At 39.1% G+C, this 144,179-nt stretch overlaps 5 protein-coding genes, 1 long non-coding RNA gene, 1 other non-coding gene and 1 pseudogene across 10 annotated transcripts in view; 2 read left to right on the top strand and 6 right to left on the bottom strand.

The window, feature by feature from the left end:
• Positions 1 to 40,379: 40,379 nt before the first annotated feature.
• Positions 40,380 to 40,823, bottom strand: LOC148700669 (uncharacterized). The gene has a single exon (XM_088707903.1). The coding sequence runs from the start codon at positions 40,821 to 40,823 to the stop codon at positions 40,380 to 40,382; it is 444 nt and encodes a 147-aa protein (XP_088564029.1).
• Positions 40,824 to 43,015: 2,192 nt separating this feature from the next.
• LOC148700668 (uncharacterized) lies at positions 43,016 to 43,533 on the bottom strand. Its single transcript, XR_015971172.2, has 3 exons — positions 43,390 to 43,533; positions 43,200 to 43,283; positions 43,016 to 43,108 (listed from the first exon to the last, which is right to left on the bottom strand). It is a non-coding gene; the product is annotated as an uncharacterized LOC148700668 (long non-coding RNA).
• A 148-nt stretch (positions 43,534 to 43,681) lies between these two features.
• On the bottom strand, positions 43,682 to 45,313 carry LOC113461146 (zinc finger BED domain-containing protein RICESLEEPER 2-like). The gene is made up of 2 exons (XM_026800708.3): positions 45,130 to 45,313; positions 43,682 to 44,718 (listed from the first exon to the last, which is right to left on the bottom strand). Exons 1-2 carry the CDS (start codon positions 45,311 to 45,313, stop codon positions 43,682 to 43,684), a joined length of 1,221 nt encoding a protein of 406 aa, XP_026656509.3.
• Positions 45,314 to 46,705: 1,392 nt separating this feature from the next.
• On the top strand, positions 46,706 to 63,692 carry LOC103695896 (uncharacterized). The gene is made up of 3 exons (XM_008777342.5): positions 46,706 to 46,959; positions 55,896 to 56,070; positions 63,443 to 63,692. Exons 1-3 carry the CDS (start codon positions 46,824 to 46,826, stop codon positions 63,531 to 63,533), a joined length of 402 nt encoding a protein of 133 aa, XP_008775564.1. The 5' UTR covers positions 46,706 to 46,823; the 3' UTR covers positions 63,534 to 63,692.
• Positions 63,693 to 66,947: 3,255 nt separating this feature from the next.
• Positions 66,948 to 80,783, bottom strand: LOC103695894 (KH domain-containing protein At1g09660/At1g09670). Of its 2 annotated transcripts, none has more exons than XM_008777339.5 (7): positions 80,368 to 80,783; positions 79,274 to 79,359; positions 78,724 to 78,869; positions 73,246 to 73,380; positions 73,045 to 73,161; positions 67,694 to 67,837; positions 66,948 to 67,588 (listed from the first exon to the last, which is right to left on the bottom strand). In XM_008777339.5, the coding sequence occupies exons 1-7, from the start codon at positions 80,472 to 80,474 to the stop codon at positions 67,442 to 67,444; spliced, it is 882 nt and encodes a 293-aa protein (XP_008775561.1). In that variant the 5' UTR covers positions 80,475 to 80,783; the 3' UTR covers positions 66,948 to 67,441. The 2 variants fall into 2 exon arrangements, with proteins under 2 accessions (XP_008775561.1, XP_008775562.1); XM_008777340.5 differs by having other exon boundaries at positions 73,294 to 73,380.
• Positions 80,784 to 89,163: 8,380 nt separating this feature from the next.
• Positions 89,164 to 89,256, bottom strand: TRNAY-GUA (transfer RNA tyrosine (anticodon GUA)). Its single transcript has 2 exons — positions 89,220 to 89,256; positions 89,164 to 89,199 (listed from the first exon to the last, which is right to left on the bottom strand). It is a non-coding gene; the product is annotated as a tRNA-Tyr (tRNA).
• A 1,174-nt stretch (positions 89,257 to 90,430) lies between these two features.
• LOC103695893 (uncharacterized) lies at positions 90,431 to 97,735 on the bottom strand. Of its 2 annotated transcripts, XR_602316.5 has the most exons (4): positions 97,510 to 97,735; positions 93,449 to 93,728; positions 92,215 to 92,289; positions 90,431 to 90,659 (listed from the first exon to the last, which is right to left on the bottom strand). XR_602316.5 is itself a non-coding variant. In XM_008777338.4 (3 exons), exons 1-2 carry the CDS (start codon positions 97,583 to 97,585, stop codon positions 93,487 to 93,489), a joined length of 318 nt encoding a protein of 105 aa, XP_008775560.2. In that variant the 5' UTR covers positions 97,586 to 97,735; the 3' UTR covers positions 91,989 to 92,289; positions 93,449 to 93,486. The 2 variants fall into 2 exon arrangements, 1 of the variants encoding a protein (XP_008775560.2); XM_008777338.4 differs by lacking the exon at positions 90,431 to 90,659 and having other exon boundaries at positions 91,989 to 92,289.
• A 41,650-nt stretch (positions 97,736 to 139,385) lies between these two features.
• The window catches only part of LOC103702879 (MADS-box transcription factor 26-like), a 5,645-nt pseudogene continuing 851 nt past the window's right edge, over positions 139,386 to 144,179 (top strand). The window contains exons 1-4 of the transcript XR_015971171.2: positions 139,386 to 139,952; positions 140,121 to 140,202; positions 142,065 to 142,126; positions 143,974 to 144,076. The product of XR_015971171.2 is annotated as an MADS-box transcription factor 26-like (transcript). The remainder of the gene's footprint in view (positions 139,953 to 140,120; positions 140,203 to 142,064; positions 142,127 to 143,973; positions 144,077 to 144,179) is intronic.

Genomic DNA, 144,179 nt, shown 5'->3' with positions numbered 1-144,179 from the left:
CAGGAGGTTGCTCTATATATACTTCTTCCTCTATAAAACCGTTTAAGAATGCACTTTTTACATCCATTTGATACAATTTGAAATCCATGAAACATGCAAAAGCTAGAAGTAATCTAATAGCCTCTAATCTAGCTACGGGAGCAAATGTTTCATCAAAATCTATCCCTTCTTCTTGATTGTATCCCTTAGCTACAAGTCTAGCTTTATTTCTTATAACTACTCCATTTTCATCTAATTTATTTCTAAAGATCTATTTTGTTCCAATTACAGAGTTATGCTTTGGTCTCTCAGTTAATGTCCATACATTACTTCTTTTAAATTGATTTAATTCTTCTTGCATAGCATTTATCCAATTGGTATCTTTTTCAGCTTCTTCATAAGTCTTAGGTTCTAACTGTGAAACAAAAGTAAGATAATCATTTAAATTTCTAAGAGAGGATCGAGTTCTTACCCCTTGAGATGGATCACCAATGATTAAGTCTTTAGGGTATCCATATGCATACCTCCATTCCTTTGGCAAGTCTTGAGATTGTGGTGGCACGCGATCATTTTTCTTATCTTGATTTGGCACGTCATCAAAATTTAATTTTTCAAAGTTAATAATTCCTGCATCATCATCAAGGATATTTTCTTTTCTAGCAGACTCACTATTAGACTCATCAAATATGATATTAACTGACTCTTCGACTACAAGAGTTCTTTTATTAAACACTCTGTATGCCCTGCTAGATGTGGAGTATCCTAAGAAGATACCTTCATCTGACTTGGCATCAAATTTATTTAGATCCTCCTTGCCATTGTTTAAAATGAAACATCTACATCCAAATACTCTAAGATATTTAGCGGTTGGTTTCTTATTCTTCCAAAGTTCATAAGGAGTTTTCTTGGTTATAGGTCGATTAAAACCCGATTTAGAATATGGCAAGCAGTGCTTATAGCTTCAGCCCAAAAGTACTTTGGAAGATTTGACTCGCACAACATCATGCGTGCCATTTCTGCCAAAGTCCTATTTTTCCTTTCAACAACCCCATTTTGTTGAGGCGTTCTAGGTGCTGAAAATTGATGTGAGATACCATTTTTATTACAAAATTCTTCAAAGTGTTGATTTTCAAATTCAGTTCCATGATCACTTCGAATTGCTATTAAGGTGAGCTTCTTTTCATTTATGATATAATTATAATGTTTCAAGAATGCTGAAAATGCTTCATTCTTATGTGCCAAAAATGAAACCCATGTATATCTTGAAAAATCATCTACTATAACTAGTCCATACTTCTTCCCTCCTAGACTCGCAGTTCTAGTGGTTCCAAATAGATCCATATGTATGAGTTCAAAAGGCCTAGTTGTTGATACTATATTCTTTGATTTGAAGGATGATTTTGTTTGTTTTCCTAATAAGCATGGTCCACAAATTTTGTCCTTTTCAAAGATCAATTTTGGCACATCTTTTATTAATTCCTTTTTGACTAGTTTTGATATTAATTCCATACTAGCATGTCCTAGTCTGCGATGCCAAAGCCAACTTGTTTCATTTTTCTTTTCTTCATTAGTAATTAAACATAATCCATTTTTCTTGCCTAATTCATGAAGATCTACCATGTAAATATTTCTTTGCCTTTGTCCTATAAGTACAATGCTGTTATCTTTAGGATTTATGATTATGCATACTGATGTTTCAAATGTGACTTTAAACCCTTTATCACAAAATTGACTTATGCTAAGTAGGTTATGTTTCAAACCATTAACTAATAAAACATTTTCTATAAAGGTAGATTGAGTAATGAAAATTTTACCCTTTCCAATGATATACCCTTTTCCATTGTCTCCATAGGTTACTACTCCACCCTTCTTAGACTCCAAGGTGACAAATTGGTCTACATCACCGGTCATGTATCTTGAACAGCCGCTATCTAGATACCATCGTTTATCCACCATATTAGCTGCAAGACACCCCTGCAATCAAGATCAAGAATGAGCTTTAGGTACCCAAACTATGTTGGGTCCTTTAGGGTTAGTACTTGATGTTCCTTTTGGAACCCAAACTTTTTTGGATTTAAGCTTATAATTATTACTCAATTTGTTGTAGCTAGACTTTCTATAGTTACATTCATATGCTTTATGTCCTAATTTATTGCAACAATGACAAGTAATATTTTCATTTTTAGCTTTTACAAATATGTTCTTTAAGTATTTTTGTTTCCTATTTGTTTTATATCCTAATCCAGCCTTATCATATACAGCTTTTTGACTATCAAGAATCATATTTAATTTGGTTGAGCTAAGTGTAAACTTATCTACTAAGTATTTATATTTTTCAGCATCTTCTTTTAACTTGACATTTTCAGCAATTAGATTCTTGGTTTCATTTGTGAGTCTCCTACTTAATGTTTCATAGTTATGAGATAGTTTCAGCTTATCTTTGATAAGAGATTGATTTTCTTCTTTTAGAACTTTATTTTTATTGATGAGTTTTTTGTGTTCTTCCATGAGTTCTAAAAATGCATCATGTAATTCATCAACAGTAAAATCATATTCAAGTTCCGAATCTACCTCATCGTCATTGGCCATATGGCATATTTGGGCCATCTCTTGATGATCTTCCTCTTCCGAACTTGACTCCTCACTTTCACTCCATTCAGCCATGAAGTTCTTCTTCTTAAGTTTTCTTGCCATCCACTTTAATTCCGGGCAATCTATCTTATAATGCCCGGGCTTGTTACACTCATAACAAATTGGTGTTTCCTTTTCCTTTTCTTTGTCCTTACCCTTTTCTTTGCTTGAGCTACCTTTGAAGAAGGGTTTCTTTTTATAAAATCTCTTCTTACCTCTCATAAATTTTCTGAATTTTCTTCTAAGCATAGCCATTCCTTCTTCATCAAATTCATCATCATCATCAGATTCTTCCGATTCAGTTTTTTATTTTGGAGTGGTAGACTTTAGGGCAATGGTCTTTCTTCTCTTGACCTCATCTTCTGAATTTTGCCTCATGGTCAACTCATGGGTCATGAGTGATCCTAGAAGTTCCTCCAATTGCAGTGTATTGAGGTCCTTTGCTTCCTGAATTGCTGTTACCTTGGCCTCCTAAATTCTTGGTAGAGACCTGAGAATTTTTTGCACCAATTCAGAGTTAGTATAAGACTTTCCTAAACTCTTTAGCCCATTTATGATTTCAGTGAAACGAGTAAACATTTCAGTTATGGACTCAGTGGATTCCATTTTAAACAATTCATACTTATGTACTAATATGTTTATTTTTGACTCCTTAACTTGATTAGTTCCTTCATGTGTGACCTCAAGTTTATTCCAAATTTCTTTTGTAGAGATGCATGTAGATATTCTATTGAATTCACTTACATCTAGTGAACAGTAAAGTACATTAATCGCTTTAGCATTTAGTTGTGCTAGTTTTCTATCACTTTCATTCCAATCCATTTCTGGTTTGGGTATGATAGTGCCCTCTATACTAATTGTGGGTGTGTGAGGTCCTCTAGTTATAATATACCACAATTCATAGTCTAGAGCTTGAATGAATATCCTCATCCTAGCTTTCCAGTATGTGTAATTTGTGCCATTAAATAGAGGAGGTCTATTTGTGAATTGCCCCTCACTCATAGAACATCCCACTTGGGTTGTCATGATATTTGACTCTTGATTATGAGATCAACAAATACTATAGGAGCACCTCGCTCTGATACCACTTGTTGCCCAAGGTGACAAGCCAAGAGGGGGGGGGGGTGAATTGGTTTATCTTAATTTTTACTATCTTACTTATGTCAATTGATGAGTTAGTGAAATAGAACAATGCACAATACAAACACACAAGAAGTATAGTGGTTCGGTGCTCTCCTAAGCACCTACGTCCACTCCCCAAGCGACCCCTTGGGAATTCACTATAATTCCGCGGATTACAGTTGGATTGTTTTCCGGGCTCACAATCCAAAAACCTTTACACTTTGGTTTTTCGGGATCACCAAAAACCTATGTTGGTTTTACGGGCTCACCAACGAACATATGTTGGTTTTACGGGCTCACCAATGAACCTTCACAATTGGTTTTATGGGTTCACCAATAAACCTACACAATTGGTTTTACGGGTTCACCAATAAACCTACACCGTTGGTTTACGGGCTCACCAACAAACCTTTACAAGGTGATTAATAAAAGAAGGAAGAAAGTTGAAGCTCCTAGATGAGCAAATATAACATTTATAATCTACAAAGAAGAGTTTAGAGAATAGTTATCACTTGATGAGACTTCTCTCTTCTTTGTCAAGAATGCTTCACTCTTCAAGGGTGGATGGAGCTCTTAATATCTCTTGGAATCTGCTCAACCACTTTCTTTTGACTCTTGAATGAAGCACTTGGATGAAGAAGATTAGGGAACTTGTCTTTCTTGTGTAAGCTTTGATATTTTGCAAAAAGATGTTTCCTCTGATGAATAGTATCACTTTAAATAGTTTCCTTCATCCATTGGACAACCCCCAATGGTTAGAATTCAAAAACTAGCCGTTACTCACTGTTGGGAGGTCAAAAAGTACTACTGCAGAACTAGCCGTTATGCTTCTGCCCGTGCTTGGGTCGACTCAACTTTTACTGGGGTCGACCCAACTTTCACTTGGGCCGACTCAACATTTACTAGGGTCGACCCTCTCAGAACCACAGAACCTTGCATTTCAGCCTTCCTTTACTTGGGTCGACTCAACATCTTTTTGGGTCGACTCAAGGTTCAGTTGGGTCGACTCAACTTCCACATGGGTCGACCCTTTCAGGGTTTCAAGAGAACCTATTTTTAAATGTCATTGCCTTTGGGTCGACTCATGTTAACTTGGGGTCGACTCAAGTTTGGGTCGACTCAAGTTTCATTTGGGTCGACCCTCTCAGAGTTTTCAGATAACTGTTTTCTTGAGGCTTGAGAATTGGGTCGACTCATCCTTTACTTAGGTCGACTCAACTACTGTTCATCCATGCCATTTTTGTAGAAGTGTGCCAGATTGTTTCTTGATGTGCCGAGGTCGACTCAATCAATCTTGGGGTCGACTCAATCCACACTTTGCTGCAACTTAAGGTTAGATTCATCCATATAAACAATGAAATGCATCTTTATCTTATTATACTAATGTACTGAGAGTGACAGACTTATAAATGATGTATCGAATTAACTTGTAACATACTCTTGATTATTGTATTAATCATCAAAATACCACTATCATCCTCAGCTCAGCTAACCCATATACACCTATTGGTAGGTTCTTAACCAATTGCTTCACCAAGCAACTTTTAGTGATGATTTTGCCCTAGGTTCTTCAGCTGGCGTGTGGCGCCTCCACCGAATACTCTAGTTAGATCCAACCATTAAATGATAGGGTTTAGTCTAATCAACTAATAGACGACCACGCCCTAGTGTGGCTCGGCTCACCTGACCGCCTATTGAAGATACACTCAACTCATCATATATTGAATGATAATTCCAATGCTTGATAAGTACCAGGCGTGTCGCGCCTCCAATAATTATCAAAACATTGGACCCATTATCATCCAACTTAATGGGAGGCTATGACTTAGTTATCCCCATAACCATTTTATTTTAGGGACATAATAATTTTAGAGAATTTCATAATTAGGATAGATGAGAAGATCCGATTAGTCTAATTTCTTTCACTGACTTCACCAAATCAGATTAGACTCAAACCGGTTAAGGAGGCACCTAAATCAGTCAAACTGATTTTTCTTAAGGCATGGATCAACTCGAATCTTTAAGTGTTCCAATCAAAATGTGATTGACCATATCAGCCAGGTAAGTGAGATCGGTGGAAGGAATATGCCATTAACTCGACAAAGACGAATCAGTGCGAGTAGCTCCCTATTAAAAACCACCGGTCAAGACTACCAAACTTACCTTAGACACCGACTGGTTAATTAATTTTGATTTGATCATTCAAATGACTCGGGCTCTACCTCTGAGCCTAAATCAAGTTCCATCTTGGTCTAATCAAAGATATGGACTTGATCCATCTACAACTATTGTAAATTGACCAAGAATTTTTTTGACCTAATCTAGTTACTACTTAATTAGATTTGATCAATTAATTCTATTAGTCCATGAATGATTCTAACCTTAGGTCTAACCCAGTCCTAAGAACTTTATTCAAGCTAACCTATATGCCCAAAGAATTATGCAATGTCAATTAATTGAGTTAAAATTCTATTTCATAACATTTAATTCTCAATTGGTTAGACTAATGAAAGTTTTGATCATTGCATATTTCTTTTTAATTACATATTAATTACAATCTTTCAGTTCTTAAAATACATTTTCAGATCTGAGTTTTTATAATTAATCACATGTAATCAGATTTAATTCATATTTAAGTCATTATGTTTTATGTTCATGCATCACATATACATAACAACATGAATTAATACAAACAACATATATCTTGTGTATTTGTTTTTTCACTTTTATTTTTAGATCTGATTTGTTCATTAAAATCAGAGATCATATGAATCATAAATTTTATTTAGATCTAATCTAAATAATATTATAATTTCATATTAATTCATGTTACTTATCCTAACACAACTATGCATCATATGCATCCAAAATTTCAGATCTACTTAATCATGCATAATCAGCTATTAAATCAATCATAAAAAGCACTTTAGATCTAATCTAAATATGTTAATGATTTCAGATTTAATTTCAAGAATTAAAACATAAAAGTTTAAACATGAACTTGGCTCTGATATCACTGAAAGTGAATCCTATGTTCTTTGGTGTTAAGCATTCTGATTATTTTTTTTTTGAAAACCATGGATGAACCTGATCAGGTTGCCTACGTAACCCTCATAAGGGGGATCAAGCCATACATAGTTCTTTTTAAGTTTCAAAAATGCAGCAAAAAAATCGAATCAAACAATTTAATTCATGCATGCTTACAAGATCAAATCTAGAAATCAGCACCTTAAGAACATATAGGATTATGCCGGAATCGTTTAAACAATTATGCTAAAACTTTCATGCATGATTAACTATCAGATCTGAAAGAAAAACACTCTATTCTGATTAATTTCCGAATATCCATCGAATGGATTTTGAAGATAACTCCATGAGGAGCCCCAAAGAAGGGTAAAACCTCGGAGAATCGGATCTAGATCCTAACTCCAAAATAAAATATTGATGTGAGATTAATACCTTTTATGATGGAAGAAACTTGTCTATCTGATCCTTGACTTTGCAGCCACACACACGAATGGCCTCTATGAGAAGTACATGCGAAGCCCTAGATAGATCGTCTTCTGCGGAAGTGCTAGCTCGCGCAGGAACATTGCAATGGCTGAAGCTTTCTTCTTCTAAACACTCAACCTTTGATTGTTCTTGAAGGATATGGAGGATGGACATGAGGAAGAATAAGAAGAAGGGATGGAGGCCCTCAGAAAATTTTTTCAGAATTTTTTGAAACCTCTAAATATTGAATATATTGAACCCAAGGCCGACCCCCCCCCACGTATCACACCTAATTTAGCCAATTAATTTGGCTGATAAAATTCCCCAAAAATTCTGGTGGTTTGGCAGGTAAGAGGAGATAAACATATCCAAATTTTGTACATTTTGGATTCCTAAAAGATAGGAATTCATGCGTCCAAAGTTCAGCCGCAGATCATCCTATTTCATGCGCCATGCAATCCCTACAAATTAGAAAATTCATCTAAATCTTTCTAGGAATATTTAAGGCGCCATTTTTGTAGAAAATATATCCCCACACCTCCTCTCTTCTCACACCAATTTTTGGCTAATAATAAAGAGGATAAACATGAAAAATATTGGGGATAAATTAAGGTGTCATTCTTCTTCAAGAAGATAAGGATGGGTTCCTAAATTTAGGAATTCTTCTCCTTATCCAATTTTGATTATTTGGACTCATAATCCTCCTCAAATAAGGTCTTCTAATTTATTTGGATCAAACCCAATCCAATTGGGTCAAGTTTCATCAATTGGGTCAAGCTCAATCCACTTAGGTTGAACCCAATCCAATTAGATCAAACTCTGATGCAGCCCAAATTGAATCCTATTCAATTTGGCTCAACTTAAGCCCAATTACTCAATCAAATTAAGTTCATTAGCAATCTAATTGCTAATTAATCCTTCAATAATTCAATAATTATTTTAATGCAACTTTTGCTTTGGATAATTTGTCAATCGAATTGACCAAATTATCCCTGAATGATTCTTAATCATCAATCAGCCATTTGATCAACCTAGAAACTTCTATTCATGTGACCTCATAGGTTCGAACCTAAGCTGGTAGTATAGAAACGTCTTTCTACACTATTCGACGTGACCATCTAGCAATGGTAACCGACGTCCGGATAGGCCGAATATATGCGAAGCAAATATTCTGGAACCCTGGACTATGGTTATTGTATAATTCAATCCCTTTGACTCCTAATGCCAGGATAACTTAGAGCTCACTGTCAATCCTATGGCCACGGGAGAGAAGTCCTAAGGGGCATACCATCTCATTGGTTTCTGAGCTTTCTCATAAGAACAACTGAGAAATCCTTCACTGCCACAACTCTTGATGAGCCTGCTCTCGTCACCTAGCTAGTCTAAGCACTCTCTTCTGGTCTGAGCACCGTTGGAATTAGTACATCCATTATGTGATTAACTTTAGATATCTCGTGACTCCTCACTGGGATTATCCTGGCCAAGATTTTGCTAAATTAATCACAAGACATTATCTCTTGTTTTCAGGAGGGGTCAATTTCATCTCGACTCACAACTGACTACGCAAGTACTTGACTGCACCCAGTGATCTTCCATCACTGAATTAGAAATTCAGGTAGTCCGGTACCAAAGTACATTGAGTTGCTTGCGAGTCACAGATTGCGATCTCAGGTCAGAGGGCCAAACTTATACCCATATCCACTCGGAACATCTCTTGACAGTAGAGCATTCTGAAATTGGTCACGTTCAGTGAAATGTACTCCTATACTTCACATGTGTAGCATATCAGTGTCTCCACACTCCTTGGTTAAGAGGACAACCAATGTATATGTCACACAACGACCTAATCTCGATAATGCTATCGTCCCAGTAACAACATATCATTTGGTCGCGAACCAGTTTAAGAACTCAAAGATAAAACCTCCTTTATCATAACATAAGTCCTAAGGACTTCATCATATAAGAGTTCATTTGAAGATGAAATGATGAATAATGCCAAATAACACTTTATTAATTTGTCAATTCATTTACAAAATTCAATCATTAATATGCTGACAATTGACATTTAGGATACAAATCCCAACATGCTTGATATTGGAACAATCCCTGCATTGATGGCAAAGACCCGTGATGAGCACTCCTAGATACCTCATCGTGCCCTTCTGCTCGCCCACTCCTAAAATTTTCTAGATGGAGGCCTTCATCTGTAGCATGATTCTCGGACTAAAGCAAATGGTAGACTTGGCCCGATTGACCCATTGACCAGAAGCAGCGTAGCAAATCTCAAGAATCCTCTGTATCACCCTCGCTGCTCGCCTGATCATGCGAGCCAGCAATATGCAGTCGTCGACGAATAGGAGGTGCGAGATCTAAACAAATGTCGGCATTGGCCTATAGACCTCCAAGGCCCAAATCTTAGTAGCATGTCGAAGGGCTCTAGGCAACTCATCTGAACACAGGATGAAAAGCAATGGAGACAGCGAGCATCCCTATCGAAGACCAACTGAAGACTCGAAGAACATGTGGGCATACCATTCACTAGAATGGCAAAGGAAGGAGTCCTACACATCCTAGCACCTAGCCAATCCAATCCTCATGAAACTCAAAACTCAACAACGAGCACTGCAAGAAACCGCATTTCATTCTGTCATAGGCCTTCTCCATTTCCAGCTTGATTTCCATCAAGCTCCTTTGGCTCGGGGCTTTTTAGAGGTTGAACATGAACTCCTGGGCAATGAGTAAGTACATTGTCAGTGATGCTTCGGCCTCCTACAAAGGCTCTCTACTCTGAGTTGATAAGTCTCGGTAAGATGCTCCTCAATTTGGCGACTAGGATCTTCATCATAACCTTGTACAAAGTGGTGCACAAGTTGGTTGATCGGTAGTGGCCCGACTCCATGGCATCTTATCTTTTCGAGATCATGGTGATAAAGGTCCTCTTTCAATCCTCAGGCATAATTGCTGAGCTAAAGAACTACTAGATAGCCTCTACCACATCCTGTCTGATCAAAATCTAGTATCTCCTAAAGAAAGCAGGGGAAAAGTCGTTTGGTTCCAGAGCCTTATCCTCACCTAAAGCCCAAAATGCCACCCAAATTTCCTCGGTAGAGATTGGGCTAACCAACGCTGCATTCTCCTCCTCAATGACCATAGGCAATGGGTTTGGCATGGATGGTGGGCTCTCGCTGCCAGATTGATTTGTCCACCTGGATCTAAAGAAATGCTCAAACACCTCTCTGATGGTGTTTGAAACCTCTATCATCTAACCATCGGGTTCCAAACGAATTTGATTATGTTCCTCTACCTCTGGATGATCGTTAACTGGTAGAAGAAACTAATCTTTCAGTCTCCCTCCCTGATCCTCTAAATTCGGGACTTCTGCCTCCATAGGGTTTCCTATTGCCGAAAAAAAGAGTCATGAAAGAAAAGCTAAGACTTGAGCTCCCCTGGTTTTCCTCTCTACACCTCTAAGGACTACAATTTAGTAATGGCAGCTTCAACCTCCTCTACCTTCCTGAATAATTTGCTCACGTCAATCCAATTCCACCGTTGTAGTCGCCGCTTGGTTATCTCTAGCTTGCAGGACACTGTATACATAGTGTTCCCCTACACTGGCACCCACCATGCCTCCCGAACAATCTCCCAGGATTGGGGGTACGAGAGCCAAAATTTTTCAAACCTAAAGGGACAACAATAAGAAGATGAGAATGAGGTACTCACCCAGATCGAGCAATGGTCTGAAACAATACGGGGGAGATGGCTCACACAGTAGTCCAGATAGCTCTACACCCACCCACCCATGGCGAAGACTTTGTCCAGCCTTTCCCAAACTCTAGCTTGCCACTGCCGATTATTGTTCCATGTGAATCTCGAGCCGACGAGGCCCAAATGCATCAAGCAGTTGCCCGTGATGAAGTTCTAGAACTCTCTGACCTCCCTCTTATTGAGAAAAGAGTTTTTCCTAGCTTCTCTTGTGGGCCATCAATACAATTAAAATCTCCAGCCACTATCAATGGGTGTCCCTATTGTTACAGCTTAGATACCTCTTCCGATAGGACCCTTCTCTCCCTGAAATCTGTGTTGGCATATATAGCAGCTAAAATCCATAGAACTCCATTGCCTTCAAAAATCATCATAACTACCTGCTTTCACATTCATTGAATATATCTAAATTGCAAGCTCCCAACCTCCAAGTGGCAATTACACCACCCGACAAGCCTCGAGATTCCATTATGTCGAAGCCCCAAGAACTTGAAAAGGCCCACCTAGCATGCTGTAAATTCCTTTCCGAAAGTTGGTTTCAAATAGAACACATACCTCCGAATTATGTAGCTGAACCAATCTCTCAAAGGTTGGAGCGAAGGTGGGCTTCCCATGTTGGGATCCCTCGCACGCCACAGAAAAATACTGAACACAGCGGAAGGCATGCGCGAGATCCCGTTCATCGCATGAACAATATTTAAAATCGTTGTTTGTAGATAGATTAGGATTAATAAATTTTTATATCTGTAAGAAGATTAGATCTTCACCTTGTGCGGGTAGATGATCACTGCAAACAGATGGTCGTGGTATTTGATGAAGGTTCGCTTGAAGCCGCACATGCGTCCGGTCTCTACGGGTATCCATACGAAGCAGAGGACCGATTAAAGCTCTCTTGTCTCTCCGGGGTGCTATCTTCCTTGAAGAGACAACTTTTGATGGCTGATATCCTCCCTTTGAATCAACTCTTGATTGGCTTAGGAAGGAGGAAGAAGAAGGTTGGATCAAGGAAGAAGAATACACGCACTTGCAGCCTTTTCCCTTTGCTTGGCATTGGATTCAAAAGAGAGAAGGAAGGATGCCACCAAAGCTTCTTCTTTTCTTCTCCTTGCTTGCAGCTGAAACAAGAGAAGGGGAGAGGGGATCACGGTTGGAAAGAGAGGGCTTGAATGCCCTAGGATGCCGCCCCATGCCTCCTCTTATAGGCGTGTGGAGCTCCTACTATTTAGGAGCTCCTAACCTATCTCCAAGATGGGCGCCGGCCCCTCTTTGTTTGCCGCACTAAGGAACCAAAAGAGGAGAGGCATACGCCCCTCCTTCTTGGTTAACCAAAGTATGAACCAATTTGGGTTTAATCCATGTAAGTCCTAATCTAATTAGAACCCAAATGAATTATGACTCAATTGAACTCTTCAACCCTAATCCAATTAGGAGTCATCTTAATTCATTAGATTAATAATTAATTAGAATTTAAGAAATCCTAATCCAATTAGGACATATTCAATTTTTGAAAGTGATTCCTAGGTTTTTCGGTGTTTAGCATGCCGAATTTTTTTATTTTTGAAAACCATGGCTGAACCTGATTGGGTTGCCTACGTACCCCTTCATAAGAGGGATCAAGCCATACATAGTTTTTTTTAAGTTTTAAAAAATGCAGCGAAAAATCGAATCAAATAATTTAATTCATGCATGCTTACAAGATCAAATCTAGAAATCAGCATCTTAAGAACACATAAGATTATGCCGAAATCGTTTAAACAATTATGCTAAAACTTTCATGCATGATTAACTATTAGATCTGAAACTTAAAAAAAACTTTGTTCCAATTAATCTCCGAATATCCATCGAATGGATTCTGGAGATATCTCCATGAGGAGCCCCAAAAGAGGGTAAAACCTCGAGGAATCAGACCTAGATCTTGACACCATAATAAATGATTAATGCTAGATTAATACCTTTTATGATGGATGAAAGTTGTGGATCTGATCCTTGACTTTGCAGCCACGCACACGAATGGCCTCTACGAGAAGTACATGCGAAGTTCCTGAAGAGATCCAATCCTGCGGAAGTGCTAGCTTGCGTAGAATTTCTTGAGGCTGAAATTTGATCTTCCTAACGCTATCAACTTTTGATCTGCCTTCTTGGAAGAACTTGGAGAAAAGATTTATAGGGATTGAAGAGGACTTAGATCTGATCTAAAGACTCTTATTAGGGATCCCTAACACTAATGGTGCGATGGACTTAGAGGAGGAAGAAGTCAGCTAGATTGAATGCAGAATTTTTCCATGCATGAACTAGGGTTCCTCTCTTTTCTTTTCCCCTTTTTTTCTTCTTTTTCTCTTTTTTTTCCTTGAATTCGACCATCAGCTGATGGAGGTTCTTTTAATGTTGCTATCCCCTCTAACTTCATGCCAACCATCCCATATTTGTGGAGGATTTTGTGGGGTTTTGAATTTTGAATTCAAAATTCAAGTTCATGTGCCATTACATGATGAAGCTTGATCTAATCTAAACCATTCATCATGTTGCCACTTTTCTCTTTCAATTTCGAAATTTCCATGCCCCCAATCAGATTAGAGGGTCACGTGGTGATTTTGTGGTGATTAAATTCGAAATTCAACCTTAATTAGAAGTGAGATAAAGATAAGGATGACATATGCCATGAAGAGAGAGTATTTGATCTTATCCAATTCTTTTCATAAATTTATCTCTCCATTTTGATCCATCTAATGATGAAAGAGGTCTCTGATGTTGCCAAATATCCCATGGCACCATTAAATAAATTAAATTAATTTTTAATCATATTAAAAATCAATTTATGGCGCCATGCATGGATATGTGACAAGTGGATTTCAAGATCCGAACAGTTTCAGATCAAACCCATTTAATTTAATTAAATCCTAACAATTAGAATGATCCAATTACCATAAGTTGAACCTAATCCAATTAGGTCAATCCCTAATTAAGCACAAATTTAATCTAATTTAATTTGGTCAACCTAAGTCCTCTTGATTTAGACCTAATCCAATCAGGTCAAAAATCCTGATTGAGCCTAGAATTGAATCTAATTCAATTTGCTCATCCTTAGTCTAATTACTCAATCCAATTGAGTTCATTAGCAATCTAATTACTAATTAATCCTCCAATAATTATTTTAATTTTTTGATAAGATAATTTGCCAATCGAATTGACCAAATTACCTCTGAATGATTCTTAATCATTCATCAGCCTTCTTGATCAATCAGAAATCTTCTATGTGTGTGACCTCATAGGTTCGAACCTAAGCCGGTAGTATAGGAACGACTTCCTATACTAATCGATGTAACCATCTAGCAATGGTATCCGACGTCCGGATAGGCCGAATATATGCGAAGCAAATATTCTGGAACCCTGAACTATGGTTACTGTATAATTCAATCCCTTTGACTCCTAATACCAGGATGACTTAGAGCTCACTGTCAACCCTATAATTAGTACATCCATTATGTGATTAACTTTAGATATCCTGTGACTCCTCATTGGGATTATCCTAGCCAAGGTTTTGCTAAATTAATCACAAGATATTATCTCCTATTTTCAGGAGGGATCAATTCCATCTCGACTCACAACTGACTATGCAAGTACTTGACTGCACCCAGTGACCTTCCGTCACTGAATTAGAAATTCAGATAGTTCGGTACTAAAGTACAATGAGTTGCTTGCTAGTCACATATTACGGTCTCAGGTCAGAGGGCCAAACTTATACCCATATCCACTCGGAACATCTCTTGACAGTAGAGCGTTCCGGAATTGGTCACGTTCAGTGAAATATACTCCTACACTTCACCTGTCTGGCATACCAGTGTCTCCACACTCCTTGGTTAAGAAGACAACCAACGTATATGTTACACAATGATCTAATCTCGATAATGCTGTTGTCCTTGTAACAACATATCATTTGGTCGCGAACTAGTTTAAGGACTCAAAGATAAATCCTTCTTTATCATTAATAAGTCATGAGGACTTCATCATATAAGAGTTCATTTGAAGATGTAAAATGATGAATAATGCCAAAAAAAAGACTTTATTGATTTATCAATTTATTTGCCAAATTCAATCATCAACATGCTGACGATTGATATTTAGGATACAATTTCCAACAACTCCCACTTAGCCTAAAGCCAATCGGCACAGTATCTAATACCCATCTTCGACCTGTGTTCGTTGAACTCTTTGATGCCGAGGACTTTGGTAAATGGGTCAGCCAGATTTTCTTTTGTATCAATCTTCTGAAGATCAATATCACCTCGTTCTATAATCTCTCGAACCAGGTGATAGCGTCGCAGAATATGCTTGATCTGCTGATGTGCTTTAGGTTCCTTTGCCTGAGCTATGGCTCCAGTGTTGTCACAAAATATAGGAATTGGACCATCAATGGAAGGTGCCACTTGCAGCTTGGTGATGAACTTGCGCAACCATACGGCTTTCTTGGCTGCATCAGATGCTACGATGTATTCTGTTTCATATGTAGAATTTGCCACTGTATGCTGCTTGGAACTCTTCCAGTAGATGACCCCACCCTTAAGAGTAAAAATATATCCCGACACGCTCTTGCTATCATTTTGATCTGATTGAAAACTTGAATCGGTATATCCTTCAAGTTTTAAGTCAGAATCACCATAGACAAGCCACTGGTCTTTAGTATTTCTCAAATACTTAAGAATGGTTTTTACAACCTTCCAGTGGTTGCTATCTGGATCAGACTGGTATCTGCTCACTACTCCTAGTGAGTATGCCACGTCTGGTCTAGTACATGTCATGGCATACATTATAGATCCACTGCCCGAGCATATGGAATTCTATCCATACTCTCTCTTTCTTGAGGGGTTGTCGGACAATCCCCTTTAGAAAGGTTAATTCCATGGCCCATCGGAAGATAGCCTTTACTGAACCTCTTCAGTATAGTATCAATGTATGTCGATTGAGATAATCCAAGCAATCTTCTAGATCTATCTCTAAAGATCTTCATCCCTAGGATGTAAGATTTTTCTCCCAAATCCTTCATGGCAAATTGAGATGATAGCCAAACTTTTATTCCTTGTAATGCAGGAATGTCATTTCCAATTAAAAGAATGTCATCCACATACAAAATAAGGAATATAATAACGGAACCATTTGCCCATTTATAAATGCAAGGTTTCTCTTCATTCTTAATGAAGTCATACAATTTGATCACCTTATCAAGTCGTATGTTCTAACTCCGTGAAGCTTGCACACCTTAGACTCATCTGTAGATATAAAACCTTCAGGTTGCATCATATACACCTTCTCTTCTAAATATCCATTTAGAAAAGCGGTCTTTACATCCATTTGCCAGATTTTATAATCTAAGTGTGCTGCTATCGCATGCATAATTCGAATGGATTTGAGCATTGCCACAGGAGAAAACGTCTCATCATAGTCAATACCATAACACTGACGATATCCTTTGGCAACTAGACGAGCTTTATAGGTCTCTACCTTTCCGTTTGCGCCCCGTTTCTTTTTGAAAATCCACTTACACCCTATGGGTTTAATCCCTTCGGGTGGGTCAACTAATGTCCATACATCATTGACCTTCATGGATTTCATTTCGGATTGCATGGCTCCAAGCCATGCATCAGAGTCATACCTCTGCATAGCATCCATATAGGTGATCGGATCCTCATCGTTTTCATCAAGTTCGACAGGATCCCTATCCCAGACCAAAAAATCGTAGTATCTGTCCGGCTGACGTGGTACTTTATCTGATCACCTTAATGGTGCATCTAAGATGGGTTCTGAATCTGATCTAATCAAATCCGACTCAATTGGTTCAGTGGATGGTGTCAGATCTTCTACATGTTGAACTTTCCTAAGCTCAACATTAGAGCTTTTAGTTCCTTCACTAAGGAATTCTTTCTCTAAGAAAACAGCTCTATTGCTTACGAACAACTTTTGTTCTTCAGCAAAGTAGAAGTAATATCCTTTAGTTTCTTTAGGATAACCAACAAAGAAACATCTGTCAGACTTGGGTTCAAGTTTGTCCGTTTTTAAACGTTTAACATATGCCGGATGTTCGTCCTTTTCCTGTCTACCTAAAAATATGCTAGACAGATCGTTGTTAGAATCGACGAACAAAAGTTAATTTAAATTCTACTCTTACCTTTCCTACTCGAAGAATAGTGGTTGTAAGAGGTCGATCCACAGGGAGGCGATTGGAGTTGCATAAAAATTAGAACGTTCACTCGGATTTGAAATCGATTTTTGAATTATAAAAGAAAAAACATGATTTTGAGGATGTTGATATGATTTTCTAATTGAAACTAACTAAAGGGAAGAAAGAAAACTTGTAATTGAATTCTAATGTAGAGTAGGGGTCGATTCCTGAAGACGTAATATAAATGAAAACTGCAGATCGAATATCGAAGAAAAATTTTAAAATTATCTTAAAACTAAGAATTCCAAAATGCATAAAATGAATTGCAGAAATTAAATTGAAGCTTAAAACATAGATTGCATAAAAGATAAATGTATGGATTGCATAAAAGGAAAATTACAAAAATAAAATGAAGATTGGAAGCTTAATGCTTCCTCCTTCTACAAATAAAAGAAAAACAAGAAAATTGCATTTTCTTTCCCTCTCTCTCCCATGGTGGGCCTTCAACATAAAATATATTTTTTTTTATTTCTTTCTTCTTCCCAAGAACAGAGCAATGCTCTGTTTATTGGCCTCCACCCCGAGCACTCCCCTGTTTCACAGCTGAGAGCCCCTTCTTATAGGTCGCCCGAGCCTTGATTTCGTATGGAGATGAGGAGGAACAGGCGCCTGGGATCGTGCACGGGATCTCTTCTTCGGAACGGACGCGGGATCATAGGAAGGCTGAGAGGTTGATTCGGGAAGGGAGGAGGCTGATCCAGTTGATTGGGCTGCCAGATTGGAGGCGGAAGGTTGGAAGGAGGACGTGGATCTGCTCCGGGATGCTTGGATGCTGGGAATCCGGAAGAGGCTTGCCGTCGGAAGGAGCTGGATTACCGGCTGCTGGGCGTGTGATCGACGAGAGATTTCATGCGCTGGTGAGGAGGCGATGATCCGTGGGATTGGAAGTGGAAGGCAGCTGGGTCTGCGGTGATCAATGGGAGGGATCACCGAGGAGGCAATGATGGCGGTGAAGACGTGGACGCTATGGGAGGAGACGCAATGGATCTGGGGTCGTGATCGACGGGAGGCACCGCACGGGCCGGCTGCAAGGTGGGGATGACGCGGAGGAGCCGATCACGGCTTGATGGGCGTTGGGAGATCGCTGGAAATCACGCCTTGCTGGGACATGGATCATGGCTTGATGCTGGGACCACGGCCTTGGGGAGACGCCGGTGATGAGGTGGAAGATGAATACGGACGCGTGATGCTGGGAATCCGGAAGAGCTGGCACGGGTGCTTGGCTTGGCTGAAAATGGGTCATGTGCCAGTTTCTGCAATGGAATTGGGTTTGGAGGAAGGTCTGGGAGATACCATTTCCATCCAATTAGTCATATGAATAAAATAATGTGATATGAAATTTGGCTTGTAGACAGACGGACTAAGTTCGTCACGGGTCATCTGTTCTGACTAGAGGTCAGTTGCAAGTCTTTCAAGTCATGGGTCACCCAGCACCTTATAGTTATGACATGGCCAATTTAGATTTGTCCAAAATTATTTTCCAAAAGCACAAAAGAAATGGAGCCGATTCGGACCCAAACCCGACTCGGACCCGATTTGAAGTCAAATTTGTACTCAATGTGCATTTTATCTCTAATTTATACTAATCTATGTTAAACCCGAATATAATATTAATCTAGTGAATTTATCATTATTAGTTAGCAATAACACTAATTTTAGTAACATGTAGGTCGCACTTTTGTGCTCTCATCACACCCCCCAACTAGCTTATTGCTAGTCTCTTGCAATTCAGTGCGAAAATGATAAAATGAGAGAGCAAATGTGTTATTTATTATATAAATATCCTAAGATAAATACTCACTTTCGTAGAGCATTACGATTGCACTTAGCATGTGCAACAAGCCGTTAAACCCCTAGGTTACCCTAGCGGACGAGTGTTGTCTCGTGAGGGTTTGTAGTGAAGTTACCCACAAACTTCATCAGTCAGGAATTTCCAAATTTTAACTCGAAATTTGAACAAGTATTACTGTATGAAACTAGAATTGCAAGGACAATAGAGACTTGTTGTTATCATATTTAAACAGACTCTAACTCAAGTTTCATTACACCCCATCTATCTGCTAACAAGTCAAGAATGTAGTGAGGTGCAAGATAGTATCATATAAATGAGTGGCTTTCACTTACTTCCAACATGATCATTCCAATTTTCAAGACTTTCTAGAGTTAAATGGTAATGAACACCCCGGATTTATTTATTCTTTTTTTTTTTCAGACTGAATGCTAATAAGAATGACTTGTGCAATATCTAGCCTTATTAAGCTTTCTAGCTAACCCATGTAGCGAGTGTTAGGCCAATGACCCCCGATCCAGATGGCTCAGGGCACTAGGTGTAGAGACACCCTAACAGGCTTAATAACTCAAGTTAACTAGGCTTCAAGGCCAAATTAGTCACTCAGAGTTTAATCTCAATGTCCTCACCTTTTTACGCGAACACTCGCTGCTTGCCAGGCAGGAGGCCCGGTTACTCAGTGAGGAGACTTAAATTAAACTCATTATTTTATTTTATCTCTTCTTTTTTTTTCTTTTTTTTTTTGGTTAGGTTAGGGTGTTCATCACACATATAACTCTAAATTATCCCAAAAATTAAAAGTATTCATATTAGTCGTAAGTTTACATACCCCACTATTTATGTGCTTACGTGTAGGTGCTAACTCATCTTGTATCATGTTAGCAGAAGATAGGTGGGACGACAACTCAAGCTAAAACTGCTATCATATTCCTTAACTCAAAGCTATTGTCAAAGCAATTCCTACTTTATACAGCCAAAAAGATTAGATTTTGAGTTAAAAATTTGAAATCCCCTTTTTTTTATTATATTTTTTTAAAATTTTAATATTTTTTTAATTGCATCAAAAATATTCTCTCCCCCATACCTAAATCTAACATTGTCCTCAATGTGAAAGAAAATTTAAAACAGTAATAGGATAGAGGAGAAGTTACCTGATATGGTAGGTAAAGTGACAATAGGGGCAAAAATCACAAACCTGCAAATTTTTTTTTTTTTGAAAATATTTACATGTTGGGTTGCCTCCCAAGAGCGCTAAGTTTTATGTCTTCAGCCAGACAAAATATAAATCCCCATTTTTTTCAACCATTATCTAAGAATGGTTTTGGAAGAGTCCGATGAAGAACAGTCGGCTGGTGACGATCTATGCTTATAAGGGGAACAGAACTAGGAGGTGCATGCTCGACCACTTCCTCGGAATGGGCAAGGTAAGCCTCTAAAGGGTCCTTATTATAGGTTTGTAAGAAAGTCTCCTGAACCAGACTTTCAATCATGTCAACTTCATTGATTTCTTTGTCGTCTGGTGGTTGTTTACTTATGTTGAAGACATTAAGCTCGACTTTCATGTTGCCAAAAGATAACTTCAGCATCCCATTTCGACAATTGATCACAGCATTTGCTGTGGCTAAGAAGGGTCTACCTAAAATTATAGGTGTGTGATTGTCTGGATGTATTACAGGTTCGGTCTCAAGGATAACGAAGTCCACAGGATAGTAAAACTCATTTACTTTCACTATTACATCCTCTACAATCCCCTTGGGGTACTTCACTGTCCTATCTGCTAAGGAAAGGGTAATATTTGTAGGCTTTAATTCCCCCAAACCTAACTTTTGGTACACATAGTAGGGAAGTAGATTCACACTGGCTCCTAAATCTAATAGGGCTCTCTGGATGATCGTCTCTCCTATTTTCATTTCAATGGTGGGGCAACCAGGATCTTTGAATTTCGGGGCAATCTGTTGTTGAATGAGAGATGAGGCTTGTGCAGCCATAACAGCTTGCCTAGGAATGCTGGTTTTTCTTTTGACCGTGGTGAGGTCTTTCAAGAATTTTGTATAGGAGGAAATTTGTCTTATGGCATCGAGAAAAGGTATATTTATCCGAACAGTTTTAAAGACTTCCATGATTTCATCAAAGTTAGATTGTTTCTTGGAGTCCTGAAGTCTACTGGGAAAGGGAACCTTAGGTTTGTATGTTTCTATGGGTTCTTTCTTTTTGTCTGATTTATCCTGTTCTTGACCCTTCTTCTGAATAGGGTTCTTATCGGATTCAGTTTTATTTTCTTTTTCATGTTCAGGAAGTTGGACTTTATTGTCCACTTGCTTGCCAGACCTTAAAGTGGTAATCGCCTGGACTTCATAGGTCGGATTTCCATTAGAATTGATTTGATACTGACCTATCTGACCTTGATTTTGTTGTCTACTAGGGTTAGGCACTGGTTGACTAGGTAGTTCACCTTTCTTCCTATCCCCTAGAGAGTTAGCTATTTGGCTCAGGCTAACCTCAAGTTTTGCAATTGCTTGCGCATAGAATTGGTTAGTCTGAGCTTGGGCTGTATTGGTCTGTTGTTGTTGTTTGATAAAATCTTGTTGTTGTTTCATCATATTAGCCATCATGGTTTCTAATTGTGAAGGTTGCTGTGGGATAGGGGCATTATAAGGCGGTACAGATGGAACCAAAGGTTGGTTCATTTGTGGTGGACCTATCCTGGGGAAGTTGTTTTGAAAACCTGGTGGACCACTTTGATGCTGAATAGGTTCATTTTGCTTGTATGAGAAATTTGGGTGGAACCTATTATCAGGGTGGTAAACTGGGCTGAACGAGTTGGGAGTGGGCTTCTTAAAGGCACTATATGAATTTAGAGCATTTGCTTGCTCGGCCTTTATGATGGGCAGATTAGGGCAGCACTCCACTAGATGCTCCGGACTGTTACACAAGACACACAAACTATATGACTCGTGTTCCACTTTCATGATGGGATTTGACTCTTTGTATGAACTCGAACTAGTGGAAACAGTAAAAGCATCAAACTTTTTACTTAAATTGTTCATCCCATTCACTAGGTTGGACATAACATTTTTGAGTTCTGGGTCTGTTTTCATTTCATAATTACCTGGTTTTCTAGACCCGAACTCATCTCTATTTACTTCCTCACCATAGCTACTCCAATTTTGGGCGTTCTCGGCTAAGTCAACAAGAAATTCATAGGCTTGATCCGGGGTTTGGTTCATGAACCTACCCTTGTGCATGGACTCAATCATGTTTCTATGTGCCGGAGTTAGTCCTTTATAAAAGAAATGTACTAGATCAGCCTTGTCAAGCCCATGGTGCGGGCATTTGACTAACAGATCATGGAATCTTTCCCAAAGTTGGGAAAATTCCTCCTCAGATTTTTCTCTAAAAGTTCTGATGGCATCCTTAATTTTTTCAGTTTTTACCATGGGATAGAACTTAGCCATGAACTTCCTAGACAACTGTTCCCATGATGTGATGGAATTTGAAGCAAGGGAATACAGCCATGCAGCAGCACGATCTTCTAAAGTCATGGAAAACAATCTTAATTTAATACCCTCTTCATCTAAGTTTTGATTTCTAAATGTTTGACAGATTGTCAAAAACTTGTTTAGATGAATATAGGGTTGTTCACTCTCGAACCCATGAAACTTGGGTAACATGTTTATTGTTGCAGCCCGAATTTCAAATTGGGCTGCATTATTTATTGGCAATACTATACATGTAGGTGGACTAGCGGATGCAGGAGCGAATAATTCATTCAGGGTTCTAATATGTTCACCCATTGTAGAGATCGACGGTTGGTTTACAGTTCGCAGGTTATGATGAAAAGTTCTGTCAATCTCAGGATCAAATGGGGTTAACTTATCCCTTAATGACCTTCTACCATGCATACATTTTCCACAACTTAATTAGACTCAAAAATTTTTTTTTTTTAACGAAATCCTAAAAGATTAGAAGAAGGGCTAGACCAAGATGACCACAATCAACACCACACAATAATTTGACCCTATTAATTTTAGAGCTAAGTGAGGTTTGGTAGCTTCTTATATCTAGTTGCATAGAGACTTATCAGGTTAAAAAAGTTCCTGAAATTCTCTCTAGATTAGACAGCTCCTAATCTCCCTTTCAGATTAAGCTTGAGCTTACCAGTTAAGTGATCCAGTAACCAGTGACCAGGAAAGTCCCGGGGTGTGCGGTGGTGCCAGAAGGGATACATCGATACCACAATACCCGTAACAGTTCTCACTGTTGTAAAACTTTCCTAGACATCACCAATTACTAAATCCTCACTGGAGTGGCTTTCAGCCGCTTCTTTCCAAGAGCCTAATTGAGCTCGAAAATCCTAAGGCCAACGTCTAATTTGATTTTAATTTAATTTGGCTTAGGATAAGTATGCAAGGTGGTGATTTTTGGGCTAAGGACAGGTAATGACTTTCCGACCTTATCTTTTTAATGGGTTTTGCCCTTAATTACTTTATGCAAATGCTTAATACTAAATGCAGCAAATAATCAATATTTTTTTTTTTTAAAGTTTATGCAATGTCCTTAGGTTGTATTGATTAAATGAGCAAGCAATTTTTTATTTTTCTTATTTTTATTTTTTGTTAATTTTTTTTTAATATATAACAATAACTTGAATGTAAACTAAACACAATCCTTATGCGTCAGTCAATCTCCGAATGCCCGTTGAATAAGCTCTGGAGATTACTCCGTGAGGAGTCCCAATAGAGGTATGATAACCTCGGAGGATTGCACCCTATCAATTACTAGCAAAAATAATAATTTTTTTTATATTTTTTGATTTAATTAAAAAAAAATTTTCTTTTTAAACTTCAAATTTCGAATCTCAGAATTCAAATTTTGAATTTAAAAAATTTTTGAATTTTTGAATTTTTTTTTAATTTTAATTTTTTTTTGAATTTTAAATTTCGAATTTCAAATTTCAGAATTTAATAACTACGAAATTATTAACTAGAAATTATCAAAATAAGAAAAATTAATAAAAATAAAAATAAAAACTTACTACCGGAGTACGTTCACTCCGGGCATCCAAAATTTGATTTGATCTTCGTGATCGTTCTTGCTTCTCGATTTGCCTCCTCGGCAACGGCGCCAAAATTCTGTTCGTCCTTTTTCTGTCTACCTAAAAATATGCTAGACAGATCGTTGTTAGAACCGACGAACAAAAGTTAATTTAAATTTTACTCTTACCTTTCCTACTCGAAGAATAGTGGTTGTAAGAGGTCGATCCACAGGGAGGCGATTGGAGTTGCATAAAAATTAGAACGTTCACTCGGATTTGAAATCGATTTTTGAATTATAAAAGAAAAAACATGATTTTGAGGATGTTGATATGATTTTCTAATTGAAACTAACTAAAGGGAAGAAAGAAAACTTGTAATTGAATTCTAATGTAGAGTAGGGGTCGATTCCTGAAGACGTAATATAAATGAAAACTGCAGATCGAATATCGAAGAAAAATTTTAAAATTATCTTAAAACTAAAAATTCCAAAATGCATAAAATGAATTGCAGAAATTAAATTGAAGCTTAAAACATAGATTGCATAAAAGATAAATGTATGGATTGCATAAAAGGAAAATTACAAAAATAAAATGAAGATTGGAAGCTTAATGCTTCCTCCTTCTACAAATAAAAGAAAAACAAGAAAATTGCATTTTCTTTCCCTCTCTCTCCCACGGTGGGCCTTCAACATAAAATATATTTTTTTTTATTTCTTTCTTCTTCCCAAGAACAGAGTAATGCTCTGTTTATTGGCCTCCACCCCGAGCACTCCCCTGTTTCACAGCCGAGAGCCGCTTCTTATAGGTCGCCCGAGCCTTGATTTCGTATGGAGATGAGGAGGAACAGGCGCCTGGGATCGTGCACGGGATCTCTTCTTCGGAACGGACGCGGGATCATAGGAAGGCTGAGAGGTTGATTCGGGAAGGGAGGAGGCTGATCCAGTTGATTGGGCTGCCAGATTGGAAGCGGAAGGTTGGAAGGAGGACGTGGATCTGCTCCGGGATGCTTGGATGCTGGGAATCCGGAAGAGGCTTGCCGTCGGAAGGAGCTGGATTACCGGCTGCTGGGCGTGTGATCGACGGGAGATTTCATGCGCTGGTGAGGAGGCGATGATCCGTGGGATTGGAAGTGGAAGGCAGCTGGGTCTGCGGTGATCAATGGGAGGGATCACCGAGGAGGCGATGATGGCGGTGAAGACGTGGACGCTATGGGAGGAGACGCAATGGATCTGGGGTCGTGATCGACGGGAGGCACCGCACGGGCCGGCTGCAAGGTGGGGATGACGCGGAGGAGCCGATCACGGCTTGATGGGCGTTGGGAGATCGCTGGAAATCACGCCTTGCTGGGACATGGATCATGGCTTGATGCTGGGACCACGGCCTTGGGGAGACGCCGGTGATGAGGTGGAAGATGAATACGGACGCGTGATGCTGGGAATCCGGAAGAGCTGGCACGGGTGCTTGGCTTGGCTGAAAATGGGTCATGTGCCAGTTTCTGCAATGGAATTGGGTTTGGAGGAAGGTCTGGGAGATACCATTTCCATCCAATTAGTCATATGAATAAAATAATGTGATATGAAATTTGGCTTGTAGACAGACGGACTAAGTTCGTCACGGGTCATCTGTTCTGACTAGAGGTCAGTTGCAAGTCTTTCAAGTCATGGGTCACCCAGCACCTTATAGTTATGACATGGCCAATTTAGATTTGCCCAAAATTATTTTCCAAAAGCACAAAAGAAATGGAGCCGATTCGGACCCGAACCCGACTCGGACCCGAACCCGACTCGGACCCGATTTGAAGTCAAATTTGTACTCAATGTGCATTTTATCTCTAATTTATACTAATCTATGTTAAACCCGAATATAATATTAATCTAGTGAATTTATCATTATTAGTTAGCAATAACACTAATTTTAGTAACATGTAGGTCGCACCGGACACCCCCAAACCCTAAGGTGAGAGAGCATTGGCTTACGTCCAGTCCACATCTCATGTGGTGTTTTATTTACAAACTTACTTGGAACCTTATTTAGAATGTAGCAGGCTGACTCAAGTGCATATCCTCAAAAGGATATAGGCAGACTCACAAATCCCATCATGGATCGAACCATGTCTAATAGAGTTCGATTTCTCCTTTCTGATACACCATTATACTGTGGTGTACCAGGAGGAGTCCATTGGGAGAGAATCTCATTCTCTCCTAGATATGTCAAAAACTCACTGGAGAGATATTCACCTCCTCGATCTGATCTAAGAGTTTTAATACTGTTTCCAGTTTGTTTTTCTACTTCATTACAATATAATTTGAACATTTCAAATGATTCAAATTTATGTCTCATTAAATAGACATAACCATACCTAGAAAGATCGTCTGTAAACGTAATGAAATATGAATACCCACCTCTAGCATCTATGCTCATTGGCCCACATACATCAAAATGTACAAGGATCAATAAATCACTGGCTCGTTCATCTTTTTCGGTAAAAGGTGATTTGGTCATTTTACCAAGAAGACATGATTCACAGGTTGTCAATAATTTACAATCATTAACATTGAGGATTCTCTCTTTACTTAACCTGTTCATCCTGTTCTTGTTAATATGACCTAGCCTATGATGCCAAAGGTAGACATCCGTGACATTATCTATTTTAGGACGCTTACTTGACGTGTACATTATATTAACAGGCTGTGATAACAAGTAGATGCCATTGCTTAATCGTCCATTCATTACAGTAACACCATTTATAATGATATCACAAGAACATTTCTTTATTAAAATTCATAACCGTTCATGGCCAAAAGGCCTACGGAAATTACATTCAATAAGAACGTAAGACAATAGTGACAATCACTCAAGACAACTACATGAGAATTGAAAACAAGTTTGAGATTTTTTAAAGCTAGAACTGGAACAGATCTTCCATCTCCAACATTCAGGAATCTCTCGCTGTTTTCAAATCTCTCATTGACCTGAAGTCCTTGCAACGAATTGCATATATTAAACGGACTTCCAGTATCTAATACCAAGTCGAATTATCACATATAGAGAAATTACATGGTGTTATCATATAAATACCTTGATCAGCAACTGATTGCCCTTTTCTCTTGCTTGGCCTGTTCGGGTCAAGTGAGGTAAGGTACTGAGGACAATTCCTCTTCCAATGCCACTGCTTCTTACAATAGAAGCATTCTGCCTGACTTTGGTCATCCTTAATCTTTTGGTCTAACTATGTTGAGTTTTCAGCTTTCTATACCAATTATTGAAGTTGGGACCAGTCAACTTGTCATTATCCAATAATGAGCGAAGTGACAAACTTGTGTCCATTTCTATATAAAAGAAAATTTGGCTATTAGTATATGAATTGACTAAATACAGTAGACTTGGACTTTAGTCTAAAGATACTTCCACTATTTTATACAAATTGGTAGCCTCTATCTTCAATTCGAAAAATTACTCTTAATTCTTTAGTGGGCACTAGAATCCAATAGATCGCATATAGGCCCGAGTATGGCTCGGCCAACCCATATGCACCTATTGGTAGGTTCTTAACCAATTGCTTCACTATGCAACTTCTAGTGATGATTTTGCCCTAGGTTCTTCAGCAGGCGTGTGGCGCCTCCACCGAATACCCTAGTTAGGTCCAACCATTAAAACATAAAAGTTTAAACATGAATCTAGCTCTGATACCACTGAAAGTGATTCCTAGATTTTTCGGTGTTTAGCATGCTGAATTTTTTTTAAAAAAAACCATGGCTGAACCTGATCGGGTTGCTTACATATCCCTTCATAAGGGGGATCAAGCCATACGTAGTTCTTTTTAAGTTTTAAAAAATACAGCGAAAAATTGAATCAAATAATTTAATTCATGCATGCTTACAAGATCAAATCTAGAAATCAGCACCTTAAGAACGCATAGGATTATGCCGAAATCGTTTAAACAATTATGCTAAAATTTTCATGCATGATTAACTATCAGATCTGAAACTTAAAAAAAAACTTTATTCCAATATATCTCTGAATATCCATCGAATGGATTCTGGAGATATCTCTGTGAGGAGTCCTAAAAGAGGGTAAAACCTCAAGGAATCAGACTTAGATCTTGACACCAAAATAAATGATTAATGCTAGATTAATACCTTTTATGATGGATGAAAGTTATGGATCTGATCCTTAACTTCGTAACCACGCACACGAATGGCCTCTACGAGAAGTACACGTGAAGTTCCTGGAGAGATCCAATCCTGCGGAAGTGCTAGCTGCGCATAATTTCTTGAGGCTGAAATTTGATCTTCCCAACGCTATCAACTTTTGATCCGCCTTCTTGGAAGAACTTAGAGGAAAGATTTATAGGGATTGAAGAGGACTTAGATCTGATCTAAAGACTGTTATCAGGGACCGTAACACTAATGGCGCGATGGACTTAGAGGAGGAAGAAGTCAGCTAGATTGAATGCAGAATTTTTCCATGCATGAACTAGGATTCCTCTCTTTTCTTTTCCCCTTTTTTTCTTCTTTTTCTCTTTTTTTCCTTGAATTCGACCACCAGCTGATGGAGGTCCTTTTAATGATGCTATCCCCTCTAACTTCATGCCAACCATCCCATATTTGTGGAGGATTTCGTGGGGTTTTGAATTTTGAATTCAAAATTCAAGTTCATGTGCCATTACATGATGAAGCTTGATCTAATCTAAACCATTCATCATGTTGCCACTTTCCTCTTTCAATTTCGAAATTTCCATGCCCCCAATCAGATTAGAGGCTCACGTGGTGATTTTGTGGTGATTAAATTCGAAATTCAACCTTAATTATAAGTGAGATAAAGATAAGGATGACATATGCTATGAAGAGAGAGAATTTGATCTTATCCAATTCTTTTCATGAATTTATCTCTCCATTTTGACCCATCTAATGATGAAAGAGGTCTCTGATGTTGCCAAGTGTCCCATGGCACCATTAAATAAATTAAATTAATTTTTAATCATATTAAAAATCAATTTATGGCGCCATGCATGGATATGTGACAAGTGGATTTCAAGATCCGAACAGTTTCAGATCAAACCCATTTAATTTAATTAAATCCTAACAATTAGAATGATCCAATTATCATGGGTTGAACCTAATCCATTTAGGTCAATCCCTAATTAAGCACAAATTTAATCTAACTTAATTTGGTCAACCTAAGTCCTCTTGATTCAGACCTAATCCAATTAGGTCAAAAATCCTGATTGAGCCGAGAATTGAATCTAATTCAATTTAGCTCATCCTTAGTCTAAGTACTCAATCCAATTGAGTTCATTAGCAATCTAATTACTAATTAATCCTCCGATAATTATTTTAATTATTTTATAAGATAATTTGCCAATCGAATTGACCAAATTATCCCTGAATGATTCTTAATCATTCATCAGCTTTCTTGATCAATCAAGAATCTTCTATGTGTGTGACCCCATAGGTTCGAACCTAAGCCGGTAGTATAGGAACGACTTCCTACACTAATCGATGTGACCATCTAGCAACGGTACCCGATGTCCAGATAGACCGAATATATGCGAAGCAAATATTCTGGAGTCCTGAACTATGGTTACTGTATAATTCAATCTCTTTGACTCCTAATGCCAGAATGACTTAGAGTTCACTATCAACCCTATAATTAGTACATCCATTATGTGATTAACTTTAGATATCCTGTGACTCCTCACTAGGATTACCCTGGCCAAGGTTTTGCTAAATTAATCATAAGACATTATCTTCTGTTTTCAGGAGGGTTCAATTCCATCTTGACTCACAACTGACTACGCAAGTACTTGATTGCACCCAGTGACCTTCTGTCACTGAATTCGAAATTCAGGTAATCCGGTTCCAAAGTACAATGAGTTGCTTGCTAGTCATATGTTGCGGTCTTAGGTCAGAGGCCCAAACTTATACCCATATCCACTCGGAACATCTCTTGACAGTAGAGCATTCCGGAATTAGTCACGTTCCGTGAAATGTACTCCTACACTTCACCTGTGTGGCATACCAGTGTCTCCACACTCCTTAGTTAAGAGGACAACCAACGTATATGTCTCACAACGACCTAATCTCGATAATGCTGTCGTCCTTGTAACAACATATCATTTGGTCGCGAACTAGTTTAAGGACTCGAAGATAAATCCTCCTTTATCATTAATAAGTCCTAAGGACTTCATCATATAAGAGTTCATTTGAAGATGTAAAATGATGAATAATGCCAAAAAAAAGACTTTATTGATTTATCAATTCATTTACAAAATTCAATCATCAACATGCTGTCGATTGACATTTAGGATACAATTTCCAACAATTTAAATTCTAATCCAATTAGGACTTTAGAAATCCTACTCTAAGTAAGACTCTAATTTTAATTCGAAGCCCAAATTCAATTAGGACTCTAGGAATCCTACTCTAAGTAGGATTTGTGTTTAAATCTAATTAATTAAATCTCTTTATTCCTTCTTCAACTCACTAACTGTTAGTGGGTTAAACTAATTATCAATCAAATTGAAAAGTATAATTTATTTGTGATCCCTAATCACAATTCAATCATCGGATTAGTTAATACCTCTAATGTGTGTGACCCCATAGATTCTATTCTGTCTCGTAGTGAGATATATTGCGATCTCTATCTCAATATTATTGAAAACTTCTTTCAATGGTTTGGAACAATTCCAACTCAACTCACCAGGGTCATCGACCATCGAGATAGTCCCTGTGAGTCTCACCATCCACCAGTGACACCTAGCAGCATGTAGTGTTTATTCCAGCAGAATGGAATGATGAACCTATAGGTGCAGTTATCGTATGATTTTGTCCTTCTATCTTGGATCCCTATAGAACGGAGGTCATGGATAACTCGTAAAACCCTGTCGTCTGTCATATGTCTAGATTTATTCGACTTAAGTTCGAAAGTGAAAAACTCTTTCTCCACTGTACATACTGCCCCGGCGGAGGTCTTACAAACTCGGTCTTATAAATCACATAGGATCACTCCTTATCTACCACGGTCGATAGCTTCCTTGTAGGCGCATACCCTACTCCTACAGTGAACCTACTGCAGCCAATCTACACTACAAGGATCCATATGTCTAGAGACCATGAATGCGTGCAATCAAACTACAGTAATTTTACTGTGAGTAGCTGAAGCACCGCAGGTTAAAGGATCAATCATACTACTGCAACATCAAACAAGTCACTGAAGAGTGGATAGACATCCAAGTGACTTCTTGTTTTGGTCACGCTCAGTACCCTTGTTCTCTAACAAGCACCTGCATTATCACTTCAGTGTCCCTACACTGTGGACTCGAGACTCGTCCATCCATAAGGAAAGTGATTTGTGCACTGATCTCATCGGATCGATCACCATCCTCGTGATGATCCATTGATCAGAAGCATTTAGAAATTAATCATCAATGACACATGGCTCAAATTCTCAACTCTTGAGAATATGTATAATCATCTTATTAATTTCTTGGACGATTCATAGACACATAAACAATATGAATGAAAAAGATGCCTATTTATTAATCAATAATAATAAAGTTAAGTACAAAATTATATCCCAAAATTAATAATGTGTTAGCTAGATTGGCTTCAGGGCATATATCTAACAATCTCTCACTTGCACTAAAGTCAATCAATCATATATCTAAGTCCCATCTTCTCAAGCTGGGCATCAGTTTTCTGCTGACTTAGCTGCTTAGTGAATGGATCCGCCACATTGTTCGCGAAATCTACTCTCTGCACCTTGACATATTTCTTTTCGAGGTAGTTGCGTATGAGGTGAAAATGCCGTTCTATATGCTTGGACTTCTGATGAGACCTTGGCTCCTTAGCAAGAGCTATGACACCATTATTATCGCAGTAGAGTGTTATGGCATCCGATGGCATTACATCTAGCTCTGCAATGAATTTCTTGAACCAGAAGGCTTCCTTAGCAGCTTCAGAGGCGGCAATATATTCAGCTTCCATAGTAGAATCAGCAATGATCGGTTGTTTAGAACTTTTCTAATTTACCGTACCACTATTTCACAAGAACACATATCCAGATGTAGACTTTCTATCATTAATATCAGTCATGAAGTCTGAAACTGTGTATCTTTATACCTTTAACTTTGATACTCCTCCAAAGACCAAGAACAAATCTTTAGTTATTCTCAAGTACTTAAGAATGTTCTTCACAGCTGTCCAGTGCTCTTTGTCTTGATTCGACTGATATCTGCTAGTGATACTCACAGGAAGGGCTATATCAGGTCGTGTACACAGCATGGCATACATGAGGCTCCCTATTGCCGAAGCATAAAGGATCTTGCTCATGCGTTGAATCTTTTCAGATTTGTTGGGGCACATCTTTTTGGAGAGATGAATCTCATGCCTAAGGGGTAAAAGACCCCTTTTTGAGTTTTCCATGCTGAACCTCTTCAGTACCTCCTCTATGTACATCTTCTGTGATAGGCCAAGCATCCTTTTAGATCTATCTCTATAGACTTTTATCCCCAAAATATAGGATGCTTTCCCAAGGTCTTTCATGGAGAACTCTTTTGACAACCAGACCTTGACCGAGGTTAGCATGAAAATATCATTCCCAATTAAGAGGATGTCGTCCACGTACAATACGAGAAACACAACAGCACTCCTACTAACCTTCTTGTAAACACACGTTTCCTCTTCGTTTTTGATGAAATCAAATGTTTTGATTGTATCATTGAAACGAGTGTTCCAACTTTGAGATACTTGCTTTAGTCCATAAATGGACCTTTGCAGCTTGCAGACCTTGTGATCTTCATCACTGGAAGTAAAACCCAAAGACTACTCCATATAGATATCTTCATCAAGATATCCATTAAGAAAAGCAGTTTCTACATCGATCTGCCATATTTCATAATCATCAAATGCTGCAATGGCAAGCAATATTCGAAAGAATTTCAGCATGGCTACAGGTGAAAAGGTCTCCTGATAGTCAATGCCTTCACGCTGACTATACCCTTTCGCCACTAGCTTTGCCTTATAGGCCTCTACCTTTCCATCCGAACCATCTTTTTTTCGTAGATCCATTTACATCAAATAGGTACAATACCTTCTGGTGGATCCACTAAAGTTCAGACTTGGTTGGAATGCATGGAGCCTATCTCCAACTTCATAGCTTCCAGCCATTTCTCGGAATCGATATCTGATATCGCCTCGTTGTAAGTATTGGGATCCTGTACATGTTTCCTATCTCCCATGAGAAACATTTCCTCAGTATCCTCTATAAGCCTACCTAAGTATCTATCAGGAGAATGGGAGACCCTACTAGATCTACGAGGTGGAGGAGGTACTACGTGTACTGGCTCTATATGAATAGGTTCTATAGGATCCATAACTTGTTGCTTTTCAGAGACTTTCTCTTCGAGCTCAATTTTCCTCCCACTGCCTCTATCACGCATAAACTATTTTTCCAAGATGATGGCATGTCGGCTCACAAACACATTATGATCCTCTGAGACGTAAAAATTATATCCTAATGACTCTTTAGAATATTTTATAAAACGAGCACATATGGTCCTAGCCTCTAACTTGTCCGCCTGCAGTCGCTTGACGTGGGCCAGACATCCCCAAATCTTGAGATGACCAAGACTCGGCTTCTTACCATGCCATATCTCATACGGTGTGGTAGGAATGGATTTAGAGGAAACTCTATTCAACAAGTAAATCGCGGAAAGTAAAGCATCTTCCCAAAGAAATATAGGTAAATCAGTGAAGCTCATCATGAATCAGACCATATCCAATAGAGTTCGATTCCTCCTCTCTGACACCCCGTTGAGTTGAGGTATACCCAAAGGAGTCCAGTGTGAGACTATGCCATTCTCCTTGAGATAGTTCCGAAATTCTCCACTAAGGTATTTTCCTCCTCGATCTGATCGAAGAGCCTTTAGAAAATTTTTAGTTTATTTTTCTACTTCATTTCTGAACTCTTTGAACTTTTCAAAAAATTCAGATTTGTGTCTCATAAGATACACATACCTATATCGTAAAAAATCATCGGTAAAGGTAATTAAGTACGAATAACAACCCCTAGCAAGCACATCGAATGGGCCACACACATCAGTGTGTACCAGGGTAAGTATTTCAGTGGTCCTCTCCCCATGTCCTACAAAGGGTAGTCTAGCCATTTTTTCTTGAAGACATAATTCACAAACTGGATATGACTCGGAAGTCAATGAGCCAAGAAGCCCATCTTTCTCCATTTTGTTCATTTTGTCCTCTCCAATATGGCAAGTCTGGGGTGCCACAAATACTTCTGCTTTATTTCATCTCTGGATCTTTTGGATCCTACGGCACTAACTTCTTGCTCAGACACATTCACATGTATATCCATATGCAAGTGATAGAGACGATCATAAAACCATATGCAACTAATTTATTTCTGAAATAAATAGAACAACAGTTTTTGTTAAATGTAAAAACATGACCATCCTGTGCTAGACACAAAACAGAAATCAAATTTCTGCTAGCAGCAGGTATATAATAACAGTCTCTATGCAATAAATTAAAATCAGACGGTAGTCGTAGAGGATAGGTGCCCACAACCACTATAGCAACTCTTGCCCTATTGCCAATTAAATCAATTAATCTAATTAAGTAACCACCTTTCATACTTTCCTAGACATCAATTAGATCAATTAATCTAATATGACTTGCTCATTGTTGGTTCACTCTCGACTGATTGAGGAGGTTTTAATTTAGGTCTCTTTCGATTGATTATCCACATCTCATGCAAATAAATATCTACCCGCTATGCATAGACATAAACATAAACATCCAAGCATAATCATAAAGTAAATGTAACTGGTGATGATCATGGATCTAGGATGGAGTCATAGTACAAGCACATGCATGTCAATTGGTTAGATCGTCTTTAACTTTTGACTTGATCTTGATCTCCTATGTTCAATTGTGATCAACTCCTTGATCAATCTTGAATCAACCCTTGATCTCGACCCGCGCAATTCTTGCTTGTAGAGGTATGCATCGATCAACCATCGACGTGCAACACACATCACAGATTATATTCCAGATTAATTTAAAAATAAAAGAATAATTACAATCCTTTTTCATGAGACACGCAGGTCTCTAATCATGAATTTAAGATGCACACAGGCATCTGAAAATCTGAATTACATGCCATCACATAACATTATAGAACATCGCAGAATATTTCAGCACATTCAAAAGGGTTCATCCATGATCATCACCATACGCATCTCATGCATAAATATAATTTGCAGATCTATAATTTAACAGATTATGTTATCTCATGAGTTGCTGATCATGCAAGATATGATTCTAAATATTTGTAATCATATTATCAAAGTAATAGAATTATTAATTCAAGCATACAAAAAATCAGCATGCAGAAAAATCAGCAACCTGAAATTCTATATGCAAAAAATTTCAGCAAGCATAATCTTTTAAATTTCAGATCTAATATGCCTTTAATGATTAATTCTAATCTTAATCTACGTAACCATGGTTCTGATACCACTGTTGGGATCTCTCGCATGCCGCAGAAAAATTCTGAATGCAGCGGAAGGCATGCGTAAGATCCCGTTCATCGCATGAACAATATTTAAAACCGTCATTCGTAGATAGATTAGGATTAATAACTTTTTACATCTTTAAGAAGATTAGATCTTCACTTTGTGCAGATAGATGATCACCGCAAATAGATGATCGTGGTATTTAATGAAGGTTCGCTTGAAGCCGCATACGCGTCCGGCCTCTACGGATATCCACACGAAGCAGAGGACCGATCAAAGCTCTCTTGTCTTCCCAGGGTGCTAGCTTCCTTCCAGAGATAACTTTTGATGGCTGATATCCTTCCTTTGAATCAACTCCTGATTGGCTTAGGGAGGAGGAAGAAGAAGGTTGGATCAAGGAAGAAGAATACACGCACTTGCAGCCTTTTCCCTTTGCTTGACGTTGGATCCAAAAGAGAGAAGGAAGGATGCCGCCAAAGCTTCTTCTTTTTTTCTCTTTGCTTGCAGCTGAAACAGGAGAAGGGGAGAGGGGATCACGACTGGAAAGAGAGGGCTTGAATGCCCTAGGGTTTTGCCCCATGCCTCCTCTTATAGGCTTGTGGAGCTCCTACTTTTTAGGAGCTCCTAACCTATCTCCAAGAGGGGCACCAACCCCTCTTTGTTTGCCGCACCAAGGAACCAAAAGAGAAGGGGCATACGCCCCTCCTTCTTGGTTGCCCCTCTTTGTTTGCCGCACCAAGGAACCAAAAGAGGAGGGGCGTACGCCCCTCCTTCTTGGTTAACCTAAGGAGGATTAGGTGGCCCTCTTTTGGTTAAGTCCTAATCCAATTAGGCTTTAATCAAAGTATGAACCAATTTGGGTTTATTCCATATAAGTCTTAACTAATTAGAACTCAAATAAATTATGACTCAATTGAACTCTTCAATCCTAATCCAATTAGGAGTCATCTTAATTCATTAGACTAATAATTAATTAGGATTTAAGAAATCCTAATCCAATTAGGACATATTCAATTTTAGTTCTAATCCAATTAGAACTTTAGAAATCCTACCCAAGTAGGACTCTAATTTTAATTCGAAGCCCTAATCCAATTAGGACTCTAGGAATCCTACTCTAAGTAGGATTTGTATTTAAGTCCAATTAATTAAATTCCTTTATTCCTTCTTCAACTCACTAACTTTTAGTGGGTTAAACCAATTATCAATCAAATTGATAATTATAATTTATTTGTGATCCCTACTCACATTCAACCATCGGATCAGTTAATACCTCTAATGTGTGTAACCCCATAGGTTCTATTCTATCTGGTAGTGAGATATATTGCGATCTCTATCTCAATATCATTGAAAACTCCTTTCAATGGTTTGGAACAATTCCAACTCAACTCATCAGGGATCATCGACCATCGAGATAGTCCCTGTGAGTCTCACCATCCACCAGTGACACCTAACAGCATGTAGTATTTATTCCAGCAGAATAGAATGATGAACCCCTAAATGCAGTTATCGTATGATACAGTCGTTCTATTTTGGATCCCTACAGAACGGAGGTCATGGATAACTCGTCAAACCCCGACAACCACATTGACCATGGATACCCCAACTAATGTAGAGACCCCGTTACTAGTCGACGGGGCCAACACCATCTCTGGTGCTCACGTTGGTGGGCCACTGATAAGTGCTAAATAATGCATAAATTCATATCTTATTCATAGCACTTATCATTATTTTAATTCACATATTTTGTAAATTTAACTAAAAAAATGTGTTACCCTCATCATTGCATTTTAATAAATTAATTCGAGTTTGATTTACTTATTTACTGATTGAGTCTAATGTATGCAGGTTGAGTCAAGTTCATTAGGGATTATTCCTGGACCTAAACCACATGCATCCCGCAAATCAAGACCCTATTCAGTCACTTAACTCTTTTTCCACATGATCCAATTCTCCTATTTTAATAAAATCCCTTCAATTATTTGTTTCTCAGATTTCAAAGCATACCATCTTAGTTGCACGGATCCCAAAGCTTCTTCCCACGTCATCCATCCATCTCTCCTCAGCGTGGAGCCAGCTCATCCCACATTTCTGGATTTCCTTCTCAGCTGAATGCATCCATCCCGCTCCACGTCCTCCTCCACGTTAATTCTCCCACGCCTAACTTCCAGCATCTATGGATAAAGATCAGCTCCCCTGTTCCAGCTTGCATTGTTTTCCCACGAACCGAGCCATATCCAAGCTCATTCATTCCGTTTCTTCCCAGCGTTCTCTCCGTATTTATCCTTATCCTTCCCAGCCGAATCAAGCCAACCGTGACCGACCTCCCGTTCACGAACAGATCTCAGTCCTTCCTCTCAACTCCCGGATCAACTCCATTCAGCCGCGTCCAACTTCTCATCCACGTTGAAATATGATCTTATCTTGATCCCATCCGAAACCTCGTCATCTCCCAGCCATCCCGCTCCACGGACGAAGCTCACGCATACATCCTTCACCGTCCACATCATCCTGCATCCAGCTCTGACCCACGGATCCAAGATCTTCTTCCCAGATCTCTTTCAAGCAACCAGCCGTGAACATCAGCCGCGGATTGGATTAAGCAGCAATTTCGTGTGCATCCCAAGTTTCACGGCATTCCTCCCGTCCGGATAGACTTCATCGCCCATGAAATCCAACCCGTCCCAGCTCCCCTGTTCTGACTTCATCCTTATTCCGTATCCCCTATTTCGGATCAACCTCATCCAGCTTCCTCCTAGCTTCATCTCAGCCAACGGCAGCATCCACCGAATCTCCCAATGTCCCTCGGAATCACATCCACGTTGATCATCTTCCAATTCTTCCGCTAGATCCCACGCTTATCCCGTTCGGATTGGTTCCATCTTCACGGGATAAACTCAAATCCCATCTTCCTGCGTGATCTCATGGAACATCCCGAGTCTGCCACGTCCTGCATCTTCCCCTGTTTCGAAATAACATCCTCTCAGCCGAGATCCCAACTTCTTTCCCCTGTTTCACGTTCAAACCCGTTCGCAAATCAAGCCAAACTCCCGAGCTTCACGGCATCCAAACAAAGCCTTCCTCCCAGCGTCCGAAATCTTCTCAGCCTCCATCCTTATCCCGCAGCCATTGATCCTTATCTACACTCAGAACAGGGAGATGGGAAGTCTATTTAAAGGAGTCGGACGTGATGACCAAGGCATTCCTTCTTCCCCCACCGGGGAGGGAGGCTTCTCCCATCAAGCTCGGGTTCAAAGGCCAAGTTTCCCACCGGGAGAAGAAGAAGCTTGGCTCTTCTCAGGCTGAGTTCCCACCGATCCAAAGAGGGAGAGATAGTAGTTTGGGTATTTTGGGAATGATTTCCCAAAGAAAAAAAATAATAAAGTTCAAGAAGGAGAGGAAGCCGACGGGAGAAAAGAAGGAGAACCCAGTCGTGATGAAGACTTTCTACATCGCTGCTGCTGCCGCCCACGACTCCATGGAAGGCTGATCTTCTCTCTATGGCCGGATGCAGCCCTAACAAAGGGACACGGGTTTTATATTTTATTTTATATTCTTGGGGTTGTATGAACTTATTGTTTTTAATGGATATCTTCTTTTGAATCATATTTAATTTCTGTGATTTTAAGTATGATGTTCGTACAACTGTTCTTCATGATCACTAAGTAAATATAAGATAGTCCATGCTTAGGAAAGATGCGATGTGCTGCCACCTTAGATTAGGGTGGACATTTCATGCCTACTGAAGATGGATTATGCCCAAATTACTTTTGTGAATTTTTATTTAAATGCTTATTAGGCTTGTAGCCGATTTGCATGTTAATCCAAGAACGAAATAAAATATAAATAACCCTTGTTCCGATGTTAGTGGTGAATTCCTTGCCCTAGATTCCCCAAACTGATATTTTTTTTAATTGCATTTTGCTTTATTAAAATTCCTTAGTTTAATTTTCTTCACCAACTCTTCCTTTTTAAATATTTTATTTTTTTTAAAGAAAAACAACTATACCCCAATCCCTGTGGATCGATACCCGTAATCACTATCCTACTAGATACGTGCTATTGCGTGGTCTTTAAAGTTGACTATCAGCCACCACCCTCCAATTGCAGGGCATCACCCTCTTCCTTGCTAGTAGCTTGGGGCGGCCATGCAGATCCGGCCTGAACGATAGAGAGGAACTCCGAACCCTCAGGCGCATGAAGTCCCTCCGTCGTCCCGGCCTTTTTGCAAACAAAGCAGGCAGACCAAGCTCCAGAGGGCCCGACCCATTCTTCCCCGACCCCGCTACCCCGTGCATGACGGACGGGCTATGGGCCCTCATCCATGTGCCTGGGCTCGGCCCAACCTTTGATGTCATGAAACTGGCCTAGAGCACATCCACTCACTCCGCCCGGCCACTCAGGAGGGCTCGGACCACGCAACCCATCCCATAGACCAGCTCCGAGCTCTTCCCATGTTGACCTTGCCACCCCAGTCTCACTTCACCCGAAGAGGATGAGCCAGGCCGTTGAGTACCCAGAGCAAATCTCCCAGACCTAGATGCCCCACTGGCCTTAGGCAGGTTGCAAGCCCTCTTTAGTGCGCCCGGGCTCGGTCCAGCCTTTGACATGATAGTGTCAGCCCGACCCATCTCCATCTAGTTCATTGTCTCCGCAACGAGCTTGGCCCACCTCACCACCTCTCTCGGAGCCTGACTCAAAGCTTCGCCCGAGTGCACCCGTTTCCCTCCCTAGTGCATTCAAGTCACTTGCTGAACCTCCCGGTCTTCGAAGCAACCCGAGCCCCCACTCCCACCGCCTCAACCAGAGCCAGGGAAGAGAACTAGAACACACCCTCCCCATGCCCGATGCAGCCACAACTGTAACAGAATGCCGGCAAGCTCTCATCGATGAACATCTGCCAAAATTTCTCCATCAGTCCTTGGATGAGGATGCCTGGCTTCAGGGAAGATCTAGCATCCAACTCGATCTTGACCCTCGCATACCCCAATTTACGCAGTTGGTCGGTGAATCCGTCCACCACGATTGGACTACCCACCGCAGCAGCAATCTCCAAGATGGAACCCCTCTCCCAATACTTGAGCGGAAGCTGTGGGAGGCATAGCCACACCACCACCTGATTCACCACCTTCACCCCTGGGACAAAGTCTAGTTGCCACCTCTCCATTGCTAGGAGCTGTCCAGCAACCAGCCACGACCCGTTCTCCATCGCTGCCTTCCGATCTTCCTCGTTCTTGAAGCGAAGGGAGTGGTGCTCCTCCGCCATCGGGAAAGCTTCGACCTCATAGTCAAGCTTCCCTTTCAAGCACAATTCCCGGGCGAACCAATCCGCTAGGACTCTTCTCCCCAAGCTCTACACTATCACCATCGTGGAGCTCCAAGCCATCCTAGCCTTCTCCACTCTTTCCGACGGAAGCTTCAGAACATCGATGAAATGCCGCTGAAGCATCTCTAACTCCATACCCAAGATCCTGTAGCCAATCCAGGCCACCTGTAGAGGATGGCCCCTAGCCACCTCTGCCCACGATAGGTTTGTTGTAGCCACCCCCGGGACAGAGCGCTCCTCGCCATCCCTTGGTGCCGCAGCTGCTACCTTCTCCTTGGCTTGCGATCACCCATCCCTCAGCCCACCAGTCGTTTGAGGATATTTGTTGGAGGGGGCTTTCGGCCCTAAGCCCCACGCCAAGCCTTCCCTTCGTTGCTCTTTGTGCACGCTGAAATGAGCTGTTGCCTTGGGCCGAAGAGGAGGTAACACCGGGTGGTAAATGCGCTTTAACGGCTATGGAATTCAAGGCCAAGGACAGGACTACTGGCTATAGCTTGTCTCAAGCTTTGGCCTTGATGGAATCAACTCATTTGCAAGTGGAAAATGAAAGAAAAATGGCTGAATGATTCTATTCCAAAAAGATTACAAAAAAAAGAAAAAATCTAGCGAGGCTTGTGATGGATCCTTGCTAGCCCAAGCCCTAGAACTTGCTTTAGGGCCGATTATAAAAGCCAAGCTTTCCAAGCTCTTGGCGGCTGAACACTATGCTGAATACTCTCTAAAATCTCCTAATTTTCCTCTCAACATTCTTTATATACCTCTGTTACAACCCTAAGAAGGGCCAATTACATAGTTGCCCTTGGAGGGTCTTGGGCGGATAGATCAAATGGCTGAGTGTTGGCATGGTTGCTCTCCAAGTCATGAGCCTTGGCCAAGTGAGGTTCGGCCAAGGCTGGTGAAGGTTCCACGCGGGACGCACGTCCCGGATGCACGGGACGCATGTCCCGGTTGAGCGGGTCATGCGACCTAGGAGTTCCAGTCTGGGTCAAACCGACCTCGAACCCCGCTGAAGGCCGAGCCGACTTCGGCCAGAGTCCAGGCCAACCTCAGACCCCACCGAAGGCCGAGCCGACTTCGGCCAGAGACCAAGCCGAGTGCCCGTTGAGTTAACGAGGTGAGGTCTGTCGCGCGGGTGGATCCCATGCGATGTCAATGTCGTGGATGAACCTTGTGGTTGGGCAAAGGGTGGCCGGCCACAAGGCACATCATTTGGCCACTTGGGCCTTCAGTTGGCGCACGGTTCTCTCTTGGCTTGGCGCGATCTTGGCGTCGCTTGCGTGGGTCCTCAACACATTGGGCGTGGCCTATGTGTGGCGCTGTCCGTTGCTCCTCCTCTCGGCCGGTCTCCATCCACATTAGTTGTGCTCCAATCTCGTCCATAACCATCAACTGCTCCCTATCCTGCCGCCCCGATGGTGTGGCTTACGGGGGTCCTCAACAATATTCCACACCCATCGCACGATTATTGGAACATGCGCACAAAGATTTCTTTCAATACAAAGGGCCTAATAGAGAGGACCCTCAAACTTGACACCCTTGCTGGTTTTTTTTAATTATTTTTTATGATATAAATGAAAGCAACCTTGCTAGTAGAGCTGATCAAAATTCGGGCCGGGCCGGGCTCTACAGCAGAAATTAGGCCCGATGGCTATACCCAGACCCGGCCCGGCCTGACTGTCGAGCTTAAATTTTTGTCCAGGCCTGACCCAACCTTATAAATCTGGTCCCAAGCCCGACCCGACAGGCCCGATTTTTTTTTTTGTTTGGAATCTAGAAATGGGCCAAAATGGCCTAACAGCTTAATGGGCTCTCTAAAACTGGATGTATTTTTTTAGCTTTATTTTGTTTCTCCAATGGTTAATTAGTTAATGTTAAGCATATAAGTAGCCTATTTCAAATAGATAGTGTTGGTGGTGGTTTCAAACTTTGGAATTTGGATATATCTATAAACATTAAAAAAGAAAAAATTTGCATCTTCAAGCCAATAGAAAGAAAATAAAATGTATGAAACACTATTATCCAGCTGAAAATTACAACCCAACAATAAAAACTACAAACTTAGACAATTACATATTTAGACAAAATACAAATTATATTGTCCTATTAACATTATAACAAACATGCATCTTTGTGCATTCAAAAGTAAATGTAATCATAATTCTTGAAGCCACTTCCATAATAGAAAACTGTAGAAGAATATCCTTGCATCTTCTAACTCTCAAAACCTACAAACATAAAATTGGAACATTAACAATTGTTAATAATTGAACATGAATAATTATTAGAGTTATTAATAGAATATCTAAATGACCGAACCATGTAATCCCTCTTCCATCTCTTCCTCGTCATCTTCATCCTCACTAGATTCTTCCATGTTAGCTCCCAAGACACCCGATTGTCCTAAAAAAATGTAAAAACAAATAAATATGAAACAAAAAAAATAGTTTTTATTCAAATATATATTAGAGAAAAAAATAGAAGAACAAGCAAAGATTTAAAGAATTACCTAATGAGAAGCCCTTTGCTCGCAACCAATCCTCATAACATGTAATAGCTTGAATTGTCTTTGGTGAAAGTGAGTTTCGCCAAGGATTTATCAACTTTTTACCCATACTGAAGGCAGACTCTGAAGGGACTGTTGATATGAAAATAGCCAAAATATCACGAGCCATCGATGCAAGCTCGGGAAAACGACCTGAGACATCTCTCCAATATACTAAAATATCCAAATCGATGTGCAGCCCAAGATTTTGCTCCTCCAAGTAAATATCTAATTGTGACTTCCCATGATCAAGCTTTTATTTTTTACTCAAAAATAATTCATAATCTTCAAAACTATCTGCATCATGGTTACCAACATCACTGCCACTAGAAGTTCCAATCTTGGGAGAAGAGACTGAAGTTGAACGCAGCATATACTCCTCAAATAAATCATACAAAGTATTCTTAATATTCTGAACCATCTTCCTTGCACTAATTTTCCCATAAAGTTTAGAATAACAATATTCAACTAACTCTAACTTGCAACGGGGATCCAAAACTGTAGCACAAGATAAGATCAAACTATACTCAGACCAATACTTGTTAAATTTAACTTGCCTCTCTCTAACCATATCAACCATAAAATCATATGGGCCATTAGCAGTCTCTATCAATTTTCTATGAATCTCCCACACCCTCCTAAAATAAATATTTGCTATTGGATGCTTACTAGCAGAAAACTGATTAGTCACATCATAAAACACTTTCAAAAACTTATGAAGATTAGCTACTTTTTCCCACTCTTCTTCAGAAAGTGCAAAGATTCCAAATTCTCTATCACGCTGTCCCCAGTGATCTAAAACTGCCTTGAAATAAACAGCACGGTCCAACATTAAAAAAGTAGAATTCCATCTAACACAGCAATCAGAACGCAATCTTTTTCTGGTATTCAAATGAAAACTTTTTTCAGCAATTTCATAAAACTTCTTCTTCTTTGGAATTGAATTTTTCAAATGCTTGGCCACATTTCTAATTTTACAAACAACACCATCAATGAGATTCAGACCAGCTTGCACAATAAGATTTATAATATGGCAGCAACAACGAATTTGAAAAAAATCACCACCATGCAAGAGAGATTTATTTGCAAAAAGACGAATCTTGAGAGAAGTAGCCATGGTATTATTATAAGATGCATTATCCAATGTCAAGGTAAAAACCTTACTATCAATTTTCCATTGAGCCAAGCATAAAGCGACCTCATCAGCAATAGAAAGCCCATCAAAGGAAGGGGTTAAGGCTGCAAATCTAATTATTCTTTTTTGCAACTTCCAACTATTGTCAATCCAATGTGCTGTGATGCAAATATATTCATCTTATGTGTAATCATTTTTCCAATTATCAGAAGTCAAACAGATTCTCCCCGGTGCTTGTGCCGACTCCTCCTTCACAACCTTCATTTCATCCATGTAATATTTCAATGCATCTCTTCTAATAGTATGCCTACTCATGGTTTTGTATTGAGGACACATAACAGATACCATATATTTAAAACCAGGTTCCTCACAAGTTCTAAAAGGATGTGCACCAGCAATAATAAACATACAAATAGCTCTACGAACTTCTTCCTGATCAAACTTGGGATTTTTCAAATGCAAAGATGTGCTTCCAGAAGTTGTGGTTTCAGTTGAAATAGTGTAATTCCTTATGTCATGATGAAAACGTTTAGAACATCTTTTTAAGTGGCACCATATATGAGACGTACCATTCTTAGAAGCAACTGAAAAAATCTCCTTGCAATACTTGCATTGTGCTTTCAATATGTCCTTATCTTCGGTTCGAAGCTTGACCATGTGCATCCATACCTTTGATTTTGCTTTACCATCCTTGACATAACAATCCTCATGCTCATTATCTGCCACAGGAATAGGTGAACTTTCGCTTGCCATTGACATAAGCCTATCAAAAAATTATACAACTAATTATACAAAAAATTTAGTTCATAAGAATTATCCTATCAACAATGAACAAACCATCCCTTCATTACTTGGGAGTTGGGATAGTAGTATTTATCATAATAAAAATAAAGCCCCATCCAACCGGCAAAAAAAAAAAAAAAATCAGGAGCCCATCTCAGGTCAAGGGAGAACTATAGCTGGAACAGTGGAACTGGAGCAATGTGAGGGGAGGACTCTGAAGACCAAAACCGAAAAAGAGAAGGGATGAAAGATCCCTCGTCCATCTCCAATCCCCTGATCTTTCTTCCTTAGAGTTTCGATGGGATGAAAGATCAAGGCATCAAGGCATCAAGCCAACCAAATCCCTCCTCCCTCTTTCTCTCCAGTCTCCACCGGTCCACCCAAAACAAAATTACTGTCCAAGCTCCCTTCCATCAAAGGGGAAGACTCGTAGCCACCTCCCTCTCCCCCCCCCCCCCCCCCCACCCTCAAAACTCGGCCCGATGGGGAAGCTCCAGAGTCCCAAAGATTTCAAAACCTAATGGAAGTTCCGAGTTCCGAGCTCTCTCGCTCCCCCCCACCTCTCTCTCTCTCTCTCTCTCTTCCATCCGGGCTTGAAGCTATATGGGGCTTTACTTCCGAGCTTGGGCAAAATTCATCCGGAATCGAGCTCGAAGAGGAGGAGGAGGAGGAGAAAAATCTTACCGGTGACTGTGAGTCGGTGACCGGAGCCGCAGAGGTTGCCGTCCGGGGGAGAAGGATGCGAAGAGCCGTCGGTCGGTCGTTGAAGAGGCGACGACACCGAAAGGAGGCGGCGGCTACAGGGAAACCGGCGGAAACCGGCTACAGGGGGCGGTGGTTCTCCGCGAGGGAAGGGGGGCTCTCAGGCGAGGGAAGGGGGGGCGGCGGCTCTCAGCGAGGGAAAGAGGGGGGGGGGGGGTTTGGGGGGGGGGGGTCGCGGCGGCTCTCAGCGAGGAAAGGGGGAGGGGGGGTTTAGGAATTAGGGCTTTAGTTTTACTAGGGTTTCTTAATTATTTTTAATATATTATATTTTACTGTTTTATAGTCGGGCCGGGCCGAACCGGACCATTTTTAAAAGTTTCCAGACCCGGCCCAATTTTTTTGATCGGGCCATTTTTCCTGCCCAAGCCCGACCAATGGGCTCTTTTTCAATGCCCAAGCCCGAAAAATTTCGGGCCTGGCTGGGCGGGCCGGGCGGGCCAGAAGGCCCGTGATTACCTCTACTTGCTAGATAATAGGGAATTTTTAACTAAAAACTATATTTAGAAAATCTCTTTAATTAAAAACTACACGATGAGAAGAGATGCAGAGGCGGGCTCAAATGAGCTCGTTCCCGGTCACCCCAGCATACCCCATGTGGTCCAGCATTCGGAACGGGTAGGACTCAACCTCAAAATGATACATCCGTCTGCTATGGCCTGGAATATTCCAGCAACAGCGGAGAGAGAGTGAAGAGGGAGAGATCGATAGGTGAGTCGGAATGGACGGGAACGGCGGGGGTAGGGGCTTGCTGTGGAACCTCCCGGTGTTGAAATCCAAAGATTTCGGGAAGCTTGGACCCGGTATCGGATATGGCGCCGGCTGCGGTGTCGGCGTCGGTATCGGCCTCCTCGGAGGTCAGCTTTTTCTATTTTTTTTTTTTTCTTTTCCTCTTTCCGCTGACACCATATCTCCCTGTTCTTTGGATTATTAATATATATATCTCGGCACCCGATCAATTTCTTCTGTTTTTATTTCCTTTTTTTTTTTTGAGTTTGTGGTGAGACCGCTATTCTGAACAAATTTATCGTGCTTTCCAAGAATTGCTCTACCACCAGGCACCAGATTAGCTTGGAGTGAATCATGATAGATTAGTTATTTATTTAATATAATTCCCTCCATTGAACTAATTTAACAAAGAAATTCCCTGAAATTTTATCTTAATTAGAAGTATATGGGAAGAAGGGGGAAGATGGATTGTTTCGAGGGTATCCAGACCTCCTAGAAACCACTTCCAGGATGGTTAGCCCCCATTAAAACATGATTTCTCCTCCTTGATAGTTCATGCCCTAGGACTCATATATTTACTGGCTAAGATGCCTTGGCTAACAAGAAAAGACCTAATTCTAGTAAAACTAGAAAACTAAATAAATTGAAAAAATAAAATTAGCTTAGTTGCAGGTTTCTCTTTTTAGATTAGGGATCATGTTGTTCCCCCACCCTTCAAATCAACCTTCTCCACAAGGTGGAGATGTAACGGAGATTTTCTTCGATCGAATGGCATGATGAGGTACAGTCAATGCACCACCACAAAAGTTGGTCTTTGCTTCTTGTGTACCGATATGGTGATCGAGCTACTAAATTGTTAAGCCAGTTTATCACGACCTTTGCCTTTGTCAGTCAAAATTAAATCAATGATGGCATATGCTAATGTACCTGTATAAGGAACAAGAAACAGATCCTTGAATTGCTGAGTTTTGATCGCCATCCTTGTACAAACAAAATTTGATGCTTCAATGTTTAGATTTGTGATTAGCTCCTTTTCGTTTTTAACCATCGAATCTTCCACAATCATTTCCATGATTTCATCAATGATTAGATTGATAGTGGTCCCAGTCAAAGAAGGATTATAACAGATAAAAAAGATATTCTCTTTAAGGCGAGAACGGTACCACAATAGTTGAGGAAATTTTCTTCACTTCTTTATTGCTAAACCCCGGTTCCTTAAATAGGCTAAAGCCCAGCAAAACCAACGAGTACATGACCGAAACTTAAGCTACTAAACTTAACTCAGTAAATCGGGAAGTAACTGAAATGGAAAAACAGACTCCTAAACTAGCTCCAACGGCTAGTTGACTAGGCAACGCTGTATGTAAACGTTTGAAGCTATGTTATTCCTTGTGTAATCCATGCAACAACTTTGACAGCTTCTTCTTGACCTCCGCAAGCCATGTAGCTCCTATCTCACGTGCAATCTTAACCCTTGATACTTGGGTTTTGGTTTTAGGCCCCTCTCTAACCAACATGGCCTATCAATCCTTCCCCCATGAGGTGGATCTTGTCCTCAAGGTCCATGGTTGGAAATCTCTCCCGCAGCATCTTAGACCGCTCCCAGGTTGCCTCCTCAATCGGTAGATGCTTCCATTGCACTAAGCTTTCTTCAACAAGTTGGGCTCCGTGTTTAATCCAGCGAGTGTCCAGGATGGCCAAAGGTTCCAAAATGATCACCCCCTCATCGGTGAATGGTGGTACTTCCGCATGCAGTGCTTCCGTATTTTTGCCCTGATATTCATACCGCTTAAGTAGCGATATGTGAAAAACTGGGTGAATACGCGCCTCTTCAGGTAGTTGTAACTTGTAGGCAACGGGGCCGAGCTTTTCTAAAATTTGGTAGGGCCCATAAAAATGGCTGGCTAATTTCTGGTGAACTCGTTTGAAGGCCGTCTGCTAGCGGTAAGGGTGGAGCTTAAGAAAGACCATTTCGCCGACGTTGAACGAGATATCCCTCTGCTTTTGATATGACATCTGTTTCATCCGATTAACAGACCGCTCCAAATTGGCCTTTAGTTGCTGAAGTAGTTCATCTCAATTCAAAAGATGCTGATCAACTTCATGTACAAGTGAGAGACCATCTTTGTATGAGGGAATGGAAGGTGGGAGTCTGCCATATAGTGCCTAAAAGGGAGTCATCCCGGTAGAAATATGGTACGTTGTGTTGTACCAGTATTTCGCCCAAGGTAAGAAGTAACTCCATTTGTGCGGCCATTGGTGAACGAAACACCGAAGATACTGTTCAATGCAGCGGTTGACAACTTCCGTTTGTCTGTCGGTCTGCGGGTGGTATGCAGAGCTGAGCTACAGCTTGGTGCCTGACATCTTGAAGAACTCTTGCCAGAATTTGCTAATAAAGATTGGGTCTCGGTCACCCACAATGGTCTTGGGCATCCTGTGGAGCTTGATGACCCCTTCCACAAACTTTTCTGCAACAGTCTTTGCGGTAAATGGATGGGTTAAAGTAAGAAAGTGAGCTGACTTACTTAACCTGTCTATGACCACCAAGATGGTATCCTTGCCTTGCGAAGTTGGTAGTCCCTCAATGAAATCCAAAGTAATTTTGTCCCAGACTTGGCATGGAATTGGTAGCGGCTGTAGGAGCCCTGCGGGAGCCAAAGTTTCTGCCTTAGTCTTTTGGCATACCTCGCATCCTTTGACATATTCTTGGACTGCCTTGTGCATCGCAGGCCAGTAGAATTGTTGCCCAATTTCTTAAGCGTGCGTAGCACACTCGAGTGGCCGCCCACTTTAGTGTCGTGCATCTCATGGAGTAGCTTGGCCCATAGTGATGGGTTGGCCGGTACGATCACGTGTCCCTTGTAAAGGAGTAGGCCATTGTGCCATTTGAATGGGCCTTCAGGTTGGACTTCGGCCACATGCCCCATGGATTTGATGTATGGGTCATCTTTTGCCGCTTGTTTAATCTCTTCCCATAAATTAATCTGCGGAATAAAAATATGATGAAGAATGGGACTACCTTGTTTACGTCATAGGGCATTGGCTGCAGAATTTTAACGGCTCGGGCGGTGTATGATCTCGTAGTCGTAGCCTAAAAGCTTGGCCACCCATTTCTGTTGCTCCGATGTTGCCACTCTTTGCTCCAAAAAATACTTAAGGCTTCTTTGATCGATTTGTATGTAAAATTTTCTGCCTAGTAAATAAGGCCACCATACACATATTGCCTCTACGATGGCCAGCATCTCCTTGGCATAAGTGGACCATGATTTCTTGGTCACCCTTAGGGCCCAACTCATGAGCGCCACTGGCTTGCCTTGTTGAGTCAATACCGCACCAATTCCGTCACTGGATGCGTCTGTCTCAATAGTGAAGGAGTCGTTGAAATTTGGCATTGCCAAGGTGGGCGTGGTTGTCATGGCCTTCTTGAGGGCAAGAAAGGCCGCTTCAACTTCATCATGCCATCCGAATTGTCCCTTTTTGAGAAGGTTGGTGAGAGGTCGCGCGATCATGCCATATTTTTGGACAAACTTTCTGTAATATTCTGTCAACCCTAAAAATCCACGCAACTCAGAAATGTTAATAGGCCGTGGCCATGCTACCATGGCTGCAATCTTGCTTTCATCCACCCTTACTCCTTGATTGGTGATAATATGCCCCAAGTACTCCAATTCTTGTTGTCCAAAGTCACATTTGCTAGACTTGACAAAGAATTTGTGCTGCCTCAATATCTCCAAAGTTTGTCTTACATGTGTCAAATGCTTGTCCCAAGTAGGACTATAAACCATTATATCATCAAAGAAAACTAATATAAATTTTCTAAGATGGGGACGAAATATAGAGTTCATTATTGCTTGAAATGTAGAAGGCGCATTACAAAGACCAAATGGCATGACTAAGTATTCATAATGTCCGTTATGAGTACAGAATGCAGTTTTAGGGATATCAGGAGGATTAACTCTTAGTTGGTGGTACCTGGCCCTCAAGTCCAATTTAGTAAAGTAAGAAGCACCGTAGAGCTCGTCCAACATGTCGTCCACCATAGGGATTGGAAAGTGATCTTTGATGGTGACGGCGTTGAGCGCGCAGTAGTCCGTGCAAAAGCACCAACTTCCATCCTTCTTCATTACTAATAATACTGGCGAGGAGAATGGGCTGGTGCTAGGGCGGATAAGCCCCGAATCTAGCATCTCTTGGACTTGCTTCTCAATTTTTGCCTTCTGAAAAAATGGGCATATCGGTACGGCTGGACGTTAATGGCCTTAGTCCCTTCCTTAAGCTGAATGCAATGGTCTACATCATGGGTTGGTGGCAAACTGGTGGGCTTCTTAAAGACTTTCTCATATTCTTGCAACACCTTCTGCATGTCCTGCTACCTCTCGACTTGCGACTCGTCCCTAGCTGCTGTCCCCATGGTTGGTTGGAAACAAACCGCAAATAATGCATGGCCTTGGTGAAAATCCTTCGTAATCTCCTTCAATGAAGCCCCCTGAATAGCTTGCACCTCTACTCCTTGTAGCTTTCGGGCTTGGTTATCCCAAATAAATTCCATGGTTAACTGTTTCCAGTTACAAACTACAGAACCCAGCATTTGGAGCCACTGGACTCACAATACAAGGTCTAAGCCTAACAATGGTAGAGTAGAGGGTGAGTGAAAACTCAGTGCCTTGAAAGTTAACCCGTACCTTCTCGAACCTCCCCTGGCATTGTAATCTTTCACCATTTGCTACTTTGTCGGTGAATGCTTCGGTTGGAACAACTGGTAGACGAAGCAAGTTCGCCAAGCGGTCATTAACAAAGTTGTGCGTTGATCCACTGTCGATCAACACAACAGCTTCGTCGGGACCAATCTTGGCTGTGATGCGCATCGTTCTGGGTACAGACCATCCAGTCAAAGCATGTAAGGTGATTTCTGGTTCTAGTTCCTGCTTGGGTTGCACTCCTGGGTCCTCTTCCAGTGGTTGTTGCTTCGTAACGTCCTCACAAATAATACCGCCTGCATTGGTGTGCCCCTCTAGAAGTAGCAGTTGAGATCGTTGGCACCTATGCCCGGCCTGAAACGTTTGTTGCAGTGGAAGCATAGACCTTGAGCTCTTCTACGTTGCATTTCATCCCAAGTCAGCCGTCTAACCGGTAGTGCAGGAGCAGCAAATGCTGCATGATTTGCTTGTGGGAGAGCTAGCGAAGCCCGCGCCGGTGGTGGAGGTGGTTGCAGGAATCGTCTCTATCTTGTGAGTTGGTCATCTCGCATTTTTGCCAAGCTGATGGCATCTTTCAAAGTTTGTGGTTTGAACATGCGAATGCCGTCGGCTATCTTCGCCTTCAAACCTCCCATAAACGTCCCTACAAGCACCTTTTGAATCCAGCCCCGAACATGGTTGCCGAGCCTCTTGAATTCACATTGATAATCTCTAAATGAGCCGACTTGCCTGACCCGTGAAAGAGCCTCATCGAAATCTTCACACTCGGATGGTCCAAAACAAGCCCAAAGCTTGTCTTCAAAAACTTCCCATGAAATCACCCTTCCTTCTTGCTGGAAAGTCCTCTTGAGCCACTGCCACCATTGATTTGCCTCGCCTTCAAGGTGGAACGAAGCTAGCGGCACCTTTTGTGCATCGGAAATGTCCTGAAAATCAAAAAACTGTTTCACTCTATTGAACCATTCGGTGGGGTCTTTCCCAGAATACCAAGAAAATTTCAACTTTGCCATTTTTGATGAACAGACCAGTCGTCCTCCTCCTGCTTCCAGTTGTTCTCGGTGCGGTTTTGAGAATTTTCTCCTCGTTCGGTGTTGTGACTGGTGTTGTTTGAGTCCTCCTTGAATGATCGCAACATGTCGGACAGGTTGGCTGAAACTCTCCTCTAAGTGATGTAACTTGTCGGCGATTCCCAGCTCCATACAACTCATGCCTTCTTGAAGGCCACTAAGCCCAGCTTCCAATCTTTCAATCTGCTCCTTGTTAGTGGCCATTAAAACCGCGCTCTAATACCACTGATAGTGGTCCCAGTCAAAGAAGGATTATAACAGATAAAAAAAATATTCTCTTTAAGGCGAGAACGGTACCACAATAGTTGAGGAAATTTTCTTCACTTCTTTATTGCTAAACTCTAGTTCCTTAAATAGGCTAAAGCCCGGCGAAACCAACGAGTACATGACTGAAACTTAAGCTACTAAACTTAACTCAGTAAACAACAACGGGAAGTAACTGAAATGGAAAAACAGACTCCTAAACTAGCTCCAATGGCTAGTTGACTGGGCAACGCTGCATGTAAACGTTTGAAGCTGTTTTATTCCCTGCGTAATCCATGCAACAACTTTGACAGCTTCTTCTTGACCTCCGCAAGCCATGCAACTCCTATCTCACGTGCAATCTTAACCCTTGGGACTTGGGGTTCGGTTTTAGGCCCCTTTCTGACCGACGTGGCCTATAATAGATCTTTCTCAATAACATCATCATCAGCTCCATTGATTGTTGAATCAAAAACTGATGAATCTTTGACGATAAAACTCTCGAATCTTGATCTTTAACAATAGAACCATTGCACAGATCTGAGTTGGAACTAATTTTAGATACCTCCGCCAAGGATGTTGTTGCTCAAGAACTTTATTTGATATTCATCACAGTACTCAACTCCTTGAGATCAATGGGGGTGGTAATGTTATTGTTGATGGTGGCATTGCTTTGCTTCAGTTCAGCCTTGATCTTCAACATCTGCAACTTGTTGGCCTCCTTGAATGGCTTCATCGCCTATTATACCATCTTGTTGGACACTTATTGGCAAGTCTTGGTCTTTGCTGCATCAGAAGCTTGTGGTATATATTGTATAAGTCGCTCTTTGTCATTGCGTATGTTAGTCAAATCTTGTTCAAGCGGTCATACCAAGCATCACTCGCTTGCACCAGATTCTTGAGATCGTGAACATGTAGCTATGGCGAGTACGAATCCTCTGACAGTAATTGATATTGATACTGTTATATCTTAAATAACAATATGTAGGAAAGGTGGAAGAAGATGGATCACTTCAAGAGGATCCAAATCTCCTAGAGACCACTTTGAGAGGAATTGTTTCTTTTAACAAGGAGAATGGAAAACAGGTCAGACTTTAGTTGGCTCCATGCTAGATCTGTGTCTGAACCTGACATCCTCTATCAGATTTGGACATAAATCTGAACCCATTAAGATGCATCAGATCTGAACTCGATTAATGTTCAATTATGTGTTCCAGTTTATTGTCATTTTTAACTTGACCAATTTAATAGTTTAGTTATGCTTTTTCATGAAATTTTTTCCCTCTGTTTTCCTTTAGCCAACACTTAACACCTTAAAAATTCTTTTTTAAATGTATTTGACAGCTTACTGAAACTACAACAGTTAGGTTATTTTGCGGATGCAATAGAAGGCTAATAAGCATCTCAATCCAATATAAGCAGCCAAAGGCTACGTGAATTTCACAAGAAGTAAATGGTCTTCACATAAAATAGTTAAAGTTAATTGGTTGCTCTGATGCTTGATCAAATACTTATGTATCCAAAGGGCACGTTTATAACAACAAAATATAATGAGACACGTATGGCTGTGGTGGGCAATATTTACTGTCGTTGTTTGGCATCACACATGAATCAATTCCACTGTTTATCTTTCTATCCTAAGGAATAGTTGAGAGTTTGTCTTTTTGTCCACTAACCAGTGAAATATTAAAAAAATAGTTAGTTAGAGATGTAATGATAAATATATGAACTTACAAAGATAGTTTGCCTTCTACTTTTATTCTTGTCTAGTCTTATGTACATAACATGCCTTCTATATCTTGGATGCATGAAATCAAGTACCTTCAAGTACCCTCCCACTAGTGCTTATGTTTTACCTTGATAATTGGCATGAGTGCCAAGTGTCTTGGTGTCCCCATATGCACGGCACTTCTAGCTAATGTTAGCATGATGGTCCATTTCTGTCTCATTGTGCCCGAGTATTAAAATGTTGTGGCACTCTGTGATTCTGGAAAACTGAAATGTTCAGGAAATTCTGAGGCAGTTAGAGGAAGCTTCTGAAGCAAAAGTTGAGATCGGAATTATTGATATATTTTAGAGATCTATGAACTATTGTCCTACTTTCAACTGCAAGTTTTTTATTTGCCACATTAGCTTATGTGGTTGTGGAGATAATAAATGTTTTTAAAAATCATGTAGACTTTTGTTGCTTATCTTGATCAAGATATTTGTTAGCCATTTGCTGTGATAGAATATCTAAGTTGCATTGGCAAGTAGTGCTTTAAAGCAAAAAAATTCAAAACTATTTTAGTAAGTGGTGGAAGAAGGAAAATAGAAGGAAAAAAAGTTAAAAGTATCAGCATGGAAAAAACCTAAGTAAGTCATTACATGAGCACAAGCAAACCTGATAATTAACTGGAATCCAAACTCAAATCTGATATTGGTTAGATGTGGATGTTACTTGTCCCATTGGGATCAGATTCAGGTCCATACATTATTGGGTTCAGCTGCAGATCTAGCATGGATCCGACCCCAACCCAGCCTGTTTATGGGATAGTAGCCTTTGGTACTTGATTAGCCCACAAGGATTATCACTAACCATCACCCAGTCATAATTAATCCAAAAGGACTTTGTTTCAGACTTTCAGCCATTGTGCCATATTTCCAATCATCAGCATAAGGTTTACATTATTGGTTCTCATTTGCTGCACATTATTGGCAGTCAAGGATTCTATGCAATTCAATCGATGAGTTCTAAAATCCTAGTTATTCTATTATAACAGTATTTTATTATTGATGGAAGGAAGAGGAATGGACATCAAATTTCAAGTCTTTACCATTAAAGCATATCCATAGCTAACACCAAGCAGAATTGCAGATAAAAGAATACCTTTGCGTTTTAGTTGGTTTTGCTGAGAGTTAATCATTGCTTAAACTTTCAGGAAGAAAAATTCTTTTCCTACTCTAACTTAAAACGATAAATTGATTTGTAGTACTATTTATATTCTCTTTATAAAGTTTTGCTAAAATGCTGATACATGCGGGTGCCTTTTCACTCTTAAATTATTAAAACAGGTGCGGGCATAGGTGCTGGATTTCCTGGTTTACAATTTGGATTTGGACTTGGTGCTGGATGTGGAATAGGTATTGGGTTTGGTTATGGTGCGGGAAAAGGAATTGCATATGATGAGAACCGAAGATATACAAATGTGGGGAAGCTATTCCACGGGAGAGGAAACATTCCACCTGAGTAAGTAACTTAATGACTCTGTTTCATTAGTCTGGCATGACCTTGATTGTCATTTTCATGATAAATAATGTATTTGCATTTAAACCTAGTATATTTTTGGCACTTAAGGTCGCTTTTGTAGAGGCCTATTTGTTAAATCATTATGATGACCACCACTCTTACCTCAACTAATTGGAATTGGAATTATAAGCTTCTCATTAAGATTATCTACTTTGTTTTCACATGCCTTTTTTGGAAGACCCTTTCTCAGTCACATGGCTATGTAAGGTCCTCTCCACCTTCAGACAAGTCTAAGTTCTTCCATGGAGCCCCAACTTTTCAGTGGGCATATCGAAATCATCAGACTGGGTGCCCATTACTTTAAGTTCATAACTCGTAGGCTTCTACTTTTGCACTCAATTAACCACCTAATACATAAAAATCAATGATTCAATTTAGGTTGTTTACATAATAACTTTATAAGTGACAACTAGGAAAGTGATCTTTGTTGGTTTAGATTCTTTTAATTTTTTAAGAGAATTCTTAATTGGTTACTTGTTAGCAGTTTGTTTAAAACAAAGATAAATGAACTTATTAAAGTCTATGCGAGTTTTATAGGAGTAATGTTAGAAAAGTGATATGTTGTTGTTGTTAGGTGGGTTGAGAGAACCTGGAAGTCATAAAATTATGCTTCCAGAGTGCTATAGGCGTCTTGTATAAATTGATTTTGGATTATTTCTTTGTATAAATTGATTTTGGATTATTTCTTTGTATAAATTGATTTTGGATGATTTCTTTGTATAATTTGATTTTGGATTATTTCTTTTTATAATTTGATTATGGTTTCTTCATTATTCAACGGAAGCTCTTTTTGTGGGCATTCTCTTCACTAACATCATAATGCCGGAGCCCACAAAGCTAGGCAATCCATCATTTTAGTACTCTTTCAAATTAGTTATGATCTGATGGTTATTCCAAATAAAATATATTATTTCATGCATTGGAATAGATTTTTATCTATATTACTTCATGAAAGCATGAAAGCATAAAGTACTGACGTAGCAGATGTTAGGTAACATGCTATTGACAAAAGAATACAATCTATACAATTAGAATAAAATCTGAGGTCAACTATTAAGTGTACCTAATGTAAAATAATTTTGAAGAATGGGTGAAATAAATTTAAGCAAAGAGAACTACATATACATAGACATGGAAGGAAAAGGAATCTGATTGTGTCTAATCCCAAATAGCATTTGATAGATTGGCAACCACACAGTATGTCATATTTGGGCAGTAAGATTCTGAAGGTATTCATTGAAGCAATGGACTGTACCTTCACCTGAGAGGGTAAACAACATTGGACTGTAAGTACTGTTTTATGACAAGAGGCTTTCCAACTGTAAAGGCCATGCCAGTGGTTAGCTATGAGTCAAACAGTCGGACATTAGTTACCTTGGAAAGCCTATAGACTATTTGAAGATGTTACAAAATTGTTAGATGCAAGGTCCCCTGAATCGGTACTGGGACTTACACCGGTTGGCGGACGGGTCGATACGGTATTAGTTCGATGCCATACCAACACATAGTATGCTTAGACATGCCGGTTCGGAACCGGCGTGCCTAATTTTTTTGAGTTTTTCAAGTTGATTTAATTGGTAATTAATCTTTTTGAACTTTTTCAATAATTTTAAGTCTAATTTAATGTTTTTCTGATTTTTTTTGATGTTTCTATGATTCCGATTTAACCTAAATGATACATCTTATTATTTTAAAATGATACAAAAGGTAAAATGATTAGTAAGATGTTGCATATTAAAAGAAGCAACATGAAATATTATTAAATCTAGTGCAAAAATATAAAATAACAATCAATTGCATATATTTAAAGTACAACATACATACTAATATCTAAAATCTCGTTAGTGGCGATGTATAGATATCTGGATCATTAGCATAGTGAGGAAGCACATCAGTCCATCTCTCTAACCAAGCGACATTGTAGTCTTGTAGGTTCATCCCATAAGGAATGCGCTCCAGATTATAAGCACTCTCGGATCTCTCGCCGAAGCTCTGACTCTAAGAAGCATTCTCTGACTGATAAACTAACTGATAAAACGACTGTGAAGGGGTCCATCCGAATAAGCCGGCAACAAAATCCGACTCATAAGATGCTCCGAGCTGGGTAGAATAGTAGCCATTGGAAGATACCTCAGATGTACCATATCCATATTCATTTTTTGTATGGGTTATGACTGCATGTGGCTATGGGTAATAGGATTCAGTATACGACTCGGAACTTGATACGTCTATAAATCCTACTCTATGTGCGAGACCATCTGCAGCTGTATCGTGCCCTTCTGAATAACCTCGAAGAACCTATCTTCTATATGCAATCGGATCCTCGTGGGCTCCACTAGATTATGCATCGTAGTCCCTATTCTGTGTAGCATGTGTAAACTGAGACTCTCCGGTGAGTCGAAGACCATCCTATGGCTGTCTCATAAACGGTGCTCTCATGTTCTCTACTCTTTCTCTGGCCAGCAGATCTATGACCACCAGAACTGCTGCTTCTGGTCTTTGAATCTGAAAGAACTGGCTCCTCCACTCTCCATTGGGGCTGCATGTGCCTTTTATTTTTTAAGTGTGTTGGGCAACTGTCTTCTTACCCTTCGTGTCACTCGCTGTTTGCTTATTCTTCGTGCCACTCTCTGCTTACTTTTCGTGTCCCTCTCTGTCTGGCTATGTTAGGAGGATGTATGTTGCCCTCTTGACTGAGTCGACCGGATAGCGGAGTGGCCTTGTCTAAGCATCTCTCAATCATCTCTGAGAGGTTGTTTCAGACAAGAAGTTATGTGGTGACTGGCTCTCCTATGGCTGTGGTTGATCAACTGAAAGAATGCGTAAAATATTGCTCTCTGCTCATTGCCCTGCATCGATCCTAACCTCACTAGCTACGAAACTAGCCGGTCGAGGAGACGATCCTTGTTCATCAAGCTTCGGCTCCTGCTTCTTGCCCACAAGCCATCCGATCATAGGATCATTCTCATCATCAACAAAAACACTTTAGATCGGATCTGTGTACAGTTTCACTTCCTTCCGAATGCACTTCAACCTCAACCTCATATTGTTATGAACATATACAAGATCGTTTAGGCACTTATGTGTCAAACGGTTCTTCTGCTTGCTATGGATGAGAACGAAAGTGGACTAGTTGTGCTCATAGCTACTCGAGGTGATCATTTGGGAGAGGATCTGGATAGCTAGCAGCTTAAGATTTTTCGCGGACAAACTAAAATGGATTCCACCATTTAGCTGCAAAAATATTAAAAAAATTATATATAAGATAGTATCATATTAGTAACCATCTAATGCCACAGTCCTTCTGATGTGTAATATACCTGGATTCATACTTTTCTTACTTACGACAGCTGTGGAGACTCCAAAACTATTAGTGCTCTTTCTAAATATTTTGGTATGTGAAAAAGAATCGTATTGTATATATGTTAATAATTGAAAATATCAGTTAACTTACATATGTCACTTAAGTTAACTTACCTCTTATAGACATAAGACCACGATTTCTAGATCAGGCTCCATCTTGTAAATCGTATTACGCAGAGCGGCTAGAAATTTGTCATCCATATCGATTCCAGCTACGGTGTACTGAAACTGAGGGTTCATGTAGTATGCTATAGATAGAATTCATTATTGTTTTAGTAAAATTGTACAAGTATAGGAACAATCTAATTTTTAATGTTACTGCTTACCTGCTAGATGCAAGTCTTTACTCATCTGGTAGTCCTACGGTTGCTCAATGATGTTTATGTACTCCTAGGCGTATGTTGGATCTGTCTTCTTGATCTGAATCTTTGCCCTCTCCATCATGTGATACAAGAAGCCCATCTGGGGGTACCTTTTGTTGTCCACGACCTGAAGCACTTGATATAATGGTATGATAGCCTTCACTATCACAGTGGCCTGCTGCCAGAATGTCTGCTTTGTCACCAAGTCCTCGACAATGCTTTCTTCAATGTCAGCCCTCGCATATCTACTTTTCTTCTATTTGGGACTGACAAACATCTAATATAAGGCTGCTTTATTCTCAAGAATACTATCAAGTGTAATGTAGTTGGTAGCAAACCGTATGACTCTTGGTCTCAAGATCTCTTCTCCTGTATACCTCCTCATTAGTGAAAAAACCCATGTATGGTTATAAATATATCTGGTGATGGTTTGGGCTGCCTCCACTATCTACTACACACTATGAATCTTCGCAATGTCCATCAATATGAGGCCGATACGATGTGTAGCATATGGGGTCCAAAAAATATATGGCCATCACTCCATCAAGATCTCTTCGGCGGCTTTATATCGTGGCTCATTATTAATGATGACCTGCATGACATTCTCATCTCCTACCTGATCAATTACCTTCTTTATTAATTTGAGGATGTACGTTGCGTTGTGCACCTGATCATAAGCATCAATTGGTTTGTGAAAGAAAGTTTTTGTATCACAATATGTCAATAAGCTGATAATGCTCTGTCTAGTAGGACCGGTTCAACCATCACACATCACTATCAGTCCATATATGGGCCATTTGCTCGTATATAAAGCAATCTATTTCTTTAGTTCTTTATTATTATCAAGAAGCTCACCGTAGATGTCCTTCGGATCTAGAGGATCTACAGCGGGACGGTAGCCTATATGGAGAAAATAGCAGACCTATAGTACGTATTGTCTGCCATATGTGCTGGGCTGTGGCTGAAGTGGAATCAGGATTTAATAACTCGGCACATATCATTCTTATGCTTCTTCAGCATTGTGTCAACTCTCTGTTGCTTCGAATCTCTGCTGGAGTAGGTATATGAATCTAAATCATGAATTGCTGCTTATAGTGGAATCTCTCTGTATGAATTTTTTTTGTTACCAAAAACTTCCAACATAAATGCAATACGGCCACCGCCTCTACTGACGGCCTCCTCGACTGAGGAGATCCTACTGAACTCTGGATTTGCCTTGCTACTCACAGAACCGAAATCCGACTCGTAATATGACGGCTCAAATCGAACCTTATGCCTGGCCATCTCATTTTGTTGCCACTGATCATCCAAGTCTGCCTGCATGAGAGTCTGAATCTGTCTCCTCGTCATTTGGAACAAATGCCTCTAAGTCTCTGGAGTGATAGAAAGGTGGCTCTGCCGCTCTGCAGTCCACCTCCACCTTCTTCTTGAAAACACTTTCCTTTGCTACTCTGAAATTAGAAGTGTTTCTTCATCAGTTCCCAAACCTTTCATCGGCATTTCCAGCACATTGATACGTTGAAGTAACCACCAGCTAAGTACTGCTTCAATTTGATTACCCCTCCTTTCTTGAACTCTATGTTGTATTAGTTGCACTTCCAATGTTGTCGACCCAAGAGCATTTGCTCATAACGCCAACCAATGTCACATTCTGGTTTCTTTTTTCTTGATGGTTCTATTTCTACAGGTTTATCAAGTACATTAGTTTCTCAATTATTTAAAAATAGCAAAATATCATTATGATGAAGATAATTTTTTTACCTCAGAAAATATATCTGATTTATCTAATACATAATGCAAATATTTTATATTTTTTTATCTATCTATATATTTTTAATAATTTTAAATTAAAAATATGTTTAAATATCATAAATTCAGCAAAATATGTTTTCCACTTCAGAAATAACTTCTAAATTATGTAATACGTACTACTAATTTTTCATATATTTTAGTATTAATTATATCTTTTAATTATTTTTTGAATTTTAAAATAATTTTTAAATATAAATATTTAAAAAAAATAATTTTAGCTCAGATCCATGTAGAACCCAATAATGGATGTCATATTTTAAAAGCTATTTATTTCTCAATTTTTTTCAAATTTAGGCTTAGGCTACTATGCGCGTAATCGCATCAAAATTTGAATAAATGGACACCAAATTTTTCTGGAGAGTAGCTTGCATGCCCCTACATACACTTCTGATTTTATATATTTTTTTTTTATTTTTTTAATCTAAAAATATATTTTTAATATTTAAAAATTATATATAATCTAAAAATTAAAAATTTTTATGTCATCGTGTAGATCATCTATAGATCTATAGCATACAATAAAATCAAGGCCAAATTGAAAATTTTGGCCCAATTTTTTTTTATTTTGCAAATTTTGAGCTATTTTTTCAAACAAAAAAAATATAAGAAATGGGATAAGGGAGAGAGAACACATCTTATTTGGATCTTACTCCAATTGCGCTGAATCGGTGTAATTTTGAAACTTGGGGGGAAGGGGAGTCGTTTAGCCGTAAGACCTTTTCAACACTTGTTTTTAACAAAAGAAGTAGAAGGGAAGGGGTTCTGGTTCCGAACCGGATCGACTCGGTACGATCCGTTCGAACGGAAGCGTCCGATTTCGAATGGTTCCAGGTGGTTCGGGCCTTTTCCGGCCGGTTTCGATTGGTTCAGAACCTGTTCCGGCCGGTTCGAGGCCGAAACCGATTCCAATAAGTGAACTGACCCGGTTTCTCACAGAGTCGGTTCAGTTCGGGCCGAATCGGATAGTTCGGTCTGATTCGGCCTACCCTGGTTAGATGATTATAATGGACCATGTTTGAACATACCAACTGAGACCAAACTATGAGAAGAAAATGATCATTTAGAATGTTATATAATGAAGATGGCAGCTAAGCATTTCATGAATATCAACTTTAGAGGAAAAAGTTAGGCATGAAGCGCCTAACCAGTTCTCATTTCGGTAATGAAAAGAAAAGAAAACAACAAGAGGATGGACCTCCAAACACCAGAAATCTCCCTGCTACAGAGAATAACCTTCTATCTCACCAAAGAGCTCAACATGACCATCCCTAACAGTATTAACTAGGATGAAGATTGCAATTATGAAAATGTTGAAGTGATATGTGGTGAATATCAGATAACTTTAATCATGATATACTCAAGGAATCATTATATACTGTTGTCAAATATTAATTGATCTCATGTAATTCTTCTCCATATGCTATTCCCACTTCTGCCTGCTAATAATAAAGCATTTGGCCATCACTGGTAGAACTAGAACACTTTAACAAGCTGTTAAGTTTACGAAATTTAGCTAAATCAATTATCCTGGCTCATTCTTAGTCTGATTCATTTTCTTGATTGTATAAGAATGTAATCATGTGCCTATGGCATATTTGTTATCATTCTTTACTAAATTTTGTGCATATTGGTATCGTGCAGTTTCTTTTTGTACTTTGACATTGCCCACTGCTTTCAAGATTTTGATGTTCCCAATCTTTTTCTTATGTTGTCTTGTGGTTGGAATTTATTCATGCTGTGCTTACATTCGTCTATTGTTCTTTCCAATTTTTCAGGCAACAGATTGAAGCCCTGGTTGATGAGCTTATTGAGAGTACCAAAAAGCTAATCAAAGCGACTTCAAGAGAGATCGACAAATGGAGGTGAAATGAGCTCTAGGAAAATTGGAAGTACATATTATTGTATTGAAGACTACATTTCCTTGACCCACCTAGTGCATGTAACGAAGTACTGATGCAGAAGTCTCAGGTTGAAAACATTTTCAGATACCATTTTTTATTGGCAGCTCAAAATTCTTCGACGTTCGCATACTGGGCTTAAATATGCTTAGGTTATCCATGCATCTGATTCCATTTCTGCCATATATAGTGACCAGGCCACACGGGGCCCTAATCCAGAGTATGGAGCCTCCGGCCATGTTTTCTCATACTTTTAGGCACCTTTGCTTATTTCTCACATACCGCATTAAGTCCACGTGAATGCTGCTGGCATTGGATTGTAAGATAGGTCTCTGTCTCTTTTCATTTGTTTCTCTTTTCTTTACCTCTTAAGATCCTATCACACCAGTTCAGTCTTTATATCCAGTGGGCATTTTGACTGTGTCCAGAACAAAGGGTGCATACTCTTAAATAACATCCCTAGCTGGCATTCTAAAAGACTTAGACAAGCCATTCCTAAAATATTTCACGGTCTTCTCACTAGCATCTTACGTACTGAACACTAGCATCTTACGTACTCATGATAACAGAAAAATTGCATATACTGAGCATATTAGCTAGAAATCATTAGATGATACAGGTGAGCAGCAACAATTAAATTGTGGTCATAAAAAATATATATGACATCAAGAAATTTTTATTTATTTATTTTGTAAAAGAGGTCCGTGGGCACTTGGTTATGTAAATAGGGGTAGCCAGCCTTTTTTCAAATATCCCTAACAGCTCAAGACGATTTTTTTTTTTTTTTTCCTTTTCTTTTAATAGAGAGGGATGCACGAGAGACCCGCCCATAATATAATTATCCAAAGCAGAATATTTGAAGAAACATGGTCCAATATGGTTTTTTAAGCAGAAGAGAAAGATTTGTACCACCAAAAAAAAAAAAAGGCAGAAGAGGATGATTGTCGAGACAAGCTCCTGTTCACCTGTTTAACTTTGCGCATTATCCTGTATATGAGAAAATTTAGCACATCCATGTAGGGCTTGTATATGATTTTAGATGCATATTGTTCATTGGCGTATTCAATCCCTACGAAATCAAGAACAGGGTCAGGTGCATGGAGGTTTACCTTTCACGTAGTTCAAAGAAATAGCCATTTCCATGTTGGTTGTTGCTAGTGGGGATTGCGAAACCCCCACCTATTGTGCTCAATACTTCGCGTGGCTTGCCCTTGAAAGCTTTTCTCTCTCTCTCTCTCTCTCTCTCTCTCTCTCTCTCTCTCTCTCTCTCTCTATATATATATATATATATATATATATATATATATATATATATATATATATATAGGTTTTTCACATGGATACCGTTCTAAATATCGAATTTTGCGTGAATATCCTTTCAAAATTTATATTTGCATGTATACCTTCGTAAAACTCTGTTATTGTACAAATACCCTAATATAACGGTTGTTTTAACGGTGTTAAAAAAAATCATATTTATATTAATTAAAAATAAAATAAAAAATTGAAATGACGTTATTATCCTTACTATTTCCTCTCGCCGCCGCCGCCGCCGCCTTACTCTTCCCTCCCCACACCGCACCCCCCCCCCCCCTCGGTGCCCGGCTTCCTCCCCGTCCCCTACATATCGGGAGCCCAAGAAGAAGAAGAAGATAGGAGCTCCACACAGCTGTGCCCTGCTTCAGAATCTCTTGGGCCCAGAAGAGAGAGAGAGGACTGCTAGTTCATAGAGGGGATCTTTCTCTCTCTCTCTCTCTCTCTCTCTCTCTCTCTCTGGCCCAAGTGGAGCTCCTGTCTTCTTCTTCTTCTTCTTAGGATCCCGATACGGGGGGAGGAAATAGTAAGAATAGTAACATCATTTTAAATTTTTTTTAATTAATATAAATATGATTTTTTTAACACCATTAAAACAACCGTTATATTAGGGGTATTTGTACAATAACAGAGTTTTACGAGGGTATACATGTAAATATCAATTTTGAAAGGGTAATCACGCAAAATTCGATATTTAGAAGGGTATTCACGCAAAAAATCCTATATATATATATATATTAATTATATATAATGAACTCCTTCCATGGGAGACCTTGCTAGCTGCATGAAGCTTTACCTGATCCTTACAATGTATTTACCACCAAATAAAGATTATTCATGTAGAAGTGCATGCGTTATTAATAAGTTGGATTGCAGAATCTGCATGACACTAGATAGAGCGGTGTGTGCAGGTCTTCAAGCCACTTTTTTCTCTGCATCTGGGACTGAAACTTAAACCGTATCGAGTCAGGAACATGGGGGTCTGAAACTTCGTCTCTTGGAACTTGTGTGGAGTTAGCCTTCCTTGTAACCCATACGTTTATTCATATGATCATGTGACATCCAACTTGCTTCAAAATTATTGAGCAGAGTATGTTGCTGCTGTCAGGGTAATCAAGCATTGTTGATGAATATTGCTCAAGGAATTAAGCATAGAAATTAAAGTTGTTTGAACTGAATTTGTTTAAAGCGTGGTGGAGTTGTTAATGCCAGAACCATCTGCTAGTATTTAAAGGCACCGGTAATTGTGTCGATCCTAATTCTTTGAATTTATCATCCTGGGATCCTAAAGTCGGAATTAGTTGAAACCAGCTAAATTCCTCAACCAATAATCCCAGGGAACTTGACCGTCGCAACCTCGTCAATTGTGATCTGGACAAATTAAATTTGGATCTCTCTCTCTCTCTCTCTCAATTTGGATCTTGACAAATTGCGAATTTGACCGCGCGCATGCCAATTGCCATGACAGCAAACTATCCTGGCCTGCACAAGAATGACCCATATCAGAGCCACCTACAAAATCAGACTCCAAAAGGATCTAGAGCTCATTATAAACCAGACATTACAGCCGCTCATCGTGTTTCCATCAGCAGTGATTGAGATAATAAAGAACTGCAACATCAGCTTCCTTCACAAGTCTTTGGTAGAAAGTTCTGGTTCTATTAATTTAGAGTGCTCTCAGGGAATAATAGAATTTCATCACGCTGACCATCCTCTATGCAATTTAACACGATCTGTACAAACCTCGCACTATGTTTGCTAGAGTATATAGGATTAAAGAGAGGTGCAAAAGACATCAGCAACCTCCTGTCAAAATAGTGTCTCCCTAAAGCCCCAGAAGTAGTCTCCGGGATTTGGTGACACGCAGATTAAAAGCAGTCAGATTCATACTTGCAGAAATGCATGCCTTCTGCCAAATTTCTACAATCAATATTATAAAGTTCCCTGAAAAGGTATACAGTGAAATACTACAAACAAAAAAGGGATGTTCATAGGTACAACGTGATTGGATTTACGTGTATAGAAAATGGTTCTACAATAACGAATGGTAAATTATACAGATTATGCATGATTAAATAACAGTGTTTGATCTGTCATATATTAAAATTGCCGTGGATACAAAACTCGGATACTAACAACAACAGTTTATTGTTTAAAATTCTATCATGGGAGCACACAATGAAGTTATCCCACACTTATAATGCTGCCATTAAAGTTTAAATTAAAAAAGACAGAATATTACAGACATTTCATAGCAATGTCCACGTATAAACCAATAAGGAACTGTCACACAGACATGTTTGTGTCAAAGGATATAACCAACTTGATCTATCAACCAGGAGAAAACATCTTAAAGGGTTCAGGGCCCTTCTGATGATTCCACTGTCAAGAATGAGCAGGCCATGAGTATCTGAAAATAGCACTCTCCAAAGGTATCGAAACCCAACAGGCAGTTGTCAAGTTTGAAATATATCCATTACCAAAATCTTGAATCACCCATAAGGCAATGGAACCCAACTATATTTGCCATGTTTGAATTATATCCACCACCAAAATCCTGAATCAACGTCCTGTTTTTGCTCGTTTCATCCCTGTGCTGTTGAAAGGGGATGCACTGGGGCTCATATGAGGACTCTCTTCTCTTAAAGTACCATTCAGTATGGCCAATTCCCTTAACTGTTGCTTCTTGTAGTAGTCTATAGTTTCATCCTGAAACAAGACCAGTTTAAGTAGCCTAGTGAGAGCAAGCACGGGAGAGAGAGAGAGAGAGGGAGAGAGAGAGAGAGAGAGAGAGAGAGGTGCACTGTTAAGTACCACTGGTTTCAAAAGATCTTCCAATACCCTCACAGCTTGATTCAATCGAGCATCAATTATGTCTGCTGGAAGCTCAGCCTCCACAAGAACATGTAATGGCTCATTTAAGTGCTCATATCCAGGTTTATCTCTTAGTTTTTCTTCCTATAGAAAAATGAAATTTCAGATCTAGACAGTAATACGCAGTTGAGGTTCTACTTCAAAATTGATAGTTTTGCAGATAAAATAATAGATTTTAGCTTTAGTCAACGTAAAGGATAAAAAGAATTACAAAGACATAATAGCTCAATCTAGATTAAACAAGTCAACGTTATTCTGATAGTCTGTATGAATCCTGCTTAAGCTGTTCAAGGTTGATGTAGAGTGCACTATCATAAACACAAGTGTACCAGGATCAGTAAAATAAATGCATATTAGATTGAATGCAAGGAAAGAATGGTATAGGAAAGTAGCCCAGCCAAGACAGCTCACAGAAGACAAGCTTTTATATCAAAGCAGTTCTTTTTAACTGCTTGGCCCAGCACATAATAGAAAATAAAGGAATTAGGTTTCCTCATTAATTAAGTCATAATTTATGAATCTTAATATGAAAAGAATGGGTTCTATCTAATATTATAGATCTCAAAGACTTCTATAGGAGATTTATAAATTCAAGAATGCACATTCTAGATTCCATGCATATTTCGTGATGACTACAGGACCTAAATTTGGCTATGACAAGACCACAAAACTACATATGAATATGAAACTTGATATAGTAACCAGCATCATACTAGGTAACGAGTACCAGCATAAAACTTATAATCTACTAAGCCTATGAGAAGACAAAACTATAATTTGATATATTTCATCTAAAAGTCTCAAGGATTCAAGCTAAGAACTAGCAAATCCAAACTTCAATCTTATGCATAGATCCTTTTCCTCATATTTCCTGAAAAATTCTCTTAAAGACAGAAAAGATTTTCTTAAATCTAAGAAAAGCTGCCTATTTCTTAAATTTGTTTAGAGCCAACACCCAAATCTTTTAATTTTTTAAAAACCTTCCAATAATATATGGTTAATGTTAAGGAAGTACCTATTTCTCATAAGTATCATCCATAAGTATTTTAAGTCTTAGCTCAAAAATGAACTAAAATTGGCACTACGTAATCAAATTTACTTAAAGAAATTCAGAAAGGACCTCAAAATGATGCTAAACAAATGAAAAAAAAAGATCCCAAAATGATATTAAATATCAATATTATGACAAAAATTAGGATATATAATCAGTTAGCATGGTAAAAAAAACCACCAAAACTACCGGTCATTTTCAGACAAAACTGTCCGTAGCCCAAAGTTTCTGTTAATTTTGGATCATTTCATGCTGAAACCAATTCATTTTGGTGACAGTTTCCATCCTTGATTGTCGCTGACCTTAGGAAAGAACAATAAAAGATGTCTATAGTTGTAATTCCTTTCCACCAGGTGTGCAAAAGGAAGGATTGCCTTAATATATACTAAACAATATTTAGAACATGAGAAAGGAAAAGCAACGAGTAAAATACAACTGCAAAACACAGAGAACGCGACCGAAACTTTACTATAAAATCCTGGTGAGACACAAGCCTACTTGCAGGACTCTTTGGAGATTAAGATATGAAAATTAACCATGACTAATTATGTAGCATACTTACAACCCTAAACAGTCATTTCTTTCTGTGCCCAAAGTTTTACAAAATAGAACAATAAAAAAGTCATAATGAAGCATGAATACATAGTCATCACATGGCAAAAAAATCCAAAAAAATTTGAAGCCAAGCGATTGCTATGTACCATGGATCATATCAAATGGAAACCTGGAAGATAGCACTTACATAACATAGGGGAAGCATGAAAGTTCAAATGGGTGGCAGAAAATTTGGCAAAAAAGAGTAAGAAACGAATGTAGCTGACAAGGCGTGCAGGTAGACATAATCCTGAAATAATGTAAAGCTGATTTCAATGGTCCCTACTTTGCAAACATGATGATAGTTTATGGCTTTAAGCAAAGGATGAGAGAGATGCTAGAGATACTTCCTATAACAATGTGAATGACCATTAATAGGTCATCATGGCAGAATGGGGCTCATGAAGCAGAACTTTAAATGATGCTTAAAGTCAACTTAGATCTTAGGAACCTCATCTTCTAACTAATCAGGTCCTGCAGCCCCATAATGTCAAGTTTCCCAAACAGCAGATGGTGGAAACTATTGACATATTAATCTATTCATAAACTAATGCATGACTGTCTATGCTGACATATCCACCTTGAAGGCTTACAATGTTGTGGTGTAACATTTAATTTTCCCCCAAAAGTAACTCAATGTACTAAAAATAAATAAGCATTTGTTCTCACCAGAAAACCAAATGATTATACAAATTGTTTTTCACAGTTATAATTTTTGAAGCTCAAATTCACATTAGCAATTTCCTAAAGTTTGCTATTAAAAAAAAAATTCCTTCAACAGAACAAATTGGAAAGATGAGGAAAAAAATTGGAGGAACTAGAAGAATCATTAGATGAGCAGTGTTCGAAACCCGTTGACCTAGACCACTGGATTGTTGGTTTGGTCTTAGGTCCACAATTGAATGCAGTCCATGGGTTGACTGCAAGTCTAATCAGGCTGGCGAGAAATACCTCAAGTCCTTTTCGTATGGATTTTATAACCCTAGTTCATTTTTCCTGTATCTATTCACATCTTCCCCTTCTCATGTCTCCCCAGACTCCAGCCCTCTGATGTGTCGATCTCCAATCTTTCTCTCACTATTGCCTTCAACCTGTCACAACCCACCCTCCTTTTGCCTTGCCATCAATCCTTCCTAAGCCTGCCCTCCTCTCACCATCTTTGTTGAGGCCCCATAGCTAGCACTCCTCTCCTCCGACACTGTGTCACCGACATCTTCGATCTCCCCTATGGGGCACCCTCCTCCTATGTTGACTGCAGAAGCACCCCTGCCATCCCCCCCGCCTCCACCACCTCCCATGTCAAAGCGAAACCCCAATTGTCTACCTTCTCTTGCTTCGACATTGAGGCTTCTCTCAACATTAACCACAACGACAACAACAACCAAGGAAAAGGTTGGGCGTAGTTAGGGTTAAGAAAAGAACGGGAATTTGAATTTTTCCGTCTTTCTTCCTTGCTGGTCAGCATACAGGGTTTAATTATTTATCCTGGGCAGTTCAAGCAGTTGATCCGTCCGGGTCACCAGTTCAAAACAAGTTTGAGATCACTCCCGGTTTTACCTTGATCCAACCTAAAATACGTAGCAGGTGATGGGCTGACCAGGTTGACTCGGACAGATTCATCCGAATCTCTACACGGTAAGGAGAAGTTTAGTGCAAAAACACTTGTGTTAATAAAATAGTGAGTGTTAATTAGCTGGCTGAGAAATTAATCCAAGGTTTTAAGTTTTGATTATTTCAATAGTTCCAGTTAATTTCAGCCAAAATTGACCACTTTGGGTCCAATTTCAACGGTTTTGACCAATTTCAGCTGAAACTGATTGAAATTGAACATAGAGGCTAAAAATATGGATTATTTGGCTTCTTGTGTCATTATGGATTATTTCTTCATTTCTGGATCAATTCAATTTTCTTTTTTTTAAATAACTCAAATGGACTCGGGTTATCGGGTTAACAGACCCAACCCGTTAAGATAGTCCGATCCGCAAGATTGATTTTTTTTTTTTTGAATTGGTTCGGGCTAATGGATGATGGGCTAACGGGTTTAGGCCTTCCCCGCACTGTAGACCATCTTCCACCTTCGACGATTCCGATGGATCACGCCTGATTTCGCGGCAGTGGTTGCGGGGAGGCGTTGCGCTGGTGGAGTGGGGCGGCGTCAAGTGGGGCGGCGGCATCCTTCTCCTGGATCCGGCAACGGACGATGGCAGCAAGATGCGGCTGAAGCTTCCGAGGAGACGCGGTGGTGTCCGATGGTGAATCGGCGGCGCGGCGGCGGTAGTTGGTGCATGCACAGCGACGACTGGAGGAGAAAACGACAAGGAGGCCGGCTTATTTGCCTTTCGGGCCGCTGTGGGGGTACCCGGCGATGGGGTTTTCCTCTCTGTGTGAGACCCGAGAGAGAGGGAAGAGAACGGAGACAGCGGTGGTGGGGGACGAAGGCGGCGACGGCGTATTGCGAAGGAGACTGATGGAATGGCGCTGGGTGGGAAGCGACCGACGGGAGGGCTTTGCCCCTTTTCTCTTCACGGAGGGTGAGATGATGGAGAGGGAAGAAAACAAAGAAGAAAGGGAACCACCCTTCTTCGGAATGCATGCCGTGCAGCAATCCTCCATGAGTTCCAGCATTTGCAGTGCAAATACTCCAGCAAAATGTAGATGAGGAAAAGGCAGAAAAGGAATCAGCGGGGATCCGTCCATAAACTAGATCCCTTGACTTCAGCAACAGAGGCAAAGTCGAACCTGGCTCTGATACCAAAGCTGATGCAGGACGGAGGTAGGGAAGGAAAGACAGAGGGGAAGAGAAGAAGAAGAGGGGGAAGAAGAAGAAAAGAGAGGAGGGGGAAGAAGAAGAAAAGAGAGGAGGAGGAAGAAGAAAGGAGACTAATTTTTATTCATCATTCATTAATTCTAAACAAATGCATGCCCCATATATATATATAGGGCCACAAAATAACAAATAGGTCCCTACGAAGAAAACAATTCGAAAAAGATCCTCAAATGACAATATGCAAATTAATCCTACCCACATAAAATAAAAAAATAACATAAATCAATCCAGTCCTCATGTCCACACCAAGGGCTCATACCTTAATCTAATCACATAAATCCGAAACTTAATATTGATTGTTTTCTAAATAATCGATACTATATGTGTTTACATGGTTTGTTTATACTGATATTAACTGATTTTTTATCCACCAGATTATCTTAAGCCAGTAAACGATCATACAGATGACAATCCATATTTGTAGATGTTACATTGCCCTTTCGTATTGAAATAACAGTTATGTATCTCCACCTTTGATTTTTTTTTCACATAAAGGAAATATAAAGATGATCAACAGGCACAACTAAAATCCCAATTATGTCAAGCATCATGCAGATAATGTTCTTAAATTGCACATGTTCCTACATATGTTATACCCTCTGTTTTCAAGCAATTGCCACTATGCTCCTGTAAATATCAAGTGCATCACTTTGTTGTACAATTAGGTCTTAGGTCAGACCATAGACATCATGTACACTTACTGTCATGCATATATGACAGTTGAAACTTCAAATACCATAATGATTGATGATCTAAGGCATGTTCAAGAGGAACTGAGACAAATTTTAACAACATTAAAGATAATAATCATCACAGTACCTTTACTGAATCTTTCACTGAACCACGCCCGCGAATATAAACCCTACACTGAGTTGAAGCTTCAACTCTTTTCAATGAGTTTCCTCGAGGTCCCAGCAAACGGCCAACAAAATTGTACTGATCCAAAAAGAAAATGCAAATATATTAATTAATATTTAATGCAATAAAAGTCAACTCAAAAGTTAGTTAAGATTAACAGACATTAGGAAATTTGTCGACAGGAACATCTAATCTCAAAACTTTCTTTACTATTGGGCTTGTAGGAACACCAGGAGCTCCATTCCAACCAACAGGTGATGCTTGAAGGGGCCCCATTCTTTGGAAATACCCATTATCCTGAACAGGGTTAGCATAAAATAATATGTATTAGGCATAATCAGTACAGAATAGTGATGAAGACGAACTTCTAGATATAAGCAGGTCAGTCGATGTTGAGGGAAAAAATGCATTAAATCCACAGCATCGAAGTTCAATATCAGTGACGTATCAAGCTGTACATTTATGTATGTGTCAAACAATGCATTATCTAAGCAGTTGCTGATCCAAAACTTTGGCTACACGGAAGATCAGATCATTGGCACTAAAGCCAGTAATTCCCAACTTTCCCCCATGCTCTCCCTCACCCTCTTCGACATGCGGGCACACATCCCCATATACAAGTCGGAAGGGGAGAAAGGAAAAAATGGATCATGGAAAGCCTTTGACTGGTTGCTTAGCAGATGCATGTGGCATCAAGAAAACAAGCTGGTAAACTGATTTTTAAACATATCGATTGTGTGAGTGGGGTTTGTAAATTCATTCTGATGTTCAAATGGTACACAAGATCATTGACAAAAAAATTTTGATTATAGGCCATTAATTGGATATTTCAAGTTCAGCAGGAGAGAAGTTATGCCTTCTTAAAGTAGTAGAGAAAGGGACTCAAATCACTTAGTATTTAATAACTTGAGTTATGAAGATGAGGCAGGGTGCAGGACGGAGAGATTGAGCAAACTAAGGTATGTTTTGACAAGTTCAATCTTTGGATCATCAAAATCAAGACACCAACAACTATTTTTAGGTTAAGACAGGCTTAATTTTGGAACCTATAACTACAAAACAGAACTTTTGGATACTTGATTATCATGCATTTTCCTTGCCTCACAGTACTTGTAGCCAAATCCCAATTTTGATCAGCTTTTTGTATTAGCCTTTTTTTCATGAAACTCGTCGCTAAAAAAGCAAAAAGAAACGAAGAGAGAAGAAAATTAAAATCACTATTTTTTTCACCCTTACTGATGGATGTTGACACTTACACCATAATGTTGCTGCCTATAAGCCCTACAGTTGCCAGAGACGATACAATCATCAGCTTGAAATAGTGACTTAGAGTAACTGCCACATTTAGATTAGATTCTTTGCCATTGTCATCTTCTTTGATGCTACCTTTGCTGGGTTGGGTTAGACGATGTTGAGGACTTCAGCTTGTGGCTCATGCAATGCTGGATTTAGGCCATGGCTTATGGAATTTTCTAAAACACTGGATGAAAGCTCGTGGAGTTTATGAGGTCATTATATGAGTGACCAGCGGGGCTGATTCCATCCCAAACAGTGGTTTATGGAGAGAAATCAAGGTTGAACATAGCAAACTAATTCTGGCTAAGTGCAGGATTAATGTGAGCTCTGTGTACGCATGGGGAGCCTGAGAATTAGTTTTAATATGGTTTTAGGATTTTTTATGTAGCTTGCTATCTAGTTTCCAAATATAGGAATTTTTGGATGTTGCAATCAAATGGCTAACCAAACTAACCTACCCTAGGGCAATGGGGAAAGATACTAGAAATGACATTATAAAGATTATAGGATTTAAAGAGTAAGTTCAATCTTAACTAATGTGCAACTCCAATGAAATGGGTAGCAGTGAATGAGAGAAAGCAAATATCACCGAAACTTAAGATCTGAAATTCATTTTTAAGCATTAAGGATTATCAAAGGGGATCAAATTCACACAAATAAGATCAATCTTCATATCAAAACTGAAAATAAGTTAGCAACGGCAAATAAATTCTCATGCAGCAAATAAGATGGTTGAAAGACTAAGAATGTAGATTAAGAAAAGCATGAGAGTTGCTAAGATAGTTAAGAGAAAGTGGATGAAGGACCAAACCTGACCTGAAGTTCCTTTTGCTTGTTCTCAAAATATAATCAGTGTGCATAACAACCTCGGCGTCCAGCCATAGGACGGACTTAAAGCCTTGGCAATACTTGTTTTACAAGCAAACTGCCTATGAATTCTTCTGTCAATACTTGTTTTACAAGCAAACTGCCCATGTATTCTTCTGTCCCATGCATTCTTATGTTATTTGCTCTACTTAGAACTCTATTGGGAAAAGCTATCACCTCTACTGGGACCTTTATTAGGTCCCGAAAGAAAGAAGAAAGGGACGAAGAGGTAGCTAATTACATATAGAAGTGCTTTAATTCCTAAAGCAACCCTACACTTCATGAGTTGACCAGACAACTGAAAAGACTTAAAAAGTAGAGATTTTTATTATGACGATCTGGCCTTTAAAATCATGTCTGATCCAGTCATATAGCCAGTTAAGGACATCAAATTCCAGTGAAGCATTTAACTCCAGAGATAAGTTTTTTCATAATCCCATAATGTTCAAAAAAGTCTGTCCAATGCACACCCACATGCTACTTCAATGGTATTTGAAGCTTTCACATAGTTTTTTGCATTCTTTATGCTGTCATCAAATGTCAAACTTTGATTGTGATTGCGTCATTAGGTCCAAGGAGGCTTTAATGAGTGAACTTCTTCAGGGGAAAAATTAACATTTTTAGGGCCAAGACTTGAACCATCGAGCTTTTAAATCCAAAGTACCAAGGAGCATTGTAACCCGGCTAGCCTAGGTGTGCATCCCGTACGCATGATATTCGCATCCAAAGCAGCCTGGCCAAGCTCCCTGTGCGCACTGGACTCGCATCCCATGCGACCAAGACACACATCCCGTGAACAAGGGCCATGGCCTCTGCCAAGACAAGGACACTCACTACAAGGGCCATGGCCTCTGCCAAGACAAGGACACTCACTACAAGGGCCAATGGATACACAATAGCAGCATGCAAGGTGAGGCTGGTGGCACACAAGGCAAGGAGCACAGCCTGGCTGATGGTGATTAAACAACCTCTGCACCGCTAGAAATGCAACAAACCGATACGAAGCCTCACTGAGGCAGCTGCTCCCCCTACTACCCCAGCTGAGCATTAAGTGTCAAAAATTCTAGTTGTGCGATTGACTGGATACCAAGGGAGTTATCCTGAAAGAAAGAGGGGTACCGCCACTAGAATGAAAACATACTTGTTGTGACTATTGTGTAACCCATTGTCTGCAATAGCTCTTCCTGTTTCTGTTAACTTCTAGAAATGGTCTTGGTTCAAGGTTTGGAGAAGGTGAAAATATAACCTGGTTGGTGCCTAGGCCGGCCTCCAATATGAAGGTGAAATATAACCTCTCTGGTGCCTAGGCCAGCATCCAAGATTTGGCTCAAAGGCAATTCCATGACAGTTGTCCATGGATTAATGGAAACGGTACAGCTCCTACACTTATATCTCTAATATAGCCGTCTAGCTTCACTCGATTTCCATCAGAGTCTCCCATATGATGCAAGAAGGAAATCAGATCTCTAGCCCCCAATATATGCTCCAGAATTGATATATTTGGAATTATTCAATTAATCGTTTGGATATGTGACTTGCTAAAATATACTCCTTTCCTAATAAGAGGTCCTTTACTCTGTATTTCTTTACCCAAGGAAGAAAATCAAGGAAAAAATTTATAGAAAAAAGGAGTATTCTTTTGATCTTAATGGATGGCCGTGATCCCAAATTGAAAATAACAGAGGAGGCTCGCCTATATGTAAGATGAGAAATTGATCAGAATAAAGGAGAGGTGTCTATATCTACCCTAAGATACTAACCAAATTTGATTAGAATAAAGAAGATGCATCTATATTTATGGTCAGATGAGATACTGATGGGTCATGATTAGGTATCTGCATTTAGGCACTCATCATTTCTGTTTTTCTAATTATGGATGCTCATAGATAGGGAGAGGAGCCATGAGAGTGACTGGAAACTTTAGCAGGGATTTTCTTTTTCAGTCAAGGATATTTTGGGAAAAAATGATGGAATCTTGATAAAATATTTCAGATATCAAATTTCTCACTTTTTTAAAATAGTATAAATGTAGATCAGTAGATGTTTAAGAAAAAAAGAAGTGTTTTTACAATGATTGGTAAAAGATGCTCAAGGATATCACAGGGGTTGAAAAATCAATATTGAAACTTTTGCTTTTACATTTTGGAGTCTCAAACAAGAAAGAAATCATACTATTATTGATTGTGCACTCTCTCTCTTAAGTATGTTTATGGTACACCTCTCTTATGTATTATTGGTTCATGAGAAGGAAAATTAAAAAGTTAAAGAGCAGCAAACACTATATGGATCCAGCTGGTCCTCCTCATCACCTAAAAGATGAGGGACTATAATAGCTCCATTTTACATTTTCTTTCCTTACCATTTTCCCTTATTTAAACACCAGATTCTCAAGTTTAGAAATAGGGAAATGTTTTATGCTATTAGTTGCTAAATTAATGAAGAATGAACAATCAAAGAGTGTCTACCTGTTTCATGGCGGGAGCCCTTCAAAACTTAAGTGTAAGGAACCTAGTTTCATGATGATAAGAAGTCACTAGCATCGGTGACATAACTATAATCATCAAGCCTTGTCCTAGCTATTTTGGAGTTTGCTTAATGGATATCCTCATTTGCCAGGCATACCCATTTCAGGTTATCTCTATATTAAGATTTTCCATATCTAGGTATCAAATATATTTCTTTTCTCCTGGTATTTTCCTCTATTCCAGGTTATTTTGTTATTACTATTCCCTGTTCTGCAAGTTTGAGAGTCTTCATAAACTCCATCGAACTTCTCTTTAAAACTTAGTTCAGCATCCGTGCTCAACCATTTATCATTCCTCACTGAGATAGTTCAACATAGGTTCCCCTTAACTTAAATTTTTTTTCCCAAATTTTGACTGTTGCGACAAATTCCAGCAACACCATAATTCTCTATACCTTCCATGTTAAGTGTTAAAATTCCAATTTCTATTAGCTAAGTACTCAAAATTCAAGCTTGAACAGAAGTTTCCTGCAATAAATAGGTTTAGCCTTATCCTAAACCCTACTAGATCCCACTATTTAAGGTCTGTCTTACATCACAATACAACATCCAAAAATTCATGCTGCAGCAAACAATTAACCTGATTGGTTACAATTCTGGAAATCACATCTTGAATATTAGCATACATAGCAAGCAGCAGGCATACAACCACAAAGGCAACTAGTATCAGGTAATTCAGCAAAGAGAATAAGTAAATTGTTAGAATAACAAAACTTCGTTGAACTAACAGAAGCTTTTAGTACCAGCATATTGATGAAGTTAAAGGAGAAGGGAAACAAAATGTTTTACATTATTATAAAAGCATAGAATCTAAAGGCTCTAACTTCCAGATGAACACAGAAAAACACAAATTCTCCTATAGAGAAGAGATGAAAAAGCAACATATATCTTCTGATTGAGTTGCTGAAGAAAAGCAATTATCAAAACACGTGCAACCAGTAGAAGTACATTACCTCTGTCTGCATTCCTGGCCAACCCTCCAAATCCATTGGTCCACCATTTGAAGGATGGCCAGTCAGCCTTAATGGACTGCCATGTTCAATTCTCTCAGGATCAACAAAACTTTGGTTAGGTGCCAAACCAGATGCCCGAACAATTTCTGTATTGAAGTTTATATGTCAACAAATAAAAAGACAAAAAAAAGGCCATCTCAGAACATCTCCTAGAAACTAAAGGGTTGAATATTTTATTTGCATATAATATGATGTAGACAAGGAGGAAGTAATCAAACTAAGATCTTATTGAATGCAGTTTTCCGAAAACAAGGTGCTATCTAACTGATGGGATGACCATTGCAGGTATAAACTCAAGAACTTCTAAACAAAAGGGCCTTGAATACTATTTTAGTGAGAATCCGACCATAATGACAAGTATGACCACATGATGCAACAAAATTGACTCACAATGTCACCATATAACAACAAAGTAAATCACAAACTAATACAATGATCAACTTAAGTTAGCGAACTGCATGTAACAAGCAGAAGCACAGGAACCACATACCTTGATTTAAAAGCCTGCAGCAAAATGGCAGTACTTGAACAAATGGTACCAATTTCTGTCTCTCAGCCAGCAGTTCAGCCAAATATCTATTAACATAAGACCGAGTAACTTATAACTAGTAACACTTAATAAGGCCCAAATCAAATGGACTAGCACGATACTCATCAAACAGAGCGGAAATATACTACCCCAAAAGTGGCATATACTTCCAGAACTTGACAAACTAATTGATAACATGTGTTCATTTGTGAACGCAGTCAATCTGGATGTACATGTATGTAAATAAATAGCACAAGGGATATATTCACTGGAAACACCAAAAGCTTATGTGAGATGTTTGGTGCGGGAAGGAGTACATAAGCCATGGGTCCTTAAGCGGTACTCACCAATACAGACTGATATAGAATTGTATATGCAAGCTGCATATAACAATGATCTAAATACAAAGCAGTCATTGATACCAGTAATAATGTTAACCATGATAGTAGCGAACAGCATGACCCAATTTCAGATTTTAAATACAAACAGTACAGTGCACAGCCTGAAGTGTTTCAGCACCAACACTATTTGAACTCCCTACCTGTTTAAGTACACAAAAACTCATATACACATGCATACGTGGGCACATATATTGCGAAATTCTGATTCAATTTATTGTCTACTTTATAGACCTCAGCACATCTCAAGAGAGCAAAACAAGACCATTTCAGCCAGTACACATATGCAAGCTAGCACAGCACACCAAACAAGTGAAAGACAAGCAAATAAACTCAAGCCACTCTAAAATTAGCACACACAAAAGTAGCACATAGTCACCAAAAACCCTAAGCCCCAAAGAGGTTAAACAGACAGTACACAAATCCAACCCCGAATAAAGGGGAGAAAAAATCCGAAATCAACCTAAAAATAGCATTTCTCGCAAACACGAGGAAACAAAATCAAGCAACCCACTAAAAAATCACCAAATTAGCAAAAAAAATACAAACACACACTGAAGAAACAAACGCACGCACGCCCTATCACACCCAAATCAAGACTCGCTAAACCCACATCAAGAAAACCAGAAAACAGACCGGGAAAGCGATCGAACAGACCTTTCTCTATCAGAAGACGCAGGAGACCTCAAGGAATGATGGGGAGACGAATGGACTCCCGAAGAGGAGTACTGGAAGTAAGTACCCGGTGGGATTCTCTCATCCATGGCCTATGGTCGATCGAAACCAAGAAATCGCTCAGAAATACCAGCAGAATTCGAGATTTCCAAAGCTCAAAAAAAAAAAGACACGGAAAAAGATAGAGAAATCGAATAGGTGGGCTATAAATGGCGAGGGCTCCTCTTCTTCTTCTTCGTCTCCCCTGGTCTCCGCCCAGAGACGGAAGGGAGAGGGAGGGAGACGGAGAGAGACCCAAACACCCGAAACATGGCTCTGGATGCTCTTTTCTCATGTATATATAATTATATTTCTTCTTGGAAGGCAGCAAACAGAAAAACAAAGAAAAAAAAAACAGTGGCTGCTTCTTACAAATCTATTGCGTTTTGAAGCGGCGTGGAATCCTGCTGTCGGTCTGGGCCCCACTGACTCGGAGTAGACTTTGATGATTGATCCCAGCCGTCCATTTGAGGGACACTATGGAATGATGCCAAATTGATCAAAGTCATTGATTGGAAGCTGGCCCACAACCTTAATGGCCTGTGGCCATCCTCTCTTTTTGATTTCTTTGTTCTTTTAACCATGTAAAATAATTAAAGATTAGGATTGTTGAGGTGACCAGGTGGACAAGCTTTTCTCCCATTCTGAGGGGCTAAATCCTTTCATACTTGCCACAAGAGAGTTGATCATTTTCCCTCTTTCATGTGTTTTCTTACCCTTTTATCTTAATGCTTACCATAATTCTTAGTAATGATTAGAAAATTTCTTCATTTTCTTCTTGTTATTTTTATCAAATCATTTGTCATGGTCATGTGTGCACGCCCCTCTCAGTAAACTTTCAATTATACATGCCAAATTTCTGATCTTCTTAAATGTGGTTGCTTATTAAGTTAAATTAACTATATTAGGTGACAAAAACTTTATTTATATGATTTGAGCATTTTATGGTTTCAAACATGGACATTGGAGATAGATAGGCATGTCTGGATATGCATTTAAATATCTGAATAGATATTTCTATGAGATTATTAAAGACCACATCAATACCATGGAAGTGTTGATTTACATAGAGCATTTTGGATTTTGCTTTTAATTTCAATTCCTGGGAGTTTTGGATCTAGATGATAGGACACTAATACAACTCCTTGCATTTTGATTCCAACTTGCAAGACTGGTATTGCATTGTTCTGATTGGGGCACTGGTCCAACTATATTGACAGTTCAAGGGATACCAACCCAAATTCACTCAATGTTGATTTCTAGCCAAGATAAACCAATGCACCAATTTATCTTCATTAAGATGGAAAATAGTTTTAAATTATCAAGATATCTACATATCTCATGTGATTTTTAGCCATCTTATCAAAATATTAGACATTATCATAAAAGAGAGACTACCTATTGTTTGATTTAATATTTAGTAACTAAAAAACCAAAAATACATTTAAAAGATGAGATCAACCGTATCAGATAATATAATACATATTAATTCATATCTTGAGATTATCAATTTATATTGACCAAGATAATAAAGAGCCAATAATTCATACACACTAGTATATGAGCAACACAAAATGCAAATTTAGCAATCCAAAGATGTGAGATTTGTCGGTAGTTTTAAATAGAGTTTTATAGCAAAGAAAATATTTCTTGATTGCTCGAACAAGTCCTATAAGAAAGAAAAAAGTTTGAAAAAAATATAAGGCCTATGAAAAAAAAGTGCAAGAGAGATAGTTAAGGAATTGGACATGATATTTCTAAATAGATATTTACCATAAAATATTTTAAAATAATTTTTGCTTGAATGATTAATAAATAGTTTGATAGAAAATTGATAAATATATTGGTTCAATTTGCACTTATAGTATAGCATAGCTAGTATCTTGAGCGCTCCATACAAATGCTTGCTAATTGATATTCTTAAATATGATGATGCAAAATATTTTACTTATTTGTAATAGCTTTGGTATGGATCCTTTAATATTAATGGAGTCAATAGTCAGAATTTTTATAAAAACTATAATGTACCTATTTGAGGATAAAGGTATCTATCATTGGATATGCCTTTTAAAGTATGGCTTGGAATAATTACTTTTATGATAATTTTGAAAAGGATGATAATGTAATACATACAAACATACAAGCATGCATATAGATATATATATATTATATATATATACACAAATATATATATAAATATAAAGAAAGAGAGCTAGACTTGGCTGCACTTGAGTGAATCTCCACTTCGATTTGGTCAAGTCTATATCAATAATAAAGATCCCATATCTAAGATTTGAGCTATTTGATATGATCTACTACTTCTAAATTATTTATATACCAAAAATTATATAATTTGGAGTTCTCTAATAAATGCATCAAGTGGTCAAAAAATCAGATAGTATAAATAAAGTTAAATTATATATATATTGATCACTTGATGCATAGGTTAAGGATCTCTAAATCATATGATTTTTTGTTGTAAGAAATTTAGAGATACTAGATCTCATCCAAGGACTTGGATCATCAATATAGGATCCTTTTTATTCAATATAAACTTGATCGAATTTAAGTAGATGATAACAGAAAAAAATAGAGAAAAAAGACAACAACAAACACTCCAACACCAACCGGAAATTTGATAATAGTGGTAAATCCAAAATTTCTAAGAACAAGACTAATGGATAGATAAAAGGAATCCACCCAAGGAATATAGAGTTTGATGAAAAAAGAAAACTCACCACCCAAAGAAATCCACCCTAGGAATACAGAGTTCTAGTGATCACCACTCATAGACAATCTTTCTGAGATACATAGCAGGAATACGCTTACCACCCAAAGAAAAAAGCCTAGAGATACACAACACCCAAAACAAGAAAAACAAGCCAAAGGCTTAATTCCTTAATTCACTCAAACTCGAATTAAATTCACTCTAAAAGTAAAACATAGGGCATGCTTTTATATAAGCACGTTTAGAATGCTTTTTAAGCAATTCCAAATAATTCTAAACTTAGGAAGAAAGACAAAATACCATAAATAGGTGTTCCCTAAGTAGACATCCCATAAGAAAGAAAAACACCATATATTGCCATTCTATAAAAGTCATAAACATGAAGAAAAAGGAAAAAACCATATTTAGGCATTCTAAAATTTGCCTTTGTTTTGGCATAAACCAAAAATAAATTGTCATAGAAAGAATTTCTTTTTGGCTCTCCAGGTTGAAAGGGACCCTCCTTAAGCACCCGTGTCAAAATTGCCATAGACAAAATTTCTTTTTGGCTCTCCTGATTGAAAAAACTCTTCTTGCGCACCCATGTCATGCTCCCCCAATTGAAAAAGACTTGTCCTCGAGTCTGGCCCATCCTCATCTTCATCTCCATGATAAGGGGACAAGTCAGATACATTGAATGTAGCTAAAACACCATAGTCTCCTGAAAGTTCAATCTTATAAGCATTCTTCCCAATACGTTGCAACACCTTGAATGGACTATCAGCTCGACGCATCAGCTTTCCATACTTCCCTATTGGAAAACGCTCCTTCTGAAGATGAATCCATACCAAATCTTCTTCTTTGAAAGCCGTCGGCTTACGACACGTATTGGCACTAGCACGATGCTTCTCGTTTTGCTTGATAATCTTCTCTCTAATCTGCTTATGTATCTTCTTAATAGCCTTGGCTCGCTCATCGGCATCTCCGCTAAATTATTGTGTTGATGGAATAGGAGACAAATCCAAAGGGCTAATTGGATTAAGGCCATACACTGCTTCAAAAGGACTGCAACTAGTAGTTTGGCTTGTGAAATGGTTGTAGGCAAACTCTGCTTGAGTTAACCAAAGATCCCACGGACGAATGTTTTTACCCACAAGACTCCTCAATAGATTTTCCAAGCTTCGGCTAACAACTTCAGTTCAGCCATCAGTTTGAGGATGATGTGACGTGTTAAAAAGTAACTTCGTTCCAAGCTTTCTCCATAAAGTGCGCCAAAAGTGACTCATGAACTTGGTATCTTGATCCGAGACAATCATTTTTGGCACGCCATGAAGTCGCACAATCTTCTGAAAGTACAAGTCAGCTACATGTGAAGCATCCACAATCTTGCTACATGGAATAAAATACGCCATCTTCGAAAAACGATCAACAACGACCATGATAAAATCCTTATTCCTTTGTGACCGCAGTAGCCCCATCACAACGTCAATGCTAACTTCCTCCCATGGTGAATTTGGAACTGGTAATGGGGTATACAAGCCTATATTTTGCCCATGACTCTTGGCTATATGACAAGTCTTGCATCGCTCTAAGTGCCTCATAATGTCTCGCTCCATTCTAGGCCAGTAGAAATGAGACGCCATCAACGAAAAAAATTTGTCTCACCCAAAATGTCCAGCTAGGCCACTTCCATGAGCTTCTAGAATAATTGCCTCCCGCATTGAGCATTGAGGAATGCATGATCTATTGTCTTTAAAAAGAAATCCATCCTGCAACATAAAATGATTAAATGGCCCTTTCATGCATTCAGTTAGAATAGTAACTGAATACGGATCATCTTGATATAGCTCCTTGAGAACTTTAAAGCCTAAGACCTTCACTTACATAGTAGACAGTAAGGAATATCTTCGACTTAGTGTGTCGACCATCTTATTCTGAAGTTCGGACTTATGCTTAATGGTGAATGAATTGGTCTGCAAAAATTTCACCCACTGAGCATGTCGTCGGTTCAATTTGTGTTGCCTATTGATGCACTTCAGTGTTTCATGATCAGAAAAGAAGACAAATTCTTTGGGTAAAAGATAATGGCTCCAGTGATCCACAGCTCGCACGATAGTATAGAATTTCTTGTCATAAGTAGAATATCGCATCCGAGACTCACTCAACTTCTCGCTGAAATAGGCAGTAGGCTTACCTTCTTAACTAACGGCAGCACCAATGCCCATATTAGAAGCATCACAATCTACTTCAAATATGCTTTCGAAATTCCGCAATACTAATATAGGAGCTTTAGTTACCTTCCCCTTCAAAATCTCAAAACTCTTCTGTGCTTCTTCAGTCCTCTTAAAGACTCCTCCTTTCAAGCAATCAGTGATAGAAGAAATAATAGTACTAAGATTTTTCATAAATCGATGATAAAATGAAGCTAACCCATGAAAACTTCGAATATCATGAATAGACTTCGGAACAGGCCAACTTGTAATCGCCTCCACCTTACTTAGATCCATCTTGATTCCATCACTTGAGACCACAAAGCCTAGAAAGATGAGGCTAGTAGTGCAAAAGTGACACTTCTTCAAGTTCGCATATAACTTTTGCTTCCGAAGCTTCTCAAAAAGTTGACGAAGATGCATCAAGTGTTGATCAATATGCTTACTGTACACTAAAATATCGTCAAATTAAACCACAACAAATAAAAGGTTCAAACACATGATTCATAAGGCACATAAAAGTGCTCGGAGCATTCGACAATCCGAATGGCATAACTATCCATTCATACAATCCGTCCCTTCCTCTCATCTCCCAGCCTCATTCGGATCTGATGATAACTGCTTCTAAGAAGATCTTAGAAAATATAGAAGCACCATGCAATTGATTAAGTAGGTCATCAAGATTGGAATTGGAAACCGGTACTTGATTATGATCTTGTTCACTATCTACTATCAATGCACATACGCCAAGAACCATCCTTTTTAGGCACTAGAAGAACTAGAACTACACAAGGGCTCATGCTTTTCATCATTAATGCCTTAGTAATCAACTCATCTACTTGCCTTTGTAACTCTTCTTGCTCCTTAGGATTCATCCCATATGCTACCTTGTTTGGGAGACTAACACCGGGTATGAAATCAATGCAATGTTGTATGTCTTTCATAGGTGGTAGTCCAGGTGGAATTTTATCAGGAACAATGTCAGAAAATTCATGGAGAAAAGTATTCATGATAGGAGGCAACTCACGCTTCTCCTCATTCTCCTCTAGAACAACAAGGGCATAGGTTCTACGAGATTCTACTACGGCTTTTTCAACTTCAGTTTTGGACAAAAGATTATTTTCCTCCCCTTTAGAAGGCTTGGGACTGCTCTCTATTTTAGTCGGCCCTAACACAATCTTCACCCATCATTCACAAAGGAATACGTATTTTTGAACCCATCACGTATCACCTTTCTATCATATTGCTATGGACGACCAAGTAATAAGTGACATCATCCATAGGTATAACATCACAAAGCAACTCATCGGAATATTTCTTGCCAATAGAAAATTGAACAAGGCAATGCTTGTGAACTTTTACCTCATTACCCTTGCAAAGCCAAGAAAGCTTGTATGGTTGAGGATGATCTTTCATTTTGAGCTTCAATTTCTCCACCATTGTTGCTGCCACGACATTCTCACAGCTTCCTCCATCAATGATCACATCACAGACTTTGCCATGACAAGTCATCTTCTACATATGCTGCGCTCAAACTCCTACAAACAACCAGAGGTTCTTTTTGATCGGCATAAACTACTTTTTCTTCTTCTACCTCCTCATCATATGTTAGTTCACCCAAATCTTTGGGTTCACCTTCATCTTCCTCCACAAGAGAAATAATTTTACAGTTAGAACAATCAGATGCAATATGGCCTATACCTTGGCATTTGAAGCATCGATGACCGGTAGGAGGTAGGGAACGACTAGAACTAGCTGCTGAATTTTTTACTTTAGAAGAAATTTTTGATAAGGATGCCTTGGTGGAATTAGCCTTGGAAGGTCCAGCACTTTTCCGATTAAAAAGAGTGTCACGACTTGTAGAGCGAAAAAATCCCCTACGATGCTCCTTCAATTGCTTCTCAACCTTAGCTGTAAGCTTGCATACATCGTTAAAAATTCAATAAGGTTGCAATTGTACCACATCACAAATTTCACCACGTAACCTGCCAAGATAACAGGCTATGGTTTGCTCCTCGGCAACATCACACCGCAACATGAGATACTCACACTCAGCAGTATAATCTTCCACAGATAATTTTTTTTGCTTAAAATTATAAAATTTGAGAAAAGCATCTGGCCTATAATTATTTGGAAGAAATTTCTATCTCAACACATTTTTCATCTTTTTTCATGTCACAATTCGCCTTTTTACTTTACGTGCCCTCTGCTTCTTAAGTTGCTCCCGCCAAATAGAGATATGTTTCTTCAACTTGATGGCTGCAATTTTTATCTTGCGATCTTCTGGTACATCTTTGTATTCAAAGACGCGCTCCACCGTATGCAACCAATCAACGAACTCATCAAGATGCACCGTTCCTTCAAAATCAGGAATATCAACTTTGATGTCGAACTCTCGTTGAAACTCGCGACTCCTTTGAGAACGATTCGATGTTGGGCTATGATCACGATGAAAAGGATTGGTCTCCTCTTCCTTATCATGTGAATCTGCTTCCTCTGATTCATGATTTGGAATATTATGTCTTTGAAGACATGCCAAATTTTGTTGAAGCTGTTGCACTTCTCCCCGCAGTTCTTCATTTGCAGCATCACAAAGATCCCGCTCGCGGTTTGGTCCCTCAACTTCTTATTCTCTCCGACCACGACCTTGAGTAGGCATGACAACTTGGGACGCTCTGCTACCAAATCTGATGCCGAAAAAAATAAAGAAAAAAGCCAACAACGAACACTCCAACACCAACTAACAATTTGATAATAGAGGTAAACCCAAAATCCCCAAGAACAAGAACAATGGATAGATAAAAACTCACCACCCAAAGGAATCCACCCAAGGAATATAGAGTTTGATGAAAAAGAAAACTCACCACCCAAAGGAATCCATCCTAGAAATATAAAGTTCTAGTAATCATCACTTACAGACAATCTTTCTGAGATACAAAGCAAGAACATGCTCACTACCCAAAGAAAAGAGTCTAGAGATACAGAATACCCAAAAGAAAAAAAACAAGCCAAATGCTTAATTCCTTAATTCACTCAAACTCGAATTAAATTCACTCTAAAAACAAAATATAGGGCATGCCTTTATATAGGCATGTTTGGAAACACCGGTGAGGCTTTGTGCAGGTCCGCGACCGTAGTGCAGGAAGTGGCTCCCGTCTTCCCCTTCCACCACTGGCGGCCCCCTCGGCTCCACCGGCGTGGTCACCCTTGGGCCAAATTTGAATTACAACATATACCTATATATATTTAAGCCATTCCTATTCCAAAGCCTTCTTAAATCCTCGAGCCAATTACAACATCTTTTAAAGAAATAGCTTCACAAAGACAAATGCCTAACAAGTATAATAGATATCAACGATGTTAGCTCCTCATCTTCTAGACTAAAGAGGGAAATATTTTTTTTTATGGAGAATTCTTGCTCTTTCGCATAATTTTTCTATAAAAGAAAAATTTCTTAGACTCCTCATGTTGCTCTTTCGCATAATTTTTCTTTTGCTACGTGTTTTATTATATTCATCCAAGGTATGACCACTATCATCATAAAATTTAAAAATGTATCTTAGATTGAAATATTTAATTTTTGATAAATAACCAAAATAAATATAGGAGAAGTTACATGTTTTAGAAAAACATTCCTAATGGCAAATGCGTTATGGAAAAGGAATTGAATAATTAGAACACAATTAGAACAAACATCATGCAAAAAATATGATTGCAAAGAATTCGAATTTTGTAAAAAAAAATTAAGAAATCATCGCAAAGAAATATTTTTTAAAAAAAATACCCATGGTGCGACCACCATCATCATGAAATTTAAAAATATCCGACCTGCCGGATTCGAACCAGCGACCTAAGGATTACTGATAGGCTGATACTAACTACAGTCCTCCGCTCTACCAACTGAGCTAAGGTCGGAACACGTGATACCTGCTCTAATGTGCTATCTTATAACATATCAGTCCAGTATTGCTACACTGCCACTTGGGAACAACTTATCGACTTCTATGACACGGTAATAGTTAGGTTCTTAAGCAGAACAAATGGTTATTCTTCATTGAATCTTGCAGTAGAGATTGTTTAGCATATAATGTCTATAGCTACCCCTAAGCATGTAAGATTTTTTTATGTTATAATGTTAGAGATTTGCATATATTAGCACTCATCAACAAAACTTCGGTCTATATGATAGTACCATTCTCCTTAATGCTTGCCGTGAGAGGAGTCTTGGTTCGATTGAGCATTAGGGTTTGGTTTTTAAAGGCATGTGATATTTCTTTCTAACCATTGGGGGTTCTACGGAACAGAGCTTCAATGCTGAGAATTACAGGCTCATGGAGGGCTTTTAGAATTTTCGCAAAGGACTTGAGTTCAATTTGAGTTTTGTGTCTAGATTAGAAGGGAAAGACCAAGGCATGTCTGTCAATTGCTAAGCGGTAGTTGGTGTTAGAGACAGTATTATATACTTTTTTATTTATGTTTAACTGTATGGAAACATAGAGCCTTTAGATCAGACATTAGTAGTTATGGATTCCTCTGCGTGGTAATATACTTGGTGGAATCTGTAATCAGTGTATATTTGGGTTCGTGCCCTTATGGATAGTATAAGGTTTAGGGCAACAAGGGCTCTGAAACTTATGGATATTATGAGGGCTTTTCAAATTGAATTCTCATGTGGAAGTAAACTTTTCATTTTGTTTCTAAAAGAGAAGTACCATGAGTGGAACTTGATTTTCTTTTCTGGAGAAATTTCAGCTAGTATTATTGGCCCCCCTCGTTCTTCCTCCATCAACAGCATCAGTCTTTGGACCAATATTTTTTCTTTCTTTCTTTCTTTCTTTTTTTGAGAATAACTCATTCACCGTAATTGATTACTATGAAACATTTTGTGTTTTGCAATTTCTGTTTTTCAGCGAGTCCAATTCTCCAAGAGGCAGGTTTCCAAGTTTTAAGCTAGAGACACCTGCAGCAATTATAGCTCTGGATGCTCGGAACAGGCTCTCGTTCCTGTAGCCTTGTAGTCTTGGTTGGATGCTCAGAAAAAATCTAAATAGTACCTATAATAGTCTCAGCTTAAAAAAAAAAAGAAGGCTTGTTTAAAATTATTTGGATCTTTCATATCACTGGACATGGAATGCATTAGACAAGTTGAAATGTTTATCTAATAATAAATGAAAAAAAGTTTTGTTGCTTAAAGAATTGAGTAGACACATTTATTTTTTCACTTTCTTTTACATAAATGTACAATATTGCTTCGAGAAAGCTGAATACTTTGATAACCGGAAGCACAGAGATATAAGTACCATATGTGACATCGCTGCCTGCATAAAATAGATAAGTGAACTAAGTCATTCACAGGCTTAGATCCTGTCTTGATTCATTAGAAATGAATAGCACTTAGCGAAAAAAATATTTAGGCATAATTTGCAATCATCACTGTGTATGGCTGTAGAATTGAGGTCTCCTGTACAATGTTTTCCCCAAGTTGTTAGATATCTCAGATATTTAGAGATTCCTAGCTGGAGGAATGAAATTTTGCTTCTTCGTCGATGAACTAATTCCACATTAATTTCATATATATATGGTCATATTTGTTTTTTAAATCCTGTTATAGACTACCATGATAATGTGCTGAAGACAAATGTCATTGCAAGAGGCTATGCCGTGATGAAGTTACATGGACCAATCATTCTTTCGTTAAGAGTTCCATATAAGATCAACCAATATGTTTTACAATTTTCGTAACAGTTCATGACAAAGTCTAAAGATGACTGAACCAGCTTAGTAGTCTTGCTAGCATAGGATGAATGTAAATAAGGTAAAAACAATACTTGGAAAATGTAGTAGCATTGAACATTTATTGAAACAATCAAAAAATAAAAGAGGAAATAAAAGCTAATTATTTGCATTGCACACAGGAAAAGGATTTAACTGATGAGCAGTATTTTGTTTCATTCATATTTGAAGGGCAGAAGGAAAAAGCAGGATCTGGTGCCAAGTTCAGCCATGTTCTATCTTATTTCTCGATTCTCTTATGCAGGCAAATAATGACGACAGGCATGAGCAAATTATCTGAGACTTACTAATGTATAAATATGGGGATAATGATAATATTTGAAGCCATAACATGTCAGAGTATTTAATTGTCTACAAAAAAATAACACCTTTAATCAATTTTGATGTGCTATAGTCTCCATTTAAGATCTTTCTTGTGGAGTCTGAACACAAATCAACTCCTACAACAAAACAACTCTTACACAGGTCCCTCTTTCAAATTCTCTTCTACCTTGCAGTCAAAAAGCTTTATAATTTTAGCATCTAGTCATGAGGCAAAGAGTGTTGAGATGCTCATGAATGTTAAATATAATGTCATCCTATTCAAGAAAATTACTCTCCTTAACCCAGTGGAGCCTTCTGGTTAATGCTTCCAGACAAGGTGCACTCTCTACTTCTTGAGAATGGCCCTCTTGCCTGAAGCATTTTGCTTTATATATTGGTCTTGCCTAAACCTTCCTGGTTGCCTCCTTGAAAGTTACTAATCATCATTTATACATTGTGAGATATTTTGTCATTTTAAAATTCATCAATGCAATATGAAAAATAAACTCAGAGAAACACAATTGGCTTAATAAAAGCTTGTCCTCATATCATGAATAAATGGAAACAAACTCATTTATATAAAATATACATATACATTGAACATGTATCAGTTGGACACAGTATACTATGAAAATTACTCATACATTGTACAAATCCAGATCAATTTTCTGAATGAAATAAGAAGGGAATTCCCATTTACTGGAAGAATTCCTAATCCATTGCATCATTATATTAACTACAGAGAAATGAAATACATCTGGTCTCATCTTCATGTACCTTAAACATTCAGATTCAACAAAATTCTTACAATCACTGACAATGGAGAACATTGTCATGAATGGAGACCGAGACCTGGAAGTAATTTAAACAACGTATTAGCAATCACCATGATAGAAATAAAATAAAGGATAAGAAAAGAAGTAATTGCAATATGTCAGGTAGAAAGATTCTATAAACAACTTTCTTGAAGACGATATTTCTCCTCTTCACATTAATCATGGGAAAGAATAATACATGATATCTGTTCAAGTTCCTAAACAAGCACCATAATTTCAACTTACCTATATCCTTCTAGTGTTACATATACATCTACAGAACCAAGTAACCCAAAAGGATTAATGTGAATGTTATCATGACAAATTTCATGTGTATGTACTTTTGCAATAAAGGTGCATGAGTCAGTGTCAGCAAAATAACAGGGTACAGAAAACAATTGTTTGCATCGGACAAAAAATTCAGCATAATAGTGAAACTAACCTTGTCCATTCTAGGAAATTTAGTCTCTAAAAGAGTCCTAGATACTAGAAGGCTAGATATTATCCTAAAACTTTGCAAGGAGGAAGACTTTGGTATTGGAAAGCATGAAGGAGATTGAATGGACAGATTGGTGAACAATTGTCCAAATAGGTCTTTCTCAAGAAAGAAATGTTTAGATAAGGAGAAACGAATGAGATGCAAAAATGACAACCAAGCGATAATATCCAATGGAGTTTTGATTTTGGGTTTCAAGTCAGAATTGATGATTAGTAAAAGTAGAATTCTGAAAGAAATTGAGATGCGTAACGGTGAGTTGCTTTCATATCACTCCAGCTAGTTTGTGATAAACTCTAACGAAAATTGAGGGAGCAGTCGGCTACATAGCAGGCCCAAGAAGAGTCTAAGCTCAAGTATTATTTTTCATTTATCTGTCAAGTTCATTTCCTTCCACTTCAAACTGAATTTATCCTAATTGTATGATATCAACATTAAAATAAATTAAACAAAAGAAGCCTGTTCATTCCTAGCATGGTGAAGTCATTTTCATATGTGAGTACATGTTATGGTTGATAATGGGGTTAGTTTCTAAATAACCACAAGCAAAAATGACTTTTCTAAATATGAAACATACGCAATTTCAACTAGTTTTTGAGGCAGAGAAAAAGAATTACATCATAAATTCCAGTCATGTCCAGTTATAATCCCGATGATAACTCTAATAAGTCGCAACCAAATGTAGATTTCAAAAAATTACCTCACCCATAAAAGTACAATCAATTGATAATTAAGTTCTCAATCCCGAAGACCAAGTTCGAGCTCAAGATCATCATCCTCTTCAAACAGCCTTAGCAGGCGTGCATGTTGCTCTTCCCTCTTTTTTTTCTGCCAATACTTGAAAAGGAAAATAGAAAATATCACAAATCCAGCCACTCCAAGACATATATAAAGTATCTCACGTCCTGTCTTGCTACTAGAATTAGAATGGGCATCAGCTTTTGTTGCATCCTTCGAAGTTGATGGATCATCACCTAGACCTGCAAAGAAATGAAAACTTTTAGAAGTTGACTAAACTAGTTTTATAACTGTAAACATATTCACCATCCAAAATAAATAAATAAATAAAAATTAGGTCTGCAGCATAAACCTTGGCCTAAAATAGACTCTGTAGCAATTTAAGCATAGAGGTTTCACTTGTAGCATATGTCCATATTCAGTACATAGATAACAAGACAAATAAACTCAAGCATAGACAAGCTTTCTAGTTCATATCAAAGCTAAAACCACTCAACATTGAACACAACGTCCAACACTATTCCATTTCTGACCTGCTGAACCAACATGGGAAGCAAGAACAATTTTCAACTTTGTTTAGACCTTTTCCCTAATTTAGTTTGCCCCATTTGATTCTGGTTGACTCTGGAATACAAGTTTCAGACAATACTACACATATTTTTTTTTTGAAATGTAAAATTTTGATCTGTGATCACAGATCGCATGGGAACATCTTAACAGATTTGTTAGCAACCTTTGCAACTATCAATCTCATGTGAAACTTCAGCAAATTTCTTTTTAAGTCTTGGCGTTTAGGAAAAGAAGGGAATTCCAGTAGTTTTACAATCTTTCGATGCTTCACTTTTCTTGTTACAAAATTTCTTAGCTTGAATAAAGGTCAGGAATAGGACCCCAACCTATAAGAGCAGAGTATCGCTTCATCACTTAATTAGATTTTATGGGGAGGTTTAGTGCAATTGCAGGTATTCTATCTCTGAGAAAAAAATTCATGTTTGTGTGATGCCACATATTAGAATTATGCAACTTGAACCCCCAAGAGCATTTTTTAGGTATGGACTGTGTCACATAATAATTTGTTATTCTTATATTCCTTCAACCCCACTTTTTTATTCTGTGCGATGCTCTTTTCCTTTTGATCTGCAGTCAAGACCTTTTACTTTGATCAAACCTAAAAATTTAACCCTTTGCATCTCCCCTATGATCTACATATTTTACTCATCACCTAATCAAACTTCATATTTCAAAACAAAATCTCACAATTTTCCAGAAACTTGCAGCAAGCACTAGAATTCAGTTATTCTCTCATCTAAACAGCTTTAAGGCAAATTCTAACCATACATTCCAAAGCACTAGTAGGAATCTAGTCAATTACGAGCTAATTTCCTTAAAAGTTCAACCTAGCTAGTCCACTTCTAATTAATCTCAGATCTGAACTTAACGAAAGTAGGGCCATAATTAAGTCTAGTGCATTTTAAATCCCCATCAACCTTACTAGATCCTTTTGACTAAGCTATTATATGCTGCCATCTTTTTTAGGAACTATCCTATGTCATCAACATAATTTGAGTTTAACTTAAAAATAAGGTGTTGAAACAAGTCTAAACAGAATCTAAGTGATTGAAAAGTCACCAAAATTTCAAAATTGTTAACTGTATAACCAAATCATAAAGTAGTGATCCCAAGAATTTAGGGAAAAAAGGATGTGAAAGATAATCTCTTTACAAAAAATGTACCGATATACAGAAACCACTAGACTTCCTTCTAAAATAGTAGGTCATAATAGATAATTTTAATGATCATAATGGTGCATTCAAACCTTGAAGAACAGCAGTTAAATCTCATCACGAATCAGGTTCTCCAGCTCTTTCATCTTTTAAAAATTAGAAAAAGCTTAAGCAGCCACGAACAATTCAGCAACTAGCATATGATTGAGCTAGGTTTACAAATAACTGCAAATCCTCAGATCAAGAAGAGGAAAGAAAGAGGAAGAAATCTATAGAGATCAAAAACATAGTTAAATATTTTGATCTGTGCACCGAAATTTTTTTCCTTTGGCTGTGCACCTGCTTCAGTCACTTAGTTCTTAATGTTTTGTCACTACCTCTAATACGTTTTTTGGGCTGTGACTTTGGAGTTGCATAAACGAAGAAATTTATTTTACTCACTATTGGATATCTTTGATTTAATTTTGGACAGACTTGTGGCAACTTTTTGCCCTGCTCTCTTGACTAGGTCTTAGTTTGTTTATTTTACAAAATATTACACTGCACGCATGTGATGCCTGTGACTCACAAACGTCTGGAACACCCATAGCAGGTTCCCTCGAAGGAATTACCATGTTAAAGAGCTGAAAATAACACAAAGAAAAGTCGCTATGAAAAGGAAAAACATTTTTTAAAGAAAAAAGACTAAGTAGAGTTGAGCTCAAGGGTGGAGTCGCACTGCCAAAAGTGCCAATTATAACAGAGTAGGTCAAATGAATTAAAGTGGGAGATTTCACTGATTTACCCAAAGGGAGGAAAAAAAATCTTTGATTACATAATACAAACACTTCCCAGTTATTTCATGCCCTAAATTTTTAAAGCTAAACTACCCCACCCATATACATGAATCCGCTACCCCGTCTACTCCCGGTTTAGGTAAGTAAGATATTGCTTATTTTGCAGCTGTTGAGCAAAAATTTTTCCCTAATGATTGAGCTGCCTTTAGCAGACTGCACATCAACATATCGTTCCTCTTGTTATCCTTTGTTAAAGATTACCTCCAAATTCTTCCTTCCAAACCAGTGGTTCAGATTAACAGTAAGTATTCTCTTTCACGTAGCAAGGGTGCTAACAATGAAGTATGAAGGCCTGGGTTTGCACCAGCTAGGACACATGAGGAGCAGATAACTGCCACTACTACAGTTACGACAGTTTCCCACAACTTTTGCTTTAGCCCAAGACTCGACAAGAAATAATTTTTTCAGAGTCCTGAGAAATAGTGAAATACAGCATTAAGGCACAGGTGAGAAGACCAAATGTCCCCATTTAAATGATTTTTCTTTCATTTTGGTGTAAAGTTTTTCAGATAACCATAATTGCACCAGAAAGCAATTTTTGCATTGTAAGCCTAGTCAAGTTTTATACCCACTGAGTTTTAGACAGGGAGGCTAAGTATAGCTGAAAAATGACATGTAAATACATTTTAAGAAATAATAGGCCGATCACTGAGTTAGAAGATAACACCAAACCAGGCCATAGGGCATCCCAGCTGGCCAAACCAACCTAAAAATTCTCACGAGAAGTTCTTAGATTTGACTAAGCTAATACATCCAGTAAAGAAGTCATTATCATCCCAAAAGGAAATGCCCAACCACGTAATATGAAATTCGAGAGAGGCACACAGGCTTGACCCAGCCTCGAGAGACAGCATCCACAAACAACTAAATACCAATACACTGGTAATTAAACAGCAAAAAGGAAACAACTTGTTATATATCCAGGAATAACCGCCTCCACAAATACCCCAACTATCACTATACACGGACATTGGTTCCGGATCATAAATCATATTGAAATTCCTCCACCTATATGCTTCCCAACTCTGAAAAGAAGTGATTCAACTCCTGCAACGTCACCGAATCCTACTGCATTAACCCCTAGAATTCTATAAGCGGAACATATCAGACAAATTTCGATATTGAAATAGATTATAGACATACAAGACGCGAGGGAAAAATTAAAACAAGTTGTTATCGACAAGCCCTAGAAACCAAAACCCACATAATTTTAAGTAAAAAAAAAATCGCCTGCATAGAATTTAATGCAAAATCGGCACACATCCGGAGATCAAAAATTTGGGTAAAAGATGTCTATCCGATCCATAAATTGCGAAAGAAAGCAGAATTTGAGGCAAAAACACAGAGACGTTCTCCTAGAGATCTAGTCACTTTGAGATCTAGCACGAGAGGAATCGAGAATATTTGAAATTTTAGATCTTTCCTGCGAATTGTTGATACCGGATCGAAGAAGAATCGCAAACCTGAAATGAATTGGAGATGTATCGCGACGAGGAGGAGGAATCGTCGGTAGGATCTTCCACGTACGTCTCTACTCATCTCTCTCCCTCTCTCTCCCCTTCTCCGTCGCGCTGGGTCGGTTCCTGTTACTTTCGAAGTCTTGTAGAGAAGAGAAGCGGTTCAGAGAGCGAGCGAGAGAGAGAGAGAGAGAGAGAGAGAGAGAGAGAGAGGCGAACGGAAATTTTAGATTTCGGGTTGTAGCTTTCTCACGTTATATCTTCAGAATAAATTTTCTCAGCTTGTAGGCCGATTGATTAATTGAGGAGTGGATGAATCGGACGGTTGTTCGGTGGGCTGGTGCGAAAGACAGCTTAGACAACTGGCTCGAAGGCGCGGACGACAGCTGGTTAGGTCCACGGTGGACCTAGTCCACAGACTGGGCAGCGGTTTAGGAGGAATTAGATCCTACGTCACGTGACAAGAATGTCCAACTGCGCGTAAGGAGGACGAAAAAAACGAAGTGCTCCCCTTACCGAACCCAGCCCTCCGCCGAAGAAGCAGCAACAGGGGGAGAACTTCGGAGAAGGAGAAGAGGATAAGGCTTCTGGGAAAGTCTCCATAGGAGATGGTGGTGCTGGGGTTTCAGCGGCCGGACGAGCGACGGCGGGGTCGACGGTGGCCGCCTATGATTTGTTGAGGGGGATCTCGTCCTGGGTCTCGACGAGGAGGGTGATGGCAGAGCCGGCGGCGCCGTCCCCTCGACCATGATGGCGGCGAGATATCCATCATAGAAGGTCTCGGCGTCCTTGTCGGCCTTGTCGGACTCGACGACGACGCTCTGGCCCTTGGCTTTCACCTAAGACACGATCTTTCCTTCGGTCATCGTCGAGCCCAATAGCAGCACGAAGATCTCGTGGATCTTGGCCTGGATCCGTGGAGCCAGCCTCAGGGCGGTGCCACCACTGCCGCCAGCGGCGGAGCGGCTACAGATGGAGGCGGAGGGGAGGAAGGGGTGCTGAGATAGACGTTGGCAAGGCTCGCCATGGATTCTTGGCCTCAAGGCGGCCCAATGTATTTGGAGGGCCAAGGCGAGCTCCCTAAGAAACGCCATTTATTTAATAAAAATAAAATACTTTAAAAATTTATTTAAGAATGAAAAAAATACTTATTAATAAAGAATTATTCAAAAAATAAGATTGAATAAAAAATTTCAAGCTCATGATATAATGATTCACACAAACATCATTTTTATTATTTTTATTTGTCTTATTCTTGAACCAAGTGCAGCCTTTGAGGCTTTGAGCACTACCATACAGGTGTGTGGCCATTTAAATGTAGGGTTTAAAGTGCTAATGTGGTTATATACAACAACAGCAGAAGAGAACCAAATTTTTTGCTTGAATGCAGTACAAAAAAGAAATGCCTCGTAACTGCAGGCACATACACCAAATGTAGAGTTTCTTGATCCTTATAGGAACTATTAATACAAGATTAACTTTACAAAAACATCTATGTCAAGCAGATTAATTTCTGGCAATCGGTAGCCTTACATCATTGTCCTCTAGAAATTTGTCCTAGGAGGTCTTGCATATGAAAAGAGTATTTGCTCTTTTAAAACATGATAGAGGCTCTGGCAGCAAACTTTAATCAATGAAGAGATTGAAATATAGACAAATCGAACTAGAAAAAAAAATCAAGTATATGAAAATATGCGCCTTCAATTAGCAGAGAATGCATCCAACCCCCACCTCGCACCCCCCCCCCCCCCCCCCCCCCCCCCCCACCTAATCAGCACATGCACAAAAAGAAAAACAAAGAATGCATACAATGATGTAAGAGTAAGAACAAAATGATTAAAAATGTAAAATGATAACCATAGCCACTAGAAGGCAAACACATAGCAGCAATTTTAAGAGATAAACAAGGTTTTCAAACAAATAGCATAATCTAAAAAAAAAAAAAAAAGAAATTTGAAGTCCCCAGGGCCCAGCCCCTTGCCTAGTTGCCCCTTCGTTGGCTTTGGAAGTCATTCGCCATTCGCTAATCGGAAGACTGAAGTCACCAAAAAAAAAAAGAAAACTGAAGTCGGAAGCTCACCTGGAGAGGACGGAGGGCGGAGAAGGAGAACTGGAGAAGAGACGTTGTCACGCCGGCGACACCGCCTCCCTGATCCCTCATCACTCTCTTTGGCTGAGTGTGGAGTGCCAACCCGACGGAGAGGACGGTGAGTGGGCCAGTGGCGAATGGGCGAAGTGAGACTATAAGAATCGAGTTACAGAGGATGGCGAAAGACCAAACGGCAAAGGACGCCGACGAAACTCGAAAGAACTAAGGAAGACCGACAACCGACTAGGCGACTGCCGAGGACGGAGGAACTCAGGAAGGAAGAACTCAAGAAGACAAGAACCAAAGAAGAAGAGCTGAGGAAGACGGGTGACTACGGCGATTTACTGGTTATCTGGATTACTGGTTTACGACAGATGGTCGGATGGAGAAAACGGGTTACGCTGGAGCCTGGAGAAGACAGGCCATGGACGGGGGACAGCTAGGACGTCTTGTTCTGTAGGCTGTAAGTCGTAACCCCGTTGGCCACGTCTGCCGCCTGGATGCTGCCATGGCCATGCAGGAGCCTGGATGCCTACGAGCCTACGCTGGAGCAGCTCTCCCAGAGGCCTTCCTTTGGGCTGAGGCCTTAAGGGACCGCCTCGGTCGCCTAAGGCTTGGGCTGGCCCTGCTTGGCCTCCATGGATTGGGAGAAGGAACGAGGGAAGAGAGAGTTGAGTCTTCAAGCGGATTGCGAGAGGCTTCCTTTTTCCATGCTAATTTCTCCTCGCTGAGTTGGACATTTTGGCTACGTGGCGAATATTATGGGCCTGAGCAGGTACACCAGATTTAGGATATAATTAGTTGCTGATTTATTCACATTCACCAGGAAAAGAAGATTTAGGCCTGACTCAAAACACTGGTGAGAGCAAAGCTAGATGATGCCAAGGATTTTGAGGACTCGTTTGGTTCACACACACACACACACACACACACACACACACACACACACACAGAGAGAGAGAGAGAGAGAGAGAGAGAGAGAGAGAGAGAGAGAGAGAGAGAGAGAGAGACTAATGGATAAATGAAGGAATAGTTTATGTTTTATTGAGAACTTAAAAAAAAATAAGAAGTACTTTTTTATAAAAATAAAATTTTTATATAAAAATTTAATGTAAAAAAAATTATATGGGATATAGAAAAGTTATTTTTCATGGATCGAAAATTAGAGTAATTTTTTTCAAAAATAATCTTAAATTTTTAGATAGAGTAGGATAAGATTTTTTTTCTTTGTTAAGGACACAACAAGTATTTTACTTTTTTTTAAAAAAAAATAGATATTCAACCAAATATATATTACTCTGAAATATGTCATTTTTCGATGATCAACTAGTAGGATAATAGTCATAGAATCGTGCATGACTCTCAAAGTTCAATATATATCGTAGCAAGTTCGAATCTTTTGTTGTGCATGCTCAGATAGGCATAGCATGGGGCATACGAGTGACAGAAATAACTTCAGATTAAAGATATGGAACTGAAATGTCTACGTGGATTGATTGATCCATCCTCCGATCATTGTTCGCTCTCTTCGGACATAAGAAGTTGATAGATTTAGCAAAAACAATGATACACGAAAGTGGCCAAGCGAGCGTGCCAGTGGGAAGGCTATAATGGCGTATAAGAGTTGTTAAGAGAAGATGGATACCAAGAGTCCAAGAAGAATGGAGAGAAGTGCAATCAGTCAAACTATTACTTGGCTAATGAGCAAGGAAAGACCGAAAGACCACATTCTAAACAGATCTTTTGCGGTGCCCACAGGGGACCCCGCTTCTCCAAATCAAACGCCCCATGGAGATTGAAGAGAAAGATCAATCAGCCATGGAGAAGGTGACAAGTACTATCATGCATTTGGACATAAGGTGACATGCTTTGGTACTAATACTTTTTTCTTGACCTTAAACTTTCATGTGTTAATTATATTTTTGTTTAAGTTAGGCAAGATATGAGAACAATTATTATTTGGATGACATGAAGAATTTTGTTGATTGGATCATTGAGAAAGCAGCACATATGGAAGTAAGGAGTTTATGGATGTAAACAGAAGGACCCTCTTGATCTATATGCATGTCGGGATGGTGAAGCAAATGATGGCTTCCATTCGAGCAAATGATGCCTACATATATTGTCATGCTCCAAACCCATCACTTGGGTTGTCATATCAGAATTATCAAGTCTTGCATGTTCCCTAGGGCTATGCTCTATGGAATGTGCGGCTGTGTAATGTGCCAACCTAGATGATGGATTTTTTTGTAATAACCTAAAATCTCATCCAAAATGGCTAGCTTGAAGACGTTATTTAGATTTTTTTGGTATTGTATAAGTATTCAAGAGCTATCTAGTGCATAGCTGATGTGAGAGCAGACACATGCTTGCATGGTCCTCATATACTCTCTTCGTTTAAGTCCTAGTATCCTTGCCAAGCTAAGGATTCAAATTAATTCAAATAAATCATAAGTGCCACAAATCCAATCATAAATACTATGATCAGCTCCTAGTCAGCTCAATGGACTAGTGATGTAGTATTCCTAGTTCGCATAGGCTATGGGCTGAATCCGCTCGGATACCATTCGTAATAACTTAGAACTTCATACAAAAATACTAACTGGAAGGTGTTAATTAGATTTCTTGGTCCCATATAAATACCCAAAATCTACCCAGTGCATAGCCGATGTGGGATTAAACATATGCTCGCATGCTCACATATATAATAAATAGGTCAAATTTTAATGGTTTCTACATGCATGATAATAGAGATTTGGTGCTTACAATAACGTTCAGCCACAAGCCATGACTCGAGATAAGTTAGAATATTTTGAGACATACAGTTGCTAATATACCAATGATATACGGCAAAGAAAGAAAGATTTGAGGCTTCAAACTTGATAATCAAGATTGTTCATTTGTAATATTCTTTGGTTCCATAAAACATCATGACTTCTATATATTGCAATCGATGTGGTATTGGTTGATTTGGTATTTACAGAACATAGATTGAATTAACAGAGGATTTTGAATTCTATATCTCAATCTCGCCTCTCATAACTTAGAGAAATGTACTATAGTTAGAAATTTTGGTTTTAAAGTTCGACTATGAATTTTTTGCGAAAAGAAAGCTTTGATTGAGATAAGTCAAAAGGGATGTCAATTGCGCACTTGCTCTAGTATTCCTAGTGTATGAAGGATAGATGCTGGCGCATGTACCTTGTGTTCCAGTTTTATTAAAAGTTTTTGTAAGTCATATTATTTTTGAGGAAGTTTAACTTCTCCTCTTGTTTTGAAGAAGAAGAATTGGATTGCCAGTTGGGATAATTATCTATTATGAGAGTACTTGTAGTAGGGTGTAAACATGATAATGAACAAATACACAACATTCTATACTTTTGGTTGACCAATAGTGGAGGATTTTTTTTTTTTGGGAGTTCGAGAGAAAAAGAAAATGTAGTGTGGCCATTGGCTTTGAATATGGATACTATCTTCTTTCTTAAATGAAATATAGACCAATCATTAATCACTTATACAACAAGATCAATTTTTGAACCCAGACTTCTTATATTCTCCACTTATAAATGAACCTATAGGTTTAGCAGGCTACCAATTATCTTAATTTTTGACTCCAGTTAAGCAAAAATTATGCGCATTAGCTTAGGTACTATGTATCTTCTACATATGATGCAAAGTCCAGGGAGTGTGGCCCACATCTTCCAAGAAAAAAAACTCCTGACCCCTTTTTACTTTCTCACAAGACCATTGATTTCTCCTTGCATAAGAGATTTGCTCATGTAGATCCCCAGTATGGTGCCACCTTTCACATGCATAACATGTGTGAGATTCTAGTTATTATAATACGAACTCCTAATTCACTTTCTTTTTTGAACCCTATTATGAAGTTTTTCTTCTTTTTTTTTTGGAGAAAATAGTTTCTTTTGTAATGCACTCTCTCGTTTATCAAATTTACATCCAAGGTTCAAAATAACAAATTATCCCACTATAACTAAACCCTACCGAAAATGTCATTGCCATAATAGTTATATCATTCGTTATTTATCTCAAAAGCAACTTTTAGAATTTTAATATTAAAATAACTACAAAGCTAAAGGTTTTTGTTTGAAATGGGCAACAACCTTCTAATCTTCAAATGCCTGCTCTCAAACTTATGAGATCACTTGGTGTTTGCTCTGGGTTTGTTAATTTACATCATGTTATTTTAGATCATCTTATGGCAAAAAATTTTAGGCAATGTGCTGAACTAAAGATAAAGCTATAGTGGCTCATAGTCTACATAGATTATGGGCTAGGTCCATTCTGATACTATTTGTAAGAACTGAAAACTTTTTCGAAAATAGCTAATCGGAAGATATTTTTTGAGTTTTTTAATCTTATATAATTATCTAAGATTTTCTCGACAAATGGCCAATGTGAGACTAAACACATGCTCGGATAGATCCTCAAACGCCTTGATTTGTTTCAAAAAGCTTCGAAGTGAACGGCCAGTTTTATAAAAGAGCAAGATATCGAAGGAAAAGCTTCAGGCTCGTAGGAAAGTGATGGTAGAGAAAGTGATACACAGAGATTGTTTCTTTAAGAGGAGGAACAAGAGTGGATTCACACACCTTTCTTACTATTAATTCTCAAAACATATATTTCTTTATTCTCTGTGTATTGATAAGCCACAGAATACAACTCTTCTTATAGACCAAAGCAAACTCTTAGGTTTCATACAAGAATAAAAGCAAAACAGAATTCTAAACGGCAGCATTAAAGTCTGACCCTTGGTTACATAAACAGTCATAACCTTTTATAGGAAACTCCAAACGTCTGGGAACTCTAAACCTCTGAATTTTAAAGCACCTTGTGACCTGTGCTTGCCCCTTCAACTTCTCATTTAAGGCTGCCTTAAAATATGTGACTATGCTTGAGTTTATCCTTTAACAAATTCCTCCCTTAAACTCAAACATTTTCCATCCTTCATTCCAATCATCATCTTATATTTTTCGAATAGCTCTTTTGGTAGCGTCTTTGTAAAGATATCCGCCACTTGGTCACGACTCGTAACATGACTCAATCGCACATTGCCTTCCTTCACATGCTCCCGGATGGAATGAAAGCTAACATCTATATGTTTGCTCCTTTCATGGTGCACCAGATTTTTTGCCAACTCAATTGCCGACTTATTGTCGACACGGATTTCGGTTGCCTCATGTTGCTGGAACTTTAGCTCGCGAAGAAGATTTCTTAGCCATATTGAGTGGCACACACACCAAGATGCTGCCACATACTCCGCCTCACATGTTGATAATGTCACTATTGGTTGCTTCTTTGAGAGCCATGTGAAAGCCGTGTCTCCCATATAGAACACATATCCTGATGTGCTTTTCCAATCATCTACATCTCTGCACCAATCACTGTCGGAGTAACCCACCGTTTGCATTCATTTGTCTCTGAGTAGAATAATCCTTTTGATAGCCTTCAGATGCGAGTATTTCGGCTCCTCCATGAATCGGCTCACTATGCCGATGCTATATGCGATGTCCGGCCTTGTGCACGTGTGATACCGTAGGCTTCCAACTAAACTCCGGTATTTGTTTGCATCCACTGGATCTCCTCCCTCAAACTTAGAGAGTTTCAAACCAAGTTCCATCGGGGTTGCTACCGGGTTGCATTCTTCCATCTTGTTTTTCTTCAAAATGTCTTTTGCATACGTCTCTTGTGACACAAATATTCCCGATTTTTCTTGTCTAATCTCAAGACCAAGGAAGTACTTCATCAACCCCAGATCTGTCATCTCGAACTCTCGAGTCATAGCTTCTTTAAAATCTTTTATTATCTCCTCATTATTCCCCATGAATATAAGATCATCAACGTAAAGGGCAACAAACAACAAGTTACCTTTTTCTTTCTTTGCGTATAATGCATGCTCGTAGGGACACTGCATGAACCCGTTCTCCTTGAAGTAGGTGTCGATTCGGGTGTTCCATGCTCGAGGTGCTTGCTTCAGCCCATATAGTGCCTTCCTTAACTTCAGCACTTTTTTTCTTCCCCGGCTTTCACGTATCCGGGTGGCTGTTCCACATATACTTCCTCTTCAAGTACATCATTTAGGAACACAGATTTTATGTCCATTTGATAGATTGGCCATTTGAATTGAGCCGCTTGGGATATAAGAAGCCGGATTGTTTCCATCCTTGCAACTGGAGCAAAAACTTCGTCATAGTCAATCCCCACCTTTTGCCTATAGCCCTTTACAACTAGCCGGGCCTTATACCTTTCTATCTCACCTTGGGCGTTCATTTTTTTCTTATATACCCATTTTACTCCTATGGGCTGATATCCTTTTGGTAGCTCCACCAAGTCCCAAGTTTCATTTCTTTTGATAGCCCTTATTTCTTCATCCATCGCGTCTTGCCATTTCTTATCTCTTATTGCTTCTTCAAAAGTAAGAACCTCGGTTTTGACTAGAAGACATACCAAGTGAACTTCGCTTGTTGACTCGTACAGGTCTTGCAGGCTTCGCATCTTTGATTGTCTTGGTTTTTCTTCATCATCAGATGTTGGAGGGCTTGACGGTGTGATTGTTGGTGCAGCAGTTGAGAATCCTCCTTTTCCTTCCTCTTGTGTCACCTTCTTTAGGTTGTTCCAATCCCATGCTTTTGTTTCATTTTATTTGCACATCTCGGCTCACCACCACCTTCCTTACAATGGGGTCGAACAATTTAAAAGCTTTTGTCTTCTTGTCATACCCGATGAACACGTACTTCTTGCTCTTATCATCTAATTTGGTTCTTCTTTGATTCGGTACGTGCGCATAGGCTACACTACCGAATACTTTTAGGTGTGATACAGTGGGTTTCTGTCCACTCCAGGCTTCCTGTGGTGTTTGATCCGCCAATTTTGCATGTGGGCACCGGTTTTGTACATACACAGCACATTGTACCGCTTCTACCCAAAACTCTTTTGGCATGTCTTTGCTCTTCAACATTGACCGGACCATTTTGAGAATAGTCCGGTTTTTTCTCTCAGCCACACCATTTTGCTGAAGTGAGTAGGGTGCGGTCAAGAATCTCCTATTCCCTTGTTCCTCGCAATAGCTTGTGAAGGAAGTTGACATATACTCTCCGCCTCTATCTGACCGTAAGGCCTTGATATAACGACCGGTCATCTTCTCCACTAACACCTTGAATTTCTTGAATACCTCAAGTGCCTCAGACTTTTCTTTTAGAAAATAAACCCATGTCTTCCTTGTAAAGTCGTCAATGAAAGTGAGAAAATACTTCTTCTCACTGAATGACTTTAGTGTGATCGGACCACATATGTCGGTGTGTACTAACTCGAGAGGACGCCTTGCATGATATTCCGCACCTTTTGAAAAAATATTCCTTGCTTGCTTGCCGAGTGCACATCCTTCACAGAATTTCCTGGTGTAGTCCATGTCTGGTAGCCCGTAGACTATATTCCTCTTTGCTAACTTTCTTAGGCCATCGTAATGCAGGTGTCCGAGCCGTAAGTGCCACAGTAAAGCTTTATCTTCTATGTCGACTCGCAAACACTTTTCTCGGACGTTCCTCAAGTTGAGTTTGAACATCCGATTCTGGGCCATCTTCACATGTGCAAGCAACCGGCCTCTTTTGTCCTTCAAGTGCAACATCCGATCTTTCATAAAAACCGAATATCCCTTCTCTAATAGTTGCCCCATGCTAAGGATATTGCTCTTCATGTCGGGCACATAATAGACATCCTCAATTGACCCTTCTTTGCCATCCTTTTGAGAAAAACAGATTTTACCTCGACCCTTGACTTGAACCTTTGACGCGTCGCCAAAAGACACCTGCCCGTTCTCCATCTCTTGTATCTCCACAAAGAGGTGTTTGTGCCCGCTCATGTGATTACTAGCGCCGGTGTCGAGATACCACACCGTGTCGCTGTCAGGAGCGGTGTCTTTATAGGTCATCATGAGAACATCGTCGTCTCTTGTCTCCTCTTTCGCGACCAGATTCACATTTTCTTCCACCTTTTTTCTAGAATAGCACTCTATTGCATAGTGCCCATGCTTGCCGCAGTTGTAGCATTCGACATTTTGACGATATGACTGGCCGCCTCTCCCACGACCGCGTCCTCGACCACGCCAATTCTGCTGGCTTGGTTGGTCCTTTTCTTCGGAGTTGTTTCCATGTCCGCCGCCTCTACTACGACCACGACCGCCACGGCCGCGTGCCCTTCCTTGGTTTTGCTACGTGTACATCGCCTTGTCCTCCTTGACAGTTGCCTTAGCTTGTAAGGCCTCCTCGAGCAGCTCTTGTTTCTTCTTCTTCTTCCATTGTTCATGCGCTTCAAGTGAACCGGCGAGATCATCGATGGTCATCTCTTCCAAATTCCTTGATTCCTCAATTGCGCATATAACGTTCTCAAAATTCTTGGTTAATGACCGCAGAATCTTTTCAACAACCCTTGCATCGGTTAGGGTTTCTCCATTGCGTTTGAGTTGATTTACCACCGTTTGCACACGCGTGATATAGTCAGATACTCCTTCTGACTCCTTCATCTTCATGGCCGCCAACTCGCCTTGCAAGGTTTGAAGCCGCACTTGTTTAACTCGGTCGGCTCCTTTGAAGACCTTTTGCAAAGTCTCCCATGCCTCCTTTGAAGTTGTTGTTCCAGCGATCTTCTCGAAACCCGACTCATCCACCGCTTGGAACAGGAAGTAGAGAGCGGTCTTGTCTTTCATACGTGTTTCTTTCAACGCCTTCAATTGACTTGCCGTCATGTTATCAGTAGCTTCTGGCTCTGTGTAGCCATTCTCAACTACTTTCCACGCATCTTGTACCAAGTAATGCACGCATCTGAATACTCCAATTGTCGTAGTTTGACTTCGTGAGTCGTGGCAGCGGCATCTGCCCCAGCGATGTACTCCCGGAATTCACCATGGCTCTGATACCAATTTGATACACAGAGATTGTTTCTTTAAGAGGAGGAACAAGAGTAGATTCACACACCTTTCTTACTATTAATTCTCAAAACATATATTTCTTTCTTCTCTGTATATTGATAAGCCACAGAATACAACTCTTCTTATAGACCAAAGCAAACTCTTAGGTTTCATACAAGAATAAAAGCAAAACAGAATTCTAAACGGCAGCATTAAAGTCTGACCCTTGGTTACATAAACAATTATAACCTTTTATGGGAAACTCCAAACGTCTAAGAACTCTAAACCTCTAAATTTTAAAGCATCTTGTGACATGTGCTTGCCTCTTCAACTTCTCATTTAAGGCTGCCTTAAAATATGTGACTATGCTTGAGTTTATCCTTTAACAGAAAGGCACAGAATGATGTAATGGAATAGCAATCAGCACAAATACCTTATTCAAAAGAAAGCCATATTTTTTAGTGTCCCTGTAAACATGCTCGCAGTTTATGCAGACAGCTGCTTGCTCATATATATGAAGATACACACATTCCCGGAATGGGGATTGCATCGTTATAATCTGGACCCTCGAATTCTTTTTTGGTGCATAATTCATGATCATGAGGTCTCCTTCACAGCTGCAGAATCGGCATTTTATGCTGAAAGGAACGACTATAGAGATTGAGCAAAATTTTGGATGGAAACTTTCTCGGGTCCCTGCTTGGTAGGAACAAGTAGTGAAGGTAAAAATGAAATGCTAGAGAGTTCCTTAGACATAAGCTGATATATTAAAACTGAGACAAGCATGAGAAGGCAAGCAAATGGTAAGCGTCGTTTAGTTTGCCTTAACTTAAACTCCCTGATACTTCATCTTTTTGTATCTCTTAAATGACGAAAATGTTGTTTTATTAAAGGTCGATGGTTTTCAAGTTTGAGTTTCAGTTTCTTTATAACTATTTTAATGCCAAATTAAAGCACCCAGTTCAGCTACTATAACCCTGAGTCGGCTTTGTTTTCTGTTGATGCTTCCCCTATAGTTAACTTTGTTTTCTAAGCGTGTCCATCCATCTGAGGTGCTGGCCTTCAATGACCAACCCTAAGATTATGCTATCTTAGTTTACTTGTGAAATATCATCCAATAGGCTCTGAATTGGTGCAATGAATGTCCATTTGCTATGCTATAGAAAAGTTAAGCAAATTATTTTTTCATAAACTCTTCCGAGTATTTTTCATTTATCATCCCATAATTTTTTTTCCTCACCTTTTTGCAAATTATCAAGATTTCGAAAATCAAGATAATGAATACTAGTAGCCGTGATATTATGAAAAAAAAGAATCGGATTTTCTTATCCTGATAGATTACTACGATCAAATTGAATCACCAAGGAATCCACTACAAGAAATGTTGGTTTTGCCGACTAACTTTTCCCGACGCTTTGGGTTAGTGTTGGAAAAGCGAAACAAACAACGACGCTCTAAAGCGTCGTTATAAGTTTAAGAAACAACGACGCTTATAAGCGTCGTTAGAAACCTTAAAACCCCAACACCTCGCTCGATCGGCCCCCTCTCCTGATTTCCTATCTGCAACGACGCTCTAAAGCGTTGTTATAAGTTCAAGAAACAACGACGCTTATAAGGGTCGTTAGAAAACTTAAAACCCCCACCTCGCTCGATCGGCCCCCTCTCCTCATTTCCTATCTGCGAGCCCTAGCCCCTCTCCTCATTTTCTATCTGCGAGCGCGCCGACTTCCCCGCTGCCGTCGACCTCTCCTTCTGAGGTAATCCCTAGCTCGATCGGCCCCCTCTCCTTCTGAGCCTAGCCCTAATCTCACCTCCATCCCTAGCCCCGATCGGCGATCGAAGACTCCGCTACTCCGCCGCCGTCGACCTTGCCGTCGTCTGAGGTAAGCCTCCTACTCCTCCTTCTCTTCCTTCTCCTCCTCCTCCTCCTCCTCCTCTTTGTTTTCTTCTTGTCTTTAACTCTCGCCCGGCCCCGTCTCCTCATCCTCTGCCGGTCGATGCCCTAGCGCCGACATCTCACCTCCATCCCGAGCGAGCCGTAGCTACTCCGCCGCCGTCGACATCGCCGTCGTCTGAGGTAAGTGATCCTCATACTCTCCGTAAAGAAATTTTCGGGTAAATAATTCCAGTTTTCATGTTACTAGCAGAAATTCATTGCTATTTGTATGGTATTTCCGATGATTCTGTCATAATAATGGAGTCTATTTCATTCCTTAGCATCAGGTGGTCTATTTTATCTAATTATTTCATTGACAGTCTGATTTGGGTCCTGACATAAAATTAAAATATGTGGGAGAATAGATGGTGTTTTCTTCGAGAGGTAGATTTCTGCCTTTTATTTGTCAGATAACTTCTATTTATCTGTGATTTTTTCTTCAAAAAAATTCTTATTCGTCAATTCTTTCACAATATGCAGTTGTAAGATAGTTTATATTAATGATTATATACGAAGTTTCCATAAGAGTGTGCAAAGGGTCGATCTCCTTCTACCTTCCCTTGTTCTTCTCTTCTATTTCATTTAACATTTTTAAGACTCCTGTAGGTATCCCTTCAGGCTCCATGAGTTATGCGAGGTGAGGATGATAGCGTTATTTTGATGATTAACAAGTAATTATCTAGAGCATGCTATAAGTTAAATTGATACTTCATTTATAAGTTCATTACTCTCAGTACATTTGTTTAATTGAAAATATCTATATGGTCTTGTTCATTTGGATGAATCTAACCTTGAGAATGCAGCAAAGTGTGGATTGAGTCGACCCATAGGTTGATTGGGTCGACCCCGGCACATCTAGGAATCATCTGGCACACTCCTGCAAAAACAGCACAAATGAACAGTGAGTTGGGTCGACCCAAGGTAAGCATGAGTCGACCCAACCTCCAAAGAACCTCAAAACGCAAAGGAAGAATGCTCTCTGGATTCACTGAGAGGGTCGACCCACACAGTGGTTGAGTCGACCCAAGCTTGAGTCGACCCAAACTCTGAGAGGGTCGACCCAAAGGGCAAGACAGAAAGACAGACAGAAAACGGTTCTCTGGAATTACTGAGAGGGTCGACCCAAGAAGAATTTGAGTCGACCCAAGTGAACTTTGAGTCGACCCAAAGAATGGTTGGGTCGACCCATGGGAAGAAAGGCTGAAATTGAGGTTTCTGTGTTCTCTGAGAGGGTCGACCCAAGGAATGTTTGAGTCGACCCAAGGCAAAGTTGGGTCGACCCAAGGACAGGTTGAGCCGACCCAAACACGGGCTGAACAGTAACGGCTAGTTCTGCAGATGTACTTTTTGTCCTTCCCAAGGTCAGTAACGGCTAGTTTTTGAATTCTAACCATTGGGGCTTGACCAAAGAAGATGGGAAGCTATTTAAAGGGGCACTATTCATCAGAGAGAACAACTTTTGAGTTGAATATCAAAGAGTACCCAAGAATACAAAAGTGCCCTAATCTTCTTCATCAAGAGCTTCATTCAAGAATCAAAGAAAGGGATTGAGCAGATTCAAAGAGGCATCAAGAGCTCCATCCCCTTTAAAGAGTGAAGCATCCTTGACAAAGAAGAGCAAAGCGACTTCAAAGCGATAAATACTTTCTAACTCTTCCTTGTAGCTTATATTGTTTCATATGCTCATTTAGGAGTTTGAATCTTTTCTTTTGTTATTAAACACTTTGTAAAGGTTCGTTGGTGAGCCCGCAAAACCAACAAAGATTTTTGGTGAACCCGAAAAACCAAAGTGTATAGGTTCGTTGGTGAGCCCGTAAAACCAACAAAGGTTTTTGGTGAACCCGGAAAACCAAAGTGTATAGGTTCGTTGGTGAGCCCGCAAAACCAACAAAGATTTTTGGTGAACCCGGAAAACCAAAGTGTATAGGTTCGTTGGTGAGCCCGTAAAACCAACAAAGGTTTTTGGTGAACCCGGAAAACCAAAGTGTATAGGTTCGTTGGTGAGCCCGTAAAACCAACAAAGATTTTTGGATTGTGAGCCCGGAAAACAATCCAACTGTAATCCGCGAGATTATAGTGAATTCCCAAGGGGACGCTTGGGGAGTGGACGTAGGTGCTAAGGAGAGCACCGAACCACTATATATTGTTGTGTTTGTGTTGTGCTTGTGTTTTCATTTACTCTTGCATCATCTTCTACTCTTGCGTTAGTTTAACTCACTCAAATAGCTTAAGAAAGCATCCACCGCACTTAATTAAGAAAACGTTTAAAGCATCAAAATTTAGAAGAAACCAATTCACCCCCCCCCCCTCTTGGATTGTCACCTTGGGCAACAAGTGGTATCAGAGCGAGGTGCTCTAATAGTGCTCATTGATCTAACAATCAAGAGTTAAAGATCATGACAACCCAAGTGAGATGTGCAATGAGTGAGGGGCAATCCACAAATAGACCACCTCTATTTAATGGCACAAACTACACATATTGGAAAGCTAGAATGAGGATATTCATTTAAGCTTCGGACTATGAACTGTGGCAAATCATCACTAGAGGACCTCACATACCCACACTTAACATAGATGGCACTATCATACCCAAACCAGAAATGGATTGGAATGAAAGTGATAGAAGATTAGCACAGTTAAATGCAAAAGCTGTAAATACACTTTACTGCTCTTTAGATGTAAATGAATTTAATAGAATATCCACTTGCACCACCGCCAAAGAAATTTGGAATAGACTTGAGGTCACACATGAAGGGACCAATCAAGTTAAGGAGTCCAAGATAAACATATTAGTACACAAGTATGAACTGTTTAAAATGGAATCTACTGAGTCCATAACTGATATGTTTACTCGTTTTACTGATATTATAAATGGGCTTAAAAGTTTAGGAAAGTCTTATTCTAACTCTGATTTGGTGCGTAAAATTCTCCGGTCTCTACCAAGGAATTGGGAGGCCAAGGTAACCGCTATTCAAGAGGCAAAGGACCTCAACACACTGCAGTTAGAGGAGCTCCTAGGATCTCTCATGACCCATGAGTTGACAATGAGGCAAAATTCAGAAGATGAGGTCAAGAGAAGAAAACCCATTGCCTTAAAGACTACCATCCCTAGACAACAAACTGAATCGGAAGATTCAGATGATGATGAAGATATTGATGAAGAAGGGATGGCAGTGCTTGGAAGAAAATTCAGAAGATTCATGAGAGGTAAGAATAAGTTCCATAAAAAGAAACCCTTTCTTAAAGGTAACTCAAGCAAAGAAAAGGTTAAGGATAAGGAAAAAGAAAAGGAGACTCCCATTTGCTATGAGTGTAACAAACCCGGGCATTATAAGATAGATTGCCCAGATTTGAAGAGGATGGCAAGAAAGTTGAAAAAGAAGAATTTTATGGCCGATTGGAGTGAAAGTGAGGAATCAAGTTCGGAGGACGAAGATCATCAAGACACGGCCCAAATATGTCATATGGCCAATGACGATGAGGTAGATTCTGAACTTGACTGTGATTTTACTGTTGATGAATTGCATGATGCATTCTTAGAACTCATGGAAGAACATAAGAAAGTAATTAATAAAAATAAAGCTCTAAAAGAAGAAAATCAATCTCTCATTAAAGATAAGATAAAACTGTCTCATAACTATGAAACGTTAAGTAGGAAACTTGAAAATGAAACCAAGAATCTAATTGCTGAAAATATTAAGTTAAAAGAAGATGCTGAAAAGTATAAATCCTTGGTAGATAAATTTACTCTTAGTTCTACCAAATTGAATATGATACTTGATAGTCAAAGAGCTGTATATAATAAGGCTGGTTTAGGTTATAGAACAAATACAAAACAAAAATTCTTAAAGAATATCTTTGTAAAAGCTAAAAATGAAAATGTTACTTGTTATTGTTGCAATAAGATAGGACATAGAGCATATGAATGTAACTTTAGAAAGTCTAGTCAAAACAAATCAAGTAATAATCAAAAGATTAAATTCAAGAAAGTTTGGGTTCCAAAAGGAACATGGAGTACTAACCCTAAAGGACCCAACTTAGTTTGGGTACCTAAAGTTTCTTCTTGATCTTGATTGCAGGTGTGTCTTACAGCTGATAAAATGAAAAAACAATGGTATCTAGATAGTGGCTGTTCAAGACACATGACCGGTGACGAAGATCAATTTGTCACTTTGGAACCAAAGAAAGGTGGAGTAGTTACCTATGGAGACAATGGTAAAGGCCATATCATTGGAAAGGGTAAAATTTTCATTGCTCCATCTGTTTTTATAGAAAATGTTTTGTTAGTTAAAGGGTTGAAACATAATCTTCTTAGTATAAGTCAATTTTGTGATAAAGGATTTAAAGTTACATTTGAAGCATCTGTATGTATAATCACAAATCCTAAAGATAATAGCATTGTACTTGTAGGACAAAGGCAAAGAAATATTTACTTAGTATATCTTCATGAATTAGGCAAGAAAAATGGTTTATGCTTAATTACTAATGAAGAAAAGAAGAATGAAACTAGTTGGCTTTGGCATCGAAGACTAGGACATGCTAGTATGGAATTAATATCAAAACTAGTTAAGAAGGAATTAATAAAGGATGTGCCAAAATTGATTTTTGAAAAGGACAAAATATGTGGACCATGTTCATTAGGAAAACAAACTAGATCATCTTTTAAATCGAAAAATGTAGTATCAACAACTAGACCATTTGAACTCATACATATGGACTTATTTGGACCTACTAGAACCACAAGTCTAGGAGGAAAGAAATATGGACTAGTCATTGTTGATGATTTTTCAAGGTATACATGGGTTTCATTTTTGGCACATAAGAATGAAGCATTTTCAGAATTTTTGAAACTATACAATAAAATCATAAATGAAAAGAAACTCACATTGGTAGCAATTCGAAGTGATCATGGCACGGAATTTGAAAATCAACACTTCGAGGAATTTTGCACTAAAAATGGAATATCACATCAATTTTCAGCACCTAGAACGCCTCAACAAAATGGGGTTGTTGAAAGGAAAAATAGGACATTGGCAGAAATGGCACGCACAATGTTGTGCGAGTCAAATCTTCCAAAGTACTTTTGGGCTGAAGCTATAAACACCTCTTGCCATATTCTAAATCGAGTTTTAATACGACCTATAACTAAGAAAACTCCTTATGAACTTTGGAAGAATAAGAAACCCACTGCAAAATATTTTAAAGTGTTTGGATGTAGATGTTTTATCTTAAATAACGGCAAGGAGGACTTAAGTAAATTTGATGCCAAGTCAGATGAAGGTATCTTCTTAGGATACTCCACATCTAGCAAGGCATACAGAGTATTCAACAAAAGAACCTCAGTAGTGGAAGAGTCGGTCAATATTATATTTGATGAGTCTGATAGTGAGTCTGCTAGGAAAGAAAACTCTATTGATGATGATACAGGAATTATCGATTTTGAGAAGTTAAAAATTGATGATGTACCAAATCAAGATAAGGGAGATGATTGCGTGCCACCACAACCCCAAGACGTGCCAAAAGAATGGAGGTATGCACATGGACATCCTAAGGACTTAATTATTGGTGATCCATCTCAAGGGGTAAGAACTCGATCTTCTCTTAGAAATTTAAATGATTATCTTGCTTTCGTTTCACAATTAGAACCTAAAACTTATGAAGAAGCTGAAAAAGATACTAACTGGATAAATGCCATGCAAGAGGAATTAAATCAATTTAAAAGAAGTAATGTATGGACATTAACTGAAAGACCAAAGCATAATTCAGTAATTGGAACAAAATGGGTATTTAGAAATAAACTAGATGAAAATGGAGTAGTTATAAGAAATAAGGCCAGACTTGTAGCTAAGGGATACAATCAAGAAGAAGGAATAGATTTTGATGAAACATTTGCTCCTGTAGCTAGATTAGAGGCTATTAGATTGCTTCTGGCATTTGCATGTTTCATGGATTTTAGATTATATCAAATGGATGTGAAGAGTGCATTCTTAAATGGTATTATTGAGGAGGAAGTATATGTAGAACAACCTCCAGGATTTGAAAATCATGAATTGCCAAATCATGTGTTTAAACTACATAAGGCATTATATGGATTAAAGCAAGCACCTAGGGCTTGGTATGATCGACTCAGTAAATTTCTGCTTGAAAATGATTTTTGTAGAGGAAATGTAGATAAAACTCTATTTCTCAAAAGAAAGGACAAAAATCTACTAGTGGTACAAATATATGTAGATGACATAATCTTTGGTGCCACTAACGATACTCTGTGCAAAGAATTTGCTGATTTAATGCATGGAGAATTTGAGATGAGTTTGATGAGAGAACTAAGTTTCTTTTTAGGATTACAAATCAAACAAACCAAAGAAGGCATTTTCATTCATCAAACTAAGTATACAAAGGAAATACTGAAGAAGTTTGGGAATGAAAATCATAAGGGAATTGGCACTCCAATGAATCCCACTAGTAAGCTAGACAAGGATGAAAAAGGGAAAAGTGTGGATATTAAGCTCTATAGAGGACTAATTGGATCCTTGCTCTATCTTACTGCTAGTAGACCCGACATTGTATTTAGTGTAGGGATATGTGCTAGATACCAATCGGATCCTAAGGAGTCACATTTAAGTGCAGTTAAGAGAATCCTTAGATATTTAAGAGGAACTACCACCATTGGATTATGGTACTCGAGAGACTCCTGTCTAGATTTGCTTGCATATTCAGATGCAGATTTTGCCGGATGCAAATTAGATAGAAAGAGCACAAGTGGGACATGTCAATTCCTAGGAAATAACTTAGTATCATGGTTTAGTAAAAAGCAGAACTCAGTGGCACTATCCACAGCTGAAGCTGAATACATAGCTGCTGGTAGTTGTTGTGCCCAAGTATTATGGCTCAAGCAACAATTAGAGGACTATGAAGTTAAACTAGATAATATTTCTATTAAATGTGATAATACGAGTGCTATCAATCTCACTAAAAATCCAGTTCAGCACTCTAAGGCCAAACACATAGAAATAAGGTACCATTTTATTAGGGATCATGTGCAAAATAGAAACGTATGCATTGAGCATATATGCACAGAAAAACAATTGGCCGACATATTTACAAAACCATTGAGTGAAGATAGATTCTGTATGCTCAGGAGGGAATTAGGTATATGTGATCCTTTTATTGAATGAATATGAAAGGGAGCTAATAGTGTCATGATACATTCCTCTAACTTCAAAAATCCCATGAAACATGAGTCAAATTTGTTATCTATAGATTTCTTACTCATGTATCATTGTTCCATAAAGAGGTTATAAGGATTGGAAGCAAGAAAAACTTTTTAGAAGCAAAAAGGGAGAGAAAACAAAATTTCTGCACTTGGGTCGACCCAACCCAGAACATGGGTCGACCCTACGTTGAGTCGACCCAAGAAAATGCTTGAGTCGACCCAACGTCGGGACCCCACTGTTATATGGGGGCCCGAGAGCTCATCTAGGGCACTGTTTGCCCTTTGTCTCCTTCCGAAAAGTCTAGTCCCCACTCTCCAATCTCCACTAAACTCCTCCAAACAGTAGATTTCCTAAAGATCTTGGAGAAATGGGACCCAAACGAGCCGTAGCCAAGAGATCCGGAAGAGTGACCCGAGTCCAACAAGAGGAAAGGCGTCCTACCGAGCCTTCTCCCGTGTCTCCACGACGTGAGGCACGTGCGGAGGTCCCTCCTCCTCCTTCCCCCTCAGTGATCCTTGCAAGATTTGCGGGGAGGCCGGTTACTACCGGGAGAAGGATTCATTCGGAGTTTTTCAACCAAGAAGGATTTCGGATTTGGGAATGGATCCAAAGACAAGGTTGGGAGTATCTTTGCTCCCTTGATGTGGTGATTTACCCCGGGTTGGTCCAAGAGTTCTACGCCTTCCTCAAGACTGGTATGGGAGGACTTATTTCAGAAGTTCGAGGGGTTCGGATCCGTGTATCCGAGGAGAGCTTGAGTGAGTTACTACACCTACCCTGCATAGGAGCCACTCCGGAGAGGCCAGAAGACAAAATGAGAGCTCTGCAATTGATCATGGAAAACGAGAACTTCGATTTTTCTCAGAAGGTAATAGCTAGTTCTCTTTCCGCTGAGATGAGGTTATTGCTCAATATGATAAATAGGATTTTATTTCCGAAGACCGGAAGATTTGATCTCATCTCAGAGCGAGATCTAGCAGTTATGGAGTGTATGATTCGGGGGACTCCTCTAAATCTTCCGGCTATGATATTAAGGCAGATGAGGAAGGTGATGTGCAGCAACAGGGTATCACTACCTTATGGTATGATACTTACATTGATCTTCCGTCAGCATGGTTTACCTCTTGAGGAGGAGGCATCCAAGAGTCTGCATCACACGGACACGTACACCGCACGGACACTCATACGCATGGGATATGCGAAAGTGAACGGGCAGTGGATTCACACCGGTGCAGGCATTCAGGGTGAGGCACCAGAGGGAGAGGCACCAGAGGATGAGGATGAGGAGCCTATGGATCATCCTACTGCACCCTCAGAGGCTGGACCATCGTCATCCGCTCCTCCGACAGATACGGATGACTTCTGGAGCAGGATGACAGAGCTCATGACAGCTCAGGCGAGGACTATTACTGACGGGCTCACGAGCCGATTGGACGCCCGGTTGGATGTCATGTCTGCTGAGATCAGTGATCTGAGGCAGCAGATAGGAGCACTCCGGAGAGAGAGAGAGACACATGGACCATCTGTGCCACAGGCTGCTGAGTCAGAGATATCGGCACAGAGTCATCCCGCTCGACGTGCTCCACGCCAGACCCAGTCTCACCAGGCTCGACCTCCTCTCGCCACGTATGCTAGGAGGATGAGGACTAGATCCCAGCCATTAGATTCCCCCTAGGCTGATCTTAGCATCTATGTTTAGAGCCTAGGCTAGAAATCTAGTTCTCATATGTATCTTGTTTTTTTTTTCTCATATGTATCTTGCTTTTCCCTTATATCTTTAAATCTCGATTGAGGAACATTGTACTTATCTTTATTTTGGGCATTAATGTATGAAAATGTTCCTATTGTGATCAATGAAGTCTGAAGTTTGTTCTTAATTGCATCTTTTCCCATATATATGTTTTTGATGATAACAAAAAGGGAGAGAAGAGAAGGAAAGAGTATATAAAGGAGAAGAGAAGAAAGAGTATATAAAGGGGGAGAAGAAAAGATAGAATATTCACTTTAAGAAAAGAAAGAGTATTTCATTTGAGAAGTTAAGAAAGAGTATTAATTTTGGGAGAAGTAAAGATAGTGTTTAAAGAAAGAGTATTAACTTTGTGAGAAAGAGTGAGTAAAGAAGTTATGTAAAGAAAAGAGAAATAAATGGACAAACAAATTGAAAATCATATAAGAAAGCTTATACATCTAAGGGGGAGCAATTTGCAACAATGAAATTGACTAAATCAAAATTTCCGTCAAAGTTCAGAATTTGGCACATATAAATTTAGAATTTGGCACGCACCTCTCGCACCCCGATACATAACCTGAAACTCAGAGTTTATCTCCAATTTTTGAAGTTTCATTGCTAATGAATTATGTTGACCCCCTAATGGATTTTGATGAATACAAAACACTAGAGTAAAATTCCATTATATCTTAACAATTCGATTGAGGAATTCATGTGTTTTACTTAGAAAATTGTTAAGAAATGTCTAGGCAAGTTCCCACAATTTTTATGAATTTATTGAAGAATATTTTGAGCTAAAGAAAAAGTTCAGGGACAGCCGAGACGTCTCCTGATAGTTTCAGAGACGTCTCTGGCACAAACAGGAAGAACTGGCACACTTGGAGTCGTCCCCGGCACCTGCCGAGTCGTCCCCGCGTTAGCGGAGTCGACTCTCTCAGAAGCGGAGTCGACTCTCTCAGTGGCGGCAGAAAGACGTTTCTCAAGGGATATGCGCGAGACGTCCCCGCTGTACGCGGAGTCGTCCCCGCAAGCAAAAAGGAGACTCCCCGAGACGTCCCCGGAGCGCCTGGGACGCGACTGACAGCTTTTCAGGTTTGATTTTGAATTTCAAATCCTTCTCTTTTTGTCTCCAACGGCTATATTTGCTTTTTGGGCTATAAAAGGGACCTCTTAAGTGGTTCTCAACAACTCTTCACCAACCCAAAGCAAAATCATTCAAGAGAGAAGTTTGAAAGAAAAGCTCAAGGGAGTGAGTGCATCCAAGGAAGGAAATCAAGTACTTTCAAGTCTCCCAAGTGATTTCAAGCTCAACCACTCTCGCGCGCTCGGGATTCAAAGCTCACACTCAACCCTACGCGGTCTACCTTGGAAGAATCAACATCTCCCACGCTTCCAACGGCAAAAAGATTCTTCCGGGTTTCATTGTTCATAAGTGCTATATTTGCTTTCTAGAGCTTTTATATTCTTTTGTACACTCTTTTATCGTGGTGCTTGTTCAAGTCAAGGGACTTGGAACAAGGGAAAGGCGTCCCAAGCCTAAGAGAAATTGGGGGTTTAGGGTTTGTTGTGAGCCCGGTGTAAAACAACGAGTTGGGTAGTGAACTCGCAAAACTACCGTACTGTAATCTTGGATTATAGTGGAAATACCCAAAGGCGCTTTGGGGAGTGGATGTAGGAGCAGTGAAGGCTCCGAACCACTATAAAACCGTGTGCTTGTGGTTGTCTTCTCTTATCCCTTTATCCTTGCTTTAGTTTATATATTTGTGTGTTTTAATCTTAAATTAGTCAAAAAGTTTTTTAAAACACCCAATTCACCCCCCTCTTGGGTGACCATCTTTGGGCAACAAGTGGTATCAGAGCAGGTGCTCTTATATTTCTTGAAAGACCTAACCGTCTTAGCCAAAGATCTAGATGGGAACACCCTTTAACAATGTTCCTGCCGAGGGGCAAGCAACCAATAGACCTCCACTCTTCAATGGGACAAATTATACCTATTGGAAGACTAGAATGAAAATCTTCATTCAAGCACAAGACTATGCCTTGTGGAGGGTTATAGTCAAGGGACCACAAGAACCATCACACATAGTTAATGGCATTCGAGTTCCCAAACCTGAAGAGGATTGGGATGAGAATGATGATAGGATGGCTCAACTCAATTCTAGAGCCATGAACTCATTATTTTGTTCTTTAGATGCAAATGAGTTTAATAGAGTCTCCACATGTAGTTCCGCTAAGGAAATATGGAATAAGCTTGAAGTTACCCACGAGGGTACAAATCAAGTCAAGGAGTCCAAAGTGAACATTCTAGTTCACAAATATGAGTTGTTTAAGATGGAACCCAATGAAACCATCACATGCATGTTTACACGCTTTACGGATATAATTAATGGTTTAAAAAGCTTGGGTAAATCCTACACTAACCCGGAACTTGTGAGTAAAATTCTCAGGTCTTTGCCAAAAGCATGGGAAGCAAAGGTCACGGCGATCGTAGAAGCCAAAGACCTCAACACCTTGGGGCTAGAGCAACTCTTGGGCTCATTGATAAAGAAGAGTTGCCGAAGAAAAAGACAATCGCACTCAAGGCTACCTCAAGTGTGTGTGAAGAAGAGAGCAGTGGGAGTGAAGAAGAAAGCCAAGATGAGGACTTGGGGTTGATAGTTAGGAAGTTTAAGAAATTCATGAGAAGGAAGAAACCCTTCCCAAGAAAGAAATTTGGAGGTAGAAATGATTGGGAAAAAGAAAAGGAAAAAGAAAGAGATCCAATCATATGCTATGATTGCAAGAGACCGGGACACATTCGTTCCGAATGCCCTCAACAAAACAAGTATTTTGGAAAGAAGAAGAAGAAGGCATTGAAGGCAACATGGGATGATAGTGACACATCATCCTCCGAGGAAGAGAAGGAAGAGACCGCCAATTTATGCTTCATGGCGTTCGAAGACGACGAGGTATGTCAAAACCCAACCATAAATTTTACTTTAGAAGAATTGTATGAAGCTTTTCAAGAACTTATGGGTGATTGTAGTATGTTAGGAGCAAAAAATAAAGAATTAAAAGCCTCCAATCAAAAACTAAAGGAAGACATTGAAAACCTATTAATTGAAAAGGAGAGCGTTAAAAATATTAATACTACTAACCTAGAAATTAAGAATTCAAAACTTAGTATTGAAAATGAAAAGGGAAAAACAGTAATTAAGGAATTAAATCTAAAATTAAAATTCCTATTCGATATTAATACCTCACTTGCACAAAATGTTGAATCTCTTAAAAAAGATAAGGAAGAACTAGTCAAAGAAAATTTGAATCTTAAGAATGAGGTACATAAGTACAAACCAATTGTTGAAAAATTCACACAAAGTTCTGAAAAATTAAATCTCATTCTTTCAAATCAAAGAGCCGTTTTTAATAAAGCCGGATTAGGTTATAAAACTAATAAACAACAAAAGTATCTAAAGAATTTCTTTGTAAAAGCGAAAGATGTAAAAACTGAAAAACCTACATGCTTTCATTGTGGAAAGACTGGACATAAAGTCTACTCTTGTATTCAAAGAAAAATCCAAACTAACAAGAGTACATTTGTGAAAGCCAAAAACATAACTAAAGTATGGGTGCCTAAGGGAACCAACCACACTAACCACGAAGGACCCAAGAAAACTTGGGTACCTAAGAGCTTCACATGATCATTTTGCAGGTATGCCTTGCAGCCGAAAATAAAAAGAGAATGTGGTATCTTGATAGCGGTTGCTCAAGGCATATGACCGGTGACAAGAGTCTCTTCGTCACCTTGGAATCAAAAGAAGGAGGAGTAGTCACATTTGGAGACAATGCTAAAGGCCGAATCATTGGTGTCGGTAAAATCTCCATATCATCCTCCTCATTTATTGATAATGTATTGTTAGTTAATGGACTGAAACATAATTTATTAAGTATAAGTCAATTTTGTGACAAGGGCTTTAAAGTATCATTTGAATCGTCACTATGCATAATTAGTAGTCCAATTGATAATGAGATCATACTCACAGGACATAGGCATGGAAATGTTTACATGGTAGATCTTGATGATCTCACCATGAAGGATGGCCAATGTCTTGTAGCCATGAATCCTAAAGTCAATGAGACTAGTTGGTTATGGCATCGTAGGTTAGGGCATGCTAGCATGGATTTAATTTCTAAATTGATTACAAAGGATCTAGTCAAAGGACTACCGAAAATAGACTTTGAAAAGAATAAAATTTGTGCGGCATGTCAATTAGGAAAATAAACAAGAAGTTCTTTTAAGTCTAAGAACATAGTCTCAACGTCAAAACCCTTAGAACTAATTCACATGGATTTGTTTGGACCCACTAGAACTGCTAGTCTAGGGGGTAAGAAATTTGGTCTTGTCATTGTTGATGATTTTTCACGTTTTACATGGGTTTCATTCCTTGCACACAAAGATGAGTCCTTTCCCGCTTTTATCAAGTTTCATAATAAAGTTTCAAATGAACTCAATCTTAAGCTAAAAGCAATTAGGAGTGATCATGGTACCGAGTTTGAAAATCAACACTTTGAAAAGTTTTGTGACGAAAATGGTATCAATCACAATTTCTCGGCACCTAGGACACCCCAACAAAATGGGGTGGTAGAAAGGAAGAATCGCACACTCGCAGATATGGCTCGTACCATGTTGTGCGAATCGGATCTACCAAAGTATTTTTGGGCTGAAGCAATAAGTACCTCATGTTATATCTTAAATCGTGCTTTAGTTAGATCTATCTTAAAGAAAACACCATATGAATTGATAAAAGGCAAAAAACCAAATATAAGTTATTTTCATGTTTTTGGTTGTCGATGTTTTATTTTGAACAATGGAAAGGACAATCTCAGTAAATTTAGTGCCAAATCAGATGAGGGGATCTTCTTAGGTTATTCCTCATCTAGTAGAGCATACAGGGTCTTCAACAAGAGAACTCTCGTTGTTGAAGAATCCATTCATGTTGTTTTTGATGAAACTAATGGAGATTCTTCTAGAAAAGAAGAAGATGTTGATGCAGGTATACTTGAAGACCGAATCAAGGAATTTTCCATACAAGACAAACAACATGAGGATGAGGTTAAGGAAGATACAAATCAGCAAGATGAAGAAGATCAACCTCCATCAAACAATCAAGATCTTCCTAAAGAATGGAGGTATGCACATGGTCATCCAAAGGATCTAATCCTTGGTGATCCTTCACAAGGTATAAGAACTAGATCTTCTCTAAGAAACACTAGTAATTATCTTGCTTTCGTTTCACAAATAGAGCCTAAATCACTAGAAGAAGCTGAAAAAGATGATAATTGGATGAACGCTATGCAAGAGGAATTAAACCAATTTGAAAGAAATGAAGTTTGGACTCTAATGAAAAGACCCCCAAATGTTTCAATTATAGGCACCAAGTGGGTGTATAGAAATAAACTAGATGAAGATGGAATAGTAATAAGAAACAAAGCTAGGCTAGTGGCCAAAGGATATAATCAGGAGGAAGGAATAGATTTTGATGAAACTTTTGCTCCTGTTGCTAGATTAGAAGCTATTAGATTACTTTTGGCATATGCATGCTTCATGGACTTTAAACTCTATCAAATGGATGTAAAAAGTGCATTTCTAAATGGTTATATAATGGAGGAAGTTTATGTAGGACAACCTCCAGGTTTTGAAAATCACTTACATCCAGATTATGTGTATAAATTGCATAAAGCATTGTATGGACTTAAGCAAGCTCCTAGGGCATGGTATGAAAGATTAAGTAATTTCCTAATTGAAAACAAATTTAAGAGAGGAAATGTAGACAAAACCCTCTTTATTAAAAGAAAAGGAAATGACTTATTGCTTGTACAAATTTATGTGGATGATATAATTTTTGGTGCTACTAATGATAGTCTTTGTCAAGAGTTTGCCAAGCTTATGCAGGGAGAATTTGAAATGAGCATGATGGGTGAGCTCAACTTCTTCCTTGGGCTGCAAATAAAACAATCAGAGGAAGGCATATTCATCAGTCAGTCCAAGTATATCAAAGAAATGTTGGAGAAATTCAAGATGAAGGATGCAAAAGAAATCAGCACACCCATGGGCTCAAGTTGCAAGCTTGATAAGGATGAAAAAGGTAAAAGTATAGACTGCAAATTGTACAGAGGTATGATAGGCTCTTTACTTTACCTTACTGCTAGTAGACCAGATATATTATTCAGTGTTTGTATGTGTGCTAGATACCAAGCATGTCCTAAGGAATCACACTTGCAAGCTGTTAAAAGAATATTTAGATATCTAGTAGGGACATCTAATGTAGGCTTATGATACTCTAAACAGTCTGACATAAACTTAATTGCTTATTCCGATGCTGATTTTGCCGGGTGCAAACTCGACAGAAAAAGCACAAGTGGGACATGTCAATTCTTGGGTGCCAATTTGGTTTCTTGGTTTAGCAAGAAACAAAATTCAGTTGCCTTGTCCACAGCTGAAGCTGAGTACATTGCAGCTGGAAGCTGTTGTGCCCAAGTTCTTTGGATTAAGCAACAACTTGAAGACTTCGGTATTAAAATGGACAATATACCAATTAAGTGTGACAATACAAGTGCAATCAACTTAACAAAAAATCCTGTTCAACACTCTAAGTCAAAGCATATAGAGATTAGGCATCATTTTATTAGGGATCATGTGATGAAAAATGATGTGATGATTGAATATGTATGTACTGAAAATCAATTAGCTGATATCTTTACAAAGCCCCTTTGTAAAGATAGATTCAATTTCTTAAGGAATGCGTTGAGCTTGTATGATCCTAGCAAATGAAGTGAACTTGTATTGCTTTACTTTGCTACTCGAACTAGTAACCCACCTCAAGGCAAACATATGTGAAAACATGAATTCATCTAAACTAAATGACGAACTGTTTGACTTTCCGGAGGATGGTTACCCTCCCTTGGACTCTTCATAGAGATATTTTCAGAGCCTATAACATGGGTATTCGAAATTTGGTCAAACATTCCTCATTTCAATCTTAATAATCTAAAAGTCATTATCAAATCATTATAGGATGTATTATTAAGGGGGAGGATCACAAACAAATTCACTCTGTGTCTATCAAAAGAAATCACGATTGATTAGGGTGATTAAACAAAAATCTGGAACTGCAGTCTGAAATTTTTTGTGCCGGAGACGTCTCTGGCAAGTCGCAGAGACGTCCCCCCAGGGGGAGACGTCTCGCCTTAGTGGCGGAGACGTCTCGGGGACCGAATGAGGGCTTTTTAAATAGGTCGAAATCGCTCGAGCCGACTCGAGCTTTCTCCCTCATTCCCGACCAAAACGGAAAGCCCTAGCCTCCACTTGCTCTCCACTTCAAAACCTAGCTTCCATTTGCCCTAAATCGCAAACCCTAGCATCCATGGCACCAAAGAAAGCTAGGACAACCCGTGGGAGGCGACCTAGAGTAGCGGGCGACGGCGAGGAACGGCGGGAAGAACCCTCCGCGCCTTCTCCTCCGGTTGCTCCGCCGACCACGACGATTTCCTGTGCAAATCGCACAGTCACGACTGGCAGGCACATCGATTTTTCCTTTCTAGATCATGAGGGGTTCTCTATTGGAGAGAGACTCCGAGCCCAAGGGTGGGAGCACCTTTGCACCCTCAAAATCTCGACCTACCCCGGCCTTGTTAGAGAAATGTTTAGTGATATGGCCTTAGGGGACTTAGGGTACACTGCATATGTCCGAGGGACATTGGTAGAAATTAATGAGGATGTCCTATCCACTGTCCTACAAATTCCTAAGGACGGTGAGGCACCGACCTCACATCCCCAAAGGGAAATAGCCCTAAACTTGATTCTAGGAAGAGAGGACTGCGGCCCTCTTGATGTTGTCTACTCCCAGGACCTAAATGCAGAAATGAGACTTCTTTTAAGCATTGTCAATCGGGTCCTATTCCCCAAAACCGGTCGCTTCGATTTTGTTTCGGAGCGTGATTTAGTCATAATGCACCATATCCTACTAGGGATCCCCCTAAACCTCCCTAGACTCATGCTAAATTACATTGCCCAATGTCATAGGTATTCTAGGTTTAGTATACCCTATGGCATGATCTTTACCTTAATATTTAAACACTTCAAGGTTCCCATTCCACCAAATGAACCTGCAAAGGCCCTAAGAAACACCGATTATTACAATGAGGGCTCAATGAGAAGAATGGAATTTCACAAGATAGATGGGTCGTGGGTCAAGGTTCCAAAAAGAAAAGCACAAACCATAGAGCCTGAAATCCCACATCATGAGCCTGACCATCACTCTCCTCCACCTAGCCACATGGACATCCCTGATATTCCCTCCAGCTCAGCTGGACCTTCCATATCCATGCCACAACCTCCTCCAGTCAGTGGGACCTCCTTCCTATCAGAGGAGCAGATGCACACTTTAGCATCTGTTATTTGTCAGCAGATGAGGGAGGAGATGAGATCCATGATGACTGCAGAGCTGGCCCCCATCAGACAAGAGCTGAAGGAAATTAGAGCTCAAATTGAAGCCACAGAGCAGCAAATAGTTGGGGTAGGTGCCACCCAAACATTCAGATCGATAGAGCTCAAAGACAGCTTGAAGGCCATTTCCGAGAGTCTCAAAGAGTTGACAAAGCCAGATGGCAATGTGGGCACCCTAGTTGCCCAACTTAGAGGCAGAATTGAGATGGCAACCTTAGAGTTTGAAGCACTTGTGGCAGGTTTCCACAAGTCACAGGGAGATCACTTTAAGACTCTCATGGATTCTATCAATGGCTTCATAGATGCAGCCTGTAAGGCTTATGCACAAAGTACAATGCCCCATGAGCAACGACGCCGATGATGGATATCCTATAGGATCTTCTTTTTGTAAATCCTAGGCCATTGTGAAACACTTTTGTACTAGAAATCAATACTTGTTATGACTCTTCCTTTTGTACTTGAAATCAATACTCTTATGTACTAACTTCAAAGACTTACAATGACATATGAATGAATACAATTTCTTTTTAAAATCTTGTGTACATTGCCAATTCTGTGTATGTGTTTGATTGTGTGATACAAAGAAACAGGGGGAGCACATCTTGTGATAACTATGTTAAACTAAACGATGAGTATGAAATGAATTCCACAAACAAAGGGGGAGTAATATGAATGACTGAACTCATTGGACAGGGGGAGCACACCTTGAGTATCATTTGTCCCCTTCATTGTTGATGACAAAAAGGGGGAGTAGAATATTGTAAGGGGGAATAGAATATTGAAATATGAATATTGAAAGATATGGATATTGAAAGGGGGGTATAGAATGAATATTGAATATGGTTATTGAAGAATATTAATTTTAAGATAATTGCCCTTCTGGAAAAGAAAGGGGGAGTCAAAAAGAATCTAGTTTTTAAATTATCTTCAGCATCAATATATCATTCTAACTTGATTCAAATTCAGTTCATATGATAAAATCATTTAAGAACTATAAAGATCAATCCTATGCACAAGGAAATTTAAGTGATGCACATCGTATCTAGTTCAAATCAAAACATTATACTTGTATATCTGATCAATACTGTGTATATGTTTAAATTTCAAATTTTGCATATACTCAGTGTTTTGTCATCATCAAAAAGGGGGAGATTGTTGACCCCCTAATGGATTTTGATGAATACAAAACACTAGAGTAAAATTCCATTATATCTTAACAATTCGATTGAGGAATTCATGTGTTTTACTTAGAAAATTGTTAAGAAATGTCTAGGCAAGTTCCCACAATTTTTATGAATTTATTGAAGAATATTTTGAGCTAAAGAAAAAGTTCAGGGACAGCCGAGACGTCTCCTGATAGTTTCAGAGACGTCTCTGGCACAAACAGGAAGAACTGGCACACTTGGAGTCGTCCCCGGCACCTGCCGAGTCGTCCCCGCGTTAGCGGAGTCGACTCTCTCAGAAGCGGAGTCGACTCTCTCAGTGGCGGCAGAAAGACGTTTCTCAAGGGATATGCGCGAGACGTCCCCGCTGTACGCGGAGTCGTCCCCGCAAGCAAAAAGGAGACTCCCCGAGACGTCCCCGGAGCGCCTGGGACGCGACTGACAGCTTTTCAGGTTTGATTTTGAATTTCAAATCCTTCTCTTTTTGTCTCCAACGGCTATATTTGCTTTTTGGGCTATAAAAGGGACCTCTTAGGTGGTTCTCAACAACTCTTCACCAACCCAAAGCAAAATCATTCAAGAGAGAAGTTTGAAAGAAAAGCTCAAGGGAGTGAGTGCATCCAAGGAAGGAAATCAAGTACTTTCAAGTCTCCCAAGTGATTTCAAGCTCAACCACTCTCGCGCGCTCGGGAATCAAAGCTCACACTCAACCCTACGCGGTCTACCTTGGAAGAATCAACATCTCCCACGCTTCCAACGGCAAAAAGATTCTTCCGGGTTTCATTGTTCATAAGTGCTATATTTGCTTTCTAGAGCTTTTATATTCTTTTGTACACTCTTTTATCGTGGTGCTTGTTCAAGTCAAGGGACTTGGAACAAGGGAAAGGCGTCCCAAGCCTAAGAGAAATTGGGGGTTTAGGGTTTGTTGTGAGCCCGGTGTAAAACAACGAGTTGGGTAGTGAACTCGCAAAACTACCGTACTGTAATCTTGGATTATAGTGGAAATACCCAAAGGCGCTTTGGGGAGTGGATGTAGGAGCAGTGAAGGCTCCGAACCACTATAAAACCGTGTGCTTGTGGTTGTCTTCTCTTATCCCTTTATCCTTGCTTTAGTTTATATATTTGTGTGTTTTAATCTTAAATTAGTCAAAAAGTTTTTTAAAACACCCAATTCACCCCCCTCTTGGGTGACCATCTTTGGGCAACAAATTATAAATGAAAGGGGGAGCAATTCAAAAAGTCAAATTGGCAACATTTGAATGATATAGGGGGAGATTTCACAAGTATATATGAAAAGCTGAAATTCAGCAATTTAATCCCTTTTATAAACTGATTTTAAAGACAAGTATCAATAGGCTTATACTCTTTATTTTGTAATCATCAAAAAGGGGGAGATTGAGGATGATAGTGTTATTTTGATGATTAACAAGTAATTATCTAGAGCATGCTATAAGTTAAATTGATACTTCATTTATAAGTTCATTACTCTCAGTACATTTGTTTAATTGAAAATATCTATATGGTCTTGTTCATTTGGATGAATCTAACCTTGAGAATGCAGCAAAGTGTGGATTGAGTCGACCCATAGGTTGATTGGGTCGACCCCGGCACATCTAGGAATCATCTGGCACACTCCTGCAAAAACAGCACAAATGAACAGTGAGTTGGGTCGACCCAAGGTAAGCATGAGTCGACCCAACCTCCAAAGAACCTCAAAACGCAAAGGAAGAATGCTCTCTGGATTCACTGAGAGGGTCGACCCACACAGTGGTTGAGTCGACCCAAGCTTGAGTCGACCCAAACTCTGAGAGGGTCGACCCAAAGGGCAAGACAGAAAGACAGACAGAAAACGGTTCTCTGGAATTACTGAGAGGGTCGACCCAAGAAGAATTTGAGTCGACCCAAGTGAACTTTGAGTCGACCCAAAGAATGGTTGGGTCGACCCATGGGAAGAAAGGCTGAAATTGAGGTTTCTGTGTTCTCTGAGAGGGTCGACCCAAGGAATGTTTGAGTCGACCCAAGGCAAAGTTGGGTCGACCCAAGGACAGGTTGAGCCGACCCAAACATGGGCTGAACAGTAACGGCTAGTTCTGCAGATGTACTTTTTGTCCTTCCCAAGGTCAGTAACGGCTAGTTTTTGAATTCTAACCATTGGGGCTTGACCAAAGAAGATGGGAAGCTATTTAAAGGGGCACTATTTATCAGAGAGAACAACTTTTGAGTTGAATATTAAAGAGTACCCAAGAATACAAAAGTGCCCTAATCTTCTTCATCAAGAGCTTCATTCAAGAATCAAAGAAAGGGATTGAGCAGATTCAAAGAGGCATCAAGAGCTCCATCCCCTTTAAAGAGTGAAGCATCCTTGACAAAGAAGAGCAAAGCGACTTCAAAGCGATAAATACTTTCTAACTCTTCCTTGTAGCTTATATTGTTTCATATGCTCATTTAGGAGTTTGAATCTTTTCTTTTGTTATTAAACACTTTGTAAAGGGTCGTTGGTGAGCCCGCAAAACCAACAAAGATTTTTGGTGGACCCGGAAAACCAAAGTATATAGGTTCGTTGGTGAGCCCGTAAAACCAACAAAGGTTTTTGGTGAACCCGGAAAACCAAAGTGTATAGGTTCGTTGGTGAGCCCGCAAAACCAACAAAGGTTTTTGGTGAACCCGGAAAACCAAAGTGTATAGGTTCGTTGGTGAGCCCGTAAAACCAACAAAGGTTTTTGGTGAACCCGGAAAACCAAAGTGTATAGGTTCGTTGGTGAGCCCGTAAAACCAACAAAGGTTTTTGGATTGTGAGCCCGGAAAACAATCCAACTGTAATCCGCGAGATTATAGTGAATTCCCAAGGGGACGCTTGGGGAGTGGACGTAGGTGCTAAGGAGAGCACCGAACCACTATATATTGTTGTGTTTGTGTTGTGCTTGTGTTTTCATTTACTCTTGCATCATCTTCTACTCTTGCGTTAGTTTAACTCACTCAAATAGCTTAAGAAAGCATCCACCGCACTTAATTAAGAAAACGTTTAAAGCATCAAAATTTAGAAGAAACCAATTCACCCCCCCCCCCCCCCCTCTTGGATTGTCACCTTGGGCAACACGAGGCGTAGAGCTGAATTCGTAAGTTTTTTTGAAACTCTTTAAATTTATCTTAAATTATTCTATCATATAGCATGTATACTCGTGAAATATACTTTTTGTTGTAGGTGGATGATAATGGGAGGGAGCCTGGTAGGGTGGAGTTTTATAGGATGACTCACACCCACCGAGATGGAAGCTTTGTCCGGGAGGAGTCAAGAGATATAGTTGTATGTATTCATCTTTGACTTGTGCTGTATTTTTTTTTTGGTTCTATTATTCGCATACATTAATTTGATTTTTTTTTTGAGAGATATAGGATAGGGCAACAAATCTTATTTCAGAGCGCGTCGGGGGGTCATCATCATCCGACGCGAACAATCATATTGAAGCTCAAGTGCTTACTGAATTGATGGGCCCAGAGCGTTATGGTCGAGTGCGGGGTTACGGCGTTGGAGTTACCCCCACTCAGTTGTCTTCAGTGGGCACATATATAAGAAATGCCAGAGAAGGTAGTAACACTGCAGAAGTTCGTCATCTTCAAGCAACTATTGAATAGTTGAAGCAAAACCAAGCAAATTTGCAGTCTCAGCTTACGAATATTACATCCATGTTACAACGATTTCTACCTTCTCAGGTAATTAACTTTATTATATTTCAATACTTTACATATTATCAATTATGATATATGAGTTAATGTATCACATTATTCCTAACTTTTATGTTTTCTCTTTCTTTTTTTTTGTAGATTCCTGATTCTTCAAACGCTACTAGACAAGATGATGATGGAGCGAGTCGCCTTAGCCACCACCACCTTAATTTGAGAAGAAGAGAGGGAGAGAACGACACTTTTCTATTTTAGGGAAAAAGAAGAGAGCCCTCTCTTCTATTTCTTTCTCTCTCCTCTCTTCTATTTCTTTCTCTCTCCTCTCTCTTCTCTCTATGGGACTTTCTCTCTCTACTAGAATTTCTCTCTCTTATTTCTCTCTCTTCATGTGGTTCTATGGATCCAGCAAGAGGATCCTAGATGTTTTCATTGTAGATCCGGGTTAATCCTAGTAGAGAATTTTGGACTAGTGTCGCTGCGACCACACATCGCGCTAGCCTTACTCCGACCATTGCTAGGCACCATTGAACTCTATTATCATGAATCTCTATTGTGTTATATGTACCATGGTCTGATTCGTGTTTGTAATTTTATTGGCTTGATTGGCTAGAGTGGATCGACCTGGATCGTTGATGCTACTATGTAGTCGATCCTAGCCGTCCTGTACCCGACTATTGTCAGCCACCATTAGACCCATAATTGATAATCCCTAATCTATTGCATCGACTGAATATACGTTTTTTGATAATTGGATTTCGTTGTGCTGACCGATTCAAACAATTAGGTGTTGTCCTCTAGCTGGCCTCGTATATTTTTCTATATGAATTTTCACAGTCATCCTTGGTTTTGTATGGGGCTACAGTCATCCGGGCAGGAAGAAGCTCAAGGACATCCTGTACTCTATTCTCTCTCTTCCTGTTTCTTTTTCTTGGTATTTTCTCTCTCTAGCTTAATCCCAAAAAAATTTAGTTAAAGGAACTTAGAGAGTAGTCCTAGAGTACTACCTGACAGTGGACCCTTTAGGGGATGAGTAGAGAGTTCTGGATTGTCAGATACCTCAGATGATTTTTTATGTTGACTTAGTTCTGTAGGAGAACAATCTTTTGGATAAGAGAACATTGAGTAAGGTTTTGCGCACCCTGATTCCAAGATCGTGTTAGTCTATCTGGGTTGTCAGCAAAGAGTTAAAAATCCTTGTACACTGATCTGCATGATATAGATATTTTATAGTTTATATATGTATGATATGCTATGAGTAAGAAGCAAGAATGGTTTTATGATGGTTTTGGTATTAAATCGCATTTTGATCATATTTGCTTATGATTGATAGTATGATGGGTGCATATATGAGTATAACTCACACTTGTATAATCGGACTAATAGATGTGGTGCTCTGGACTAATCATGTTATTATTGGTTGTTTCGTCATGGGCTGGGATGACCGTGGTTAGTCTAAAGCCGAAAATAAAGAAAATTTAAATGTGGATGTGAACTTGACCCATCTCATCCAATGACAAGCCTGAGGATGTTCCTTTTAAATGATCGATCATCTTTCACAACATCGACCGTTGGATCATACCACACACAGATCTCGAAGCATCTCGATTCCTTCGTTCATCCGCTGCACAGATCTTGAGGCAAGCATTGCGCAATCCAACAATGGATTCATGTGAAGTAAAGTGATTCAACATATGAGTGTTATGACTCGAACCCAGACTCACTTGGGCTATACAAGGCTCGATCACCGAACAAATTTGGTATCCTCTATTGCCATGCGATCGAGCCAAGAATGTGGACAGTAAGATGGGAGGATTAAGGTTCTCCATGGCCTTCTTCCTATGATGCAAGAAAGGCCTTCAAGAGCGCTTCTATTGCGGCCGGGGACAATGATGGAGGAGGGGAACAACGTGGTAGCCCAAGGGTACACAGATTTGGCAGCATTTGGGTCACCTGCTCTTGGCTAACCCAGACCTGCATGTGGGATTTGAGCTCAATGTGCCATCGAGCAACCATGATAGGAAAACTTTTCTGTACCTCTGATCCGGTTTTAGGATACAGGACTCTCCGTTTCTTATTCTGTGGCTCAGGCCTTAGATCTGGATGCGCCCGTTTAGGAGAGATAATAATTCTTCTTTGTACTAAGAATTGTGAGAGGATAGGGCAGAAATTTTTATCACATTTATTTAGTATTAAGTTTGTCATAAGCTTTCTTATATAATAAAAAAAACTTTTTAATTTAGTTGACTTGTTTTTCTTCTAAGCTGATCAAATCTTAAAGGCTGGGAGGAATTTTTTTGGTTATCTACTTACAAAAATGTTTTGTACTTGGGAAAATTGCATAGGTAATATAAGAATAAGCATGTCAAATGGCTGTAATGTCAATCTGATTAAAATTAATTCATGCATTTCCAATATATATTTTCTTGAGGAAGTTGATATTCTAGTCATTTGATTAGCTGTGATCTGATGTTTAGTTCCTATGGCTGAAACTTAATTCCATTCCTTTATTCAAATAGCCGTATAATGTTTAGCCCTCGTCGACCCTAAATATTGTGAATACAAATGTGTTCAATACCGGTGTAGATGTGTTCGATACCTGTAAGCGTACACAAAATGTTGTGCAAATATCTGCTAGGTGGATATCAGTGTATCTGAAAATAATTGTAACTATGTGTAAATTATTGGATCAAAGTGTATACTGGACTAAGGGTTAAATCCTAAGGGTAAGGGGCGAGTGCTAAATACCCCTATTTTATTAGTCCACTTCTTTTGCTTCTCTCTAGACAAAGGGGGAGAGATAAATTAAGAGGGCTGATTAGGGTATCTTTACTAAACTAGCTTGGGGAATGGGGCCAACTTAGGGTGTCCAATCCAAGAGTTTGCCTTCTACGAGCAATATTGGCATGCTAAAAGCTAATGCCAAAACACAAACTAAAGATTAAATTTGGATATTTGACAAGTAATATCATGGGTTTCACTGCACTTTGTGCTGTCCTCTAATTAGGTTGATTAAATTTTTTTTTTTATTTTCTTGTCAAAGTACCTTTGACGTGCATGAACCGTGAGAGGGAACTCTATTCCTTTTCAATACAAAACAAGTAAGTTTTTTAGGGTCTTTGATAGATCATTAGTTGGCCCTAGAGGCCTAAATAAAAATTGTGACAACAAAACATACTATTATTTCTCATGATGTTTCATGCAAAGCAAATTAAAGCCACAAATCGAGTTTCGTCATGAAATGAAATCACGATATACTTTAAGTGGGTGCTTTCAGGTTGCATGAAACATTTGAGAGGAGGTCATTCAAGCATTTGAAAGGTGGTCATCCAAAGAACCATTGGTAGTGGAGTTTCTACCCAGATTTTTCTATATGGTTTCAGCTTTTAGACCATGCGGTCTACACTGATTTGTCGGTTACATGGGGTCCTAAGAAATCCCCTTGCAGATTGGAAGGTCTGTGGAGCTCCCATAAGATATTGGGAAGCCTTGGAATCCCATCCACACCATGCTAGCTAGGGAAGATGGAGACCCTTTTAAGCATAGCCACAGTTGATGTGCTTCTTTATTGGAAAAATACGTGCACATAGAATCTCTTGCCCTTCTTGGGAATTTGGTTGTCTCTTGGAAATGATCCCCATGTCCTTTCCCCCATCTCTTAACACTTGTGTCTTCTTACAAAGAAGATCTCCTCTCAACCCGACACCTGACAGTGATGCATTCCTTCCACTGATGAAGAACTTATTGGAGGAATACTACCAACTTGAGGGGCCTGAAAAAAGCACCAAAGACCAGGCAAAGTTCACCTGCGTAGGAGTTTTTAAATCTCCCCACTTGAGAGCAAGAACTATGCAATGATGCCTCTTTTTTTTTGTTTTGTTTATATCTGCTTAATTATGAGCCTGAGCCCTGAGATGGTCTGAAAATTATCTATCTAACAAAATAATTATAGGAGGAAATAAATTTTATTTTTTTTAGTTGGTAGAAAAATTACTCCATAAAATAACATCGGAAAAATTGGAAATTTATTAAAAGAAAAAAAAAACTCGATCTCAGTGTCCACCTGAGTGTCAAAACTTCTTAGTTTAAGACAGGACTCCTCTTTTTGGGGCAATTAATATATGAATGAGAAATCCATTCGTATTTTACACATTGTTCCTCAAGGCTTCTATTTCTGACGTCGATCCAAATCTTTTCAAGGAGCTTCTTTACTTTATTAACTTTAATACAGACCCTTGTAAAGATAAGATGGAAAAGTTTGGTTGGAGCGAATCTTATATGGAAATATTACCAAATTCCTAACAATACTTTTAAATAAATAATTCAAATAATAATATTTTTTTTGATCCATTTGTTGGCCACCACTTACATAGGCATTGTTAATATATTGACTATTTCAAATATTATGAGTTAATAAATATTTTTAAACTAATTATACATATATTAAAAATATATTTCTTATTGGTATGCTTTGGTATATAAATAAATATATTAAGAAATTATGTATTAGATTTATTGATAATTGATAAATATTCATTAATTATTTATTAATAATTAATATATATTAATAATACATTAATATATTAAATATATTATTACTCAATATATTAATATGTTAATAATATATTAATATAACTAATATTAATTATATCACATAATTAATATATTATTAATATAATATAATTGTGGGTATTTTTAATTCTTGAATTTTAGATTACCTCCACTCGGTAATCTAGTATGAGGAGATCAATACCATCTCTTAATAGTATATATTCTCTATAAAAAAAAAGACATATGTTCTACTATTTATTTTACTACCTCTTTCATCTATTTTGGTACTAAATATAGTAATTTAATATAAAATTTATTTTCTCATGCCAGATTTCTTCTGACTAGACGAACCTGCAAGTAAATCCTTTCATATTTCTTTTTCTTTTGTTTTGAGGACACAATGGTGAAAAGCACCCGAAGCTTTATTAAAACACAGAATGTACTGGATTTCTGAGTAGATAATAGAAAGAAGAAACTAAATCCTTTCCTCTTTTCTCATAATTCTTTTAATTTGTTGGTGAAGTTTGTATAAGGAAAATAACAAGTCACTTTGATGATGTTACACGATTTGGTCAGGAGATGAATACGTCTACCACGGAGCTGTGGGTGATGGATGCTCTTCTTAACGAAGGATTAGAATTCCAGGGGAGGACAATCTTCTAGCGTTCTCTTTCTTCTCACCATTTGCTCATATAAGTATTGTTATTCCTTTGGTGATTATGTACTACGGAGCTTTCCTTTTGATTGCATTTTTGCTAATTAACTGTTAATAAGCATTAAAAATTCAAACTCATTTGGTTAGGAAGAAGTGACAACAGTGGGAGCTCATTGAACGAGGAAGAACGGCTGTAGTGAAAGCATTATATTATGGCCTTTAAACTTCTCTTTGCAGAAACAAGAAACTTGTCTTTAATATAGACTTGCTATTGATGCCTTTTAGAATGGCCAACTAACTGTAGCTTGAAGTACAGGTTACTCCACAGGTTTGCCTGGATCTTGAAGCACAAGTTTCATTGGCTTGATTTAAGCTAAGCTCTATATTTTTTTTCTAGCTACTCTTTTTTATGGTATTTTTTTTTCCTAGTTACTCATTGGAGGATTGTGGCGTTTAAGTTCAATAAAAAGCATGCAAGAGCCAATGTAAATGAGTATGTGCCATAATGCTAAAGTGGAATCTTTGTCTGAAGTACAGAAATTGTTTTTTTTTTTTTTTTGATGGCCTAATTCCTTGGTAAACAAAATAGGTTGTTCTGTGTTCAAATAACCAATTAAATAGTAAATTGGTTAGCTATAGATGCATGAATATATGCCCTGAACATTTGACAGCTTGAACCAAAAAGATACCAACAAGTAAGAAGGCACACTATCTGATTAATAAGAACAAAGAATTGAAAATTTCATGCTTTCAGGTGGTTTCTAACAACAACTGTGTCCACAAAATATTTTCAATCAAAAAAGAGAGAGAAAAAACTATGTCCACCAAATAAACAGATAGAATGGTTACTGCATATCTGCATATACTCTTCCTTATATCAGCACGAGTCTCTCCAATTTATTTGCAAATTCTGGCTTTTTTTGTTCCTTAATTAAGGAAACACTATAGAGAATAGGAACCAACAAAACAAAGAGTAGCCAATCAATTTCAAATAGACCATGCATGAAAGGGCACTTAGGTTTCTTTTTATTAAAGTCCAATCCGCTTTTACCCTTATCTTCCCATTTTATTAAGAAAAGTAATTGGAATCTAATGAAGCTTTATACCCTAACCACAAGCATCCATAAGGCACGCCACAAGGAGATGTCTCCTCCTGCCCAGGGGCACCAAGTGGCCCTCTTCCAAAACCCTCGCAATGCGGGGTTGGATCTCATGAAGGCTGTCATTGGTGGGGGAAGGAGGATTCCCTTCGAGAACCTCAATGTTGATTTGACATGATTCTTGCCCCCAGAGCATGAAAAAGCGGAAGGAGTGGAAGAGATGTGACTCCAAAAATAGTTCATTTAGACCGTCATCTAGCTTTCTCACAAAGAGAGCACAAACGCTCGCAAAAAATAAAATAAAAGGGAAGATTCACAGTCACTGAGACATAAGATTATTCAGAGAGGAATGCCGCGGTGGCACCATATGGGCAACTCATTAGCTTAGAAGACTAGCAGGTTCTATGGAGGGTCTGCAAAAGACCCCACTAACGCATTAGAGAATTGAGAGTAGTCATGAGTTGCTGTGCATCTAAAGAACTTGATAGGCATGACATGAGGTTCTTGATCTAGCATCACGCTCAAGAAGGTATATATTAAAGTGGATCAAAGAGATGACTGCTCAGGTGATTCAATGATGCATAAAGATGGCCCAACCAATCAATTATTCTGGCTTGAATGTTCTCTTATATGAAGTCCAACCCCTCCTCATGAAGTTATCATCATTGTGTGCAAGAGCGAGGGAGGGCTTCCAGCAGTGCAGCAACCTCAAAGCTAGTCTAAACTAGTGGAAGGTTGTCTGTAGAGATGGTGCGTGGCAAGGTGCAGATGAGGAGGATCGAGAATCCCGTCCACCGGCAAGTCACCTTCTGCAAACGCCGGGCAGGGCTGATGAAAAAGGCGAAGGAGCTGTCTGTGCTGTGTGATGCCGAAATCGGAATCATAATCTTCTCCACACATGGCAAGCTGTATGAGCTAGCTACTAAGGGGTACATGCTATTTATTTCTTGGCTCTCCCGCTCTTGTCTTACATCTATCATCTCATATATGTGGTGCAATATGCTCAATCAAAGTTAACTTACCTAGATAGCTTTTGTTATAAGCCTTAAACTGATGAACCTCTTTTTTTTCTTTTTTTTCTTTTTGAATTATCTAAGGACTATGGAAGGCTTGATAGAAAGGTACAGGAAGGCAAGTGGAGAAGTTCAAACAGAAGGTGGTGAAGTGAACCAACCACAGGTCATTTTCATGCTCTCTCTCTCTCTCTCTCTCTCTCTCTCTCTCTCTCTCTCTCTCTCTCTCTCTTTTGGAGTTTAGAAAACATTAAAAATTGTGTCATTCAGAATACAGATGGATAGATGAGCACTTACTACCTCAAGGTGACAGTGGATTCAATTGAAGGATGGTTTTTTTTCTCTAATTGAGTAGATATTGACTGAAATCTGTCTTCTGTGCAAAGAAGATTGGAATATGTAGCAACAACAACGTTATCTAGTGATTTCTTTTTCTTGCTCTAGTGGGCACTTTTCTAAATTACTCGGTTCTTTCAAAGGGTTCCTTAGTGTCACTGGGGAAGGGAGCTCATGCGAGAAACATGCGTGGTAAGAGGCAAATCCCATATAAATGGGTTAAGAGTTGGATTATGGTTTCGTTTATTGTTCCCATATGATCGATAATAGACAAATTATAAAGTGGGAATTATGCTGGAGCTAGACAAGGAGCAAGATTTGGAGTTCGGATGCAAGCAATATTACTATTGGGAGTTGCAGCATCCACTAGTTTCAGACCTTTTAGGATGTCAACACTTCTTTCCTTTTCGTAGCATAGGATCTTCTCATTGACAGGTGGTCTAAAGGAGAGTGGTCTTACCAAAGGATCTTCTCATTGACAGGTGGTCTAAAGGAGAGTGGTCTTACCAAAGGATCTTCTCATTGACAGGTGGTCTAAAGGAGAGTGGTCTTACCAAAGCTTCTAACTTAATTGGCAGCTTGCTGAGTCATTGGTCATGAGAACCCTAACGTCTGCTCTTCGAGAAAGTTGTCTATCTTAGGGTAAAAGATTATTATAGAGAGAGGGGCATTATCCTGGTATTGTAGCATAGTTTTTTTACTGCTCTACATTTAGTTATCTTAATGTTTTCTAAAGGAGAATTATGGAACTTAATTAGCATGTTAATTTGGTAAGAAAATTGCATTTCAATGAGCACTACTCTCATCGACCTATGTAAACAACTTCTAAAATCGTTGCAACTCCAGTTCAATAACTGAAGGCTTGGGCAACCATTCTTGTGAATAAGAAAGAGGAGCACAAGTGCTCTAGTGCTAAAATTTCATGCACTGCTCATACCTCTTCAATGTCTTAATTGGCCCGTGCATCTGCATGCATGCCCGCTTGTGTGGTAGCATGCGCATGTGTGTGAGTTTATGCATGTTTTTATACATGCACATAAATGTGTATGCATGAGTATGTCTGTACATTTTTATTCATGCGTGTATTTCAATGGTGACTGAGTACTTAATCTAGGGTTGTCAACTGTATTTATTTCCGCTGGTTGGCTCCCCTCTCCTCAAGAGTGAGGTCTCAAGTTCAACTTAGGAAGGTGGCATGCCTAACATATATCTCAAAAAAAAAACAAAGGTTAATCTAGTGTTTAGATACTAATTATAACTATAGATACAAAGGAAAAATTGCAAAATTTTGTGTCGTGTGGGAAATGTCAAATATTTCACATATAAACTAAATTTGTCGATCACATTACATATGAGTTTACTCAACTAGCTCAATAGCCTTTTTCTGTGGTGACATTAAAATATTGATAATATATTCAGTGCATGACTAGCTTTCATAGTGGATGGTTTCTAATCCTTAAGCCTATGGGTCTAAGGATGAAGCATGCAATCCTATAACTTGCACAGTACATGCATGATTTTTTAATCTTCGTGCTTGCCTTGGCACATGAAGCATGCTATACTATAGTTCATGATTGCCTAAACTAATTGGAGGTTGCACCTAAGATATAACGTCATTAAATTATAAGCTATCTACATCCTATAGTTCACAATTATCTTCTCTCGTAGTTCAACATTTCTCCCTATATTCAGGAATCTGAACAGGAGATATCGATGCTAAAGAAAGAGATCTATCTACTGCATAAGTGTTTAAGGTAAGCCCCCGGAGCACTTCCATGTTTACATATATTCAAGTATTTACATATATGCTATTCTGTAGTTATGCTTGTACATATGTATGTAGAAATATGTGAAAATGCTGTTGTTATATCAGCAATGGATAATGAAAAGCAAGCTAGCATGAACCATGTCCACCTTGTGATTAATTTCTAATTATATATTAAATGAAAATGAAGGGAAAAAATGAAAATGCTAGAAGCAATAGCTTAGCTTCTTGCTACTATGTAGACCTGGAATAAAATAGAGTATGTACATGTTGTAATTCTTAATTATATATCAAATTAGCATTGCTTGTCGTGTATCGCTTGCTTTGTTTGTGTGTCTAATTTGACCTTGCATGCTATATGCATATATGTGCATTTGTAAACATGGCTTGTATACCAGTGCGTTTTGTTGGCTTATTGTCCTGTTAAAAACAAATATAATTTGGTTGGTAGGAAGTTGGCTTTGATCCTGAAATAGATATTATGAGAAGATGTCCTTTAACATGCCAATATAAGAAGATGTCCATCCCACCATCTGGGGAGAGAACGCCAAATTAAATGACCAAATGATCCAATTCTAGCTATAGAACTGGCTACGTGCATGCATTTATATACATAGGCCTACATTTGGAGAGGAATAAGCATGAGCACCATAGGACAAGGAATGAAAACCCTGCAAGTTATATGCAAATCCTTTTAGGAAGAGAAGACGAAGGTCTTGCAACTGATGGGATCTTTTCTTTTTGTCCTTTCTCTCGGGTTGAGGAGGCAGAAGATCGCTATAGAATCTTTAATTATCCATTGTCCTATTCATGATTGGATCTCTTTCCTATTCATGATTGGCTTTATATTTTTGATGCTGCCTCTCTACCTGCCCGATCCTCCTTAATGCAGTAGGCTAATACATTTCAATAGGGATGGCACAAATTGCAACCCCAGGGACCCAAGGTGCACCTTTAACTAGCTTTGGATGATTAGGGCTTGAATGGGAGGGAACAAGAAAGCACTTCAAGTACCCTTTTAGAGTCATTGTAGTTACTTCTCTAGAAGGTCCCCTTCATAATTTCTTATTATTGTGTAGAGTTTCCCAAATATCCTTACATAGCCCAAACTAAAGTACACCATGATAACAAATAGGTGACTTTGCTATCACCAACACAACATATATATATATATATATATATATATATATATATATATATATATATATATGTAGAAGTAGAAAAAATGGTGTCCTTCTACTTTTTTTTCCTAGCTCATCATGCAATTTCTTTGTCTCAAAAAATCGAGCACCATCAATTAGAATTGCCTAGGTCAAATGCCTGCAAGATAAGTACCAAGATTTCAAAACCTCCATAGCATTAGTTGTAAGAAATCACCACAACCAGGCATGAAGCAGGTTTGAGGTGCGCAACTAGTGGCCTGTAACCCAATTTCTTCATGTTTAATTACTTCCTTCCAACATGAAATCTCAAATTAATTAAGCTTGATGAGCAGGACATAATTAGATTTTATGTGCAAGTAACAATTAGTAATGACACTGGGTGCAAAATAACTATATATCCACCATAGTGTTAATGATCAATATTTCTTTACATGCAAATATTAAGCCTTCCCCCAGCTACTGGGAAATGGTAAACTAAATCTTTCTTTTGCCAGTAAACTCTACCAAGATCTCCATCTGGTGTCAAAAATAAAAATAAAAATAGACCTTCAAGCCTACCTTGCAAATAAAACAACGAATGTAAAATTAACCCAAATGTTCTTCACACATGCACGCGTTTAACACAAACTCAATAACATAGAATGTGTATGAGTTCAAAGAAATTGGGTGGCAGGTACATGTTTGGAGATGGAGGCGCTGAAAATATGACCCTGGAGGAGCTGCATGCCTTGGAAAGGCATCTCGAGATATGGACCTATCAAATACGTGCTACAAAGGTTGGGAGGCTTCAACTTACTAATTTTTTAATACATCCTATCTTTGACTGTCATGTGTCTAATTAATTTCTCAAATGAAACATGCGACCCTAATTAAATTTTC

This window comes from Phoenix dactylifera, chromosome 11, assembly GCF_051530095.1.
Source record: "Phoenix dactylifera cultivar Ajwa chromosome 11, Ajwa_hap1_PhDact_Kaust_v1.1, whole genome shotgun sequence".
Lineage (NCBI taxonomy): Eukaryota > Viridiplantae > Streptophyta > Magnoliopsida > Arecales > Arecaceae > Phoenix > Phoenix dactylifera.
This window is presented reverse-complemented; position numbering and strand designations above follow the sequence as displayed.

Coding starts and splice junctions, on each gene's coding strand:
- LOC148700669 (XM_088707903.1), bottom strand. CDS start 40,823: ATGGCGGAGGAGCACCACTCCCTTCGCTTCAAGAACGAGGAAGATCGG.
- LOC113461146 (XM_026800708.3), bottom strand. CDS start 45,313: ATGGCAAGCGAAAGTTCACCTATTCCTGTGGCAGATAATGAGCATGAG. Junction 44,719..45,129: donor TTCAGTTGCTTCTAAGAATG/GTACGTCTCATA, acceptor TTTGCATCACAG/CACATTGGATTGACAATAGT.
- LOC103695896 (XM_008777342.5), top strand. CDS start 46,824: ATGGACGGGAACGGCGGGGGTAGGGGCTTGCTGTGGAACCTCCCGGTG. Junction 46,960..55,895: donor CGGTATCGGCCTCCTCGGAG/GTCAGCTTTTTC, acceptor TTATTAAAACAG/GTGCGGGCATAGGTGCTGGA. Junction 56,071..63,442: donor AGAGGAAACATTCCACCTGA/GTAAGTAACTTA, acceptor CCAATTTTTCAG/GCAACAGATTGAAGCCCTGG.
- LOC103695894 (XM_008777339.5), bottom strand. CDS start 80,474: ATGGATGAGAGAATCCCACCGGGTACTTACTTCCAGTACTCCTCTTCG. Junction 79,360..80,367: donor GCGTCTTCTGATAGAGAAAG/GTCTGTTCGATC, acceptor TTATGTTAATAG/ATATTTGGCTGAACTGCTGG. Junction 73,162..73,245: donor CTGTCGACAAATTTCCTAAT/GTCTGTTAATCT, acceptor TTTTTGGATCAG/TACAATTTTGTTGGCCGTTT.
- LOC103695893 (XM_008777338.4), bottom strand. CDS start 97,585: ATGAGTAGAGACGTACGTGGAAGATCCTACCGACGATTCCTCCTCCTC. Junction 93,729..97,509: donor ACATCTCCAATTCATTTCAG/GTTTGCGATTCT, acceptor ATTTCTTTGCAG/GTCTAGGTGATGATCCATCA.